We start from the raw sequence: 144,179 nt of genomic DNA on the forward strand, positions 1-144,179 counted from the left end.
GTGTAATAGCGATGGACTGCACCTTTAGCAGGTCAGGCCATGGGCTCGTCCGGGGGAGGACGTTGGCAGGGTCAAACTCAGCAGTGGACCCCAGGAAGTGAGGCTGATAGGAGGAGACGGAGAGGGTGGGGGCGGCGTTTGTGGGTCACTCCTTCTTCCTTCCCTTCACTTCACACGTTGTGAAGACCAACGCTGCAGGCGTAGAATAGTTACGCGCCAAATAAACCCCATAACGGGAGAAATGACAGAGTTTTTATCATTGAGGTGAACACGCCAAGCAGAATTAACAAGTGGCAAGATTTGTATCCCTGTTCAACCAATTTCCCCGATTGGGAATAAGTGTGTGATGTGCCATCACAAATAAAGCCCGTCCATGCATACATGCATACTTTCACATCCATGGATGTTTCACTCTGATTGCTGCAACACACATAAAGCAAATCTAAACACATCTTCTTTTTATTTTTTTATTTTGAGAAGCAAATGACCGCCAAGCAGAAATAATTGAAAAAAATGACTCATTGGCCAAACTCACAGTGAGAGATGGATAAACACACGTGTATCCAAACTGTTTTAGCAGCTCAAACTCAAACACAATTCAGTGGGCAAAACTAAGGTCTGTGGGTGACTGTGGGTACAAAAAACACTGTTTGAATAGTGTTCCTGGTATTATATATATATATATGTTATATATTGTTGGTTTGGTCAGAATACTCTCAGTAGAACAAGGATATAAAAACATCATTTGCCATATGACATTATTCATGAATTTATGAAGAATAAAAGGTCCCTATAAAGGGGGGGGGGGGGGGGGGGGGGGGGGGGGGGTACTTATAATCTATACGTGTGGCGTCGTATGTGTGTACTGTGCTACTAATCAAGGGCTGTACGGTTCGCGAACGCTTTGATCGTCTGTTTGTTGGACTAATCCAAAATGGCGGAAACGGAAACATGACACGTATTTCGTCTCGTCCTCCCCACCACCAGGAGACCTGCTGCAGCGCCGCTAGCCGGGGGTTCTTTCTGGCACTTACATTCAAAGCGCATGTCATAATCAATGAAACATGTAAATGTGTTGCTCAATTGTGGTGTTAATCACAATTGAGCAGTTGTTGTAAGGTTATATAAGTAGTATTGTGTATGAACAGAGTACTATATTGCTGAGAGTTGGAAAAGTCATTCTATGTATTTACGTTTAAAACTGGTGGAATGTAACTAAGTAAAGTATACTGTACTTAAGTACTTTTATTTCAATATACATATTTTATGCTACTTCCTCTAAAAGGTCAATGTTGTTCTTACTCTACTACATTTATGTAAAAGCTTCAGCTACTTTGAATTTTATTTATTTTTAATCAACTAATTATAGATTAAACTACCCAGCAGTATATAAAGTATTTCAAATTAGCTCCAGCTTTACCAGCTGAAAAATAAGTGATGAACAAAGTAAAGTTCAATAATATATTTTGCTCTGCATAATGAGTACTTAGTATATGTTGGTGCTAATGCTTTTACTTGAGTAATATTTTGAATGCAGGATCATTTCACTATATCTCAACACAATACATTGAGGTCTTTGACACAATGTTGCTGTTCCATAACTGTTACTTTTAATTAGTTTGAATGCTCTTACACATTGCGCCTTTAAAGAACAATGCCCGTGCGTTACCAAGTTTTACAACGTTTGCTTTTTCGAACACGTGCTCATTTTCATGAAATCTGGTTCTTGCTCCGATGGAGGCTGAAAGCACTTATACTGTGGGTCACGTTCAACAAAATGCCAAACGAATGGCATGTGATGTAATGCTAACTGCGTTGCTTTTGGCCTCTTAAGGACAGGCGACAGCCTCCTAAAAATAGTCCTTGTTTAGCCTCCTGTGTTTTGTTGGGGCTGTGTCCTGCTGTGACTCGGAGTGCCAGCTCACGGCTTTTGCTTTGCCAGTGTCACCTCCGGTCGCCTTAAGACGAGAGACAGCGGACGAGCTGTAGCTGGAGAGGAGAAGGTGGACACGAAACAGAGATGGGCGACATTCAAAGACAGAAAGATGTTTTAAGAAAAAAAGAAAAGGAAAGTCTAGATGGAGGGAGAGGAGACTCCGGAGTCAGAGATGAAAGAAGAGACATTTGGAGTGGGGGGATAATTTGGGGCTTCAGAAAGAAACAGCTTTTAAGAAAGTGAGGGGGATGGAGGGAAGAAAAAAAAAAGCTCCAGGGAGAGGACAGGGATGTAGTTTTAAAAAAAGACAGAAAGAGAGAGAGAGCGAGTGCAGGCCGACTGAATGTAAACAGCTGGAGAGAGAGAGAAGCGAGGAGAGACGCAGAGGGGGGAAAGAGAAAGAGAAAAAAAGTGTGTCAAAAGAAAGCGACTGCTCTTTTGAAAGCTCTCTTCACATCCTGGCGGGGCACCACTCTGCTGTCAGGTCCACCTTCCCTGGACAAGGACTGCTTGTCACGTTAATGGCCTGGAAGGGAAGACCATGTCACTTTATCACCTCGCCTGCGACGCCAACATGGCCGTGGCTTTTGTCTCCTCAGCTACCTCTCCGCTCCACAACTCCCTAGAAGTGACTAATTGATCCTGGGAGACGGGCCTCTTTTTGTGTGTGTGTGTGTGTGTGTGTCTCTCGGGGGCTGATGAACAATGTGAGAAAAAGCCGCTGATAAAGGGAGGGGGGAAAAAAAGAGAAGAAGAAAAGGAGCGAGCGGGATGTGCGCCCGGCTCGGGATAATGTAGCCCACTGTCTGCTGCAGTGCTATCTCATTTCCCCACACAAAAGTAACATCGCCACTTTGTAAATGAAAGTCAGTCAGGCGAAAGATGCCCCTCACGCTCTGGCAGCCCCTTCTTGAGATAATGGGCGCATGCACATTATTTATGTAGACTAAAAAAAAAGAAAAGAAATGCAGTGTGTGGGTAGTAAGTGAAATTCATTCAAGTGTTGGTGTGTGTGTGTGGGAGGATTCCTAACTATTCTCACAGGAATGTAGAGCATGATTGGTGGGCTCATATCCTGTAACATGCATCCAGTCGCTTCACACCTCTACGACACGTCTCCACTCCTTCACGTCTGAAGCCACCTGGACGAGTTTGTCTGTTTGTCACCGACTTACTTATTTATTTTTTCCCATATTGTCTAATCATCTGCCTGTTGATGCTAAATGCCCCGGGATGCAAATGAGAGGGGCATAAAACAAAACGGTTGAGCGAACAATATGGAAAAATAAGTCAGCTACATTTCAAGGAGGAGGAGGGGGAAGAGGAGGGGGAGGAGGAGGGGGAGGAGGAGGGGGCCACAGAGCGCCGGTGGAAACGAGCCAAGAGAACAGAAGGGTGGAAAACTAGCTAAAGGAGGCGAGAATCACCCCCAACCCTCCCTCCCTTTCTCCTTCCTTCAATAGCTCTGGCCTTGTCAGACATGGTTATGCTTATTGGAGACACAGGCGAGGGGGGTCACTGCACCAGCATGCCTCAGAACATCATCGCGCCTGGGCTATGATAAGAATAGTGCACTGAATCATAGCTTACAGTGCAGTTATGTGTATGGATGATGCACGGGGAATGGATTGAAGATAAGGCCAAGAAACTGGATGGGCTGGACTCGGCTACACTTCTCCTCGATGCAAGGTGTGTGTGTGTGTGTTTGCTTGTACATCTATCTTTGTGAGGACCCATTTTGGAAAGTGAAGACATTTTGGTCAGTCCTCACTTCTTCAAAAACCTGTTTTTAGGGTTCAGACTTGTTTTTTAGGTTTAGGTGGGAGTTATGGGTTGAGGTTAGGCATTTAGTTGTGATGGTTTCGGTTAGAATAAGGAGCTAGAGAAGGCATTATGTCAAAGAATGTCCTCGCAAAGATAGACATACAGAGATGTGTATATGTGTGTGTGTGTGTGTGTGTGTGTGTGTGTGGCCAGTTCGGCTTGTGAATAACAATTTTCAAGGCTTATGGATCCTTGAAAGCTGAATTACATGCAAGCTCGTCATTTCTCCTGTTCAAGTCATCTGGAGGAAGACGGTGGGCAATAAAACCAAAGCTGTGTGGTTAAACGTCAGTGGCAAAAAGGTGCCAATGTTACAACTAAGGGCCTTGCTTGGTCTATAATATTTCAGAAAATAGTGAGGAATGCAATGAAGCAGTTCTCAGAGTCCAATGTGACATCGTGAAAGAGTCCAGAACACAGAGATATTTGATTTACAGTGATATATATTGCTTGGACCAGCAAATGTTTGGAGGAGTTTAAAGGATATGGCAATAGTGTTCAAATTCTTATTGTAATGCTTTAATGTGGTGTAGTGCCATAAAAAAGAAATAACACAATGCCAGTGTCAGAAATTTCAACTTAATGCTCATTGTAGAATTAATCATAATTTACAATATTATGTAGAATAGTACATTGAGGAGTGACAACAGCCAAAAACCAACAATGTGTTTCTCTCGCAATACTTTCCCAGCCTGAGGCTCTCAACCCAAGTCCAGGTCCATTCAGTCCTGCTAAAGATATAAATGTTTGAAAATGGGTCACAGATATATATATATATATATATATATATATATATACACAGTATATTTATATAAAAGGAATTCCCTAAAACAGTTGGGCACTGTAGTTTTATAGCAAACATTACTCCAATAGGAGTTAACAGTTGGGGACTAGTAACACAGAAGCTGATGCTTTAGTGACTATTTACAGCAGCAGGACAGCGTTTGTGGGGTTGACTGAAAATAAACCACAGTGTGAAAGTTCATAACAGCGTCATTGACGTGTTTTGTGGAGCTCTGCGGCACAGAGGAATCAGGCTACACAGACGATACTTGTTGGTAGGGTCCGTTCATTTTTTGATTGTTGTCTTTTCATAAGAATTATAGTATATCCTCCAACCTGACCCTTTAAAATCACTTACACAACCATCACAGTTAGTACTACATTTTCTGTAAATCAACAAGCAACATGTCTTGTAGCCTGCTTCTCCGAAGGCCATCACGAGACTTCTTACTTGCTGAAGCCAGAAAAGCACAGGCGTAAGCGTTTGTCGCAGTAAGTCATGCCAGAGATCCGGCACGCACAACAAAAGGACCTTGGAAATGGAACACCTCACAGGGATGAAGCCTTTATTAAGGTTGTTAATTACACCTGTACTACTCCTGCTTGGACGTATTAATGGCTCTAAGTCATTGACGTCGATCTTTTTAGTTTACGTTCCAAGCTGAGCCCTGAAGCCCTGCTTCTGAGAGAGGCCCAAGTCCACCGTGATTTAGGATGTCAGGAAAACGAGCAAAGGGCATATATCAACAGTTATGAACCGCTTGATAACATTAGCTTTTCCTCCATTTTCTCACAGTTCCCCACCCCATCTCATCCACATTCCTCCCAGTACCTCCCCCCCCCCCCCCCCCCCCCCCACACTCCCTCTTTCACACCCTAATCGTTGAGACTTACAGAAAAATCAATTTCCACTACCCAGTGGAGAGGCCCAATGTTTCACCACTGTGTCTGATTGATGACGTGCAGACGCCATCTCACACCCCGCTGCTTTTTATGGCACCTCTGAGTTGGTCGCCATTCAGTGCATTTTTATGGCAAATAATAACAGGAGATGTAATAGCTATTTCCCCCGGGGAGTAAATCTCAGCAGGACGACAAGAGGATGGCCCGCCCAGACAGCTGGAGGACGGTCCCACGTCAACAAGTTACTTAGGCTGAATGATTGGGTACATGGCTCTGCAGGGCCCGGGGCCATTCAACACTCACACGTGAAGGCTGTTCCCGAGATCGCCGGCATTCAATCTGAGCTCTCAGTTCTTAAGGCGACAACAAAACAATGTGCACCACTTTAATACTTCAGAGTGGTTAGCTACTAATCTACGCTCAGGGGGTGGGGGGCGGGGACGCTTTATCAGGTCCACCACAGCACTCCAAGCTGCCTCCGCACGGCCAATCGCGTGACTGCAACTTAAACATAGAGCATGCAGACGCCATCCGAGTTGCTATTTGACCGAAGATGGACCAGACACGAGATCGAAGTGCGTGCATGTGGGCTGATGTTGAGCAGGACACCCTCCTGAGACTTTCACACATCCTCAGAAACCGGTGTGAACAACAAAGCGTGCACGCACCGGCAGCTCTGTAAAACAGGTGAGAGGATGACCCCGAGACATGTTCAAGCCGACACGAAGGCCATTCCTACTCCAGCAACAGCTTGGTGCAATACTGGCACGCAGAGGGATGTCTGTAAATAATGAACCAGCCACACCGCCACTACAGGGAAGAGGCACAAAAGGCAGCGGAGGACCGACAAGCTCAAAAGAAGAGTGTGCTGATCTGAAGGTAGGGCTTGTTTGCCTGAAACTAGTTCCTTTAAAAAGGTGCACTACACGGGGATTCAGAGCGTTAATGTAGCAGCAAACAACTGTTTACGATGTAAAGATGTAGTGATGTCTACTTCAGCAGCATCTCTCCCTCTGTGTGTGTTGGTATACCTTGCTTTGTTGACATAGCCGGGCCGGCCGCTCGTGCTTTCAGTGCATGGGAGTGTGCCCCAACTGGCCAACTGCCCCGCTCTCGTACGGCGGTTACAGCTGATAACGCGTCAGTTGCGGAAGCATAGCTGCCACCCTCCGGTTCCTCTTCAGGTAGCCTAAACACTGACAACTCTGTCAGCACTTTTGCAGAGGGTTGCACTGTTAGCGCTGTTAGCTGCGAGCCGCCGGCTCAGCCGTTGCCATGTTGGGAGCCGTTGAGAGGCAATCAAAATGCCCCCGATCTCTGTCGCACCTTCGAATGAAGCGGAGTAGACCAAGATGGAGCCATCCAAAACGCGGAACTTTTTCCCCCCCGCTAGTTTATGAAAGAGCAAAGCTCGCTGCCCCTCCAACAAATCTCAATTTGTGGTGTTGCAGCAAGCAGTGTGTCTGTGTCAAGAGGTTCAGGCTGATAGACAGAGCGTAATGGTGTGGGCAGGGTTTTCTTGGCACGCATGATGCCCATTATTGGCATCATTGGATGCCACAGTGTACCTGAGCCTTGCTGCTGATCCGGTGCAAGTGCAACCCCTTCTGTCCAACAGTCTTGGCTTTTTTTTAAATAGAGATTTCCAGCTAATCAGGAAGCATTCACAGACTTAAATCCACTCCACCGACGCGCACAATCTTTGTAAATAAGACATTTTAAGACCTGAAAATGAAGGATTTCATCAAATCTAAGATATAACCGTAATTATACTTCAGTAAATGGTTTAAAAATCTGCGAGAGACATTGTCAGAGTCTTTAACACGAGACTGAATTGCATTTCTGCTCATTGTCCCTGAAAATTAATAAAAATAAGAGGATTGAACCTTCGCATAGACACATACAGTATACACACCAACACATATACAGGTATGTGATTAAGAAAGTTATAGTTAAAGTCAATAATCAGTTAGGCTAAGTGTATGCTTTAGCTTTCGGATCCGAGTCTTAGCTGCCGTTTGCTTTTGAGTGTGAAAATGTGTTCGCTGAGGCGTCCGCCTCCCATCTCTCTCTGCAATCCAATAAAGCCGAAATGCAATCGAAATGTCAAATCGAATAGCGTCAGTCGCCGCTACTGCATCTACAGTAAGTACTGAGACAAACAACGCTTTAACAATCTTTATTCATCCAGGGAAGGATTTTTTGCTGAGCGTGCAGCCTCTCTGAGCACATCCGTACGGTCACATACACTCGCACCTCGGGAGAGCTGTCACGCACAAATGCAGACGGCCTCTCGCGCTGTACTGCAAGCCGCCGAGCAGCTCAGCAGAAGCAAACACAGCGTTGAGGTCACTTGTGGTCAGACAGGTCCAATAACGGCATCAAGTTTGGAATTATATTATCAGCCCCGCAGCGCTGTGTTACTACAGAGTCGCACACACGGATGACTCAACTATCCACGCTCACGGCTGCTGGAGACCTTTACCTCCCCATGACCTGCCTCGTATCACCGGAGGTATAGACAGTGGAAACACATCCTGGGGAGAAAATGTTGGTCAAAAAAAACAATGCAACCAAACATCTCTGGGTCCATGAAACACATTCAAAAAGCACCCATTTTATTTCTTCTACTGCAGATGCAAGCTCATGAGGACGCACATGCACAAGAGCATGTGGGTAACAATCGCATACCTGCTGCTGCTGTCATTTACTTATACTGTATAAGAATAGTCTGCCACCATGGTAATGAAGATATATGTTGTGTATAATGAAGATGTATGTCGTGTATAAGTTATACACGACATACATCTTCATTACCATGGTGGCAGTCTATTATTCTCTCTGCCCACAGTGTGTTTTATTCTAACAGTAGGAGTCCCAAAATCAGAAATATTCAAATGATGTGTCTCAGTAGGCGGCAACCTCCGGTTCTGAAAAGTGAAGCCAATGTAGAAGAGCCTTAAACGTGCATTCTTCCTAATGGCCAGCAGGGGGCGACTCCTCTGGTTGCAAAAATTATTCTGATTGCATAGAAGTCTATGAGAAAATGGCTCTACTTCTCACTTCATTTATTACTTAATAAACATTGTGAACATGAGTTTATGAGTTCAATAACTAGTTTCAAGTCTTTTCATCACAACATGATGTTCATTTAGTACATTTTAGGGCCAATAAAAGATAACTATCTGCATGCTTAGATACATAGAAGTAAATGACAAAATATTTTTAACCTTTATCTAATGTCCATATTGCATCATAATAACAATAATTACATGTAATTCACAGCAAAGAAAATTACTGGAAAAAATGCCTCTCTGCATGAACACACAAAGTGAGGCAGTAGAGACAAGTATCCCCTCAACTAAAGAGGTCAGGGATCCAGCATCCATTCAGCCAGTTCAAATAGGAAACGTTGGACTAAAACGGAAAGCTGTACTCACCAGTTAGATCTGCTTCTTGACTCGTCCCTCTCTGTCTTCCGGTGGAAAACATCACAGACCAGCAGAGTTGGTCAACACAAACACAAGCATACTGTGCGCCATTTGCTGATATCACTAGCTGTTAAAGTTGTTTTTCAAACACTGAACGAATTCATGGTGCCATTGTTTGGATCCATTAACGTGCAAGATGCCCAGCGCAGCTTTAAGTTCAAACTGGCCCAGTTTTTCATCTCGTCCCTCCTCGGCCTGCTTCTATTTACAGCACGGTTACAGTAACTACAAGACGTTGGGTTTTTTTTCATCCCAATGAGCTCCTGATTCTTTATTTTGTGCTGGAGTCTTTAGTTACCGTGTTACTTAAATTGCCCCACTCTTTGCTGCCGTTTTTTGACAAACAGGTGAATACATAATTAGAAACTCTTTCTGAATACATTTCTGACGTCTCAACACCGGGGAACACCAACAGGCAGGGTAAACAAGGCCAAAGCTGGCGGGAGAGCGTGTTTGAAGCGTCCTTAGAGAGCCGCAGATCTCTAGGCGAGCTAAACTGCTGTCAACTTCATCGATAGCAGCGTTACACCACAGTGCACAAAGACAGCCCGAGTCGTGGCTGCAGGCCCCAGCTTTAAACAACTCCAGAGCTTGCTATCGAACTCCTCTGGCTGGCCGTCAATATCACCTCTGTCTTTCTCTTCACAGCTGTTAGCCCTGCACACAGAGAACGAGTCGGGGGTGGGAGGGGGGGGGGGGGGGGGGTTGTTGTGTTCTCATAACCACCGGGAGGCAGAGGACTATTTTGTCCTGCAAGTTTCTCCTCCAGCTCCACTTCCTCACACCTGCTCTGCACACTGTTACCAGAGCTATACATTTTCATGACACCATAATTAGATCCGGTGTGCAGCCGTCGGGCTGACACAAAGACCTGTGCTCCGTCCCACATCGCCGGTGATCCCTGAAGAGAAAATGAATTGTGTCCCTTGTTCAGCGGTCGCCTTCGCTGTTCGCACTTTACTCCTTCCCTACCGTTACTTTGAATTTTCCTCAAACCCCCGGCCTAAAATTAAGTGATTTTACAAATCAAGATACGGTTGCAAGACCTCCTTTCAGCCACAGGCGTAAGCTGCCTTTCTCTTGTAGAAACGGCGGTTGGACAACATGGTTGTAAAGTTGCACGTAGGGCAAAGTGACGGACTCACAATGCTCATAATTCGTGAGTTTTGTTTGACTATTAAAACATGAGAAATTTAAGGTGATTTGATGCTTTTACCAGAAAAAGAAAGAAAAAAAAGAGTCTTCCCTATCCTGAGTGCTGGATAGAGCACACCAGGGGTCATGAGAAGCTCAAGATGGTTTCAAGGAAGTGGAATAACACCCAGTGGGGAGCTCTTGTGGAGCAATACAAGCTCAAGGATGAAGGAAACACAAACAGGATAGAGAAACTGGCTTGGGTCCCAGCGGGTGGTGGTGGTTGGGAGGGGGGGGGGTGGCTAATGCTTGCGAATGTGTTGCTGAATCCCATCATTCCTCATGTCTTGGCTCAGGGCGCCAGGCCTGGATGGCCTCATGTGACAACCTTAAAGGCTGATGGAGCACGGCCTGCTGCATCCCCAAGCCTGTGCCCGCCAAGTCCTTCACCTTCCCTCATTTAGGGGCATTGTCTCCCAATGACAATCATTTGTCAACCATTGACTTGCTCCCATGCAGACACCCGCAGCGTTCTTTCTGTGGCTCGAGCCCATTTCCACAGTTGGTAAACAGCTAAATCCCTCTCCCAATCAATGCAGCCTATTTAACTTGAGCTATTGACCCGCATGCCTCTCGACAGACTTCCGAGGCTGAAAAAATACAAACAAATTAGACGAGTGAGAAAGAACAACAGAAATGGTGGCGCACGACTATGAACATTTTTCAGTGACGAGCGTTTGGCGGGCAGGAGGGAAGAAAGTGCCAGAGCGGAGGGAGAGGAAGCGAGGGAAAACAGAGGAGGAATCGATCGATACGAACAGATAATCACCAGGCCTCTGTCCCAATGTGTAAAGAGTGTGACATTGCAGAGGTGGGCACGGCAGGGAAGAGATCAATGGGCTGCTTTTTGTTGATCCGTAATCCTTAACTATCTATAAGTAATTAACCTTCAGAGGAGAATGCAGGGAAGAAATAAATGGAGAAATGAGAGGGGGAATAGCAATGAGCACAAGTAAAACAGAAGCTACCTTGCACTGACCAGATAAGCACGGGAAAATTAATAGTTGTCTCCAATGCTGGCTCTGCTGGTTTTATTTCTGTCTTGTATTTCTGCATTCTCTGTGAATGGCCGCATCTCCCTGTGGTCCTAAAGAGGAGGATAAATATAGCTGCTGTCATAGACCGGAGCAGCCTCGTCTCAAACTGGGAGCAAATGTTCGAAGATGTGAAGTATTTCTGGGTTTTGGTTTTATTTTGGTCTGGTTTTTAGATGAGAATCTAGTCCGATCTCATCATCTCTGGCCTGATGAGTGCGTCCTCTCGCAAAATAATTCCTGAAAAGATGGAGACGGATCTTGTTAGGAGTCAGAGTGCCCTCTGTGGGCATAATAGAAAAACAAAGGGAGCGTTACACCCCATGCCTTTTAATGGAGATCCTTCTTCATTTTTTATATATTTCTATTTTCACCTGCAGTAGGTGTGACAAACTCGACCCAAATGAACAACGCGTACAGTTAAATGAACACAGTGCGGTCACAGTGGTATCTGTACAGGGTTTAATGGCACACATACAGTACATTATCATCCTCTCAAATCAAAGTTGACTATTTGACTTGTCATGAGTAAACTTAATAAGAATGTTTAAGTTAGTTATTGAAATCGGTCACATTAATACACAATGATACGACGGACTGGTGGGTGTGTGAAGTAAGAAATGTCCTAACTTATTACAATATGGCAACCGTAGAAAGCTTTAGCAATTGATTATGGTGCTCAAAGCGAGGGAAGTCATTTGAAGCAGTTTGAATTAAATTATGATCATTAGGTCCAAACTGAGTTCTTTCTCACAACCTTAAAACATTGCCACTGGAAAAATCGGATATTTGTACAACAATAACAGAAGAAGATATCTCTCTCAAAGGCTCGGCACTGTGTCGCTGAAGCACTTTACTGGGAGAAATATCTGAGTTGAGTGTTTCTTCTTGGTTTACCAGTGAGGGAAAAAAGAGTCAAGTGTTAACTTTGTCTGCCGGAGGCGGTTCTTCACCAAAACGGACACCTGGAGACAGAAAAGGTAATGATTCACTGAAGTCTGTCTCATTCTGCTGAACACCAGTGATTTACAAGCATCATATAAACAACAACCAGATAGAAAAACAAATCATTTAGGTCATCTTCAACTGTTTTTAGGTGGATTTCTGCAGCCCTACATCACTGGTCTACTTCAATACAGAGGAAGAAAATACCAGGCATAATAATAATAATAATTACAGGCGAGTACTCACCATCCAATGTAGCACTGGCACAGGTTTTCATGTGACGTGGCTTGCTTGATGAGGAGCTCCACTTGTGTTGGCACGTCCAGTGTCTCATCGTGAGAAAAGTCTCGACCTGCAGGGAACAAACTCTCATCAAAACACCCGACCTTTACCGGAAGGCTTGGATCCCTTCCGTTTCAAGGACTTCAATCAGTGACACCGGGGTATTTTTAGGACTGTTCAGGTCCTTTGCTCTACACGAAAAGATGGTGGGTTAGCTTACAGTGTGATAATGATAATAATAGTGGGACTGAAGAAGGTAAAGTACGAGTCAAACATTGGACCACTTGACTTTTTCCCTCTACAGCATTTCTGCACTGAAGCATTGTTTTTTTTGAGCAACTGGAAAAACTGTGAATAAATCTTTTTTGAACATGAAGTTATGTCTTTGTTTGCGTGGTAATTCACCATTTCCATCTTTTTACTACTTAATACTAGAGATTTCTGTATACCCCCCACAGGCTTGTGTTGAAGATCAAAACTCACCTGTAAGTTTGTCTCTCACTCGGTTGATAATCTGAATGGCTTTCTTGTTGAGTGCCTCAGGTTGCACCAATCCGTCTCCGACTGATAATTAAAAAAGAAAACACAAACATGACGCCGTCAACAACTACTACCGACTTAGAAACCGTGAATGCAAGTGCTCTCTACACCGAGCCTCTCTGCAGCTCAAATCAACCTTAAGTGCTGCCCAACAATAACACAGCAGTTACACCAATCATTTATGACAGCAAGAAAAGCTCAGCGTTGTTGAGAAGAGAAAAAAAGAAAAGAAAACACACTAAATGCTTCAACAGATTAATCCACGGACGACAGAATGAGCCGGAGACTCACTGAAGGTGTGGATGGACTCGGGCACTGTGCTGCCGGGTTTCTTGTGTGTCGTCTCTCCCAGGTCGATTCCCTCGAGGGCCTCTGCAGAGGACAGAGCGCGGTGGGCAGGTTTAAACGTGTTCTTACATTACCGCGTAGAAAACACGGCGCACAGTTTGTGTTGCAGACTCACCCACTGACCCAGCGGTGTACGAGTCGGTCCTGGTGCGGGAACGCTTGTTGCCTTTGGTGTTTGCTGTGGAAGAAACAGGGAAATGTGTGAGAGTCAGTCTATTTTTTTTCTCGACAATGGCTATATGCTGTTTTTCATCCATCACGCAGGAAGCAGCAGCAGCAGCATTGTTCTGACCTTTTTAACTGCAGAAGGAAGAAGCTTGTTTCTAACCTTTACATGTAGTTATGGCTCTGATATTCACAGAAAAACACTCGTGTAACAAAAAAAAGACCAGATTGGTTTGAATTGTATAAGCTGTGCCCCAGATTGTATACATCCATGCACCCATATGTTATGTTACTGCAGCAAGGAGAACATGTTCACCACACTTTTCATTAACTACGGTCCTACTGTAGTGTTGAAAATGCTTGCAGTAATTTAAAGTGCAGGAGGAAACAGAGAGAAAGGCCTCAAGGGCGTCTAACTAATGCGGGAACTGCAAGGTCAGAAACCATCAATAGTAAAAATAATAATATAAAAACATGTGCTCTAAATAGTAGTTTTAGAAACCAATTTTCATGAGGATTTTTATTTATGATTTTATAACCGTTTTTAACTATCAAAATAAATGCCTAATAATTATGTGTTGAAATATAAATATAAAATACTGACCCTCATTTAGAATAAAGCTGATGAATGCTGCTCGTCTTAAGGGAAGCCAGACAGTATTAGCTGAGAGGGTGTGCCAGAGATATTCATTCACTTTGCTCACTCGAATTGAACCAACGACCTTTAGACGTCTACACCACTTCTTTAAACGTTTGCTCAATTTCTCTCCCAAATACGAGCCAAATAGATTTTCATTCTACTACTTGGAGCGCGCTTTAGTTTTTTAGCCCCGTCTGATTAAATGTAATGCTTCAAACTCTCAACCGAGGAGTTTCTACATCAAGTGGAGGCATTTGTGCTGACCCTCGCAAATGTATTCTTTTGGGCTGAACCTGTTCACGGTCCAGTTTATTGTTATTGTCAGGTGATGCTGTCGTGGTTCCTTCAGTCTGCCACGTGACTAATGTCGGTCGTCTGTGCTCCTTTAGCGGAGCCATGACCATGCTGAATGTACCGACGGTGAGCAGCTGATGATCTCTTACTGTCCATGAGCCTCCAGTTGAGCAGCGGGTCGTAGACGAAAGCCTCCAGCACGGCCATGACGCTGTCCCGGTGCTCCCTCAGCACCTCCATCACTGTGTGGCAGGTGATCCGGTAGTTACCGTCCAAGCCCGTCACCTGAAGCATAATCAAACGTAAACCGATGGACACAAACCTCAGAAGGGGGAGCTTTGTGTTTGCACGTTAAAGTATCTGGGAGTTAAGAGCAGCATCCGATCATGTGGTGTTTAGAGGTTTGGTGGAGGTGCAACTCTGTGGTATGTAGTTACAGGCTTGAATTTGTCTTTTTAAACATGCTTGAGTCTCGACTTCTGATAAAACGCTGCAGACTTGCAAAAACATTAATGTTTTTGACTAAAATACAGAAGAGGAGCAGCTCAGACAGGATTCAGTTGAAATCCAGTAGAGGAGTAAATGTAGCTTTAATGTGGGGGACTTTATCACCTTAAAAAAAATATAAGAACACATTCAAAAGATTTGTGTGCTATTGAGGTTTTTTTTATTTATTCTTTTACTTTTCGTCTTTTTAAGATAGCCTTCACGCAGTCATACGGACACTACTACAACAGTGTTCATCACAGCACAAGAGTTGCATACCTCCATGGCGTTGGTCAGCATCCTCGTCAGTCTGAATGGGATCTTTTCAGGGAACTTCTCTCTGGTCATGGCGACCTTTTGAAGGATGTAATCCGTCAGTCTCGGATAAATCAAAAACATCAATTTGTGGATAGCGCATTGAAAGAGAAATCTCCTCTCACCTCAAAACAGTCTCCAAAGTCAATGTGGAGGATCTTGCCGCTTAACCGGTCCAACATCAAGTTGGATGGATGCCTGGAGAATAGAAACATCATCTCTATGTTAAAGTCTTATGATAAATCTCATTATCATAACAATGTGTTCTTTTGGCTGAGAAACTCACCTGTCACCCAGTCCGAGGATGTAGCCCACCATGGACATCACAGCCAGGGAGCGGGTGTAGTTGGTCCTCCTGTCGAACCACACCTGGAGGAGAGACGACATTATGACAACGTTCAAGCAGAACAGTGCGGAAAATGATATTGAAATCTCTTGCAGGCTGCTCGATGACTCTTTCCAGACTCTGTAACACGCGCGCAGCATCAGGAGCACGAGGTGTTATTGTTTCTCAAAACGGATTCAATTTGAAGGCTTTGTTTGTTTGTTTGTTTGTTTGTTTGTTTGTTTGTTTGTTTGTTTGTTTGTTTGTTTGTTTGTTTGTTTGTTGGGTCCTGTGAAGTCAGCGGTTTTGAAAGTGGGACACACAATCCAGAAAACGGATTCTTCAGCGAAAACCATCGCTTTGATTTTTCTGTATTTCCCAAAAATAATTGGAAACGTCCGAGACTGGATACACTTTAAAAAAAAAAGTGTTTCCTCTGCATCAAATGAAAACCTTTCCAAAAATGACCTGCCAAAAATGTTGATTTATAGATCTGCATGCTGTGAACATTTTACCAGAGAACCTCTGGAATGTGAGAAAGGATGCTGGAAAGATCCAGGACTCTCAATCATCCTCCGCAGTGTCGACAGAGCAGCGACGCTGAGCATCTCACCTCAGAGCTGGGGCTCTTCAGCCACAAGAGCTTGGCCAGGTCGTCTCCGGCCGTGTTGTTGACGGCGTGCTCAAACACCTCCACCTTCTCCATCAGCGTCAGGTGGTCGTAGTCTGGGGCCATCTGGAGTAAAACACAGCCCATTACACAAGCAGACTTTGAATTAAAATATAACGCTGCGACTTCAGACACGATTCAAGGCTTTCAACTTTTTCGAAGCCAATTACAAGTGAAGGATATTGGATTCTGCATTTCAATTAAAACTCAAACTACAACTTGTTGGTGCATAAATATGAAGTCACCAGAGTGATCCAACTGTCATCACAACGGACAGAGTCTGATGTGATTTCAGTTTCCAGGACAAACGCAATTTCCAGAAGATGATTAAAATACTTCAACGTTCATGTTTAATATGTTAACACGCCTAGATTATCTTTGCTTTCTGCTGGATTTCACCTTTAATAAACTATACTTCAGTTACTGTATGATGTGCTTTTGAGGCCAATATATTATTGAATGAATAGGAGATTCATGCTGAATGTTTACTGTCTGCGTTATAACCACTACAGTGAAATTGAATTAATTCAAGTGAAAGATATGGCCCGCAAGGATTCAACGTGTTAATGTAATTACAGCTCAGAGGTTGTGTTAATACTGAAATATAAACTGGTTTCAGGTCATGGGGAATTAGAAACTAGGAGGGAGGCAGGTCCCACCACGCTGAGGGTCCTAATCTTATGAAAGAAAAGGCTTTAGTAACTTTTTATGCGTTTGCCCTGAAGGTGTGTACAACAGCTGAGTTCCTACGCATTCCCTTGAGGCAGAAGTGAAGACAACCAGAATAATAGTTTATATTTATTGAGCTGAAAGAAAACCGGTGAAACTCCAAAAGACTTCAATCTGTCACTGTCTCACTCGACCATCTGCTTCATGTTTCATCTACAGCTGATTGATGGCCTGGCTGATTGACTGTTCAACTTAATATCTTGCCATTTAAACGGCTCAAACAGAACGTAACACATCATTAATAACACTATTAGTAAATTAAAAATAAAATCTGAGTCTTATTCAAAACATGCCAGCAGAAGAAAACTTGTTCACAGTGAAATTTCTATTATTGTTATTAGTTTTAGTCACATTTCAGTCATTTGTTTCCTTTACTTTTAAAATCAATAATTTCGTCCAACATATTGTGCGTAAGATTTTATTTAATATTATCTGATGGAGAGCAGGTTGAATGCTGAAGACTACAGCTTTGCTACTCCGAGTCGTCCTGACTCGGGTCATTAGTGATGTGCAGGCCGGTCGCACCCACCCGGCCCGATGGGAGTGCCAATCTGCACCGCTCAAGATGCAAAAAATACGTGTCAACCAACCACCCAAACCGGACCCGACCCAGAAAGAAGCACAAGGACACACTGAGCGCCACAGCGGTGTGTGTGTGTGTGTGTGTGTGTCTTACAGAGAATGAACTGGACATCATCATGTCATCATCCTATTTATGACCGATGACATTTCAGCCCTGCCTTTCACCTGTAGCCTTGATGTTTCTTCTTCGGTGTACAGTTTTCATTCAAACCACTCTCTGTAAAGCTTTTTGCACAGCGCTGGTTTGGGTCTTAACCCGCTCTGTGTCTCTGCTCCCATATATCATCATCACTCTCACTTCCTGTGGTGAGATTTTCCAGAGGGAGGGTTTTGTATGTATGTGTTCTCTATGCTTTATTGGGCATTTCAGAGGCAGAGATATCAGGTTAACTCAAGACAATTAATGGCCTGTGAATGTGTTTTCATTAAAGAGTAATTGGTATTCATCTTTAAAATCACTGAAAACAGACGCTTCCTCAGCTTTGATGAATCTAGTTGGTATTTAGTATCAAATGTACACACAATTCATGAATGAGACAACTGTTGGCCCAATACAGTGAATATAATGCACGCACATTAGCTCATCATTACACATTAATGTGTGAGCATAGTTAAGATCCGTCCTGGGAATGGACTGTAATTGTTTCTAACATTTTAATACTGCTGGGCGAAGTAACAAACTGAGACAACTCTGCTGTAATAATGTAAACAAACTCATACGTAGGCAAATAATGTGAATTCAGGGGTATAAATAACAGCAACAACAAAAACATTGGTATCGGCAATCGGCTAATATGTTATTTTAAACATCGGAATGGGCCAGTGCGTCCCTACGATGTTAGTGGTTCCTCACCCTGAGCATGATGCGATGTTCAATGTTGAGCAAAATCTTTTTCTTCTCTCTGTAGTCTCTGATGAGGGCATGCAGGGTGTCACAGTGGGGCACCCAGCCAATCAGGCCCGAGTTGGTGGACAGCGGGATCACTGCGTAGCGCTGAATGCTGATGAACCCAACACACAGAAAAGACAAACAAACGCACAATTTATTTTCAATACCTTCATGTCCACAACTGTAAGAGTATGTGTGTGTGCGCTCCAGACAAGTGTGAGGTGGACTGTACCTCAGAGTCTGTTTGTGTGTGTGTGTGTGTGTGTGTGTGTGTGTGTGTGTGTGTGTGTGTGTGTGTGTGTGTGTGTGTGTGAGATGACGACCGTGTGTGTACCTGAGGTTCTTGCGCAAGGACGCAGGGTCGTTGGCCAGCAGTGTGTTGACGAGACCGAACAGCTGCATTACTCTCTCGTCCTGCCTCAGGTCCTCGTGGCCCTTCAACAGGAACATGAACTCGTGGCCATTGCTGCCTGCAGAGGGCGCCACACAACACAGCGTTGATGCATCGCTCTCAGAAGGGTTGAGGCATTATATAAGAACGGTTATATGGCTGGATTTGGCAGCTACTGGCTGTTCTCTCCAGGGTGCTCCCCTGCTGCTCTGCAGCTGCATCTCCATTACCTCCGCCTGAAGCGACGCCGAGTGACTTTTTAGCAGGCGGCAATAAATGATTTCATATGAACCCCGGCGCTCCCAGAGTAAGCTTGCTCCTCATAATCCCTCGCATAACGGTCGCCCGTGGTTTGGAAGGGCTCTCCAGAGTGACAGATATGACGGGACTCTGCCATGGAAAAGAACCCCACAAACACACAAGTACATACTGAAAGTACCTTGTGAAGTTCACGTGAAGTTCAGTTGACTGCGGCCAAGGCATTTAACTCGATCAACTCACAAGGAGAGGAAAATATGTGCACTGGATGAACTGTGACATCAACTAAATCCTCTTCAGCATCAGGAGGTTTTCAGCAGGACAGTGAGGGAAAAGTATTTAACTTATCTGAAGTACAGATGACGTCACTTATATAATTGTTCCACTATCTTATACCGTCCTCGGTATTCTCAGCAGACTGCACTACAATGATTTTTACCAACACTGGAATTATCATACCACCGTCAATGGAGTTAACCGATACTTCCGGTGGACCGAGCTCGACCGAGTCGCTGCTTTATCCTCCGTCTGCTCCTAATGACAATCCCAGTGAGCAATGTATTGTGTGTCACTGGGGGGAACGAGCGCCGACAGTAAATCCAAGCGGCCCGTAGTGGGTGACAGGTCTTAATCTGAAGTCGTGCTCCAGGGGTCAGTTGATTTATTGGCCATCATCTTTTACAGAGTGTGTTGTGTAACACTGATGGAAAACGTCAGTACAAGGTACATTGTGGGGTAGAAAAGGAGTGAAGTCGAGCGAACCATTTGTGATTGATAATCTGAGGATTGGGCTTCTAGACAAGGTGACTTTATAGTGCCGTGCCATTTTAGAAGCACCTCGGAGCCGTATTTCACATCGCAAAGCAGGGCATTAAATGTCAGAATTACTTATTTTATGTATTCAAATTAATGCCAGTGGACGGTGTTGGCAGGATTACTGACAAATCGATCTGACCGGCATGCACCATTTTTCTCCGGAGAGAAAATGACAATACCCATGACTTACGACGTGAACTCTCTGTCAATTGAGTTTTAAAAAGTGGGTTTTTTTGGGGGAGTTTTGGTGGTGATTGGGATTAATTTTGTAATAAATAAATAAATCACAGGTTTAATCTTGCTTCTGTTTGTAAAGAAGCTTTTTACTCTGGTGTATTATCCACACACAGAACCTTGCCACGACTGATGAATTCAAAATATATAGTGGCCTTGGAGCTGTTTGGGTAAAAGATTCTATGAATATTGAATTTTCTCTAATGTGATGGCCCACGCCTGCTGAAAGCATCAGACTACAGATGTTCTTTAATCTATTTTCCTAATATAATGGGTTCAGAGCCACAAGGCCTGCGCAATTTCCTCCTAATCTTACCCATGATGGTGAGTTTGCGTGGGCGCTGCTTGGAGGTGATGACCTGCAGGGAGGCGGCGATGGACTGGATGCGGATGATAGGCTGGTTGGGGTCATAGGTGCCTGGTACAGCCAGCTCCAGGTCCCGGCACATCAGCAGCTTTGGAGACACATATTGTAGCTCCAGGGAGGTCAGCTGTGGGGAAAGTTGATGAGGTGGAGATGTTAGCACAGGATGAGGCAATTAGTTTGTCGTGTAACTACAAAAACAAATGCACTGATACAACAGCTCCTGCCAACAGTGTTAAAGATACTGGCGCGTATCCAAGTTAAGGTCTTATGTGCAAAAACATGTTTATACACCACCTTTAATAAATCACTCTGTAGCACTTCACTGTCCACGTATCTATCAATAGATGCCCCGTCTGCTTGTCGGCATTCAGTCGGTGATTTAAACCGCATTGAATCCATTCAAATGCCGTTACAGTTGAATGTATGGTTACTCCATCAACCCGCTGTGGATCTGCTGTTTGGATGCATCCTGCAGAGGGTTTATTTCTCTGTTAATGCCCGGAGGGGGAATAAAATGCTCCCAGCATCTTATTATGTCGCTGTGTATTTCATGCTGCTTACTGTAACGTCAAAGCAGGGAGCATCCCCCCCGACAGCGGGACCACGCAACAATGTCAAATAGTACTGCCGTCTCCATTTGCTATGTGAAGTGAGAGCTCTTGAAATGTCGCTCTTCAACGACGCAATGATCGCTGCGAGGAACGACATCTATCGCTTCAATTTCACCTGTGGAGATAAAGTTTAAGCCCCCCTCTACGCATGACTTATCAAACTGACTTTGAGTAGGTCGCCGAAGCAAATGGCCAACAGCCTGTGTGAATCCAGATATGGATACGGTGTCTCCATGTGAAATCTTTTGTGCATACAGATCATTATGGAAAGATTAAGGTGCATATTAGCATATCCATATGTCTGGGATATAAGGGCGTTTGTAGGGGCATTTAAATAATAAGTATATTAAAATATTTGGTGAAGGAAAAGGTAGTTTAATCATCAAGAGAAGAGCTGTCTGCTTTTAAAAGGAGCGATGCTTTCCCATGATGCTCTTTGTCTTTACAGACAGTACGCACGCACATTTACCTGCCATGAGATCAAAGAAAGAGTCGTGACGTAAAAGGCAAAATATATCTCATCACACCCGATGGACATGGGAACGCAGAGCTGGTGGGATGTCAGCTCTTTTACAGGGAGCCTTAAGAGTCTTCTCTCTCCTAGAATGAGTTTTTTTTTTAAGAGTACGACTGATTCAGTGCTCTGTGACTGCGTAGTGTCACTCACCTGTTGCAGCTGTTTGGAAATGCGTCTGAACACGTGATAGTAGAGGTCCCAGGCCTGGGTCAGGTCTTTCACGTTTCCAGAGCGCATGTACTTCCTGCACCAGTCCTGAGCCTCCATCAAGTCCCTGCCGTAAGCCTGTGGCATAAAGTGAGACAAACACACTCTTGTCCTTGTACAATGACTCATTCAACTAAACCAAAAATGGTTTGCCAAAGTGCGACTATAAAACTGAAAGTCACGGTATTAAACATCACTGCTCCAACTTGATTAATCCAGGGTTCTTCAGTAAGTATTTTGTTTTTCTGCAAAAGGCAGCCTGAATGGAAACATTCAGAGCTGGGGGTCACTGGTATGACTTATGGCTGTGAAGTAAATAGTCCTGTGTACAAACTCACACTCATTGTGTGATGACTAAATATACATAGTTCATTTTACAATGCCTATTCAAAATATTCATCCATTGTTTGGATTTACAGTGTGTTAATGACTAATCAACAGATAAGACTAATGCAAGAGTGAAAACAAATCTCTGCAAACTGATATAATTGAAGTTTACAAAGCATTTATTTACTTTTTCCACATCTTCAGAAATAAATTCAGCAACTTAATTAGGAACACAACATTTGTATTTGAGTTTCTATAACAACAGTTTAAAAAGACATTTGTGGCGTAACTGTTGAACACAACAAGACTGTCGTGCAACTTTTAATCAATGTCGCACGGGGGACACGCAGAGGCTTAAGTTTGTGGTGTAAACTCGAAATTCAACCCCAATCTGAGATGGCACGCACCTGGTTGAAAGAGGTCTCTTTGAGGGTCTGTGGTCCCCTCTCCATCATGGCATGTAGAGGCTCCAGCACAGCGAACATGCCCTTGACGTTGCGCTCACCGAAGTAAAGACGCGACGCCTCCTCAAGGCCCTCGTGCCACATCTCGTGCCACAAGATGGCCACCCGGATAAGCTCCTCACTCACCTGGATGAAGGAAGATGAATACGGTCAGACTGATACTGCCCCTCCAAACTAAGGGGTATAAGATATCAGGCATCTGGTCTGCATGGATATTATCTACATAATATCTACATTCATTCATTCTTTTCACTTCATGTTTACCGTACAGTGCACGGTAGAGGCAGAGGAAGAAGTTCAGATTTTATGATATAGATTGATGCACATCTGTAACGCACATCTGTAACGCTACCACTTTCGTTTTTTATGGGACCAAAGACTAAACTTGAATGTGAAACAGAGAGATGGAGGAGGCAACGAGAAGAAGCAACTGACACATTTATTCTGCAGGCACAAAACAGACAAACAGAAGTTTTACCCCTCAAGAAACGACCTTTTCTAAGTAAAGGGTGAAAATGATTTTAATGAGTAACGATAAACAGCAATAATTAAATTCCTTTACCATGATGGCCTGCTGGACCAGAGCGTTGCAGTGTTCGCACATGTTCTTCAAGATCTTGTTAGCAGCATTGTGGCGGGCTGTGGTGGTGGACTTGGAGGCCACGGTTAGTGGGTAGATCAAAGCCTGGCGGTGAACAGAGAGAACAATCAAAACACTCAGCGACCGTGCCGCTTTAAGTTACCACAAAAGACGCGTTCTTGGTTCTGTTCTGAAACAGCGGTATGCGTGAGCAGACTTACTTGGGGATGATATCGTCCGATGTCTGTAAGCAGCTGGTGGATGAGGCGGCCCACCAGGGCGCGAGGAGTGTCAATTCGAGCGATGAGCTGGGGGATCACCTGCACAGGCAGAGACATAATGGAATGAAACCTCAGTGACCTGGCTTTACCTGTGTCATATAAAATATCGCATCGACACCACAAGAGCTCAAATCAAAAAGCTTTTTTTTTATATTTTCTTTTGAAACGCCAGCGATACCTTTTTGTCCTGTCTAAATGCATGGTTCATAGGGACACTTCTTTATCTCTAGGCTAACTCCTTTTGTGTGTGTGTGTGTGTGTGTGTGTGTGTGTGTGTGTGTGTGTGTGTGTGTGTGTGTGTGTGTGTGTGTGTGTGTGTGTGTGCGTGCACATGTATTACCTGGAGCCAGGTGTCTATTTGAATGGTCTTGATACCCTCCACCAGGGCTTCGTTCACTTCAGGCCAATGGCCGTAGTCAAACCACAGAGTCAGAACCCTGAACAGAACAAAAAGCAGTGCCAAGTTATTAAGGATCATGACACGGTGCAGTCACAAGAAAACCACTAGAGGTCCTCCCATCCCCACGCACCACTTCTGCTAAGGGGGTCCATGAACATGGGTGCTGTTAGCTTGCTTGGACTACTCGCGCTTCAGTCACTTAACTCACCTGAGTGTGTCCTGCAGGTTATTGCCTCTGGAGAGGGAAATGGAGCGGAAGAAACCTTGTACAGCAGGAACTGTGTACAGGAGCAGCGTCTTGGAGAGGTCCTGAGGGGGGTCAGCAAACAGCAGATGCTTCATGCAAGAAAAGAAGCTATTAGTGAGAAGGTATTGTACTGGTGTCGGACATTTGTGGGGATGGCGAGGTAAATGTACTTGTATAGCGCTTTTCTAGTCTTCCGACCACTCAATGCGCTTTAACACAACATGTCATCATTCACCCAATCACACGCTGATGACAGGGGCTACCATGCAAGGGGCCACCTGCCCATCAGGACTATCTAATCACTCATACCCATTCGTACGCCGCAGGAACAATTTGGGGCGTCTTGTCCAAGGACACATCGACATGGACTAGCGGAGCCGGGGGTCTGCGTCATTATTTCTACCTTGGTTGGACTTGGAGTGCTGGGAGAGGAGAAGAGCACCTGTAGGTGGGGGTGAAGAGGGGCTTAATTCTCTGTGATTCTCACCTCATTGACCTTTTTCTGTCCCGGTGAGGGCACAGGACTGTGGTCGGTGCTGTCAACCTCGCTGTCGCTGTTGCTGGCTTCGCTATTAGCGCTGGCAGCGCCAACGTGCCGCAGCTCGTCCCGTCCATTGGTCTGGTGTTTGTAGTGCAGCACCGCTTCGAAGTTCATCACCGCCCAGGCGTGCCAGGCCTGCGGACAGACGACACAAACTGAGTGAAAAAGGATAAGAAGCGGTGACTGGAAACAACTTGCATTGTTTGTGCATGACGCCATTTTCCAGTTTATTGAGGGACAGATGTCTCCTGGGGGGGGCTGTAATTATTCTCATGCAAACATATAAGTTGGAGCTGAAGTTGGTGAGGATGGATGGGGAGAGGGGTTAGCAGAGCACCACAAGTATCAACAATCGGATGATCACAATAAACGAGCCGCACGCAGGCAAAAACTAAACATGATTGGTTAGAGGGCAATAAAACGGGTTCCAAAGTTATCCTGGTGACTCGTCAGTGTCGGGGCAACCCCCTGCTGACACAGCTGGGGTTTTAGTGCGGCTATAGAGAAGTCAAAAGTGAAAGGTCAGAGTTAAAAAGGGAGACACTGACCTTGTACCAGTTGCGGTCATGCTCGGTGGAATGGCTGTAATACTGCAGAACCTTGGGGATGGTGCTCTCGTTGATGCCCTGCAGACTGAGCTGCCACTCCCCCAGCTTCAAGAAGCACCTACACAGGAAGGAAAGGGATAGATAGAAAGACAAGAGGGGGACAGTTCAGCCAAGACTATCATTTAAATTACACTCTGCCCAGCCTGTTGTAAGATAGATTGTTTGCCTTCTGCACCAACATTTATAAAAACGGCACGCTAACAAGGAAGTGGTGCCCGACCAATGAACCTCCTATGACCAGCTTCGATTCTATAAATGACAAACACACTTGCTGACATGTTCTGGCATTCAACAGAAAAAAGGTTACTGAGGTCAGAGGGCAATGCTGTTCATAGAAGCTCTGCAACAGGAACTAAATCAACGACTATGTGAGTACATACGAGACAACGAAGAAACGTCAGCAGGAGTTTAACGCCGTGCTTTTTGTTGTCATTGCTTCTAGAGAGTTGGCAGTGACATTAAAAAGGAGCCGGATACAACAGTTTGATGTCACGCAGGCATTTATCAAAAGCATCGCTACTAAAGGCAGCAGAGTGTGTTCATCTGCTGAAAGGTTCTGGGATCACAGCCGGAGACTTTCAATTATCCAAACATTTTTTTTCCTTTAATTTAAACCGACTGTGAGCTTTGTGGCATTCTGAGGAGGACTTAGCTCTATCCCTCAGACAGACAGACAGACAGACAGACAGACAGACAGACAGACAGACAGACAGACAGACAGACAGACAGACAGACAGACAGACAGACACACACACACACACACGCTTACAGGCAAATAGTAAAACTAGCCGTGTTTGGAGCGGCCAAGACGTATAACTCACACACAACTACACTAAACTGAGCAACTGGCAAGCGCTGCATTGTCGGCCCATCCACCAGCAGCCTGAGCACTGTTTGCAGGGAATTGCGTGGTTGCCTCTGAGTGCTTTTCCATGCGAGCGCACAGTCTGGGTTCAGCGCGTCGATGCCAAACTGTTTCCGTAAACTGTTAGCAGGTTGAACTTTTGGGGAAGAGGCCGGAGGAGGACGGGTGTGTTTGGGGACGTTGGAACAACATGTTTGTTTCGAACGGTGACGGCAAGGGTCATTGATCTCTAGTAAAAAAAAAACGAAAATTCCACTGGATTCTTTGGGGAGAGAGTGGAGGCGTCCACGTGACTGTGCGGACGCGAGCGTCTGACTGAGCGGTCCAGGTGTGCTCCATACCACGCGGCCGACCTGTATTCATGAAAGTGTGTCAGCACGTCTGGAGAGCACCCGTCCTGACTGACATTATACAGGTGTTTTCCCCCCAACATGCATTCCTCAGACAGACAGAGTCACGGTTTTTCACGATGCAAAAGTGAAGAGAAAAAAAAAGAAAAGAGGAAAAATAAAATGCCCCTTCTGCCTGTTGTCACGCTTGTGTGCTGCCATGTATGATTTATGAGATGGGCGGCTGCACATGACTGGCGTGTGTTTGTCCACAAGACCAGAAGAGACTACTGTATGATTTACTGTACATAGGATTATAGCTGTCTGCTGCCAGCTCACACTTTGTACTTGTTTTCAGACGTTTGACCAACATGATACTACAACAACAACAACTATCACACCTAAATGAGAAGGCTTACGATATCCTCCTCAAATATTTTCATGAGCCCACAAGAGCATGCAAAACAACTTCTGAAGTCATTCCCGGCAATTTTGGGGAGAATACAAAACTTTCCATTCTCTAATCCCCCAAAATCAGCGTCTGAGAACACATGGTAGCTATTTAAATTTAAAGTCACGTTTTTTTCCCCAAAAAAAATTCCGGTGTTGTGTTGACAACTGCTTGAAACAGACTCCAAACAGCTTCTTCTCCCACAGCGTGGCGAGGCGATCACAGTGGAGCAGTGCCAAGACTCTGCCAGGGCTGTCAGCCGAAGAGCACAACACCCGGTGAGGGGAGATGAAGGCGCAGGCACACCCGGTCCTTTTAACGCTTGCGGGCATCGCGCCATGTTTGGTAGCCGTGTGGGACAAACTGTACAAACAGGACCATTTTTTGGAGACGTTTGAGGTGAGACATTTGGCCCACGGCGCGCCAACGGTCTAGCAGGAAAGGTGCTAAGCCGCATTGGGTCACGCTCATGGAAAAGAAGCAGAACGCACCGTACACGACCCTGTGTGTTTACAACACGAGGGCAGAAAATACACGAGGTTACTTTCTCCTGACTTCGGCGTGTTGCGTTGTGTTTTCTCCATCGTGCTGGAGTGGGTGTATGGAGGCTGGCACACAGAGGCACAATCTGGGATGTAATGCTGCTGAAGCCCAGCTAAATGCATGATGACCCATTGGCACGACTTCAGGTGAACTTGACCTCCTCTCAGGAGCTTCACTGGTGATATTTACTGGAGTCGGTCTTATCTGTGCATCAGACTGAAGAGATACAGTGAGCTTTCTTCAAAGCACTCAATGTTTTAAATCTATCTCAGTACTTGTAAAAGCTTGATATGAAGAACTTTACATGTAACGCTACAACATATTAGTTTCGACATTGCTCCCCTCCCCCTGTCCCTCTGTGATGGGAACTCAACTGCTCGCTATATTGTAATAAAACTATTATCACTTTCCTTTACTGGTGACTTTTCTTCGTGAGGTTAGCAGATGAAAGCAGCAGGTGCTGAACACTGCTCACTTTCTCACAAACCACCAAGAGGAGTTTCTCAGTTATTTGTCTACATTCACTGACTGCACTCACACATGCTGCTTCTGACTGATCTCCAGCTCGCGTTTACTCAATGGCAACATAGTTTACAGATGCCCCTTGGTTCTGTTCAAATGCCTTTTACCACAAGAATGTGCAGGTGGTACTTATTAACCTGGATAAGGAATCGAGACATTCTAATGTCAAAACTACTTTGTGGTAATGTAAAACGTAAAAGATTTCAGATTTTGTGAAGTATCTCTCTCCACAACAGTCCACTGAATTAAGGACTTGACTCAGTTTTGGGGTGAGCCTTTGAGATCAAAGCTAATGCACCAGAACTTTATTTGTTTGAGTTATTTTAATCAAATGACAGTTAAAAATGTCTGGGATTCTATCTGCATTTTGGGCCATCGCTACGGAAGCCTTGAGAGCCAAGTGAGAAAAAGAAATGGTGGCCCATTTTCCAAGTCTGATGTAAATCATTTTTTCTCCTGCGTTTATGACTTAAAGATAAGTGGGGAAAAAAAGAAGAAGGAATCAGGATAATCAGGGCAATCTTTTTAAGTTACTAGTTTTTTCAGTGAAACGGCTGGGGCAAATCTTTTTAGGTTTCTTTCTTTTCATCTGTGAAAACAAGTGTCTATTAAAATGTTTATGTATGTTTAGCTGTAATACTCATTTTGGCCACAAGAGGCTCAAGTGCACTACTACCCCATGTTCTAAATAGGACTGAAAGCATTCATGTTTTCTTCCGGGTGAGTTTTAATTTCTCCATGCACTCTAAACACAAGGTATATATATTTAACAAGTTATGTAAATTAAAACTCACCTCGTCATGAATGCTTTAAGTCCTATTTAGAACATGGGGTAGTAGTGCACTTGAGCCTCTTGTGGCCAAAATGAGTATTACAGCTACACACACTTAAAGAAATAATCCTGACAAAGAAAGAGAAAAAATCACCTGTAAAAGCTTTTTCCACCCACCTGTTTAAAAAAAAAAAATGTTTTTTCCCACTTGTCAGGACTTCCGTACATTCATCATTAAAATGTCTGTACGGGTATACAGACACTTGATATCCACCCGTTTGTTTTTGACTTGTCATACTGTAGTAAGAGATGCACAGGTGTTACTAATAACGTCAACGATGGCTCTGCTCTATTGTCCCAGTGAGTAGCCGATGACACCTGTGCTTTTCCTACTGTGACATGTGAAGGGTTAGGGTTTCAGAAAAAGGCAGACCTGGCCATCAGTTTGTGGAGCTCCTGCTTATGCTGCTGGTCCTCGGCAGCGATGGCGTGCTGGGCTTGCTGCTGCATCCCTTGCACAAAGTGCTGCATGTGCTGGAAGGCATCGATCTGGAGAGACACGAAGCAAAAGGCAGGTAGAGCGTCACCGAGAGAAACACGCTGGTCTGTGGGCTTTTGGTTTGGGACAAACAGTGAACAGAGTTAAATTGACGAGGGCACGAAGTTGTCACACTCGATATTTATCTGTCTGTCCTGCCAGAAGTGACACAACTATATGCCATTTGTTATCATCATCTTACTGCTCCTACAGAGCAGACGGTCAGTTTAATGCTGGACAGCTGGAAGCTTATATTACAGCCAGGACGACTGTGACGCTGCAAAGTAGAGGCAGCCGTGCCCAAATTCACTCAGGAGCAAACAGTCAATGTGTCCTTTCCCGATGTGTGTGTGTGTGTGTGTGTGTGTGTGTGTGTGTGTGTGTGTGTGTGTGTGACCAGTGCAGCTGGCCCGAGCAGCAGCAACGCTTATGCTCACACTTACCTAAGTCCCCTAATGAGACCTGCGCTCTGGAGCCACAAACACTATTCAACACCTGGCAATAAATGCCGGTGTGTTTATGTGTGTTCGAAGGGGTGTATATACTGGATATGAGTGGGTGTGCTTGTGTGTGCGCTATAGACAAATGGCACAGGGCAGAGCAGTTCAATCCCAGGCTGCTCCGGTGACATGCGTGCACACCTACAGTGTGCCGTTAGGTCACCACTGCTGGTAGTTGGAAGTTTGGCGGCTGTTCTTGTCCTGGACGCTCAGCCACAAAAAGCACAGCTCGTTCAGAACAAACATTTATTATTAGCGCTAATATTAAGTGAGGCTTACTTCATCCACTGTTGCCATGGATACAAGAGAATAAAAACAATATTGACCGAAATGTAACAGCTGAGTTGGTTTTACTGATCGACCCAGGCTTTTAATAGGGAAGATTAAAACCTCTCAGAAGTTACTAAAGACTGAGCGGTTTGTAAGTTGCTGCAGGATTCTAAATCATTAATGCAAATTTAACCAAACTCCCCAATTTATGAAACACTGTAACAATGTCAGATCTGTCAAATCAGAAGAACACTTGCACATCTCACGAATCACAATACAATAAATCATAATTGTCTACTCAGACAGTTTCCTCAGAAGATAAAGCTGCTGTGAGAACCTCGTGAGCATATACTCAGTAAATGAGGCCCCTGGGAGTCTCACTTATAAAACAGTGCATAGGATCCAAACTAAATGTTAACACACGTGCAAAGGAGGAAACGCACGTTCGGCAAAACATATTCTGATTTAGAAAACCTTGTGTACGCAACATCCTTTTATAAATCACAACCTGTAAATGTGCGCAGCTGGTTCATCCTCACACACCGTCCTCCACACGCCCACATTCAACCATAAATGGTCAATGCAAAGCACCTTATGAATGTGGATGAATGAAAATGAGCCTGCTGATCTACAGCGAATCACGGCAACTACCGAGAGAAAGAAAACTCATTCCCTCCTAATTCTTCCATTTACGCAGCCCTAACAAAGTATCTATGGTGCAGCAGAGTGTCACCGTGGTATTTATATGTTTACAGCGAACAGACAGATTGCTTACAAAATGATCGCTACAATCAGTGGTATCCACCACCCTGGATGTCATTTCAAAGAAGAAAGTTTGATAGATGTGCACAATTCATTTATTTATTCTTTCTTTAATGGCATTATAATTAGGACAGAAATCACATTGATTTCTAGCTGGCTAATGCGACCCCATGTTTGAAAGGCTTCAGTGTGGGCCGCATCTGCAGCTACACCTCGTGGGTCTGTTTTCTGTAGACGGCCAACCAAGGCCGTGTCATCAGCATACTTAAACAATCTAGAACAATTCCCATTGATCGTGAATGTATTGGTAAAAAGAGTGAATAAGCACAGGAGGAAGAACACAGCCTTGTGGGCAGCCTGAGCTCACAGTCTGACATGCTGCCCCTGACACAGACCCTCTGTGGGCGGCAGGAGAGAAAGTCTCTGATCCAGAGAACTATAGACTACAGAGAATTGATGTTGAGATCAATGAGCCTTTAGGATGCATACGGTGTTTTGTAGCTGTATTAAGCAGAGTCAGCACAGCGTTGCCTGTGCCTCTGTCGCTGTTGTAAGTGAACTGGAGCGGATCCGGCATAGTGCCCACAATGCTGGTCCAGTGGCTGGCCTGAAAGCAAACTTACACAACATAACCTGTTGGCTAGCTACCTGCGTATACAACAGTGAACTTAATTTATACAAGAATTTGCCATTTAAAGTAGGCAGCCCTCATTACGTTGTCAAGTGAAGGTTGGTTTAATTTTATGCTTCAGGTTTACCGTTTTTATATTTGGTACAAGCTTCTTCTTTTCAGAAGGCTTTTTATGGTTACGGTTACCTGAAGAGAACCTACTACACTAAATATATAATAATAGTTCTGGTAAGCTCAGTCATTGTTAATGATCATAAAACACCTCTTCCAGATCCTGGTGGGTCGGATTCATTAAGCGTGACAATACAATCACTGGGCTGGTTGCAATTTCCATTTTACGGTTTGTTGGTGTTAATGTTTCTCAGGCGGTTTCCCTCCCAATGTTCAATTAATTAGCTGTTTATGTCACTGACGTTCCAGTAATTTAAACCCTCCCAATCTGGAAAATTTGAAACTCTGATTGTTGCCTCATGTTGCACTAAAAACTTCCACATAACAGTAATGAACATCAGAACTCTTTCGAAGATAATCCGATGCCCGTTGCTGTTTATCCTAAAAAAGTAATACCTGTTTTTTTGCCAAGTACAAAGACATATATACACATTTAACCATGTGAATATTTGTCCAATATGAGCATGGTGTTAATACTGTATATACTGTCAACCTACGTCATGTATGTGGTGCAGTCTGCACCGTATAAATTCCTTCCATGTGTACACACACTGGGCCACTAAAGCTAAATCTGATATATGATTAATATATAAGCATTACACTAAAATGTCGACTCAACACAACAGTTGTTGTTTGCTCCTACCTTGCGGGCGCTCTTCCACATGTACTTCATATAAGCGTAGGTGACGTGCGGGTGGGCCGTGGGCAGCGGGTGATCAAGTTGTTTGGAGGGGTCGACGCCCAGAAGGAGCACCAGGGTCTTATGGGCCAGTGCCTGGTGGGATGAAGAGGTAAACAGAAGCAAATAGAGCAAATGACTCGCAAGATCATTTATAGTTTAATACGAACCCAGTTTTTAGGGGCCCCGAGATAATAAGAGCTTGATAAATTTCTACCTTGATAATATTTGATTACATTTGTTTTCTAAAAGAGTAAAAGTAAGTCAGAGCTTGAGTTAGTGCTAAAGATTTTGTGAAGACAGAAAATGGTAAATGTCATTTTTTCCAACCCCTTGTAATCACATTTCCTGCTACGTTCGACGTTGGCCAATCACATTCTCTGTGTGTGTGCATGAAGTGAGCGGAGAGAAAAATTGGCCGATTGTCTGCCATCCCTTGCAATCAATTAGAACAACAGTGAGGTAAAGGATGGAAAATTGCACCACTTAAAATTCTGCAGATATGCAGACTCGGGTTTCTAAACAGTGTGATTGAGGGTGCTGCGTTACGTTCATCAGCGCCAACTTAAAACAGGTTGAAATCAAGTTAAATTTCATGGCTGCTGTTAATGTTTGCACTTAACTCAGAGCTCAGCTTACCTTTTTCCGTTTGACAAGTCGGATTTAATCAACTCTGATTCATTCCTCCTAAATGTTATGGAACCGTAATAATCATGCATGATCGGGGGTCCGATCGGAGACGACTGAGGGGCTTTGTACAGATATGTCGACGTACTGACCAGGCGTCCGCTCCTGCCACAGAGGCTGGCATACTTCAGCCACGTCCTCATGTCCTCGTGGGGGCTGATGACAAGCGATCTGACCATCAGGATCCTTTGCCAGTCCTCTACGATGCGCTGACAACCCTGGAGAAAAAAAAAAAAAAAACACATAAAGATCACGAGGGACAGACGGTTAGATGCATTACCCTTTTGTTACTCCCCTCAAAAGAGAGCAACCTACTCGTTAAACCTCAAGAGAATGAACACATGTGAGAGAGGGGCACGGTTGAAACCCAGGGGGCTACTAATGCAACCAGTGGTCCCTGTCTTAAACATGTCCACACGTGACTACACATTCACGTGGCAGAAAAGAAAATTTCACAATCACAGGTCTGTATTCATACATTTATAAGCACCATTAGCTCACTTTCACGCTCTAATATTCTCTCAACCTCGACCTCATTCATCATTGTGATATAACACAGTGCTGCAGGGGGAGGCGACACGGAGAGGGATCCAGCTCCGGTGAAAATAAGTTCGCTCTGTATAATCCGCTCTGAATGATTTCAATTTAAGACAAGTCTAGGGCGGGGGTAGACAAAATAATATGAACATGAAAAATGACTGATGTTACCCGATTGCATTTACTGACACTGCTACAAGTAAGGGTCATTGTAGGTTACATGGCAACTAGCAGTGACAAACAAGGTCTTTAAATCAGTGCTGGGGTGATGTCTCAGAGTTTCAGAGATAACACTACCCATCACCACCCAACACGTGCTTACTTCATGGTTTAATCTTATTTGAAACTTGTTTGCTGTATTCCTTAGATGGCAGCAGAAGTCTGCCGGGACAAGCCTTTCAGTAAGCTGTGAAAAGCTGAGGCTAGATTTAAATACTTCAGTTTCTGCAGTGGGCTTACCATGACGGGATAAGAGGCTGAGTGTACGTGAAATCTGGCAGAAGCTCTGTTCAGTGATTAGAAGTTTAGTCTGAGTTTAACTGTATGAGACCACTGACATCATTCTGCTGAGAAGCGATGAGGAGGTGCTAAATTAGCCGGTTCAAGCAACTTGATTGAAAAGAACAGCCGATATCATCGGGGGCGTCACCATGAAACCGCAACATTTCGGGTTTGAATCCAGCTGTGGATCATTGTCATCTCCTTTTCTTTCTCCCAACATTTCCTGTCCGTTTCTTCAATGTATACTATCGAGGAAGGGCAAACATAGAAAAGAAAGTAACAAAATAACAAAAGACGTTGTTGGGGACATTATGAAGTAGCGCGGCGTCATGGGAGTTCACAACCATTACATCATTGCAGTCATATTTACTCAGCATGTTTATCTAATAATTTGAGATTCAGGCGTTCAGGAGGTTTACCCTGGGAGCCAAACTATCCGCAGTAGTCTCCACCTCTCCAAAAATAACAGACCCAGTGATTAAAACTGGTAAAACACTGAACAAAGAGGTTTCATATTAAAAGTCTGTGTTCAGTGGCAAAGGGACGTCCCGGAGGAGCGACGAATGTTTACTCAGCTTGTTTCTCTAATAACTTTAAGATCCAGACGTTCCGATGACAAAATATGTAGTTAAAAATAACCAAGATCTAAAATGTGCAGTGTAAAAATGAGGCTTAAAACTGGATTCAAAAATGATTTATGACAACTTCTGCAGACAACCCTGACGCACGTTCAAAGTAGATATGACTCCATTGACAGGCGACCAAAAGACACGGACCGTTCCCTCGTTTAAAATTACTACATTTTTCTAGGTTAGAAAATTCTTGGAAACATTTGGGTGAAATAAACATGCACAACTCAACAACATAAATAAAATAGGTCGTCTGGCTTTTTTCAGACATTTTAATGTGGAAATGTTACATATTAGACCTTTATTATATGGAATTGGCCCAATAAAAGTGTGAGTAAAATGGTTTGAAAGTGTGTGCGTAGAGGAGCGCAGCAAACACGAGCAAAGGACGAGAAGAAGCAAAGAGCCCAAAATTCCAACAGGTCGCCACAGGGATAGAAGTGCAAGAAACTCACTCTGACACATTTACCCACAGGCGGTGGGGTGCAGTGTTTTCATACGCTCTCTGCCATACCTATACTCCTTTGATGAGGGAGAGACTGGCATTGAAAGAAAGGAGCGGGACAGTGACTCCCAGACAGATGTGTGAGGTCAGCCTCCAATAAATCACCTCAGAGAGAAGAAACACCAGCTCAGGTGCCATTATGGGCTGCTCTGTTTGCTAAAGAAGACCCCTCTTGATCCTAAATACCTCCCCCAACCCACCTCCGTCTGGAAAAGGTTGAGATGATCAAGAGTATCTTTAATTTACTGCACGGGGTTTGAGTGGGTGTGTGTAAAGGTTTTCATTCAATGGTCAAGCTAATTACACAGAAACTTTTGAAATATGAAAAGGACATTAGTACGAGTTAGGTGCATTTCTAACAGCTGGGCAGGAAAAGACAATATAATCGCCCTGGGCTGCAGCGAGGGTGAAGGATGACGCAGGTTTTAGAAATTTCCAAGATACCAGTAACATCTGAGCAGGATATGAAGAACAGGAACGCCAACAGGCAGAGAGGGTAAGCAGCATTATAAGCGCTGTATTAAACCGAGCAGCTTGGCTGCAATGTTATCAGGAGTGGTGCATCACAGGTCGATGGCTTTTCAGTTTTTCCGGCCCGACTCAAAATTCTTCCCTCAACATGCACATACCAGGCAGAGGCCTTTTTCAAACAACCACATCTTGAAGGCCAACATGGAAACGATGAACTTGAACGGTATCATCTTAGATCGGATGGCATTTGTCTCAAATGCCAAAGACTTGGCCGGCGGCACAGTTTTCCTCAACCGCTTGCCTGAACGTCCTGCTGTCTCATTTAACAACACGTACAACACTGTAATTCATAATTAATATAGATAATAATAGTAATTATAATCAGACTCAGGAAGTAGGAAGTTTGGATGGGGTCTTTTCTGAATATTCCTACAATGATCATTTCATGCAGGCGATGGCAAGTAAGGGCACCGATGAATGATGTATGATATTATTATTTTTTAGTGTGTTGGTGTTTTTTTTGGGGGGGGGGGGGGGGGGGGGGGGGGTCAGTTATATTTACTGAGTAGAACAAACTGAAGCTCATGATTTACAAAACCTTTTACTGTATATTCCAACTCTCATGTATGGTCATGGCTTTCAGTTAATGTGAAAAACGATCCGAACACGGGAACAATTGGTCAGATTGAGTCTCTACGAGAGGGGTCTGAAATTTAAAGCCCGCAGGCCAAATCGGCCCCCCACGTCATTTTATGTGCGAATCCGCCAGCAAGTAAAAAAAAGTTAGACTTGATACAATTTACAATTGTCCTCTGCTCCCAAAGCTGTAAACCTAGGGGAAACACTGCAGTTATTTACCAATACGTTAGAAGTAGTTACATTTACACAGTCTTATATTTACAACCGGCCCTTTGAGGGCAACCATGATGCTGATGTGGCCCAGAGTGAAAATGAGTTTGAGACCCCTGCTCTACGAGGTTCAAATCTGATATCACTTTGTCATCATCCAACTTACACTAATATAAGCGACCTGCTATGTGAATGGAATCGAAGGTGAACGGGTGGTTCACATGCTGCTGCTGCCGAATGCATTCAGAGGGCAAATATTAATTTGGACTCATTACGGCACAAGATCACCTCATTTCTTTCATGATGAGAGAGATGATAACAGAACTACAAGGACAAACCCCACAAATCACATTTGGCCACTTGTGGACAGTGTGCTAAAAACATTTAATATAAAAAAAGAAAATAGATTTTCTCTTCTCGTTTCTTTTATTTGTCGACACAGCTGCAAGGTTGTGAATACATTTCTGGAGACAAATAGACTATTTTGGACAGATTGTAGCTAGTTTTGGCTGCATGTGGAACATATCTTTGACTTAGTTAGCACTCACCTTCATCTGTTTGTTCAAGCACAGTAAACTTACCAGAGCCCAACATGATTCTGCTTTTACAAATATACTTCAAAATGTAGAAATAAACACCCAAATCTATCAGACGGGGAATCTGCACTAGCTGAGGTATTAGTGTGTGTATGTATGGCGTCTGTCTTGTAATGTTTCCCATTAGTAACAGTAGCCTTTCCAACAGCTGTTTCACATCTGTAGTTGCACACGTGAGAGTGCTAATGTGTGTGTGTGTGTGTGTGTGTGTGTGTGTCGGTCAGTCTATCATACGCTGCAGTTACCTGAAGCCTCTCCCACCATGTTTCTCTAATGATGTCCCTCCTCTCTGGCACCAGCTTATACTGGATCACCTCCTCGAGCTCGGACAGCATCTGGGAAGACACCATGGCCTGGAGACCAAACACACACACATTAATTCTTATCCACACGTTCATTAATATAGTCGCAAAAGCTCCCTTCTGTGCAATATTTTAAAAAAAGGATCATTAAAGCTTGATCAGAATCTATAATTAAATGCATTCAGCATGCCACTGAACCTTCATCAAATAATAATGCTTTTGACTTCTAAAGAAGCTAGATCAGAGACTTAAACTTTTTATAAGAGTGTGATGCCGTGGCATCATCCTTCTGCACATGAACGCTGTGAAAAATGAGATGGTGGACTGAAGCCAAGCGCTGAATATTTTTTGGCTGACACACTTACCCCGTAGGCTCGACTGTAGCTCTCTCCGGCCATGGCTGTCAGCTCAGCATCCAGGAGGTCTCTTGCTTTGTCAATACACTACATGAACAATAAACAACAATAAAACATTTACAGTGTGATCTTTTAATGAAATGAATGTCTGCCTGAATGTTGCACTGATGGTGCAATTGTCAACTAGCTTCTGAAGCCGCAGCACATCCTTGACATGAGACAGAAGGTTTAATTCATGACCTAACTAAGTTGCCTGCCCAAGATACTCTCAGTAAAGCTAACAAATAGCAGTTTCCTCAATAACATATGGCGAGCACGACCCCGGCATGTACACACATAACACAATGTCACACCGTCCAAAAAAACGTCTCGCATCAGGACCAGCCGGGATTGGACCAAACCCAGGGAATGAAAACACCTTGTACAAAGTGTACAAAGGCATGTTATTGCTCGCTGCTCGCACCCTTTCTCGTTTAAGTCGAGCCAACAGCGACACATAAGTGCAGCGAGGACTAGAACGCCAGCTTCTTTAGCAAAACTGGTTTGATGCAACGCTGAGTGCCAAGTGTTTTATGAGGAGAGGGAAATGAACAGTGTGAAAGCTACGCAACCGTGGTGGTGGATGTCAAATGTATCTTTTGAAAACAGCCTGATTTTGCATGCCCATTCGGCGACGGGGAGAGGGGTTTGAGAGGGAATTGAGAATAGAGATTGAATAAAATTGGGTTAGTCATGGTTCCTTCCAGAACAGTGATGCAAATTCCCCAAAATGCTTTCATGATGTTTAACCAGCTCACACAGTACATTCATGCCCTAAAAATGTTTTCTTGGGGTGTATTACCGTATATTACTGACTCATTGGTAAACTCAGTTCCCTGACTTTTCGTAACAGGACAACACTTCTCCAAACTCAAGTACACAGCAGACATTCCTTCAGCAGGGAGAACCCTGAGGGGTGGAAAATAAACAGCTGAGAGAACGACCCGATCCAGAGCAGCAAAGGGGGACAAACAAGGACACAGGTACTGTGGAGGAAAATGTGCTGATTTCTCGGACTTCCACAGCCAATGTTTTTGGGAACTGTTATTAGGTGGGAAGGTAAAATGAGAGAGGTTGACTGAGGAAGCTCTCTGAGGCCGGTGCACACAGCTGTTTCAGAACGACTCCCACCAATCTTGGGGGGGGGGGGGGGGGGGGGGAAGGAGGAATGGCGTGCCGAAACAGCTCTTCAGGCATGCACAACAAGAGGAGGGGTTGTGGGAGGGCGGCTGGGACGAGGTGACAATGAGGCTGCTTCTTTACAGCCTCACCTCAGTTATGGTCCTGTTTACTCCTGAATTACTGCTATGGGGCCTCGTTGGAAATGTGCAGTCCAGACGACTCCTGATAAATGCAGTGTCTGGCTTCTGGCAGCACAAACAAACCGTGACCCAATCTCCCATTCGCCCACGTAAAGGTTGATCCTACTTACTTGCATAGGTGCAGTCAGATCACTTTATCATTGCAGCGTGATATGAAGGCCTCTATGTGAACGGTTGGAGCCAAATCAACTGCTGGGGGGAACTCGAAGTTTGTGAAAACCATGAGACAATTTGCTAATCAAAGCGCTGGATATATCACGATTCTTGGCACAGCCACGGACTTCTCTACTTTGGGGGGGGGAAGCATGACTGCCATGTCTACACGTCATCGCTGGAACAGACCAAAACACAGAGATTTATAAAGCAAAGTAACCTGAACCCTTTCACAAAGACACGCGGTGAAACTCCCGGAGCGCACGTCTGGTTGTTGGGGGGTATGGGCGGGAGGAAAGGAACAGCCCTATGGAATCAGAAGGACTTAAGTGCGAGGATTACCAACCACATCCGGAAGACTAGACTGAGCTCATGTTGACATTTAAGCTTTCACCCTTGCTCCATCTGCTTCTAATTCCTCTTCACTCATTGTTGAGCGGCCTCATTGTTGCCAAGAGTCAAAAGTCTGCTTTTCCTATTCAGCTGATGTCGAATCCTATGGGCCACACCTGGATCCAATCTCCAAATTCGAGCTGTGGAGGGAAGAGGGGGCACCGAGAGCAGGTCCCCCGGGCTTTGTGGCGAAAAAGGGAACTTGGAGGATGAGTTCAGGGAGATTGGAGGCGCAGGTGTCAACTGGTGTCAGTGCTGGAGCTTGTGTTCGTTAGACAGCTTGAACAAATCCATCCCCCGGGAGCGTGAGTTCATTTAACATCCCAACCTTCATCGATTGAGGAAAACACCGCCCTGACCTTGTTGACAGGCTGACAGGGATCTGTATTTGTTTGTGGCTGAACGCTGCCGTGATTTACAATTTCAAGAGTTACATAACATTTCCACACCACGGTGTAAAAAGGAAAAGTGCATTTCACTCTTTTTTATGAAAAGCCTGAGCTGATGGGGGAATTTGATCCTGTCTGGAATAGCCGTAAAGTCATTTTTATGTTTCTTTACAGCATTGGTTTCCAATGATTTTAACATTTCATAACTCGCTATAAAGATTAATGAAAATTCCAGACACCAGACTCCCATGTGGCATGTCTTTATGAGATGTTTTCTAAAAATATAGACTTTTAATGTGCATCAAATGGGGGAGGGGGGGGGGGTAGGTCCATCGGGTGTATTTGTGAGTGGTGATGTAACCCACCTGCTGGGCCAATGAGAAGAGGTCCTGATGCAGGGCTAGCACCGCTCTATAAAAAGCGCCATCATGTGTGTCTCTTGGGATCATACACGTGTACTCCTCCATGCTGTCCCAGTGCCCTGGAGAGACAACAATCAAGTTACCAAATAGCACCAAAACTGATTGAAGCAGGCAGTTTTTATTAAGGACTGAAACGGCTATTTGTTGGATGTCTTGAGCCCTAACTTAGCAAGACTGAGGCAGGTTGAAGTTTGACTGTCACTGCAGTTTTGAACAACAGTCCACCTCAGCTTGCTAGAATATAAATGATTGCAACCTCAACATTTGGCTTCCAACTGACAAGAATAAAAGATGGTCTGATGGGTCTGCGGGTTGGGATTCGTCTCAAGGTTTACGATTGATTTAAGAAAGTCAGAGCCAGACCGCAGTCCTCTGAGGAAGCTTCTGCAGTGTGGTCGCTGCTTTTCTCCACCGTTGCACGTTACGATATGTCAATGTTATGACTGGATACCATTCCCATCTGCTTATGTGAGGGGGAATTGGCCAGAGCCGTAACTGTTTTCATTGTTTTTCTTCCAAATATTTTCAATTGTAAGGTCATATCTGACGTGAAGTGGTTACCTAGACCCCAGGCGGCGGCAGCAGCCATACGAGCCATCTTGGCCTGGGTTTCCTCGCTCACCAGCGTCCATTCCTCGCAGCACTGCTGGTGCAACTGCCCCCTGGAAAACAACAATCGCAGGCTTCAGATGGTAAAAAAAAAAAGAAGCAGATCCAGTGATGACATCAGTTATTCTGAAACCAATCTCAGCTATCATCAGGTTCACTTGCAAAAACTGAGGCTTTTAAAACTTGTCTAAAGCGATGCTATACTGCACTGGTCAAGTCATAATCTTCAACAGAATAAAAAAAAAGTCCCAACAATGAATACATGCATGTTAAGACACTGAATGTACTGTTCCTGCACTGAACAGCTGAAGCTATCCGTCACCAGAATAGCCAAGCACTTCCAGCCAAGAATGAGAAGGAGATAAGGCTTTCTTCTACATCTGCCATTATTTATTCCTTCATTTGTTCCTAAAGAGGAACATCTTAAAATCAGTGTACCATCCCAAAAGAGTCTGATAAAAATCAAGTGTCCCAGCAAACAGATGGGATGTTCCCGTTGGGGTCAGGTGCATCCAACCAAGACTAATTCCTCATTAACAACAATCAGTACGGCATTGTCTGGGAGATCAAACCCGCCGCATGTGTATTACAGGCAGGATGCTGGAGCGAGCCTGGATGAGGGAGAGAGACAGAGGGAGGCGCAGACAGAGAGACAGAGAGAGGCAGGTTTGGACCGAGGTAAGTGAAGTGGAGCCGTTCTGCAGCTGGCTGGCTATCGTATAACATGAAAGCAACGAGCACAGAGCGCTCCGGTACACTGGCCGTACGTTTGTCTACGGCAGACAGACAGAGCGAGTCCAGCAGAGGGAAGAGCTTGACTTTTAATTTGACTCAGCAGACCATTATTCACGTCTCTGGAATTTTCATTTCAGAAGTTGCTAGAATAAAACTTAAAAGGCGACACTAATTTAGTAATTTAAGGACTCTTTTAAAGGCCCTTCACTACAACCCATTGGTCCACCTGCACGGGATTGTTTCACTTGAGCCTCTTCTCAGGACTGTGTGATCCTCCCTCACTCTCTCCTTAGTCTCCTTGTACCTACTTGGACGGGATAAACAGTCAGTTTTCACGGCACGCGTTAACGATGACTCAGCTCCTTTAAAAAGGGTTCCAGTGAACCATGACAGTGAGTCAGCATGAACACTAGCAGCACCAGGGAGCTAGCTCACCTAAATGGAATGGTTTTTATTAGCATATCATTGTAGGTCGCGTTGCATAACTCCCAGTAGGTCTCTGGGGAACCCTGCGCAGGTTTGTGGAGCATCTTAAGTAACATACAAAAACACAAGTAGTGCTGAATACAGGGACTGACTTCCTGGTACTTTGCAGTATATTCTTGCCAACATCTACTATCATTTTTACTATCCTTATCCAATAAAAAGGTTATTATATGAACTAAAACAAAAACAAAAAAGCCTTTTCATGCTGCTACTTCAGTAGCATTACTTTTTATGCTTATTGGCTTTTTTTCAGATCAACTGTGTGGAAACATTTCATTTTTCTTTTTTTAGTCTGTAAAAGAAAGATATACAGGGGTGTCCAAAAAAGCGGCTTTATCCCACACACAAGCCTCCATCCCCAGAGCACAACATGCCAAAACAGCTGCATGCTTCAGCTTGAGGGCCAATTAGCAGCATTTTGTTAGAAATGAAGCAGCTCTTGTGATCAGCAAGTTGATATGTGAGGACTAACACAACGGAGAGGCCCAATCACTTTGAACCCACAATACATACGCTAAATTGATTGGACATTGTAGGCTTAAGGACGCTTCAAAGCTGTCCAATGCTTAACTAATGTTTGAGTTCAACTGCCGAAAACATTTAAAAATCTCTCTCACCAGTTTAGGATTATCACAGAGAGCGCTTGTACAATACCCGCTTACCTTAACGCGGAACAATGTGCTCTCTTGAGTCTGATCTCCTCTGACTAATGACCCGGTCAACTGTTACATCATCTCCCCGCCTTACCCGTCCACACACAAACGTACACAGAGTCCCTTCAGCTGAATCATCGTCTTGTAAAATGACTGAATCACTTTCTAGTGAAATGTCTCATAGTGTGCACAACAATGGCCCATAGAGGCAGGTTACATAAGCAAATGAACATCTGCTTAGAGTCACGGGCCCGGTGACGATCCACATATTTGGATCCCCCTCGGACGTCTTGTGACTTTCTTTTTCCCTTAAAAAAAAAAAAAAAGTGCTCCTTGAAGGCAGGCGGTCGTTATGGAGTCGAGCCTCAGCCGTGGTGAGGTTTCATTGCAGCAGCGGCGCCTCTTACTGTCGTTGGATGCCTGTTCGGTAAAATTAGGAACGTTTCGCTCTCTTTTTTCGACTACTCATTAAAGGCCCTAATGTCAGGACTCATTAGGAATTAAGCGGCCAACGAAAATAGAAAATAGGAGATGGAATAGCTCACTGCAAGTATACTACCTCAGACAGTCTTTATCCGTTAGAGCCGAGGTTGAAAACTGAAGAAACATGTATACTAAAGAAAAACAACTTATGGTAAGTTGAATACAGTCAGCAAACAATAATGCTGACTCTCTGAGTGTTTCTAGAGGAAGAACACGGATTTGAACGGAGTGTTGCAGCCCCATATGACTCCCGACATACCATTCTCCCAGGGCCTCTAAGCAGCGCATTCTGCCCAGGATGAGCTCCGGATCCTCTTTGTTCATGTCAATCTTCTTGTCATATGCAACCAGAGCATCCTCCCACTCGTGTAGCTTCTCATACCAAGTAGCTTGTATTTCCTAGTAGATAAAAACAAAAAGTAGACACATGTTTGTTATGTTGACCGTTTGATGATGTAATAAATGGTGGGAGTTTTTTTTGTGGTAGAGATTAAAGATTCCCATTTTAACTAATCAGTCCTGGACCTGTTCTATCTAAACGTTGAGCTCATGTAAAAGTTTTGACTTCCTTTGGGAGATTTCATACTGTACATAGATCTCCTTCGACCTTTACTGAGGATTCCCGACTGCTATGCCAAACAGGGAAACCTCGCGTCCTCTTAACAGTAAAACTTTGCAGACGATCGCCTCATAAACAAGGTTCCCGGAAGTGCACAGCGAAACTGAGTCTTTTCCATAGGGGTCCTAGCAGTTAAAAAACATTTGACTTGACTTTAGGCTAAAAATAACCACTTAATACATTGAGTTTGTCCTCAACACCAGCTAAGCTTTGAATTTGGATTTGTGGCAACAGTGGATTGTAGAAAAAAGGAAAAAGACTGCGTATTAGTAACTCTGCTCGCTAACGGATTTGGGTTTTTTTAGCCGCTAGGCACGAATTGACATAAAAAGGTTATAATCTCTCATTTACACTCGAGTGTACACGAGAGGTATATAACTTCAGTCCATCATAGCCCTCAAGATGAATGTCATGGCTGTTTTGAGTGTCATCTACTTTCTCTCTGATAGATTTTGATGTCAATGTCCTACCTGTATCTATTAAAGTGTTTCACAGTAAAATAAATATATAATTATAGTATCATTTAGACACGTTTTTCATCAAGAACTCTTGAGTAATTCATATACAAATAGTCATTATAAGGGTGAATTCTTCCTTTAAGTCTATAATTCGTACTGATCCTAAAAAGGATTTCTGGTAGATCCAATCAAGCAAACAAAACCAAAGTTACTAAAAGATGCAAGTTTGGTAACAGTGAGGGGGAACGATCAGAAAATAATGTAATGGATGTGGAAAATCTGTGTGATGGTGTCCAATGCACGTCCACAATCCACTTTACAAACCACTCGCCTTTAAGAAATAGACGGTGGAGACGCATAATGCAAGAAAATCCAAACAACCTGTCCATAGGACAAAATGTCCATAATTCTGCTGCTTGCAGTTGACTACTGATCAGCAAAGCAGATGGTTTTTCCACGTGCTGCACATTAAGAACAGGGTGTTCTGGGGGCATGCGTCTCCAGCGGCCCTCATCCCCATGTGTGTATCGGGGAGAGGATGTTCCCGGGAAGACGTGTATGTGTACAAGAGGCCACATGTAACACAGCCCAGTATGAACGTATTCAGTCTGAAAATGCATCAAGAAATGCAAAGATCTGAGTTGGTGAGGGTTGTTGCTATGGTTACAAGTGACAAAATGTTTGTTTTTTGCAGAGGCCCTCTGCAGTAGCTGGCCTACTGTGCCCATGTAATGGTATGATTGAAAAAAAATAGAAAAAGGAGGCTACATTTCTTTGTCCCAGTGTCTGAATGCAACCCAAGATAAGGTTTCCTTTTTTTTTTTATATATACTCACCAGTTCACCAAAATGCTTCATGGCGTACTCCAGAACCCCTGATGCGGCTTCTGGCTGCTGTAGTTTATTGTTGATGCTGCAAGATGTGACAAAAGCAAAGACAAGCGTTTAGACCAATCGGAAGACAAAACTTGGGGAAATATCTGGTTCAATATGTGGATGCAGTTTGTTTAGTAGTTACAAAATGATTTTCATGATTTCCACATCCTTGTGAGCGATCACACAGGTGGTAGATCAAGTAGATGTCGAATGTCTAACTGTCCAGAAGTCCTTTACGCCCCACTATGTGATGTAATTGCCTCGCACTGAAGTCTGTGTTGCTGCCAACTCCACAGTTGACGTTGGTGGCTTTTCTTTTTCAGATCAACCGTGCGGGCGGCAACCAACCAGTAGGAGTCAATGGTGCAGAGACGAGTTTGTGATCCTTCACCAGCTTCCCACCCACAAATACGGCAAACGTATTTCAACCCCGAGTTTCTCCGGGGTTGAGAGAGAAGTGTGTCCCTGAACCATCATTCTGCCTTCAAGAAAAGTAACATACCCAACAATGCGAACTAAAAAGCCTGCTTGAATGCATTTTGGCAACATAGAATAAACGTTTCCTCTTTCAGCAAGGTGCTTATTGTGAAAACGAAACGCACCTTTAGACATGTGTCACGCTTGTTCGACAAATGATGTGTTATCTGTCAGGACACCACAATTCCCGTTTGTACACCCTCCACTCACCCGCGACGCCGCCACATCTGGAAACACTCGTATGAACCGCGAGTCTATTATATTTCCTCAACTGCAAAACCCTTGTGCAGCCACGGCCAATACATCTGTAAAATGTAGCGTTTGAAGAGGACTGGTATGCGGTGGAGTTCTTGAGGACAGCAGGGGAAAGTTGATGAAGGATACTTGAGTATGTATGTCAGAAACCTGGTTGGACATGGGGTAAAGGCCAAGAAATGTGATGAAATGGCACAGCAAGTGGTCATGCCAAAAGCTCGGGGAGCCGCTGCTGCCGCCCTGCGTGGTGACGCGTAAAATAACAAAAAGAATCACAACGGGAGCCATCTCGTACATAGTTGGAAACAGAAGACAATCTGACCATTGGACCACTCGGAACTCAATGCTCCGAGTCCCTAATCATGTGCCAATACACGTCCCAGGAAAGACTTAATGCAACTAAAGATGCACTGATTCTCTCCTGATACTGATTTAGTTGCCTAGAGTACTGATAAGAATCCAAAACCGGTGCTGCTTTTACTTTTAAAATGTAAAATCTGAGTGGAATTGATTGGAATTAATCTTCTTATCTACATATCGTAATTTTTTATAATTCTGTTTAATGGAATTTTGCAGTTTATAAATCACAAAATCAGCAGATAAAATAATTTCAAAAATAAATATATACAGAACTAGAAAGTAACTCTTCGTTGGACTTCTACAATGTTACTCCAAGCCAAGCAGGAGTTAGGCTATGAACTCTCCCAGTCTGTTATTTGGGTTAGGTCGTCAAGGTCGGGAAAAAATGCCTCCCTGCGCTTTCCAATCCACCAGCGTCCTTTCAATGTGAATTAGATTTGTCAAGCTTCAAGTAAAACATAATCTCTCTTGGCCATCTTTAATGAGACGGTGGCACCGCTCTCCTCCAGCTGAGGAGGATGAGCCGCCCAGCCAACAGCAGGAGAGGAGACCACATTACAGATCTCGTCCGGCCACACTGCGTCCCCCCCGGTCTCAATCCCAACGAGGCAATAACAGGAAGCAGTTCGTCATATTATTCATGCCACTAATGGAGTCAAAGATCTCCCAAAAAGTCTGAAGGCTTGAGCGTGGCATCATTTTTTAACTCCAAGTGTTCATACAACAACAGTCCAATTACCAAGATGGTAACTAACCTCGCTCACATATGGATCCGGTGCATCTTTCAGCCGTGTAATCGCGTATGTATGTTACAGAAATGTGTTGTGACAATAGCGGAGCCCTGTATCTTGTAAGCCTTTTTGTTAAATGAGAGCTTGAATGAGCATGTCACATGGAATGACCATCCACTAGCTAAAAGCACTTATCCTTTAGCAATTAGTGCTAATTACTGCACCAGCGGCTCTACATGAAATATTAAAGTTATAGGCCAGGAACAAAATTAGGATAGCTCTGTTGAAGTGAAACTGAAGTGACCTTAAAGTAACTGTAGAACAGCTACAACAAGATCTTTGGAAATGAAATACAAGTTCTAAGATCTATCACAAGCTAGACCAAACAGTGGCACAATAAATCCTTCATGTCTTTTGGTCTTGTGTGACAATCAATATGTTCCTTTTACACTCTGTAGTACTTGAAGTGTGTGTGTGTGGGGGGGGCAAGACTTCAGGACCGGACGGAAATCGAACTAGACAGAACGCGATTGTGTAACAAAGTGAGCTCATTTTAGTAAATAAGCATTCGTCTATGACTCTCGTGAGGCCTGATGGAGTCATTAAATAACTATCCCCACTTCATTAAACATAACTACTCATCCAGTATTTTGGATAACACTTGACGATAACACTCAGGTATGTTGTGCATACTTTGTAATTCCAATTGGACCAACAAATTACAACCTGTTGTCAAATAATCAAGTCAGCAGCAGATGAACAAAGCGCCGCCGAGGCCTCCGCGTCCCACCGCACACAAGCTGCCGAGGTATGCTAAAGCTGCCCAGATGTGGCTCCATCCGAGGAGACGAATCAGAATGAGGGCTTTCTCTCCTGCGGACCCTGGAGATTTCATTGTCCCTCAGCTGAAGCCATCTGGCTGCCAGCTCCGAGCACACGGAGTCTAAACACAACCAGATGACAAGGCTCACGTAATGTTCTCCTCAAGCAGGAACTCCGTCAAACTATTAGCAAGCATAAAACTTCATTGAAACCGCTTTCAAGCCTCTGTCTCTCTCTCTCTCGTGCGGGGCCACAAGTCGCACTTCCTAACTGGAACTTTTGCTCGTGAGAGTCACCGGAAAGAGCTCGAGCTTCGGTGCCGTCGACTGTAAAACCGTCATGACTTATCACATCGTGCCGTGAAATTTAGACAGTGTGCCGTGTATCCTGAATGCGATGTCTCCGAGGTTTAAGTCTAAACCCTGAATGAGGTTAGCTCTTTTCCACAGACGTTCAGGACGGGAGATGCTCGATACCGGTTCATGAACGCGCACAAGGCAGCCAGACGCTGCAATGTAAACACAACAAAATAGCCTGAGAGTGAATTAGATAATGTATTCTACGGGACACATGCGGACCATATAACTACATTTGGCTGAATACAGAAAGAACAGTATGTCTTTCAGCTTGCTTTATGAGTGCAAACTTTTATATTTATTGCCCCCTCTATTACAAAAACAGAGCTCTGCACCATTGCTATTCAAACTTTGCTGACCTGAGGAGAAAGAAAAACAATCACCTGAGACAGACTCACACCGTGTATTTTTCTTTTTAAGCTATAAACCATTTGCAGCGGTGACATATGTTTCAGCCATATTTTAATCAGAAATGTTGACTGAATCTTTCAGATAGGTCGAGGCACGCTGAAACGAATCACTTACACTCCCACTCAAGTGACTGAACCAGCATGTGTGCATTAGATTCTGAGGAATACAATGCATTTAGCCACCATTACCTTGGGTCAGAAAGCACCAGTAGGGAGTAGAAATGTATATTTTCTTTTTATACGTTAAACTCTTGAAAGAAAATCCCCTCTACTCCATTAAAATAATCCATAAATCCCATCTCAACTACTCTAAAGTACTTCGGCTTCTTCACTGAAAGGAGAGAGCATGATCTCTGGGGAAATTGCAGATATTTCCCCTCAAAGAGGATAAGATGTACAAGGGTCTCATTGAGAGGAAAAATGGAGCCTCGCTACTGGCTCTAATCTAATCTAATCAGGAAGATATCCACTTGATCCTGGCTGATTGTTGGGCCCTTTGCTTGCCAAGTGCTGACTCCATTCCTTAGTGTTGAACACAATCATCTTAAAATGGGATTGGCTATCTAAACACTGTTCAAGTAAAAGCTGAATCAAGGTCCATTAAATGGATTCACTTTTTGGGGTATTTGTTAAAAACATCTCATAATAGTGGCTATCAACAGGTATATAATGGAAGTGCATTGATCCCCCACTGAAGTTATGTATACCGACACCTGTTCAGCAGGTTTCTCATTAGGTGCAAGTTAAGAACATATAGATAAAAACAAAAATGTATGGTAAAATAATTTAACCATATGTAGTTATGCAAAATCACAAACGTAGACCACATGTGACTTTGGTCTGCGAGGACAAAGTTGTTGAAATTGCAACGAAGGAAGCTAGTTGAGTTGGGCAAGAAGTTACTTTAGTCCCTTTACTAGAGACAGAAAGCTGCCCATACACATACATAAATATTTGGTTCATAGTTTGATTTTGTTGAAGCTTCCTGGAGGCATGAATTCTGGACACGTCAAGTAGGCAAAGTCCCTCCGTGTGACTGAGGCTTCGCCGAGACAGCAGCTGATTAGCCGGTCCATTTCAGTGGCAGATCTTTCACACCACTGAGCCTTACGTTCGCTCCACACTGAGCTGCCCGACGCTTCTTTTGCCTCGGTGCCGAAGGAACCGTTCATTTGTGGGACAGCCAAAATGCAATCAGCAATCTTCCCAGACAGAATGAACCCAACTGTCTGGCACCTTGGGGAAGTTCTTTCCAGTGAATACAGATGAGAAACGCGTGGAGCTAGAGCTTTCACGACGCTGCTTAACAAACACTTCCCAAGGCATTTGGGCACGAGAAGGCCATTTTGAGAAATTAAAAAGGAAATAAACATCCAATTTTGAGATGACCTCATGTTTACGGGAACACATGTCGAGCAGTGGGAGACGCTGGAGAGCCAACAACCTGTTTTTTTTTTTACAAAACAACAATTATTTTTTTCTGGCTAACAGGTGGCACAAGTATGAAAAGTAAATCCTCAAATACCTAAACCCAGATACACACAAAGGGCAGCTATAAAGAAACTGAATACATGAAGCCGTCACACTTGAATCCTGCATCCTTGTTGATATTGGAGCTTTGAGGTGGAGGCATTTTCAAATTCAAGAAGGCAAATCAGTATCAAATTTAAAATTAACACTGCTTATGGAGTATTGGAACTGGAGCAACAACTACATTTTCGCAAGATTCATGGTCTTCCAAGCACATAAAATAATATTAAGACGGCCCATTCCCTAAAACTCTTCTTCTTGGGAAAATAGTTTGCTCCCAGAGACCCTCCTTTGTTCATTGAATCACAGCGACCAACGTGGCATGAACTAGCTTTGTTTTCCTTCTCCGTCCAGAAATAAACCAACAATCCCACTCAGTCAGGGGCAATTAGAAAATGATTGACATTAATGGGCCCAAAAGATTCCTATTTTTTCAGCTGGATATTCTTTTTAGCAGCATGAGCTGAGTTTTGAAGGCAGGAGAGGCAGATGTATTGCTATAACCCCTTTCAAACAAATCAACACGCTTCACCTAAGGCAGATAAATGTTAACATTTGAGAAGAAGTCGAAGGAAATGAAAATAAATAATTTAAAGTAGAAAGAGAAAAGAACCCCGGGCAAAGTAACAAATGTTGAAGTATGTAAATATCCAACCTTTGGTACAGATTAGTTATGTAATCAATACAGCTGATGGACAGACATCCTACATCTTACCATCATCAAACCGGTTGAAGCCCAGAGACTTTTATAAATGTTCCGACATGACCAACGCTCCATCTTTCATTCAGATATCTTAACAGACCACATAGTGTCTGAACGGAGCTAAATCTTAAACTTGTAATACCTGAAACACGACACACATCTTCCAGACTGGAGTGCGCACATCTGCTATGGAAATAATGAGCGACATGTTGTCACCGTCGAATGCAGGTCTTGACCTCTGCGCGCCTTAAGAAACAGCAGAACATCACTGCATGGGATAGCAGAGGAAGCGGTGGGGGGGGTTACCTCACCCACTTCCTTCCACATTGCCCTGGGATGTGTGCGGCTAACGCCGGGCTGAACTCATCTCTGACACCATCTGACTAGCCCTTTGTCTCTCACTCCTCCGGGAAAACGTCAAGACAAGAAGGTGGTTGTTTCACGGCCGAGCATGGGGAAACACTTAGTGTCCCTCGACTCGAAACTACTTCCTCGAAATGACCAAAACCAGCTCTCTCAGTGAAGCTCATCATAAAGCTTAGTACTAATGTAGCATTGTACACAGGAAAAGGGCCAATGAGACGTTGTTTACTTGGTGACGCAAATAATGCAAAATGAAAGAAAAAGAAAAAAGTCCCTTTTGAAATGGTATACATAGAGAAAACAGGTCGATCATCCATTGCATCATTTCCCGACATTCTTCTGTTTTTCTTTTTCCTCGAGGAAGTTAGGCGTGTTAAGGGGCCATGAAGGAATCAGCCGGAGAAACCATTGGACCCGTGTTTACACCACGCTGTCAACACACTGGGACACCCCTGCAGAATGTGTCTCCTGGGCCCTTCACCTTCAGGTCAAGGGGCCAACAGAGCAAAGCGTCTCCAGTGCCCCCCCCCCCACCATGCTACCTCATTGGAATGCTGCTGTTGCTATGTGGACAAAGAGATCCGTATACTATGCTCAGTCTCATCCATTATACAGACGTATTGACTACGTTTCTGGTGAAATTAACCATTAAATACTTCAAATGAAAGATGCCACTTGTTTCACATGTGTATTTTTGCTTCCTTCTGTTGTAATTGAATCATCCAAGAATTGATTTGTCAACAATGTAAGTAAGTAAGATGTATTTATAAAGCGCTTTTCACAGACATTAGTCAAAGTGCTTAACAGGAGCGGAATTACAAACATGAATAACACAATGTGACCATATAAGGGCCAATCATTTACAATGGGGTTGAGTGCGGTTGTCTCATTTGAACTAAAGGAATACATCAGAGTCACAAAGCAGCAATTTTTTAATTCATTGAAAGTAACAGTTTCCGCATAGTTTTCAACCATCACTTAAATGAATGGTTAAAAGCCTGAGATCTCTCTCATACCAACAACGGAACCCTTTAATGGTTACACAAGTGGTTTTGGTTTTCTGTCCCGTGAACAACAATTTTAACGTCCCGGTGTCACGAAACGTCTGCATACACAAAGCTATTCTAAAGCTACCCCCCCCCCCCCCTCAGTACCGATTGTCCCAGTTTAACTGGTTTGTAGTTGACTTGCACATGCGGTGCGACAACAGACTCCACCTGGTAGCCATCACCGGCTTAAGCCACCAGACCTCTCCATGGCCTGCCAGCACATATGAAGCCTGCCTCAGAGCGGGATACCCCGGTGCATAACGTCTCCTTCATTATGGAAAATATGGAACAGTTTATTTCACTCCTATACGTGACCAGGTTTAACAGCGTTGCAGATCATTATCCATTGTATTAATTCCATGGCAACTCGGCTACTTGCCTTAAGTGTCTCAAATGAAGGTAACATCCATCCCGTGGTCATTTCATAAAGAATGGGGGGGGGGGGGTTGTCAGGCATGGGATTTCTACTTCAATTTAAACTGGGCTAATAATTAAACTCGTCAACCACCAAAACCAGATCAACTTCCCAAATCTTACATTCAGATACAACATGGTCCTTCAAATGAAATAACAATCAGAAAGTGAATTTAATTGTTTAAAAATCAGGTGCAAGCACTTTAAGGAAAATATAAGGCACTCAATAAGCCAAAGCGAAACAATTTGTACAATTCAAACTGAGGCTCTTCTGATGCGGACAGAGCCGACAGGTGGAAGAGGTTACTTTTAATAAAGATTATGTAATTCAAAGTTTTGAGATAGAAGCCCTGGAATCCACTGGCTCCTGCTCTCACCTCCTGCCTTTCCTGTAATTGAACCCATGAGCGCTCCGCTGACAGCTTGGCCCCGGTGGTCACTGTTTGATTACAAAACGTTTTTCCAGTGTATTTTAGGAAAACCTTAGCGGTCTGTGAGAATGTTCTGATTTAAAAAAAAAAAGAAATAACTCTTTGTTTTGTCAGCTCGCACTTATCAAAGATAGATGACGGCTGCAATTAGCGCAGCGGGGTTTCAAACTCGTCTCGCGGGGGTAAAGGAAAAAATCTGTTCAATGAAATGTGCGGGCTTCCAGAGGAAGTCATATAAAGAGAGGGGGCTTTGGTTAAAGCTTAGTGAATACCTCTAATGTTAAGAGGAGCCGTGCATTCTTCAGACAGAGCCTGGCGAGACATAGTTAGAGGGCGAATGCTGTTTCAAGAAGCTGTTTTGAAGGGGGAAAACAGCTTGATGCTAAACATATAAAACAGCATCTGAATGACAGAGTCCAGGCCCAGAGGAAAGTGATGCCGCTGGGATGCATTGCTGGAGAGTGAGATGTGACTCACAGAGCAGTTAGTGCAAAGAGAAAATCCAGGAGGCCAAATTATCCACCTTTTTCCAAAAGGAACTGACGCACATCAATGACTTAGTTAGGATTTAAAGGGGGGTCAGCAGGCACTACCCACCATCAAACATGACGTTATTAACGTAACATTACTAGTTAGAAACATACTAACCGAGGACACATTATTTAGAAAGGAGCTTAGGTGAAAAATGATTAAGAAAAAATAAAGAAAACATTCAGATTTCTTTTAAAGTAAGGGACCAGTAAATGTCTTTGTTGGCAGCAGAGTTGGAACTAGTGATGATTGTAACTCAATTATATTTATCATATTACCGCAACGATCCTCATCCTAACTTAACTACCTTTCTCTCTGGTAGATATAAACTTTAGAATATAACGGAAAGGTAAGACCCCGAGGACTTTCCCTGCGGTTACGTTCTTGTGACTGAGTCACAGAAATATTGACCATAAAATGACGGAGAGCTGTTGTTGTTGTGTTTTTTGAGAAATGTGGGTAATCTAGAGGAGGATCGCGTTCATGACCTGACCAGAGAGCAGAATTTGTCTGGCAACTAAAGACATTGCCGCAAATTAAACATGAAGGCTATTATGTTTGTATGGAGACAACAAATGGCTTATTGCTCCCATATGCGTCTTACAAATCAAACTAATACAGGAAACTAAAAGCAAATGTCAACATACAAAAAAATAAGAGGAGTAAATGGAAAATTGCAAAGCTGTGACCAGTTGTAAAAAAAACATTCAAGGAGCTGAGAGTTGTACAAATCAAAATGTTGAACATCAAAGCAATAACAGACCATGTCATAATTACGTAATCATTTTGGAATTTGTGCTCCGGACCGCATTTTCCGTGACACAAAGATGATGCTGAGCAGAACAATCACAACTACACATTTGTTTGCCGGACCAAGTGAGTGAAAGCGAGGGTCACCTGCCAAACATTTGGCAGCACGGACACAAAGAGCCTGAGGTAATACAAAAAAAACGAAACAAAAAAAACAAGGCCTTTGCGGGAATGTGCATCGTATCATCCATGCACATGCGCGCACTAGATATTGTTCAAAAACTTGACAGGGTACATTTGAGGCTAATACATTGGTTTTTAAAGGCTTAAACAGAGTTCATTGCTGTGGTTTCACACTTAAAGTTAAACTTTTTCTCATCTACGAGTGTTCAAACACCTGAATCCCTGCCTTTTCCAGACACTCCATTAGAAGAAGGGGAAAGCCGTAAAGTTCAAGTAAATACTGACAGGAATGTCCTGGTCCAGCCATGTCTCAGTTAGTATTACGCACAACTCCCTGTATTTAGAGCATACTTTGACACTTCATCATGGCAGTTCATCTATTTTAGCATGGCAATGATCACACATGGCCGAGTGTCATAAAAGTCATGCATGATCTGTTGTCTCAATGCCCGAAAGGCACACACCCATCCCCCAAATCCCCACCGACCAAACCGTTGGCCTAATCTCCAAAGGCGTCTCCGCTAAGTTGGCAGGGCTGGCAGCTCCTCTGGGAAGCTGGGATGAGATAGAAATTCCAGAGAATCAGAGATTCGAGAGAGCGTCTCTGATGTCTGACACCGCAAAGGTGTTCTATTCACGCCCCAGACAGGGATTGGCATGTTACACATTTTAAAAGCGAAGATGAGCCAAAAGCAGGAATTCTGCAAACACCGTCATTGGGCCACACAAAACGCAGCACATTCAGCGGCGGGTTGTAAATGGCGGTGCAAAGCACTTCCCCCGGCTGCTTTGTGTGTCTTCCACAATTGTAGGTGTTATAAAGTTGGCTCCGACCAACGAGCATTCAAGTGCGTGTAAGTGTTTAAAAACAATGATTTTATTTTCAGCTCTGGTAGGGTTGCATAAAAAAAAGGAAAATATTATTAATATTGTGGCTTTTTTGTATAACTACAGTGTTTCCTTTCCAATGCTTCCCGTATTTTTCTACTAAAAACATTATTAAATAGATTCTGTGGTGGTTAAGCAACATGGAAACCAATGTCAGTGTTGTGTGTGTCATAACGCAGAGAAGAAAATACAAGCAGCCTTCTGTTATTCTTCAAAGCCACACGAGTATCACCTCATTCTGTTGTTCTCCAGTGGGAAACGGTACCATTTTAGCTACGTTCAAAAAAAAATACAGTGCACGTGTGATGGCAAAACGTTAAGCCTTTACACATGTAGACAGCAGACTAAGACGTTGTCCTCTCCTGAACAAATACTTTCCGCTTAATGGAAACTGCATTTTGGCCATTTGTTACCCTGGAGGTTTCACTAAGCCGTTCTCCTCGTATCAACACCCTTTTGAAATGTGATGCTGAAAGGCTCTGTGGAAAACAAGCCTGTTTCAACATCTGCCAAAAAAAAAAGGGGGGGAGCATCAATAGAACACTTAACCTACAATCAAGAGTGCTTAGTGACTTCACTCACCTCTTGGCATGTGAAGACACAATTTAATGAAGAAACGGTTGGCCTCTGGGATATAGTAAAATCCCTCATTAACGGGGTAATTTGGGTGTGAAGACGGGGAAGGAAATTACAACTGCTTTAAAGCCTAAAACGGGTATTAAAAACGTAACAATGTTTTTCGTACAGCTAAACGACTTTAAAAGTCAAAGTATTCGAGAGGTCGCTTTTCCGCATAGCACGAAGCGGCTTGTGCCTGAAGCGCAGCGTTCGGACGGTAGCCTTTGTGTTGTTTCCATGGCTCCATATGTTGCCCCTCCAGGCAGAGGCAAAAAAAACACCGCGCCGTAAACCCTCAACACCTGACGGAGAGAGGAGAAACGTGGTCAAAACCCTCTGTGGAATGAGTGAAAGTAAGGGGAGGGGAGGGGTAGAGGGGGGAGGAGGCAGGGGGGGGGAGGAGGGATGGGAAAGGCCCTCCACCCCGAAGGTTGGAGAGGGTCAGCGGTGACTGGTGCGCGCCGGGAGGGAAGGGGGAGGACCCTCGCACGAAAAATATTTAAGATGTTCAGGCAGAGGAGGGCTTCACTGAGGGAAATAAGACAGAGTCTGGGTGAGCCGTTGGTTTAAAGAGGAGCTCCAACTCAACTGAGATTTCCAGCAAAAGGTCTTCTACGGGGACAGACTACTTCCAATCACAGAACGCACTCAAAAGACTCGTGAGAATCCAGAGCTTTTTGCACAGAAAATGGCAAAAGTGAATTTGATCGTGGTGGCTCTGGGGGTCACGCTGCTCCTGCTGGCAGAGACGTGGGCCCAGAATCCCAGGAAGAGGCTGACGCCTCCGAAGCCTCCCAAGGCTCAGTGCTGCGACGACGTGCGCTCTCTCAAGGTGCAGGTGGCCAACCTGACCAGCATCCTCGAGGAGATGAGTCGCAAGCAGGAGACGGACTTGATGAGCATTGTGCGGCAAATAATGGATCTGGACAAGCAGAACCGGCAGCAGGAAGCCCGGGTGACGGAGGCCGAGAGCAAGTACTCGGAGATCAACAACCGCGTGGAGATCATGCAGCTGCAAACCCTGCAGTCTGCCACCCAGACCTCCTCAGGTGAGCATCAACGCTCTGTAGAAGCTGTTTAGTAGAGTAGGGAGTAAATGTGTGCAGATGTTTGGCGTCATAACGTCTCAAAAGCATTGCACGAATACGGGTCAGGGCAACTGGTAATTGTTTTTGCGAAATTGAATTCACATGAAAGCAATTTAGGTACAGAAAGCAGACGCGGAGAGAGTTTGTAAAGTGTTCACACGTGGAAAAAAACGGATCCGTCGGTGACCCCATCGCATATTTGAGCAACCTGCCTCTTTGCTCTCTTTAGCCAGCTGTTGTCAAATTCACACTCCTAGAATTATTTCCACATATGGACAAAGATTTTAGATATGACGGAACTTAAAGTGTACCGTCCGTCTACCAACCGTCTGAATTTAGTTTGAAATTTAAATCACTTTTAGTTTGACTACATTACATTGGCTTATTGTCATCAGGAGAGCACTCATTTTGAATTGAATAAGATAAACTCTCGTAAATAACGAGCCATCATTTCAGTTGATTGCGAGAACCTAAACTTTCCAGAAACAGTCCTCAAATAGGCCAAGGCACTATATATTTAATTCAGCTGTGAAGAACTATAATCAGCCTCATCCATTGCTTGGTAAAGAGTCTCAGAAAACTGCCGTGAATTGGTTGTGAGGCAGATTACAGTGCACACGCCTCTCTGAGCGGCCCGACAGCAGTCTAAAGCATTCATTTGGAGCCGGAGTCCCATCTGTCAATAAAGTGCTCCCATCGAAGCCAAATCATCTCCGACGTTCAGCTCAACTTTAACACGCCACTAATCAGCGCTGGCTGCCGCAGAGAGGTCAACCAGGCATGACGTAGTTTATTATTCCAACAGCCTCATCTGTGTGGTCGAGCAGGGCCGCATTCATGTCACTGGCAGAGGGAACACAGAGGCCTTCTCTTAAAGCTGGAGTAAATTAGAGACAGGAGGGCAGAACAGGAAGGGACGCAAAGATTAGAAGAAGCCGAAGGTTTCCATCTCTTTTTCGTTCACACAGACTTTATTTTAAAGCATTGGGCACAGTGCTCCGTAGTGATCTCATAGCCCCATTAATGGCATCACCATACTCTGACGAGAGTGAAAGAGAAGAACAAAAATCAGAGCCGTGATTCCGCTCCGTTTTGATCTATTTCGCTTTTAGTGGGGGTAAAGGTCACTTTTTCATCTGCCCGATCACTCAGATATCCATAAAGCTGTTAGAATTTATGACACTGGCATTTTTAAAACTGCATATGGTTTTATCGTAACTGAAGAGATTGTGGGTTTTTTCTTCTCCAGATGCCATATATGACTGCGCATCCCTGTACAGCAAGAGCTACAAAATCTCTGGCGAGTACAAACTGCCTAAAGATGAGTTTCTGGGGACACCTGAGCTGAGCGTAAGTTGCACTTCAGAGCTGCGTGGACAGCATGCCGTCTTTTGTTTGGTGACGCGTAGTGAGGCATCTGCACTCGGTTACATTTTGATGAATACTTTCAGGTCTTCTGCGATATGGAGACGAAAGGAGGCGGTTGGACTCTGATCCAGCGGCGCAAAGTCGGCCTAACATCATTCCACCGGGACTGGAAGCAGTACAAAAACGGATTCGGATCCATCCGCGGAGACTTCTGGCTCGGCAACGACCACATCTTCCGTTTAACAAGGCAGCCCAGTGTGCTCCGGATTGAGATGGAGGTACGTGTTGGAAAACATGGCGCTCGTGTAAGCTTGGGGCCGAGGCGCCAAAGAGCAAGAAAACACGTAAAACCATGCAGAAACCACTTCGCGGCCAAAAGCATAAGGGCCTTAACCCAATTTGTTCCTACTGGTACAGAGTGTCACAAAATAATTAATTAAACTAGCTTTTAGAGAGCCGATATTCTCCAGGCTCTATAACCGCTCTCTAAATCAAGTCATATATGTTTTCCAACGCAGGACTGGCAGGGAGAGACGCGCTACGCCGAGTACGGCTTTTTCACCTTGGGCAATGAGCTGAACAGCTACAAGCTCTTCCTCGCCAACTACAGTGGGAACGCTGGAGACTCGCTGCGCTACCACAACAACACCAACTTCAGCACCATCAAGAAGGACAACGACAAGTGTGTGGATGACTGTGCGTCCCTGCGCAAAGGTAAATGATGATGATTCATTTACATTACAGGTACACATTTCCCCCCCCTCCATCAACATAAAGTCTAATTATCTTCCCCTCATCTCCTTCCAGGTGGCTACTGGTACAACTGCTGCACCGACTCAAACTTGAATGGCGTCTTTTACCGCTACGGTCAGCACATAACGAAGAACCCAGATGGGATCACTTGGTACGGCTGGCACGGGTCCAACTACTCCCTCAAGAAAGTGGAGATGAAGGTCCGGCCGGTGGATTTTCGACCATAAGTGCTTCAGCTGTGTGCGCTGGACCGCGATGATACGCATGAATGCTGAGCGAGCTCACTAAATACCTGTTCAACCAAATTGTGGCCTTCCCTCGACTGCGAAAGGAACGAAAATGTAGTTGGTGATGGTCTGGTTACGTTTCAGTCAGATGAATGTGTCATGTTTGTTGCCGTGCTTGATTGTAAATTGTAGTTCATTTTGTGTATTTATCAGTAAGAAAAAAATATTTTATTTTTCAAATGCTTTAATAGATGCTCTTTTACCACTGTCCCGTAAGGGTGACTGGATTTTGATTCCTTCTCTCGTTTGTCTTGAAAGCACTAGGATGTATTTTTTAGTTAACACAAGTAACACATGTCAGGATCGTAGCAAGAATCCGTCCAGAGTGGTCTGGTTCAGGTATAAATCATTAAGGACTGGTAGGAACGAATACAAAAAAGGGATCTTTGTGAGTTGCTGGAATGGGATCAACCACCGAAGGCATTTCCTATGAATTAAGCTGCCTTTTATTGTAAAACCCCTAACCATTGATGATGGAAATGTGTCATTTGTAAAGTGTGTACAGCTCTGTAATTATGTTGTTTTATGTGATAGAAAATAAACATATTTTTTAAACGAAACAGTGTGCGTCTCATGCAGGTCATCCAACATTACTCTCTTCACGGGTTGAATGTAGCAACGTCTAACGGCAAAACAAAGTCTCGTGTCCAGTAATAGCAACATATTTGCCTCCGACCCTTCGGTCATCTGCTGACACATTGCCCAAAGGTCCCAGGGCACCTTAGCCAAACGCAGGAATGAAGACCACACACACACTCTGTTCTGCCAGCGAGTTGAATGCCTCTAGCTTTACTACCTTGAAAACAATAATGCCCTTTTGCTACGCTCTGAAACGACAAAGAATTCCTTCGAGCATTTAAATACCTTACAGCCAGGGAGCACTGGCTATACGGGCTCGGTGGAAGGCTTCGTGAAAATTCTCTTCCTTTAACAAGGCCACACAGTCGGGGGTAAACATCTAATTAAAGCTGGACATTTATCTCTGCCCTTAGAAGGAAATGACCACAGGGGAATGAAGGACAGGACCTTTGGACGGTGACAAATGACCTGCTCTTTCTATTCTAGTGTGTAAAAGAATTCAGACTTGTGACCCCAACAACAAAAGCAGATCTTGAACAGTGGTGGACGGTTTAAGGGCGACGCGCCGCACGACGCACTGAGGGAACCACGCTGCTGCAAAGGGAAGTTATGGGTACTTTTCCTGGAGAGTTAAACTTCAGCGAATAGGGCGGCCAAGAGTTGCAGTTATTATTTGATGAAGATAAGTGTAAACTAAGGTGAATGTGACTTGACCTCTGGGTATTAAACCCAAAGAATCGTGTGGAAATGGATTGTACTAAAGGTTATCCAAATATTGTAGGAAACACATTGGATTTATTGTGTGTATTTAAAAATTGGTTCATGTGATTATAGTATCTTATGTTCACCTCACTTTCACCTGGAACGTAGATTTGATATAAAGCGAGACACCTATGCATCCCGTCCATGTGCTACAGTAAACAACAAATACAACCGTATGGAGGTTAATATGGTGGAAGATAGTACGGCTTCAACTTAAGGGTAAATCTATAGGCTACATTTTTAGAGTATTCCTGCTATTTACATAAATATATAAACCTATACACATTATTATACGTGTAAGGTGAATGAGGTGTTCCTTCACTCTGACAGGTGTCATCCACACATCTGATGCAGTCAGAACATCCTAAGGGAAACCAAGGCAGCACATTGCACTACACCATACAAGTGTTCCTGCTATTGTGTCCACCCCAGTCCACTCATACATTGAGTCCAACTGAGCACTTGGGTAGTACAATAAATTAATGCACAAGCCGCTATAAAATGAGATTTTGCTGAACAGTTCGCCGCCATCTATACAGCTGAATAAACTACACACGTACTAAACTTTCCATTTTCCATTTCTAAGCATTTCCATTATGGCTACCCATGTATTATTAACACATGGTCCAGATGCAACAATGCCCAGCCTCAGTAGCCACAGTGGTGATGGAGCCACCGAAGTCATAGTTCCTCTGTAAGTGAAGGAGCACGGATCTATTACAGACCTTTATATTATCTATCACGCAGCTTCCGCCCCATCATTGCCGTCTACCAGAGACTGTCAAATTCTACAAAATGTAATAAAAACAGAAACAAATTACCTATCCAAGTCAATTGAAAGAGCCTTTATGATGTACCATAACATTTATAGGCCAAATGCTCAATTAACAATGTTCCTCTGTTGTTGGGGATAAACGGGGAAAATGTGAGCGGCTTCCTGGCTCCGTCCACGGCTACGGGGCCTGCGAATGTAGTTAGACCACAAACTAATTATTAGGGCCCGAGCCGCCGACAACGTCGGGCCGGCGAAGGCCCTATTGAAATTGTAGGCGTTATTATTAGGGCCCGAGCCACCGACAACGTCGGGCCAGCGAAGGCCCTATTGAAATTGTAAGAGTTATTATTTTTCTGATTTTTATTTTTCCTCTTTGGGAGCTTTTTGGGGATACTTGCCATGCATGAAAACTCACCAAATTTTGCAGACTTGTCAGGTCTGGCGAAAATAGAGGTGTGATATAGGTGCCATAAATGTGTGGGAAAAAATGGCTCTCTAGCGCCCCCTACAAAGCGGATCGGCGGCGCCCCTCGGCCAGTTTGTCCGATTGACTTGAAATTCAACACACATGTCCTAATCCACTAGATCTAAAAAAAAGCCTCTCAGACCCCGAAAATGCGCATACTTAAATTTTCCGCCATTTTGAATTTAGTGAAAAACACATCTTTGCGAAGTCCTCCTACACGCTGGCTCCGATTGCTACCAAAATTGCTGTGGATCATAATTGGATGTAGATCACTCAGATTTATCAAAAGCGTTTTGATATCTCTTTGCGTTGAGAAGATATGGACCAATGAACTTCCTAAGGGCGTGGCTTAATATCAATACACATAACTTCTCAACCCATTGTCGAAAATTCGCGAAACTTTCAGCATATGTGCCCATCGCATACCGCAACATACCCTGAGATTTTTGTTGCATTCAACCAATAGGGGGCGCTACAGTAAACCCGCAAAGTTGTGTTTTTTGGCACTTTTCGCATTTTGCAGCCTTCGTATTTTAACGAACTCCTCCTAGAGCATTTATGCGATCGACTTCATATTTGTTCAGGGTGCTCTTAAGACCTTTGTGATTAAAAATTATTAAATGCTAGCGCTTTCGTCGAAGAACCTTGACGTGGCGTGGCGGCCATTTTGCATCATTTTTATGAAAAATCAAGTTGTTATAACTCTAAGGTACATTAACCAATACACACAAAACTTCTTGTGCATGAAGCCTCTTCAAGCATGAACACACACAAATTAAAAAAATTTCAATAACTCATAGCGCCACCTACTGGCTGAAGGCAATGTTTTTTTTTACACTTTCATTTATTCCTCCTAGCCACGTGACCCGATTAGTCTCAAATTGTGCTAGGATGGCTTTAAGACATTGATGAAGAATCGCCATAAGTATTGTGCGTTTTCGTTGAACGCTGTTGCCGTGGCGACGCATCGTTCGCCATGCAAAATTGAAGTTGTTATAACTCCAAGGTACATTATCCAATTTGCACAAAACTTCTTGTGCATGATGCCACTTCAAGCCTGAACATACCTGATTTGAAAAAATTCAAAAAACTCATAGCGCCACCTACTGGCTGAAGGAAATATGGTTCAGTAGGTTAGGATGCTCAAAAATTCATGGAACTTTGCACATGTGTCAAAGGCATCGGAAGAAGTATGTGGTATGATTTTTGGCCTTGTCCGTTTTAAATTGCCTCTGTAGCGCCCCCTACAATATTTCAAAAGAGCAGCCCCGGCGCTACGTTTGAGCTACATGTACGAAACTTGGTGGGCACATGTATCCTGTGGAGACTTAAAAATAAGTCTCTTGGCACCATGCTCTAAAACCTACCGAAGTCGGCCATTTTGATTTTGGTGTCATTTTTCCATAGCATAGTAGGTTAGGATGCTCAAAAATTCATGGCACTTTGCACATGTGTCAAAGGCATCGGAAGAAATATGTGGTACGATTTTTGGCCTTGTCCGTTTTAAATTGCCTCTGTAGCGCCCCCTACAATATTTCAAAAGAGCAGCCCCGGCGCTACGTTTGAGCTACACGTACGAAACTCGGTAGGCGCGCGTATCCTGCGGAGACTTAAAAATAAGTCTCTTGGCACCGTGCTCTAAAACCTACCAGAAGTCGGCCATTTTGATTTCGGTGTCATTTTTCCTCAGCATAGTACTATTTGCAAAGCATCGTTTCCGGCATCGGGCGGTCCCACGCGGGATCGACGACGTCTCGCTCGCGGACGCGCAGTCCAGCGGTCGCGGACGTTCTCCGACGCGCAGGCCGGAGTCCGCCGCCGGCCCCGACGCGCAAGGGAGGCGAGGGCCCGTTCATCACTGCTCGCAGTTTTAATTATTAGGGCCCGAGCCGCCGACAACGTCGGGCCGGCGAAGGCCCTATTGAGTTTCTAAGGGTTCTTATTATTATGATTCTTATATTTGTGGGGAATGAGCTAGTAGGGGCACTTGCCATGCATGAAAACTCACCAAATTTGCACACCTCTCAGGTCTGGTGGAGAAACTCTGCTGCGCAAGGTTGCATACTTGTGTGTAAAAAAATGGCTCTCTAGCGCCCCCTACAAGGCGGGCCGGCCACGCCCCTCGGCCAGTTTGTCCGATTGACTTGAAATTCGACACACATGTCCGAATCCGCTAGATCTAAAAAAAAGCCTCTCAGACCCCGAAACTGCGCCTGGAAAAATTTTCCGCCATCTTGAATTTAGTGTAAAACACATCTTTGCGAACTCCTCCCACACGCTGGCTCCGATTGCTACCAAATTTTCTGTGGATCATTATTGGATGTAGATCACTCAGATTTATCAAAAGCTTTTTGATATCTATTTGCGTTGAGAAGATATGGACCAATGAACTTCTTAGGGGCGTGGCTTAATATCAATTCACATAACTTCTCAACCCATTGTCGAAAATTCACGAAACTTTCAGCATATGTGCACATCGCATACCGCAACATACCCTGAGATTTTTGTTGCATTCAACCAATAGGGGGCGCTACAGTAAACCCGCAAAGTTGTGTTTTTTGGCACTTTTCGCATTTTGCAGCCTTCGTATTTTAACGAACTCCTCCTAGAGCATTTATGCGATCGACTTCATATTTGTTCAGGGTGCTCTTAAGACCTTTGTGATTAAAAATTATTAAAAGCTAGCGCTTTCGTCGAAGAACCTTGACGTGGCGTGGCGGCCATTTTGCATCATTTTTCTGAAAAATCAAGTTGTTATAACTCCAAGGTACATAATCCAATCCACACAAAACTTCTTGTGCATGATGCCACTTCAAGCCTGAACATACTTAAATTGAAAAAAATGAAATAACTCATAGCGCCACCTACTGGCTGAAGGAAATGTCATATTTTATACGTTTCTTTATTCCTCCTAGCCAGATGACCCGATTAGTCTCAAAATCAGTAAGGATAGTCTTAGGACATTGATGAAGAGCCATCATAAGTATTGTGAGTTTTCGTTGAACGCTGTTGCCGTGGCGACGCATCGTTCGCCATGCAAAATTGAAGTTGTTATAACTCCAAGGTACATTATCCAATTTGCACAAAACTTCTTGTGCATGATGCCACTTCAAGCCTGAACATACCTGATTTGAAAAAATTCAAAAAACTCATAGCGCCACCTACTGGCTGAAGGAAATATGGTTCAGTAGGTTAGGATACTCAGAAATACCTAAAACTTTGCACATGTGTCAAAGGCATCGGAGGAAATATGTGGTATGATTTTTGGCCTTGTCTGTTTTAAATTGCCTCTGTAGCGCCCCCTACAATATTTCAAAAGAGCAGCCCCGGCGCTACGTTTGAGCTACACGTACGAAACTTAGGAGGCACACGTATCCTGTGGAGACTTAAAAATAAGTCTCTAGGCACCATGCTCTAAAACCTACCAAAGTCGGCCATTTTGATTTTGGTGTCATTTTTCCATAGCATAGTAGGTTGGGATGCTCAGAAATTCATGGCACTTTGCACATGTGTCAAAGGCATCGGAAGAAATATGTGATATGATTTTTAGGCTTGTTCGTTTTAAATTGCCTCTGTAGCGCCCCCTACAATATTTCAAAAGAGCAGCCCCGGCGCTACGTTTGAGCTACACGTACGAAACTGGGTAGGCGCACGTATCCTGCGGAGACTTAAAAATAAGTCTCTTGGCACCGTGCTCTAAAACCTACCAGAAGTCGGCCATTTTGATTTCGGTGTCATTTTTCCTCAGCATAGTACTATTTGCAAAGCATCCTTTCCAGCATCGGGCGGTCCCACGCGGGATCGACGACGTCTCGCTCGCGGACGCGCCGTCCCGCGGTCGCGGACGTTCTCCGACGCGCAGGCCGGAGTCCGCCGCCGGCCCCGACGCGCAAGGGAGGCGAGGGCCCGTTCATCGCTGCTCGCAGCTTTAATTAGGGCCCGAGCCACCGACAACGTCGGGCCAGCGAAGGCCCTATTGAAATTGTAGGGGTTATTATTATTTTTATTCTGATTTTTATTTGAGAACATTGAGCGCATATTTGGAGTATTGCCCATACCCCAAAACTCACCAAATTTTGCAGACTTGTCAGGTCTGGTGAAAATTGCCATCTGACATAGGTTGCATATTTGTGTGTAAAAAAATGGCTCTCTAGCGCCCCCTACAAAGCGGACCGGTGACGCCCCTCGGCCAGTTTGTCCGATTGACTTGAAATTCAACACACATGTCCTAATCCGCTAGATCTAAAAAAAAGCCTCTCAGACCCCTAAGCTCCGCCTACTTAAATTTTCGGCCATCTTGAATTTAGTGTAAAACACATCTTTGCCAACTCCTGCTACACGCTAGCTCCTATTGCTACCAAAATTGCTGTGGATCATTATTGGATGTAGATCACACAGATGTATCAAAAGCTTTTTGATATCTCTTTGCGTTAAAAAGATATGGACCAATGAACTTCCTAGGGGCGTGGCTTAATATCAATACACATAACTTCTCAACCCATTGTCGAAAATTCACGAAACTTTCAGCATATGTGCACATCGCATACCGTAACATACCCTGTGATTTGTGTTGCATTCAACCAATAGGGGGCGCTACAGTAAACCCGCAAAGTTGTGTTTTTTGGCACTTTTTGCATTTTGCAGCCTTCGTACTTCAACGAACTCCTCCTAGAGCATTTATGCGATCGACTTCATATTTGTTCAGGGTGCTCTTAAGACCTTTGTGATTAAAAATTATTAAAAGCTAGCGCTTTCGTCGAAGAACCTTGACGTGGCGTGGCGGCCATTTTCCATAATTTTTCTGAAAAATCAAGTTGTTATAACTCCAAGGTACATAATCCAATCCACACAAAACTTCTTGTGCATGATGCCACTTCAAGCCTGAACAAAGTTGAATTGAAAAAAATTAAATAACTCATAGCGCCACCTACTGGCTGAAGGAAATGTCATATTTTATACTTTTCTTTATTCCTCCTAGCCAGGTGACCCGATTAGTCTCAAAATCGGTAAGGATAGTCTTAGGACATTGATGAAGAGCCATCATAAGTATTGTGTGTTTTCGTTGAACGCTGTTGCCGTGGCGACGCATCGTTCGCCATGCAAAATTGAAGTTCTTATAACTCCAAGGTACATTATCCAATTTGCACAAAACTTCTTGTGCATGATGCCACTTCAAGCCTGAACATACCTGATTTGAAAAAATTCAAAAAACTCATAGCGCCACCTACTGGCTGAAGGAAATTTTTTTCAGTAGGTTAGGATGCTCAAAAATTCAAGGCACTTTGCACAAGTGTCAAAGGCATCAGAAGAAATATATGGAATGATTTTTGGCCTTGTCCGTTTTAAATTGCCTCTGTAGCGCCCCCTACAATATTTCAAAAGAGCAGCCCCGGCGCTACGTTTGAGATACATGTACGAAACTTGGTAGGCACATGTATCCTGTGAAGACTTAAAAATAAGTCTCTTGGCACCATGCTCTAAAACCTACCGAAGTCGGCCATTTTGATTTTGGTGTCATTTTTCCATAGCATAGTAGGTTAGGATGCTCAAAAATTCATGGCACTTTGCACATGTGTCAAAGGCATCGGAAGAAATATGTGGTACGATTTTTGGCCTTGTCCGTTTTAAATTGCCTCTGTAGCGCCCCCTACAATATTTCAAAAGAGCAGCCCCGGCGCTACGTTTGAGCTACACGTACGAAACTCGGTAGGCGCGCGTATCCTGCGGAGACTTAAAAATAAGTCTCTTGGCACCGTGCTCTAAAACCTACCAGAAGTCGGCCATTTTGATTTCGGTGTCATTTTTCCTCAGCATAGTACTATTTGCAAAGCATCGTTTCCGGCATCGGGCGGTCCCACGCGGGATCGACGACGTCTCGCTCGCGGACGCGCAGTCCAGCGGTCGCGGACGTTCTCCGACGCGCAGGCCGGAGTCCGCCGCAAGCCCCGACGCGCAAGGGAGGCGAGGGCCCGTTCATCACTGCTCGCAGTTTTAATTATGATTCTTATATTTGTGGGGAATGAGCTAGTAGGGGCACTTGCCATGCATGAAAACTCACCAAATTTGCACACCTCTCAGGTCTGGTGGAGAAACTCTGCTGCGCAAGGTTGCATACTTGTGTGTAAAAAAATGGCTCTCTAGCGCCCCCTACAAGGCGGGCCGGCCACGCCCCTCGGCCAGTTTGTCCGATTGACTTGAAATTCGACACACATGTCCGAATCCGCTAGATCTAAAAAAAAGCCTCTCAGACCCCGAAACTGCGCCTGGAAAAATTTTCCGCCATCTTGAATTTAGTGTAAAACACATCTTTGCGAACTCCTCCCACACGCTGGCTCCGATTGCTACCAAGTTTTCTGTGGATCATTATTGGATGTAGATCACTCAGATTTATCAAAAGCTTTTTGATATCTATTTGCGTTGAGAAGATATGGACCAATGAACTTCTTAGGGGCGTGGCTTAATATCAATTCACATAACTTCTCAACCCATTGTCGAAAATTCACGAAACTTTCAGCATATGTGCACATCGCATACCGCAACATACCCTGAGATTTTTGTTGCATTCAACCAATAGGGGGCGCTACAGTAAACCCGCAAAGTTGTGTTTTTTGGCACTTTTCGCATTTTGCAGCCTTCGTATTTTAACGAACTCCTCCTAGAGCATTTATGCGATCGACTTCATATTTGTTCAGGGTGCTCTTAAGACCTTTGTGATTAAAAATTATTAAAAGCTAGCGCTTTCGTCGAAGAACCTTGACGTGGCGTGGCGGCCATTTTGCATCATTTTTCTGAAAAATCAAGTTGTTATAACTCCAAGGTACATAATCCAATCCACACAAAACTTCTTGTGCATGATGCCACTTCAAGCCTGAACATACTTAAATTGAAAAAAATGAAATAACTCATAGCGCCACCTACTGGCTGAAGGAAATGTCATATTTTATACGTTTCTTTATTCCTCCTAGCCAGATGACCCGATTAGTCTCAAAATCAGTAAGGATAGTCTTAGGACATTGATGAAGAGCCATCATAAGTATTGTGTGTTTTCGTTGAACGCTGTTGCCGTGGCGACGCATCGTTCGCCATGCAAAATTGAAGTTGTTATAACTCAAAGGTACATTATCCAATTTGCACAAAACTTCTTGTGCATGATGCCACTTCAAGCTTGAACATACCTGATTTGAAAAAATTCAAAAAACTCATAGCGCCACCTACTGGCTAAAGGAAATTTGTTTCAGTAGGTTAGGATGCTCAAAAAATCATGGTACTTTGCACAAGTGTCAAAGGCATCGGAAGAAATATATGGAATGATTTTTGGCCTTATCCGTTTTAAATTGCCTCTGTAGCGCCCCCTACAATATTTCAAAAGAGCAGCCCCGGCGCTACGTTTGAGCTACATGTACGAAACTTGGTAGGCACATGTATCCTGTGGAGGCTTAAAAATAAGTCTCTTGGCACCATGCTCTAAAACCTACCGAAGTCGGCCATTTTGATTTTGGTGTCATTTTTCCATAGCATAGTAGGTGATGATGCTCAAAAATTCATGGCACTTTGCACATGTGTCAAAGGCATCGGAAGAAATATGTGGTATGATTTTTGGCCTTGTGCGTTTTAAATTGCCTCTGTAGCGCCCCCTACAATATTTCAAAAGAGCAACCCCGGCGCTACGTTTGAGCTACACGTACGAAACTCGGTAGGCGCGCGTATCCTGTGGAGACTTAAATATAAGTCTCATGGCACCATGCTGTAAAACCTACCAGAAGTCGGCCATTTTGATTTCGGTGTCATTTTTCCTCAGCATAGTACTATCTGCAAAGCATCGTTTCCAGCATCGGGCGGTCCCACGCGGGATCGACGACGTCTCGCTCGCAGACGCGCAGTCCAGCGGTCGCGGACGTTCTCCGACGCGCAGGCCGGAGTCCGCCGCAAGCCCCGACGCGCAAGGGAGGCGAGGGCCCGTTCATCGCTGCTCGCAGCTTTAATTAGGGCCCGAGCCACCGACAACGTCGGGCCAGCGAAGGCCCTATTGAAATTGTAGGGGTTCTCGGTCGTTTTTATTCTGATTTTTATTTTTGTACTTTGGCTGCATATTTGGAGTATTTGCCATGCATGAAAACTCACCAAATTTTGCATACTTGCCAGGTCTGGCGAAACTTGGGGTTTGATATAGGTGCCATAAATGTGTGTAAAAAAATGGCTCTCTAGCGCCCCCTACAAAGCGGACGGGCGACGCCCCTCGGCCAGTTTGTCCGATTGACTTGAAAATCAACACACATGTCCTAATCCGCTAGATCTAAAAAAAAGCCTCTCAGACCCCTAAGCTCCGCCTACTTAGATTTTCCGCCATCTTGAATTTAGTGTAAAACACATCTTTGCGAACTCCTCCCACACGCTGGCTCCTATTGCTACCAAAATTGCTGTGGATCATTAGTGGATGTAGATCACTCAGATTTATCAAAAGCTTTTTGATATCTATTTGTGTTGAAAAGATATGGACCAATGAACTTCTTAGGGGCGTGGCTTAATATCAATTCACATAACTTCCCAACCATTGGTCGAAAATTCACGAAACTTTCAGCATATGTGCAAATCGCATACCGCAACATACCTTGAGATTTTTGTTGCATTCAACCAATAGGGGGCGCTACAGTAAACCCGCAAAGTCGTGTTTTTTGGCACTTTTCGCATTTTGCAGCCTTCGTATTTTAACGAACTCCTCCTAGAGCATTTATGCGATCGACTTCATATTTGTTCAGGGTGCTCTTAAGACCTTTATGATTAAAAATTATTAAAAGCTAGAGTTTTCGTCGAAGAACCTTGACGTGGCGTGGCGGCCATTTTGCATCATTTTTATGAAAAATCAAGTTGTTATAACTCTAAGGTACATTAACCAATACACACAAAACTTCTTGTGCATGAAGCCTCTTCAAGCATGAACACACACAAATTAAAAAAATTTCGATAACTCATAGCGCCACCTACTGGCTGAAGGCAATGTTTTTTTTTAGACTTTCATTTATTCCTCCTAGCCACGTGACCCGATTAGTCTCAAATTGTGCTAGGATGGCCTTAAGACATTGATGAAGATTTGCCATAAGTATTGTGAGTTTTCGTTGAACGCTGTTGCCGTGGCGACGCATCGTTCGCCATGCAAAATTGAAGTTGTTATAACTCCAAGGTACATTATCCAATTTGCACAAAACTTCTTGTGCATGATGCCACTTGAAGCCTGAACATACCTGATTTGAAAAAATTCAAAAAACTCATAGCGCCACCTACTGGCTGAAGGAAATATGGTTCAGTAGGTTAGGATGCTCAGAAATTCATGGAACTTTGCACATGTGTCAAAGGCATCAGAAGAAGTATGTGGTATGAGTTTTGGCCTTGTCCGTTTTAAATTGCCTCTGTAGCGCCCCCTACAATATTTCAAAAGAGCAGCCCCGGCGCTACGTTTGAGCTACACGTACGAAACTTGGTAGGCGCGCGTATCCCGTGGAGACTTAAAAATAAGTCTCATGGCACCATGCTCTAAAACCTACCAAAGTCGGCCATTTTGATTTTGGTGTCATTTTTCCTCAGCATAGTAGGTCAGGATGCTCAAAAATTCATGGCACTTTGCACATGTGTCAAAGGCATCGGAAGAAATATGTGGTACGATTTTTGGCCTTGTCCGTTTTAAATTGCCTCTGTAGCGCCCCCTACAATATTTCAAAAGAGCAGCCCCGGCGCTACGTTTGAGCTACACGTACGAAACTCGGTAGGCGCGCGTATCCTGCGGAGACTTAAAAATAAGTCTCTTGGCACCGTGCTCTAAAACCTACCAGAAGTCGGCCATTTTGATTTCGGTGTCATTTTTCCTCAGCATAGTACTATTTGCAAAGCATCGTTTCCGGCATCGGGCGGTCCCACGCGGGATCGACGACGTCTCGCTCGCGGACGCGCAGTCCAGCGGTCGCGGACGTTCTCCGACGCGCAGGCCGGAGTCCGCCGCAAGCCCCGACGCGCAAGGGAGGCGAGGGCCCGTTCATCACTGCTCGCAGTTTTAATTCTTCTTTTTATTTTTGCACTTTGGGAGTATTTTGGGGGTACTTGCGCTGCATGAAAACTCACCAAATTTGGCAGACTTGTCAGGTCTGGCGAAAATAGAGGTGTGATATAGGTGACATAAATGTGTGTAAAAAAATGGCTCTCTAGCGCCCCCTACAAAGCGGACCGGCGACGCCCCTCGGCCAGTTTGTCCGATTGACTTGAAATTCAACACACATGTCCTAATCCACTAGATCTAAAAAAAAGCCTCTCAGACCCCGAAAATGCGCATACTTAAATTTTCCGCCATTTTGAATTTAGTGAAAAACACATCTTTGCCAACTCCTCCCACACGCTGGCTCCGATTGCTACCAAAATTGCTGTGGATCATAATTGGATGTAGATCACTCAGATTTATGAAAAGCTTTTTGATATCTCTTTGCGTTAAGAAGATATGGACCAATGAACTTCCTAAGGGCGTGGCTTAATATCAATACACATAACTTCTCAACCCATTGTCGAAAATTCACGAAACTTTCAGCATATGTGCCCATCGCATACCGCAACATACCCTAAGATTTTTGTTGCATTCAACCAATAGGGGGCGCTACAGTAAACCCGCAAAGTTGTGTTTTTTGGCACTTTTCGCATTTTGCAGCCTTCGTATTTTAACGAACTCCTCCTAGAGCATTTATGCGATCGACTTCATATTTGTTCAGGGTGCTCTTAAGACCTTTGTGATTAAAAATTATTAAAAGCTAGCGCTTTCATCGAAGAACCTTGACGTGGCGTGGCGGCCATTTTGCATCATTTTTATGAAAAATCAAGTTGTTATAACTCTAAGGTACATTAACCAATACACAAAAAACTTCTTGTGCATGAAGCCTCTTCAAGCATGAACACACACAAATTAAAAAAATTTCAATAACTCATAGCGCCACCTACTGGCTGAAGGCAATGTTTTTTTTTAGACTTTCATTTATTCCTCCTAGCCACGTGACCCGATTAGTCTCAAATTGTGCTAGGATGGCCTTAAGACATTGATGAAGATTTGCCATAAGTATTGTGAGTTTTCGTTGAACGCTGTTGCCGTGGCGACGCATCGTTCGCCATGCAAAATTGAAGTTGTTATAACTCCAAGGTACATTATCCAATTTGCACAAAACTTCTTGTGCATGATGCCACTTCAAGCCTGAACATACCTGATTTGAAAAAATTCAAAAAACTCATAGCGCCACCTACTGGCTGAAGGAAATATGATTCAGTAGGTTAGGATACTCAGAAATACCTAAAACTTTGCACATGTGTCAAAGGCATCGGAGGAAATATGTGGTATGATTTTTGGCCTTGTTTGTTTTAAATTGCCTCTGTAGCGCCCCCTACAATATTTCAAAAGAGCAGCCCCGGCGCTACGTTTGAGATACATGTACGAAACTTGGTAGGCACATGTATCCTGTGAAGACTTAAAAATAAGTCTCTTGGCACCATGCTCTAAAACCTACCGAAGTCGGCCATTTTGATTTTGGTGTCATTTTTCCATAGCATAGTAGGTTAGGATGCTCAAAAATTCATGGCACTTTGCACATGTGTCAAAGGCATCGGAAGAAATATGTGGTACGATTTTTGGCCTTGTCCGTTTTAAATTGCCTCTGAAGCGCCCCCTACAATATTTCAAAAGAGCAGCCCCGGCGCTACGTTTGAGCTACACGTACGAAACTCGGTAGGCGCGCGTATCCTGCGGAGACTTAAAAATAAGTCTCCTGGCACCGTGCTCTAAAACCTACCAGAAGTCGGCCATTTTGATTTCGGTGTCATTTTTCCTCAGCATAGTACTATTTGCAAAGCATCGTTTCCGGCATCGGGCGGTCCCACGCGGGATCGACGACGTCTCGCTCGCGGACGCGCAGTCCAGCGGTCGCGGACGTTCTCCGACGCGCAGGCCGGAGTCCGCCGCAAGCCCCGACGCGCAAGGGAGGCGAGGGCCCGTTCATCACTGCTCGCAGTTTTAATTTTGATTTTCTTAAAATCCTTCACACATTATTTATATCAGTTACAACTCGTAAAATGTGTTCTATTATGAGTGTGTCACCTATTCAGATTGAATTCCCTGAATTTTAACTGAAGGTCCATTTGCGACTATAAAAAAAAACCTGACGTACTCGTGCACTGATCTACAAACACCGCGACTCGTCAGGTGCTGAAATATCAGAGACGATGCCTCCCCATCATCAAAAAGTGGGCATCAGTTATGAACGTGTTTGTTTTTTTCTCTCTAAATAAGGCGGCGACTCAGTAGAGCCAGCTTTACGTTGTGCTTTTTTTTTTTTTTTTTCGCACACCAGCCTCTGGATCTTTTTATGGGAAATCCTGGAGAGGTGAGAACCAGATGGGGATATTGAAAACACCAGAGTGCCGGCTCCCATCATTCATCATCATCAAGGCTCCTGAGAAATTGAAAACAGGCCCCTGAGAAACACAAGTCCAGACACTCGTAGATGAAAAGGAGGCAAGCGTCCAATTAGATGCCTGGAAAACAGATTTCTCCCCGTCGTGCCAAAGGCATAGAAATAAAGAAGGATGAGAAAAAGGGGGATGGAAAAGATGACAGAGGATATCAAAGGCTTAAGGGAAGATATGTGCAATATCGTTTTAATGGTATTTATTGGAATAAAAATTGACTTTGAGAGAGTTTGTCTTCAAGCAATAACTTGTAATGCAATAACTGTTTATCACAGGGGCACCTGTCAAACCTAGTTTTGGTGACTAGGATGAATCTCCACCAGAGGGAAGAGACCTCCCACTGACACTGAATTATGTTATGATCTCAAAGTTACCGAGTAATGAAGCCCTAACTTTGAAGAAGCTACATATTCCTTTGACTCTACTGTAACTTTAATGAAAAGAAAACTGTTAAACTGTGGACCAAAGGAGAACTTACACAAAACCAAACAATGAGTTAGGCTGAAAAAGAAATAGACTCATTTCTTATTTGCCCTTTTCACGCTTGCTGTTGTCAGTCAAATACTGTGATGAGGACTGAACTCATCTTCCCACAGTTTATAAAAGCCATGCTTTTTTTCTTCATAAAAAAAAAAAAAAGGTTTTCAGACCACCTACCTGATAAGAGCCTCCAGGATGAGAGGAGAAGGCCCTTTCTGAAACTCCAGCTCTTTGTAGTGCAGAGCTTTGGCGTAAGCACGACACTTGGCAGCTCTCTCGCCAAGCAGCACGATGCCGTTATCGTCTCTGAGGGGCAGAGGGCCCTGACAACGGGAAACAAAGTGTGTGAAATAAGTTGTTTCCTAAATCAAATGAAACTCAAATGAAATCTGCTGTCCTCCATCTGCATTTAGTAGGGTTTGAACTTATTATTTAACTGTACACTATATTTAACTGTACACAATGATGTGAATGACTGAAATAAGGTAGCTGTATATTGAGTCAACGCGCAAAAGGCGGTGTGGTCACCTAGAGAAAACATCTCATGACCCTCTTTCCACCGGCTTGGAACCGGACACTTTATGTCTGTTTCTACTGCAGCCTCCCAGCAGGGGGTAAACCTGCTGAAATAATATATTATGACCCGGCCATGACGGTCTCTGCCCTCAACGCAACAGCTTCGTCACTAATTAGCTCAACATGTGCGGTCAAACAGAGGGCTCTCGTGAAAGGGTTTCTCTGTTCACTGTGGTTTTAAGTGTTATCTCCTCCTGTTTATATTTTTTAATCACAATGACAGCAGCCAGAATGGTTTCTGCTCAGCTCTCTCCTCTTGCGACTTTTTGATCAATTACCAAGTAGGATAATGTGGTGCAGTTTTGGGCCCATTTCAAACCTTCAACACACAATCCATTTAAACAACACCTAGCACTGAAAACCACGGTTTGTAGGTTTCCTGTCTGCGGTGAACTGTGGCAACGGTGTCTGCACAAAATACGAGGGCAAACGAGGAGACCTGGTTTCTCTTTGTTTTTTCGCATTGGTCAGTTTCCTGAGCGCCTCTGTGCAGGTTCTGTTATTTGCGGTCATACACTTTGTTTTTTGTTTTGCATCTGACGCACCGTTCGGAATTTTCCGGCAGATGCGTCAATTCAAAACACTGAACGCTTTCAGGCGAAACTTAGTGTGAAGATACATTGATGACAAAGAAAAACCCTTAAGTGATCAGAGCCAAGTGAACCATCATCATTGTTTCCACTCAGACAACACTGAAACAGATGAGGTGTAATCGCTGCTGCGCTGCCAGCTGGAGAGCCGGTAGAGTACAGCTAATTTCAAATCAGGTAGTGCATGTAATGTCATGCACATCCTCTTGGCATGGACGTTTCGTTCCACAAAGGGGCCGGACAGTTTGTATATATATATATATATATAAAAAAAGCTTAAAAGGGGACCAGTTCTAGCTGAGTCATGGGTAGAATAAATAACATCTTACCCTCGTAGATTTATGGCGGGCGGTTTGACATTCAATGAGACAGGAAAAGCTTTTTATACCACCGCTTTAAAATGCACGACGTAATATCAAAACTTGAATTTTGAAAACAACTTAAGATATCAACCTGCAAGCACTCTAATAAAACCAGACGTGTGCTTCAGCCTGAGCTACATCACAGTGATGCTGTGGGGTTAAAGTAGCTGCTGCGATTAGGATGCTAACCTTGTCGCTGTGCTCCATGAACTCCGCCAGGTTGAGCAGAGTCTGCGTGACCTCCGCGATGTCCTGGGAGGTGAGGGCCAGCTCGATGCTGCGGATGAGCTCGTCCTGCTGGTCCTCACTCAGCTCGGACCAACAAGACAGGAAGGCCGCGTTGAACAGGTCCCTGTGGACCCAAGGAAACAGCAAATATATTATTTATATAAATATTTAGCAAAAACGGGGCCTTAACTGAATGTGGGAGAACAGCAAACTGATAAGTAGCGAGATTAGCTTGCTTGCATTAGCAATTATGTGATTTTATTTTTGTGCTTTTAGCTGTTGCGGACTATCATGCATGTGGAACGTTAAAAAAAGGAGAAAAATGAAGGAGCAATAGAGGGAGGAGGAAGTGAGCTAGAGCAGTAGACCCGACCTGGCGAGAGGGATGTAGGTTTGGGCCAGAGACCAGCATGATCGCAGGGCTGGAGACGACGACTCCTTCAGCAGGACCACACTCAAGCGCCTCAGCCACTCAAGCCAATCGTCTTTGGACACCTTCCTGGCAGCACCCCAAGCCTATAAAGAGACAGAAATCCTCCATCTCAGCATTCACTGGGAACTACGTGGGTAGCGACACAGGTGTGTGTGTGTGTGTGGGCTCATCTGGCTGAGACGGACACATAAATCGTTTTTGCTGCTTGCAGTGAAACGTTCTTAAAGAATGAAACAGCGTTCTTCCAAAAGATTGCCTCATTTGAGTGTTTTGATGATGATGGTGGTGGAGAGCCTTGTTCATATCTAGTGACCGTGAAGGCCACAGCACATGATTCACATCGCCTTCATATTCATCGAAGCATTCAGTGACCCCTCGCATGGGAGCATCTGTGTTCATTGTGTTTCTCCGCTCATTTGTTTGGGTTTTTCATTCATCACTTCTCTGTTGGTCCGTATGTCATCACTGCGAATAAACAATCTGCTTGAACACAAGGTTGCTTCCTGTACACGACCGCAATACAGTCAACAACCACGGCGGTGGAAATCAACACTCGTGTGTGTTACCCTTCAGTATGAAAGCACCAATGTCAATCACCCCCCTCTGACCTTCTGGAGTGCAGTGGTGCTGACGTGAAGCTTCTTCATAGGCCCCGCCTCCACCGGCCCGCTGACCAGAGTGTCTCCTTGGTTGCTACGAAGCTGGCGATTTTGGAAGATTAGAGGGTCCTCTTCCTCCTCAGCCAGAGTGTAGCCCTGTAATGTAGTCGCAAACACACACACAGCCCACCCACAGACAAACATGTTTTATGAATGTAGAAGTGCATTTCCTTGAAGTGTTGATAAACAAAGCATTTTCAGAAAACCTGTATATATTGGGGGGGGGAACTCACCTTCACAATGCGACATATGAGTATGTCATAACGCTGGTGGTTGATCCTGTGCTTCAGCATCACTTTGTTCACCATGGGGATGAAGATCTGGTACTGAAAAATGAGAGGATATGGAAGGAGAGTAAATAAAAGGGTGTGTGTGTGTGTGTGTGTGTGTGTGTGTGCGTGCGTGCGTGCGTGCGTGCGTGCGTGCGTGCGTGCGTGCGTGCGTGCGTGCGTGCGTGCGTGCGTGCGTGCGTGCGTGCGTGCGTGCGTGCGTGCGTGCGTGCGTGCGTGCGTGCGTGCGTGCGTGTGATTTATGTGGTTTAGTCTGGCTCGCTCTTTCCCGACACCAGAAGCCAAATAACTGAAAATCCTGCACTTGTCTCTAACCACCGCGAGTCTCAGATCAAAAGCTTCCCCTGCACGTTTTTTGTTGCCAGACGAGGCCGCACGTGGGCTGGTGCTTCTGAGGTTAGGCCTAAAAAAAACCATAGGAGGGTTTAGGGATAAGGGAGGGGATGGCTCGGGGGGGGAGAGAGGGAGGGGTAAACGTGACCTCATCCACCCTCATAAACACCAACCCCCCGCCGCCAAATGGCCAATGACATCAGCAGTCTGGCAGGAAGTACCGGTAATTAAGACTGGTGCTGGGTGGAGGGTTACCGAAATGCTGGTTATGTGGAGCACGGCAGCAGGGAGGCTGGAAGCAGTCTCTTTAGGAATAATCGCAAATGAATGGGAACCCTGAGGGACAACTGTAGCTACCTTCTTTCCCAACTGGAATACTAGCGAGGACAGGGTGTCCATAGAGGTGCCGCGCAGATCGGGCGTGCTGTCGAGTGTCCGAACAATCGGGTGGATTATGCGCGAAGCGTAGTCGGTGAAGTCCAGGGACTCCGTCAGCCGGTCCAGTGTCTCCAAGGCGACCCTGAGCCACACAGAGGAAAAAGAGATAAACACAAAACGCTCAGTTTCACTTTACCAGCAGCAGGACAGAGAGACCCGACACAAGAGCAAATAACAATGGCATGCTGTAAAGGAGACTAAACGTGAAACCCTGTTCTTCTTCCTGGCTGGTATAGATTTTTCCATCTCTGTGGCGCAAGTGTGTATACAATCAAAATCAGATTTAGGAGATAACACAACAATGTTAAATCCATAAAATCCACCGCTGTGAGAGACCCAGTGAGGCAGGATTTTAAACCTCTCGCTATAATTGGAAACACAGACTACGTTAGCACAGGGACAGCCAGGTGGTGTACTGACTTGCGGGCCTGCAGGGGCACATCAGAGGCATCGAACAGCTTGACGATGGGAGGCAGCAGCAAGTGCAGGTAGTCGTCCAGGTTGGCACCGAACAGCTGGATGGCGTTGAGCATCTGCAAGAGAGAAGCGCACACTGAAACTAAAACTGATCTCCGTCCCTTAAATGTTACACATAACACTGCAGATTTATAACAGGGTTTTTTTTACACATCATTGTACAATGTTGGACACTCAGATGGCTCCATCTAAAACATAAGGACGTCAATTTCAATTGTCACAAACTATTTTTTGTTCACGCAGATCTGACATACCTGTATATTAATATTGAACGGTTTGATACAGCTTTCAAACAAGATTCAGTTAGAGCCAACTCACACAGTGTGGTATGCAATGAACAGCATGAATTCATGACTGAATATTAAGTTATAAATTCATGAAGGGCATCACTGAGGTGGCAGTGCTCGGTTGCTGGCTGTCAACAACACATCTTTAAGAAAATGAACATTAGCATGTGTGATTTCTCCTGTAGTTTCATCTAATGGTTACATCATGTTGTGTGGAGCATGTGTGAGGAGTTTGCACGGATAGATGGTCTTAAAAGGATGACGTATGTTGAAGCAAACCCAGCCCCCGCCGCGCACCATGACCACTTCTGCTCCCCCAGCCCCACGTCTAAATGACGCACGGCGAGACAGCAGGAAGCCGAGGTGGAGGTGTGCGAGTGTGCGTGTTCAGGGGCTTTGGTGGTGGCTGTGCAGAACAGCTCCATGAAATGATGGAAGTGTGTTTTTCTTTTCTTCTCCTTTGGACTAGAGGGTAACCCGATTCCCAGTTCCCCCCACCCCCATTTCGTGACCTCCATCCTGTGCTTAAGATTAAGCTCCAGACCCAGGCCTGAGTTATAGACTATCCAGACTGTGGGCTGCTGGGTTATCTAATACGGCAGACTGAGACAAAACAGCACCAGAAGAGAGAGTGAGCTAGATGACCGTGATTCTTGCGATTCTGCCTTTGTGGTCTGAGCACAAACCGTGATTTAGGGTCAGAGAGAACCCAGACAAATTCTGGCAGCAGCTGCTGAAACGGGAGAGTGTGTAAGCTACAGGTCTATGCGGTCTTTGAACTGCTGCATTGCAAACGAATGGCTCATGACCTGAATGGGTTTTGATGGATATCGACGGAAACCGCGAACAGAAAGCAGCACCCCAATAAGTCAACTGTGGGCTGAGCTCCTGTGCCTTCTGAGGGAGTGTGGAGTAATGGGAGCACTTCTAAAAAACACACACACACACACACACACTCCTCTTGGCAGTGCAGGCAGAATTAGGTTATCTACTCAAAATATGACATATGATCTTCTCCATCTAGTTAGTGCACGTTCTCCACTTGATTTATGACACACGACACGTCACCGTTTCTCCATTCATCAGTAAAAATAACACGTCGACTGGGGCGACGCATATTATTGTTTCACCGACATTATCAATTATGGCCAGTAACCCTTAACTTTTTAACTCTCCAGTACAGCTAGCTTTTATTTCTTAAGTGAACCACAAGCACATCTAAATGAGTCCGTAATTACTCTTATTAGACTTTATTTCTCCGGCACAGTCGGACCGAAATCCGCTTGGTGAAATGTTTTCACGTGTTGTGGCCAAAAGCAGAGGGAGGAGGAAATAGTGTGAGTCGGTCTGTAAAAATACACGGCTGGAGCTAGCATACTACAGACAGCAGTCCACAAATGTGTTAAGTTGTGTTTTAGCATGCGTGTGTCATTCCGTTGGGACACACTCATCGGCCTGAAATACACACATGCAGACACAGGACCTGCAGACATGCATTATGTTGTTGTGGCGCGATGTCAGAGGGATGAAGCTGCCGCATAGTCAAGCGCTTGAGAAGTTAGGGGTTTCAGTGCCTTGCTCAACAGTCCGCCTGTTTCCCAGGACAAATCCCTACGGACTGAGCGACTGTCATCTACCTCTGTAGCTCTGAGTCTTGGACTCACTGCAGCAAAACAGCATTCGTCCTCCTTTGCTGCTTGCATCATACCGCCATGCAGTTTCACGCGTCTCACGATTCCTTTCAATTAGACTGAACTCTCTGCAAAGTGTCCCGTTGCACAAAGAGGGAATGGGAAGCAAATTTCTTACCGACTGTGCCACGAGGCTGGCCTGAAATGTTTGAATATTTCTATAAAACTCAACAGGGTACCTTAAAATACAAATGTTACAGACAGCCTTCTGCTTCCTTTCTGTCACTGGTGCATTACTGCTGCTGCTGAATAGTGGCATAGAGTTACCACGTCATCAGGAATGTGTATCATGTTGCTCTAGGCAGCAACTTCCGTTCTGAAGAGTGAGGCCATGGAAGACGCGTTTTTAACCTCAAATGGCCAGCAGGGGGCGACTCTTCTGGTTGCAAACATAAGACTGATTGTATAGAAGTCTATGAGAAAAGGACTCTACTTCTCACTTGATTTATTCCCTCAGTAAACATTGTAAACGTGAATTTATGCCCTAAATCACTAGTTTTAAGTCTTCTTACAGCATGATGTTCATTTAGTTAATTATGATCCATTTAGAATGAAATAGACCATAAAGCAGAGTATGCTTTAAGGCGGGCTACCTTGTGATTGACAGGTTGGCACTGCTACCAGAGCCGTATACGGCGTCTCTACGTCTCTACGTCTCTACGTCTCTACGTAACTCCTCCACTGTAATATGGTCCGTTCACTGGTGCAAAAAGTCAAAATGGCGACAGCCAAAATGCCAAACTCGAGGATTCAAAACAGCAGTCAACAAACCAATTGCTGATGTCACAACGGCTACGCCCACTTCTTATATACAGTCAATGTGTGGCTCCGGTGCCTGTGCTCGTATGAGGGACATGTTCGTAAAAAACATTACTGCTCGTGGTCAAAAACGCTGCAGGGTACCTTTAAATCTCAAGACAGTAATCAAACGCTTGCTTTTTTTGTTCATAGAATGACAGGGTGATTCATCAGTTAGATTATTTAATGCAATTAAGGTACTTGCTACGAAGGATTAAGGTGATAATCCATCAACTTCTTCACATTCACCCGACTGTGATTCATCAGGTTATTTACCCGTTCTACATCGATACGTCTCAAACTTCGTCCTCAGCACTCACAAGCCTGCAGCCATCTGATGTACACGCGGGTCATTTTGGTGAAACATACACTCTTGTACTACACAAAGCATACTGCACTTTGTGGTGAACAAGGAAAGATGTATCATGAAAAAGTCTGATCCACCAAATAGGCACGACACTATGCTGACAGTCTCTGTGATTATCTAGTAAGAACACATACTAGGTTACTATACTTAGGTTACGATAGCTTTACTCAGAGCATTATCAAATGTATTGAGGCAGGACTGAATAACTGCCATCCACGTCAATTAGAAAGCATGAGTTAGAAATAAGGTTAGAACTAAATTCTGTAAAAAGGCAACGCTAAGACATCGACAGTGACGGTACAAAATGGAAGATGTGTAATTTACAGGCGCATAGTTAAAAAGCGCACTGATGATAATTCTGTCCATGCACTGGGCCACAGCGGGCAGTTCGGTCTGATTTTATTGCAAGGATTTTCAAATGACTAAATTTCTTTTAGTATTTTAGCTATTGCTCTTCACTCGGCTGCGAAAGCATTCATGGCGGCATTAACTTGTTAAGCGTCTGCTGAGGGGTCTCAAAGCACCTTTTTAAAGCTGCTCCAGCTTTTTCACCACAATTTCAATTCCAGCCTTCCTGGATTCATTTCTGTAACCTCTCAGTATGTTAATTCTTTATTGTTTTTTTTCTTTCCATTACATTTTGTTTCTTTTTCCCTGATTAATTAAAAGTGTTCCTGCTGCAATAGCTGAAATGTATGACGCTGTATGAGGGACATTGTAAGGAAAAAAAAAAAAAAAGAAAAAAAAAAGGGAAATGACCGAGCCAGGGAGGGAAGGGGGGATAAAAGGGGGAAAAAAACACAGAATTTCTGAGAATTAAGTGTTAACTTTATGACAAAATAATCACAAATATACGAGGAAAAAACTGCAATAGTCTCTGAGATTATAAAGTCATAAATCTGCGAGAGAAAAAACTCTCTACTCTCCAACTCAAAAAAATCTAAATCAGCATGTCAGACAAAATCTGAAATCAGAATTGGTGCCGCTCTACATCCATCTACCCTCATCCGCTTACCTGAGGCCTGGTCGCGAGGGCAGCAGGCCTTGAATTTTTTTGATCTGATCTGTAATTCTAACATCATCACAGTTAAAGCTTCAACCTGTTATTTGTGTGACGGTTCATTCACTTTCACATACATAGCTGAACATTTTGCAAACAACAAACAAAAAAATATTGTTCCTTTCTCATCTCATCATCAATCACATATTTTACTGTTTTAAAAAACCACCGTGGGAAATAATAATGTCTTAGAATGTGTCGTTCTCAGTATTATTGTGTGAATCAGTTCAGGAGTGACGGCAGCTTCTTGTCTTTGTATGGTGGCGGTTAGGATACCCTTCGGTGTACACTCATCACTAATTGTACTTGTAAATCCATGAAGAATAGTGACACACCACCACTCTAGCCGGCTGTCGGCCTATAATCGCACATTAGGATTGGTGACCACGTTGCACTGACCTTGATGGTAACACTGCGTCCGGTGCTGTTGTCGTGCATGAAGACACGCAGCATGTGTGGGATGAGCTGAGGCAGGTAGAGCTTGAACTCTCCACCCAGTGCCACCACGATCTGCTCGATCAGAAGGATGATGGTGTTCTGCATGGGGTTGTTTGGTGTCCAGTACTCCTACAGGGCAGGACAGAAGAGGTTGCCATGAATTAGAATACCATGATGTGGAATATTTCTTAAAAAAACATAAACTAAACTGTTTTTGCTTTGTATAGCACACTAGAAAAGGCATTCTGCTACTATACAGCTCTAAAAGGGATTGCAATACTATCAAGCAAATGTCCAATAGAAACATTAAATATATACAATTATATAATATACGGTCAAACTGTAGAGAATCCTGGAACCAAAATTCTCCACAAATGTGTGATCTTCAAAAAAAAAAGAATACACAAAACTAATCTTACCTAAGCTAAGAGACAGATGTGACTGCAGTAAGTTATATGTCTAAATAAGAGTGACCTCAATTCATGAGAGTCCAATTTCTGAATATAAAATGTTTAATATTCAGAGAGTACATCCAAAGCACTACCTCATCCACCTTGCTCTCGCGTGGTGTTTGTGTGGGTCTGAGGAATCGGGTCAAAATGTGTTTCCATCCGTACGCCGAGTGCGACGTTTGGACAGATTTCCCTCTGGAGGTTCAAAGCCTTCGCGTGCCAGGAGGCAGAGCGGGAGCGTCACGATACTCGATGGACGGGGGGGGGACGGAGACAATTTCCAGTCAACTGGGACTGACATCACGTCTGGGTGACACCGTTTTTGGGAAAATCCCGGCACGGCCGACGCGTTCATTAGAGATAATCGCAATCGGAGTTAAGGCGGAAGACTTGAAGTCACGCAATGCGTCAATCAGTCAATCAGTCAATGGGCTTCAGCTGTGAGATCTGGCGGAGGTGTTTAGTCAGTGGCCAGAGGTCTCGAGCAGCCCCCCAACTTCCTGCTTTCCCTGCCTGTGGCAGCTGACTCGAGAGCGAGTGAGTGTCCTGAATGGCTATTCCAGCCCCCTCATCTGGATGCGGGAGCAAAAAATGAATAGATTCTTTGTTTCACTCGCCATTTATTAACTCAGAGGGACTTGAGGCGCAGGGGTTTCGGTTCTCTCAATTACTTTTCTGCAGGAGGAGTTACCGGTAACAGTGTTACCAAGATTCCGTTACAAAGCCATGTCATATGATATTTTGTGCCTTGCTATGTGATTATGTTATAGACAAGTGTGTTTGTGCAGGTTCAAGGGCTATGGCTTTAGCAGTTGTTCCACATCATGCGAGACGGGGTGAATGTCAGGAGTCGGAATTTCTCTGAATTGGACAACGTGAGCTGATCTGCTCCTAGAAAGTGTCATTCTACATAATGAGCGTCTTTAATCTTGTTCGTCGGTGCCCACTCCACACACGATGTGTACCGCTGTGTGACATGGAGCCAGACGTCATCCAGGGGGCCTGAACACATCGCTCCTAATGAGCCTGGTGGAGAGCACAACTGAGTGCAATTAAAGAGTTTGCAGCTGTTTGCCTGACAGGAAAATAAGGGCGGCTGGATGATCAGTTCAGGGGATTTGGGGGAGGGGGCGTGTTGATACAGTTACTCACTCTGATGAGGGTGAAGATGTCGTCCATGTAAGGGCGGATGTGGATCTTCACAAAGCACACCACCATTCCCATCTGCTGGAAGAGGAACTGGAGAGCAAAAAGAGCACATGAAGGAAAAAGAGTAAGGGACTCGCTGCTGATGAGAATAACTGACATTATCAAGCAGACAGCCTCTTGCCTCTTATTCTGTGGCGCTACCTACCTCTCGGATACTGGCGTCGCAGACCCGGATCACATTGAGGAAAGTGGGCATGACCTGCGGCAGGAACTGGACGCACTTGAGGCCCAGAGACTTAAAGATGAAGGTGACGGCCTGGACCACCATGGTGTGGTGGTTGGAGAGCGAGGGGTCCCGCAGGATGCGCATCAGAGTGACGATTGCCACGGCGGGGTAAAACTCGTCCAGGGGCAGGTTGCCCATGTTCACGAGCATCTCACTGGTGCTGTAGTCCGCTGAAAGGAAGAGCAAATAGAGACATTTGCTCATTTTTGCGACAAATTAAGTTTGAATCACTAAAAGCAACTTTTTACTCTCGAGGAGGAAATGGCTGTATGGTGCACAAGGAAACAAAAGTCGGGTCTATGTTTTTCTCTGGAATCACTAAACCATGAGAGAAATAATTGTCCTCAAACTGAAACAAGTAGCACACAGTTTGTATTTACATCATTTGAAATCTTGGTACTTCCTGCTCCTAACCAGGCTAAGAACTATATCTTGTCCATCCACAGACAGCCTATCCCAGCATGCACTGGACGACAGCAGGCCAGGGCACACAATAAAAAGTACCCCAGTGAATCACCGTCTCACAATATGCAGAAGCTGTGTCCCAATTCTTCAAAAAATGTTATTTCCCAAGAAAACACGTAGTAACAGTGCAAGAACGCTTGTTCCGAGGTTTAGCTCCAAATACAGCTGAGAACTGGAGCTTCTTATCGGTAAGGACACACCTGACGTGACCGATCAGTATTTCATATGCCATCGCGCTCCGGTCAGATTTATTGAAAAGATGCATTCATGTGGCTTTGTGGCTGTAATACAAGTTGACAAGGACTCCTCAAGTGCTCCTTTATCTCAGCAGCCCACAATTCTCTACAGGAAATGCTAAACCTTCCTGGATGAGGCAACGACGCTCAACACGAGCCAAATGTGAACGGTTACATATCTATAACATCCATCAATTGGTTCCTGGATGAGAGGTCCAATCACTATTTTCTTTACATATGAGAAATAACAACATAAAGTATGAGTTGCCGATGAAATATCTGCATTTTGTCTGCAGTGTTTCTCAGCTGATCATAATATAAAACACAGAACAGTTCTCCTGCTTTTTTTTGTTATAATATAGATAAACTTTAACAAACTTTGAAAACAATAACCCCCTTGTAGCCCTGTATTAAAACAACTGGCGGTTTGCATTTCTGTGGTGGAAAATAACTTGTCTTTAACTCAACATGTGAAGCCAGCACTGGTGTCGGTCAGAAGCAGTCAGTCAGCGCTTTCTTCAGTCAAAAGGTAAACGAACACTTCCAGCTCAATTCTGAAGAAGAAAAACTCAAACTAAAACTACTTCTATCATTTTCCAAATGTGATCATAACATCATTTGAGTATTTGAGCTCATTTTATGAGTTCAAATCCAATTCCAACAATAACTTCACCCGCCCAACCCGCTGTGACTAAGTAGGACAGAAGGCTGTGGCGTCATGACACTCAGAGGCTGTTAGTCAGGCAACAACTCTGCAGTGTGCGAGTATATCAATGGGGATTTATGGCATACCAGTCGCAAATCAACACCTCCTCCTTCACTCTAAATACAGCTGACAGTGCTTCTGTAAAGTAAGACAACAATAACAGGTCGACGGGAGAAGAGAGCGGATATCGTTGACTTGTTGCTGCTGGCCGCTCGTCAGCTCTGGCACCGACCTGTGTTACAGCAGTGGATAACAAATCAAAATCGGGTTTTTTAGGTTTTATTTAATACAAGGAAGCTGGATTGCAGTAGTTGATGACTATTCCCTTGTGTGTTTAGTCTTGTTTAAACCACAAGAGCACCTTTTTCCTGCCAACATAAACATAGTGTCGGTTCTCCTTTGAGCTACTTTCATTCTTCTATTAGCATTATGAGGTAGTGCGTGATGATATGGGTTCACACGGTTATACGTTTGGGCCCATTACAGTTACAAATGTAATTACACGGAGAACAGGATAGGCGTGAACGTTAAAAAGAAAGGCAAAAAGAAACATTGTTACATGAACTTAGCATTAATCGTGGGCTGAGTTCAGGTTAGCACTGCATGGAGAAAACGAGGGCCCATTTTTGATCACATCACAATGCAACTTCAGTGCAAGCTCACATTCCTGGTTGTTGGAAAATGAAGAGTAATGCATCTGCTCGCTGTGCGATCGTCAAAGCAGAAGACGAGATGACAGAAATGTAACGATTCTGATGGATAGCATTTTTTTTTTTTTTTTAAAGCTGGATCGTGTTTGCGCCCCTCAAACTGTGCCGTTTGGTCTGAACACCCAGTAATTCTCGCTTTGAGGGTATTTGTGTGATTGCTGCCATATGTGATAAGCCACTTCAGAATCACCTTTAAGTACAGGAGCATCTAAAAAAAAGAGCCACATGAGGGTTTCAGCAGTCGTGCCCAGAATTACAGAGCACGACTCTTTTATGCATTTCTTAAAAGAAACCAAGCGACAGCGGTGGTCTATTTAACATTTATAATGCGCGTCTTTCTTAAATTCACTAGTTTTATTCATGGTTTTTTTTTGTTGTTGTGACAGGCAATGCAAATGGCGTCAGTCAGACCGTTTATCTACACGGAGCGATTATGTTTTACGAGGCATCTGAGAATACAGATCTGTGGTATTCTGCGTTTCAATGGCCTTCTGCAGGAGTACGCTTTCAGCTGCTCCACTTGTCTCCCTGAAGACTCCGGACTGTAGACTAAACAGATTGGCACAGGGCTCGCGGGCTAAAGAGGGGTAGCTTTGGATCTTTTATTATTCCGGCCAAGTCCAGAATGATGACGGTGATGGATGGCAACACATGTGTATCTTTAAAGCCCACAAACAGGCACCCGTGTAGTTAAGTGAGGTAGCAGCGCAGTAGTAATTCAGGTTTCAGCTGTGCAAGAGAAGAAAAAAAAAAAAAACCTGAACTGTTTCCTAGCCATAATAACAGATGTAAATACGGCTTGTTAAGGGGGCACCGTTTCATCAGTTTTACGACCCTGGCGTTCCGTAGTGACGTGATTGGTCTCGTTTGAAGTCAGGTGAGGCGACGGGCCTCACCAGTGACCTCCCACGAAACAAAATACATGCTGTCAGATATTGCTGGTGCTCCAGACACCGACCCTGATCTGCCAACAGATGTACAGCCTCCACTTCCAGTCACAGACCATTTACTCTGAGAAGGAACTGGTAAAACTATTACCGTATTGTCCCAAGATCACATTCTTAGACGCAGACGAGTGGAGCCCCGAGTTGACCATTTGTATCTACTGTCATTGTTGGGATTTTTCAAGAGGATAACGGGCCTTAAGCTGCAGCAGGTCCTTTCATTTTGCACCACCATCGGGTCAAAATGCTCCATTCATCATCATCAGTGGATGAACCCTAATGTTGTTGGTGACAATAGACATCACAAAGTCACAAGTATGTTTTATTATTTCTTTCATCTTGTGGACAGTAAAGAACAATGCAGCCTGTTGGGCTCAAGGCTGTTCTGTTGGATACCCGTGCGTACACTAAGAGCTAAAGAGAGAAGATGACCACGGACTTATAAAGAGAACCGATACGGCGTTGGAGGCGGCGCCCCGTTCATTTCTATGAAAGTTGCTCAGTGGCGCAAGAAGCAAAAAAAAGTTTGAATTCCGACTATAAAAATACGGAGATCTTACGCCGATCTTACGCCGATCTTACACATCCATAGAGCAGGCACACTAGCGTTTCCTTTAACCCCGCCTCTCAGCCTTCAGTTTAGCCTTATTCTCGGGCTCATTCACATGAACGGAGGAAGGGAAATAAAAGCTATTCAATTACTCGTACTTGAAAGTATATTCACCTCCGCTGAATTACAGACGGCTCATCCTCTAATGCAAGTCTGTGGGAAAAAGGATTTTTGGCCCCCATGGCATCACGTGACAGAGTCGTATATAATCATTGGCCACTATGTAAAATTTGCTTCAAAGCCTGGCGCTCTTCCTGGGGGTTTGAATATGACCCAGATGTGTAACCATGTCACCATGGTAGTTTGACATGAATGAATTTTTCCATAGAGATACTGCTACGGTAGGATAAGGGAACCTTTATGTAACACGCTGTAACGCTCATGCTTTGTTGTGACAACAAACATATTGAAAAAGCGGAGTTTGACAGCAATAGATCTCTGTAATGATGTGTGATGACGAATGATTCAGCGGGTCATACATTTTAGCTTCACTATCAATTCTCATATATAAAATGACATATACAAGTGATGTCGGTCAAAAGTGGGTCACTTTAAATTATTTCTCCAGTCTAAAAAGTTCCCAATCCAGTTGTCGCGGTTACATTTCCCTCTAAATTGGCCCAATCAGCCCAACTGGAGGTTTTAGATGCACGTCGATCAGACAGAAGCCAGACATTAGATCCTGAAGAGCGAAGATCCAACAACTCTCAAACCCAAAGCTGCTGTTGACTTTTCAAGTGCAGAGGCAAGACCTCGACAAATAGTGTTTCACTTCTCTGTCCTCTATTTCTAATGAGCTGTAGAATCACGTGTCTTTTTTTTTTTTGGCCAGACGTTGGTTTTGTAAATCAGATTCAGCAATTCAAGTAATTGAGGATGAAATCAGAGCGATCCTATTCGGACCAAAGAATAACTGTAAAGGTGTGTTTTACTCACATTCTGCAGCACTGACTTGTTGCTAACGGAGGGGAATCTGTGCGTGCATTCATTGCACAAGTGGTTTAATATCTCAATTTGAATTTCCACAATTTAATATTGTTCAATTCAGTGAAGTGTAAAACATCTCGTACCACTAGGACCCTCTTTACTTTAACATCAGCTGCTTTAAAACACTAAATTGTTCATGAATGTGACAAAAATGGTATTTTTATAAATCAAAACGTTGCATGAGAACTGACAAATCGATTTATGACAAATGCAAAAGCCTTGTTTTACATCTCAGACGCCTTTTTCCAAAATGACATTTACATTTACATTGCATCTTCTAAACTGCTGACTGGCCGACCTTTAAAACTGGAGCTGTTTGTTCCAATAAGTCGCCTCACAGCCCATCTTTAAGGAGCGTGTTCGTCTGCCTGCTGCCAGATGCGTGCACTTAGTGGTTGGACCTGATTTATATTATATTAATGTCAAGACACTATTATATATATATATATATATACACACACACACACAGTATGTTTTTAATGTTGCCAAACACATTGGACCACCTCAACGGGTGGCTTTGGAGAGGTTTGGAGATGAAAGGATGTCAGAAGGGGTAATACAGTAAATCCTTCATGTCTTAGTGGAAACATCATTCCTTTTAAAAATACTAAACACAAGAACTACAGCATACTGGACATAACGTGTGAACCAAAAACCTCTGCCATGCGGGTTTACTTGCCCCTTACAATCTGGCTGACTGAAAAAAAATCATCACAAATTCCATGGTGATCTACATACAGACTCTTTATAATACTATCCATCAGGCTCACACAGACAAAGCGTATTTAAAGCAACAACACCAACGGATGGACCCGCGCAGTGAGACTTTAGAAAAGGGTTCCTGTTGATTTAGAGATTTTCCAGCTGTTGCAGAATTGCAAAGGAATTTGGAAGAATGAGAACTTAATACCGCCGTAACTTTGAGAAACACAAATAAAATGTTTTAACTACTTTCCATTGTGACTCGTGGTGAAAGAATTGCAGCCCAATGGTATTCCTAAAACTGTGATGAGCTGTGGCCTACCTGAGTCCTGACTGGACTTGGACTCGGAGAGACTGACGGCGGAGGCGTCTCGTGACTGGTCGATCATGCCGATGTTCACCTTGTGCTTGTAGGGGTCCAGAGCTCCGAGGAGGCCCAGGACACGGATAGCCTGTTGGAGCGCACAGCACGCGGTTAGCAAATCCTCCACTGAACGGTGTTCGCCCTCCACCGGAACACATGTCTAACAGCAGAGAACTCTTCAACAAGACGGTCGGACTTGGTCACGCTCTCGGCATTCTAAGAAAATGAGCATTCTTTTGACAGCAGTTACAAAGTGTTATGGCCTCCTTATAGTTCTGGAGCTCTGTTGAAGTAGCATATAGGGCTATGTGTCGTTTTTTCTTTTTACATTCAGAGCTTCTATTGAGGGTTTTGAATGAAGATTTTAAAGGTCTGTCGTCATGTTTCATGAAGTCATGACCCTAAATAAATGTGGAAAAAACAGATTTTTGTTATTGGGGGTATATAAATGTGATTAATGGTGCTGTTAGAGTGCTGCTAGACCACCCAGTTAATAACGGCGTAATATAGCGTGCAGCAACTGTTTTTTAACCGCAGTGAAAATGTTGTTTTTGAAAGACCAACAAATATGGATCGAAGCAGAATATTTAGTTTGGGGGAAAAAAACGTGAATTTTGATAAACGATTACGTTTATCTTTTTTCAATATTTTTTTGAGTTATTGTTAATGAGTTATTAGCAATGTTTGGATCACACAAGTTGGAAACAATCGTACGCAAGAATCAAATTCTATACATAGTACAATACTATTAATATTGGTGTATACCGGGTTTATACAGAACGAATAGACATAGATGTAGTGCTGTGAATCCAAACTGAACACAGCTTCCAGCTTCTCTAAAGCAGAGCCATCTTTTAAGGCCTACAAGCTGAACGGATGATACTCAAAAGACAGACGTTCATACTAAACCCGACAACGTACAAAAGTAAGCTAAAACTTGACATAAATGCTTAAAAGTGTTGTAGTTTGTTCCATCAAGGAGTGCAGATGTTATGGCATAGGGTACATAGTCAACCTCGACTAGCAACTACCATTGGATAATGAGCCCAACTGGATTTCAGACATATTAGTTACTGGATCCGGGGGCGAGAAATGCCAGAGCCCATGTTCATGTGCCACACACCACACACACATACATTGAGTACACACTCTCTGAGACGCACGTAATGTAATAGGCAAGGGACAAAACTTTGGCAATTATCACTTACGTCACAACTCAAGACTTAAGAAAAGGTTCCACACATCTATGGAACATGTGCATCGCCTCACACTGCCTGCATACACGTGATTATAATTTACCAGTCAAGTCAATGCAACTAAACAGACCTTTATTTGTTTAGTGTACGTTGACAGGGAGGGTGTCTGGCCTCATAATGACGCACTGGACGACAGAGTTGGGTTCACATTGCTATGAAGACAACCGTGGGGGAAAATAGGTCAAGAAGTGGCGTACCTCTCTCCTGATGCCCTGGTTCTGTTCCGTCTTGAGGAAGTTGAGCAGCACATCCAGAAGGGAGGGGTACTTGCGGTAGGGCTCCACCACATAACCTGTACTAGCCACCTGCTGGCCCAGTGTCCACAGCGCCACCTGGTGGAAAGCATGAAGTATAACCTTTGGGATGCACTTTTCTTTGCATTGTTACTTCACCATCCTTGTAATAAAATGGAACTATTTAACAAACAATGCTACAGTTACTTGAGTTTGATTTTGATGTATTCTTCTTATTGTACACTTTATTCCATGTAAATAGGTGGAAAAGAACATTACAGCCATTAAGTACCTGTCGTTTGGCCAATGAGGAGGAGTCCTGCAGCATGTCCATGATGATTGGAAAAAGCTCGTCCATCCACTTCCTCATCTCCAGGCCACTCACCTGACACAGGGTAGGCACAGGTGAAGTAAACAAAACCACGCTGTCCTAATGTCACTAAGATCTTCTAAAATCTGAAAGGGCGGGAATAATTAGCTTTTACATTAAGACGACAAGTAATATTATATAAATGAACAGTTTCAATCTGACCATAACAAACCACAGTCCTTAAGTGTAGAAGTTTAATGTTATAAAAAACATTGGTTTAATTATTATGGTATGGTTTAGTATTTTTTGTCTATGTGTTTTGACATAGACTTAGAATATAGAATTTGGGTCGGATTCATTAGGGTAGAGGGGGTGTTTTGCTGCAACATTGACTACAGTCTCTTTTGCGAACACATTTTCGAACTCTAAATATAGTGGCTTAAAACTTACAAAGCATGCAAGTTGGCTTGGCATTTCATGGCTGTCGTCTGAATTCCCTACGTTTTGTCGCGTCTCCCTGTGCTGCTTCCCGAGCAGCTGGGCGTCTGTCTCTTCCTGCGCTAAGTCATCCGTGAACACTCGGTCTACCTGAGCACCTCCTGCACTCTGCCTGAACTGCAGAGTCTGCCTGCCTTTAATTGTGCTTTGCTCACTCCTGTGCGGGGACCATCGAATCACCTGGACGGGGCGGCGCAATGCACAGACCCACGGGCGGCGATCTACCCTGAACTTTCCACCTCAGAAAAGGACAAGCTCAGAATGCTTGCATTAAAACTGTGTCAGTGAGAGATAATGTGCACAGGGGGGGAAACTTCTGCTCGGATTCACTGGGCTTCAATCAGCAGCAGCTGGAGAATGAATATGATACACCGGCTAATAGTGTCCTCTTACAACTTGGAGAAATTGAAGCGGTCAGCCTTACCTGGGCCAACTCGCCGATGGTCGCAAGGACACTAATGACCACTCCAGGGTTGGGGTCTGGGTCTTTCAGCTTGAGGATGAGAGCCTGCAAATGAAAAAGGTAATGTGGTCACTGAATGAACCTAAATGCTCCCCATCATTTTAATAATCTGAAAATAAATCTTGAAAGAGCTTCAGGAAATTAAATTGTTAAAGAGTCCTCCACAGACTTTGCATTGGACCTCTATCTATAGCATTGTCTTTTTTATTGATTTCACCCATTCTCCTCTCGTCAAAACCTGGCGGCTACATGACCCACAATGCAACTCTCAACACACTTTGATGTGTGAAGTCTACCGAGTACACACGCTCCACTTAATTAACAGCCCGGGTTACATTCATACACGCCAACACCTTCACAATGGAGAACTCGCCGCGGTGTACCTTGAGGATGGGCTCCATATATGGCCGTATGAGGCGCGGGGCGTTGGACACCAGATGACCAAGCATACGAGCGCTCTGCTCTTTGTTCCTGCCGACACCGCTGTGCTCCAGCTCTGTTAAGATCTGCAACAGGGTTCAGAACTGAGTTAAGTGTAAATCCTAAGGGTTAATGCAGGGTGTACATAATGGTGTCTTAAAAAAAGAAGCCTTCAGTAGGTCTTATAGAGGACTACTGTGGAAGTTTAAACTGTGAACAAAACCACGGCCTTTGCTGCCATCTAAAGGTGTCCAATTGAAATAACAGACAAGATATCTTTTCAAGCAGAACATGCATCTACATATCTGTGCATGATGATACAAATATAAATATTGTATTTTTATTTAACACCATTATTTAGTTTTTAACATCCTCTTTGGGAACCATGTTAATATAAAAATACATATCATTTCTCAAATGTCTCGGAGAGAATGGTTTCATCATTTCCAGCACAAAAGAAATTATAATAATCATCTATTTAAAATGTGATTAAAAACCTCAATGTCGAAATGTATTGAGTTTAATACATTTCAAATTTGTAGCATTAGTTTTTAGGAATGAGGCTTTTGTCTTTCATGCCCACATAAAACCCGAGTGGACAGACTGTCACCCCGACCTGATGTTCACAAATGACAATTTGTCACTGGTGCTACAGCTGTTAAACATCTGGCTGCTCCGTGTGAGCCATCTGTTGTGCCTCTCCTACCTGGATGAGCATCTTGCGTAGGAAGGGCATGACAAAGGCGGGGTTCATACTGCTGAGGCGCCCGATTGTGCAGATGGCCAGCTCTCTGATCTCAAACACCTCGTCGTTCAGCGCAACGAACAGCGCCTGCAAGTTCTCCGCCTGGGCGAGGTGAGCGTCGAAACGCTCATCGAGAGATGCCAGCACACAGTATCGAATGTCTGGATCTGAAGGGGGGGGGGGGGCAGGAACAAGAAACTCAAATGCAACATTTCTTATAATCAAATGCCGATTCTTGCATAATTGAGTTCCCATCACTTTCAGAGACATCATAACCAATTTCAAAATAAAACGAAGCTCAATAAATCCACATGCTACTGCTATCCCCTTCCTCCGCTTGTTGTATTCTTTCATGCGTTACCTGGGTCGGTGATGCCAACAACTAACAGCTTGCTGAGCACATCCGCAACAACCTGCACAGCGGTCTGGCTGACGACATGGCCGCTGATCATGTGGATGGAGGGCGTGAGGAGGCGGGAGCAGGTCCGAGCGGCCTCCATCCGGATTTCCTTGTGCTCACTGTTCAGGAAGTGATCGGCACAGTGGCGCACAAACTGGGTGAGCGAGTGTCCTGGAGGAAGAACAGAGAGTCAGAACGATCCCTGAAACGGGGAGATTTGGCATTCCAGACACCTTTTTGGTTTAACTGCAGTTCAGGACGAGTCAGGGCAGAAATACAGGTAATCATAAACCATGTTAGGATTTACTACACTGAATGCATGTATACAGCTTCCATTTCAATTAGTCTGGGGTTACAAAACTAAACTCTGAAGAGGTCTGGAGGCGTGTGCTGCAGTGGGAGTTGGTCAACAACTTGTTTTTAAAAGAAGAGCCAGAAATGTTGCATTACTCGTAACATCTGTCCAGTAAAGGGTGACCCCCACGGCTTATTTTTTCACTAAAAGGCAAACCCACCCCACAGTCCACTACAGGGTGACAACATAAGACTTTAAGAAGCAATTGTTTTACCCCGGGCTGCTGTATGATCCTGTGGTATGCTGCCTCAAACCTCCATGGGTCCAATCCAGAAAACAGCTGGACGTGGCATTCAACACGACCACTCCAGACATTTCTGCGGTTCACTTAATCATTTCGTACAGACCACGTGCCTGCCCCCCCTCCACCCTGTGGGCCCATACCCGATGGTTTATGCCTCTTCAATTTAAAACCTATTTTCCCCAATTCTACTGAATGTGCAGTCCAATCCGAGGAATCATGTCCATCTGTTATTTCTTCTCATGCATTAAAATTTGTTTAAGTGCTGTAATGCCCATATATAAAATAATGATTTTCTTCTACTGACTGAACCAAAGATCACTGGTGTTTGCTGTGTTAGAACTCAACTGGGGGTCTGAACATGTTTTTCAATCTGTGAATTTTCCTTCGCTGAGTTTCTTAAGAAATAAGCATTAAAAGAATCAAATGATAGTCCCGCTATGAAGCTGTGTCTTGTGCAAGGTTCTTGCCTTCAAACTCAAAGCTTCCCAGTGTGCGTAGGGCAAGTGTGATGCTGCCTACGTCGCTGGCCTCGGGGATGTTTGTGAGGCTTGGCGAGGCCAGCTGGTGAGCCAGGCCTTTGGGCATGCCGGGGTGACGCAGCGGCTTGTGCATCAGCACCAGGGAGAGCATCTTCAGCAGGCCGTCCTGGATGTCCTTCTTCAACTGGGGGATCTGACGGCTCAGGTCGTACAGCACCGCTGTCAGCGCAGGACTAGACGATCCGGGACGAAAAGGACAAACAACCCAATATCATCATAGTTGTCATCTTAAGATGAGGACAAAGAAGCGTGTTGTGGTGCGTTTATCGACATAAGTGAACAAGCCATATCAGACAAAGTCTGGATTTAAACCCAGCCACTTGTTGTTAGTTCAATCATTCAGCATAGTGGTGAGAGCAGTCTGTCCTACCTGAGGCCCACAGCCAGCATGGGCTCCAGCAGCTCCTTGATGTCTGGTTGGATGCTGGGACCCAAGGCTCTGGAAAGCATGCTGATGCAGGTGAACACTGTGGCGTCCACCTGCATGGTCTTCTGCCTCCTGCACACACGGACGAAAACATGAGCTCACAGCAAGTCTCTTTTCATTTCATAAACAGTATCCCAAAATTATTATTTAAAAAACGGGTCTACCATATCTCAATATGAAGAAAGATAATTGGCAGTATACAGAGACTACTAGCTGCTAGAGCCATCATGTCCTGTATTAAAATGACTGACTTGTGTGCAAAGTCCTTGGGCGGCAGGGCGGCCTTGATGATCTCAAGGATCTTCGTGAGGTACGGCTGGATTTCTGTCCTGACGGCCACCACCAGCAGTCCCAGAGCCTGGAAGGCTGCCGTCCTCTCCTTCTCCTTCTTCAGACAGGCCAGCAGGTAGCCCATAGTGTCCGACAGGTACTGGTCTAAGCAGTGGATGGAAGCACCACAGTGCAAACGGTTAAACACAGATATGTGTAGGCTGCGACACATGACTGACTGGGGGGGGGGGGGGGGAACTATGAGCAATTTATCACGGCAGAGCTCATTAATATTAGGACCGATCTTGTCAAAGCCCAGTGGGTATAGTGACTGGAAGGAGTGCATGGCCGCATGTTACTTTACTAAAGATGAAAATGGATCCTGGGTTACATTCAAACATTAACTTGTCTTACCTGTGAAGGTATTTGGTTGGAAGGCAGCCAGGCGTGGAAGCAGGTTGAGGGTGGTCATCTGGATTAGAGGGTTTTTACTGGTCCTGTATTTCAGCACCCAGCGACACACCTGGACAAACGCACATAATACAAGCGTGTGTCAACTAAGTTACCGGGTGCTAAAGCAGCAGCACTGGCCTCGTGCTGTTCACCTTATACACATACTCCTTTCATCTCTACGTGAGCCTGCTGCAATGTTTTGGGAGCTTAGTAGTACTATTTCAAAATGTGACTTTTGATGGTGAGTTAACTTACACCTCACTAGTCCAATGAACCAGTGTGTACTTGTCCATCTACATGGACTACTGGTTAGATGAAACTCCTGGACTAATACAGAGCAGAAAAAACTAATTGAATTGTTAAATGAAATAGTATTTCAATTTGGTGTCAGTGATACTTTGGACGACTTTCTCTCACAGATCATCTTTGCATTAAGTAGTTTAATCTGAGACTTAGCAGCCCATTCGTCACAGAGTGCTGGTTTAAAGACGGAAGTTAAGGGCAGAGCACAAGTTTTTAAAGTCAGCTCATCCGCTGTCAAAACAATCATTCTAACAGTCACAGACTAAGATATCGATGGGTAGAGGTGGACAAAATAACAGAAAATATTAAATGATATGCTGCAAAGTCAGATAAATACACCGTACATGACGGTGTAAAACACAGCATCATTCAATAAACACATCTTGAGCATCATTCACTGCAGGGCCATATGGTAGAAACAGATTTCACCACCCTGATGTATGCTTTTGTTATTAGATTATTATTTGTTTTTATTGAGATGGCACATAAATACAATCTTTTTCAAACAGAAAACATTCGCCAAGACCCAGGTAAAAGTGTAGAGATGCAAGGGTTGATATGTATTAAAGAAGCATCATAATTATTCTGTACTTAAATCGCCAATAGAGCCATTAACAGCTTAATAATCTTCTCATTTTGTGTTGGGGAGGGGTAGTAAAAGTTTTAAGGGCCTCATTTTGACACAAGTATGAGGACGTTATCGTTACAAAACAGATAATATATTTCTATCACTTGAATCATGGCTTGGTATGCATCTCTTCTTAAGCCCACAACATCAATTCACCAACACAATGATCGTCAGATCAAGCAATTACCGAAACAGCTTTTCTGGGAAAAGCCAGACCTGTTCCGTGAGACCTACCTGGTCGAACCGCTCCTCCATCAGCTCGCGGCAGTACCGGCTCTCCACCAGCGAGCTCTTGGCGGGAGCCGGCGTGGCTCCGAAGCTGAGGAAGCCCTGCGGCGTGCTGTAGCCCAGCAGGCCCAGGAGGGCGTTGGACTGCTGGGGCTGCACCGACTGGAAGCTGGTGAAGGGCGTGATGTGCCGGGGCTTGGCTCCGAATCCCATCAGCTCCTTGCAGTACTTATCGTGGACCAGCTGCTGCTGCGTGATCTCCTCCATCTCCTCGCGCATGCGCTGTCATAGAGACGAGACGGTTGAGATGAAGGTTTCGCTTTGCGGGATGCGAGAAACGTTTCCACAGTGAACGCAGGCTTCCTCACCTCTCCCTCCATGCTGCTGATCCGGACCAGCTCGTTCAGGATCAGGAGAGCTCCGTGGACCCTGTCGTCGCGATTCATCCCTTTCTCTTTGGCCAAAGTCTCATCGAAGCCTTTCTCTGCCTCCTCGAAGGTTTGCTGTTACAGAAAAGACGAACACTCATGTCGTCTGATACAAGGACAAAGGCTTTATTCAAGCAAATACATGCAGGGAAGTTACTTCGATGTCTTACTTTGTACCACTGCGGTTTCTGCATTTCCTTGGTCTCCCTCTGTGTGGTGAGGATGAGAGAGGCTCGCAGTGCAGAGACAGCCCCTTCCCGGATGGCCTGCTTGGGGTCCCAAACTGCGTAGAAGATGTTGTCAAAGAAGGGCTGCACTTGCTGAAAGAAGAAGGTGGGCGCGCTCACAGCCAGCTCCCTCAACACCAACACCTGGAGAGGACAGGAAAGCATTTCACAGCTGGTCATTAATTGCCGTTCTTGGGTCTTTCCAGTGTAAAATATAAGTCAATATTGTGCTTTGAGACTCAGCAATTAATATATTATTAACGAGATCTAAAGTTCAACCCTTAGAATAAAAAAAAAAGTGCTACTGGAAATAAATTGTGCGTGTACTGTTCCGTCATCATCTTACATTTGTTGTTATATCAATGTTATATTTTGTTACTAAAATGATGAGTCCATTCACCATCAAACCATCAACTCAGGGACGATGTGGTAAAGAGAGCGTGAGAGATTAATGTGTCTGAAGGAAACTGTGCCCCTTAAATAAAAGTACTCTAGAAATATTTTTGTGATCATGACCACTCCTATGATGAGCATAAATGCATTAACATGACATAAAAAGCTTTTAACATGGGCTCCACCTTGCTCACGTTACTGTTTTAAATCACGTTATGACTGGGTTGTTGGCATACATGGCAAGTGTGTCATCTAATTAGGGTTGCACTAGTTAACTGTATAGAAAATGCACTATTTTTATCAACTCAAGCCACACAATCTGCATTTACACATTCAGCATCAAAGCTCACCGACTTAAGAAACCCTCAGTCTGCCCCGTTATTTGGCAGGAAATTGAACAATCGAGCTTGACCAAATTGTCAAAATTGTACAGGTTAATAAAAGGTTAATAGCAGTATTCGTGTTGATTACTTCGATCGCCTCAAACGTTTTCATTCTTCCCGTTGATGTCCGCACAGAGGCAGCATGAATAGCTGCCCACAAAAGCATCAGCGATCATTTCCCTTTAGAGGGGGCAAGATCCTGACAATCATTCTTCTAAGATCTGAAAATGTATTACGCGTTTGAAAATTGCCAAAGCCAAACTTTGATTTGATCAGTGTTTCCATTCCATTAATTCCCTGGGTTTAGGGTTTTTATAACAGACTGATCATTGCAGATAAGATAAACAAGGCCAGAGTGAAAGTGTGTCACAGAACCTTTTACTAATCACTCACATCAACTGAAACAGCAGCTCATTTGAGACAAAAACTAAAGTTGATACTAAAGAATAATCTCTCTGCAAAAAGCCTGTACCTGTATTAAATATAAAAATGCCGGAAGGTAAATAAGGGGGTCATTTCCTCCTTTACTAGCAAAGTTCAACACAGTCTCCTGAACAGCAATGAGTGTGTTCTCGACCATAATGTGCTTTACAAAGTAAAAACGGGTCAATCTTGAGTCAAACTGTCCTCAGCCCTCATCTCCACCACACATACTGTAAACACCACCAAGAAGTGGCTGTATCTCAACAACAACCAACACAGCCCCTGCCGTCTGTGAGTCACTTACTGCAGCATGGCGTCGGCCCTCATTCCTGTCTGCTCCCAGCCACTCCAGGGCCCTCTTCACCTCAAACTCCACATACTCTGCAGTGAAGGTGTCCCCTGCCATAGACAGGTGGCCCATGGCTTTAGAGGCCATCTCCATCACCACAGGGTCGCTGGACGGGAGCAGGTTGCGCAGGTAATTGGCAAAGCGGCTGATCCTGGTGGCATTGCCTCCCTCCACTCCGATCAGACTCACTGGAACACAGGATTGAGTCTCAGTAACAATAGTATATAATGCGGTGTACTGTTATACACATCTTCATGTGACATACATCCAGGACAGTCACTTATCTCTGGAGAATTCCACCAGATCGTCGGTAAATCAAAAGTTAAATTGAATAAAGTTAATCTGGCATGTCGATGTTTGCGGCTTACCGATGGCGAGAATCCCTCCTTTCTTCTCATTCACATCAGAGCTGGATACCAGCTCAAATATGTGGTGGTTCAACTCATCATAGAATGTAGTGGCTTCATCTTGGCTTAACTGTGGAAGGCATACAAAATGTGTGTTGAAAAAGCATAGTTGATGACTTGTACAATGAAGTAAAAAAAGAAAACTACGTGTCTAAAAAGTCTTCATATCCACAATGAATCAGTGTAAACAGCTGATCACTCAGCTCTGTGGGCAACAACAGTATATTGTAATCATATCCTGGTGGCAGGTTTCTATTACATCCATGTTTACTTTTGTGTGTTTACCTCTCTGAGTTCTGTGGTCACATAGTGCTGCAGCTCTTTGGCAGATTTAGCTCTGGTGTCTTCATTTCGATTCTTCAGCCCACTGATAAACTGCTGCAGCACAGTGGCTGTGCCTGACATGATCACCATTTGGATGGCTTAATCTGCAAGGAGACAAATAACGTGGATTTATGCCTTCGCTAATATGTCCTGGGTCGTTAAAGGAAATGCAACAAAGAAAAAGAATAACAAGTTCAAAGACCATACTTGGAAAGAGAGTATATCCGTCCTGAGTTGTTTACACAGGTCAATGTTGTTGTTAGCTGACGTTGCAGCAAGCTAACACGTCTGGTTAGCTTCAGAAACCTTACGGATTAACTCAACATACCAAACAGATACATTACACGAAACTAGAAAAATGATATCCTGTACAATACTAAGAGTTAGTACAGCACTGACACGTCTAAGTAGTGTGCCGTTATGTTATGTCACGTAGGTTACAGGCTAACACAGAGCCTCATGAGTGTATCATGCTGGTTTTGTTTAGCTAACGTTAGCTACTGCTAAGGTTAAGCTATCTACTGTAGCAAAGTGTTAGCGAGATAGAAACATCGCTTTGAACCACTTACGTGTTTCTCTTATATGTGTCGGTCACTCAATTGCTATTCGGCTCTTGCAGAATATCTCTCATTGTACGACTACCTAGCTAGCGCAGAGAAATGTTAGCTAGGTATGGCATCGCTAAGTTAGGCTGGGCCGTCTGCAGTAGGGTACTGCACAAAACTTCACAAGCGCTGTGTTGCGTCGAGTGGCCTGCGCAGAGCTGAACGCATGTAGCGCAAATGTCCTTGAGTAAAATACAGTTTTGAGACACTTTACTGGAACATTTTGTATTTGTAAATGTGTAATACTTTACACTTTATTCATATGCATTCCAGAGAGGGACAAACGGATATTCTCAAAGAGAAATATTGTACGTTTCACTCACATACTTTGTATGAAAGTTAACTAAATTTGTTTCACGTTGGAAAGTTCACGATTAAATTCAATTTAAGGGACTTAAAATGACCCCTGCTCTATTCTTAAAGCCGTATGCTGGAAGCCTCCTTTAAAATGTGCCGACAACAGCTCAGTCTGTGGGGGACTTGGCTTGGGAACCAGTGTGGCCTAGTTCAAGTCCAATACGGACCACGTACGTTACAGACTGTGGTGGACTGGTAGCTGGAGACGTGTCAGTTCAACTGACTGCTCGGGGCTGCTGACTATAACCTAACCCTCATCAGCCCCATACCTCTGGCATCTGGCAATATGTGTCTGTATTTCCCATGTGTGTGTGTGTGTGTGTGTGTGTGTGTGTGTGTGTGTGTGTGTGTGTGTGTAATAGGAAAAAATAACAGCGAAACAAATAAAATCCGACTAATAAAGTTCTTCTTCTTCTTAAAATCGGAACAATTCAAGATCTTCATAATTATTTTGTGTTTACATATCGCATCACTGTATAAACTACCACACAAAACGCCTGAGAGAGTAGGAGGAATAGATGACTAACTGGGGCTTTTTTTCAACCCAGGGTTCCCCGGCAGGTTAATGTGGCCCTGCTAATATTTCTGTGTCTCTATGTTACATTTGGAGGAAAACCTAAACTTAGACAAGGACAACGAATGAGATCAGATCAGATCAACCCCTTAAAGATAACATCCAACAGAACTGAAGAGACTGAAGAAGCTGTGCAACAAACTGAGGCACAGCGAATGAACGTTGAAACAAGTTTTACTGTCTTATGTTTGACAAATGATTCACTATATACGATGTAGTTCTTAGTTTGCTGTCTTCTGGTTGTCATCCATAAAAAATACTTAAAAGTAGAAAGAAAGGAAAATATAGAAAAAAAACTAACTTTCATAAACAATAAAATGAATATATAAAAATCATAAACTATAGAGTTCAAAAGCATCATCTGATTACCCAAAATCTTACAGATATTTGCAGTTAAATAGCTCAGTTACTGGAGTCTGTCAAGAGTAGAGGATTCATAAAAGATGAGAAGGAATTGAAACGACATTACCTCTCCACATTCATTATATGTAATGATAATACAACCATGTCAAAAGCAACATGTTTGAGTATTACAAGCATACGAGAAGTGTACAAACTAAATGGCATTGAGCTTCTGCGTAAGACATGGAACAAAATATGCCGGCATTAAATGAGTTATGGTTGACGTACATGTGTGGCTGTTTCTTTTTTCTTTTTCTTCTTCACGGTGTAAATAATCTTCAGCCTCAGGGGGGAGACATTGTCCAGGTGAACATCCAGCTTGTATGACTGAGAGGAACATATTGGATTGCATGAAGCTCTGACCAGTGACATTTACCACACTGCAACACACCAATTAGACTCTTATTTTTCAGTTGTAGGAAATTAGACCCTAAAGGTCAAAGGCATTTGAACCATAATTACCATCTTCTTTTACATCACCCTCATCATTGGGTTGAGGTCGTGGTGTAGTGGATGTTTCCTCTGGTAAGCAAACATTTCCCTCTCTAATTTAGTGACTCAGGTATACCAGTGGTTCCCAGTCTGAGGCCCGGTGGTCCTTTAGGAAGCTTCAGTGGGTCCCAGGCAAAAGGGGAAGTAGGTCAATTTCAGGACACATAAAATGTAAGCTGTAGTGACAACTGACAATGTAAAGAGCTGATACTCGAGTTTTATAATGGATGTCTTTCATCTGCAGTTACCACACTCCCAGCAGTCTTAACTTAACTTTCAGGGAAAAAAAGAAGAAAGAAAAAAATCCATGCGAACATCACAGCAAAAACACACTCATTAGTTATCTTTTGCACTGCACCATGAAAGCATCACTGCACACATTAGCTTTCTCCCGGAAACGATAAGTCAAATGTGAGTCCAGCAGGTCATTCTTGCTGTGACCCTGTGAGAACGTTTATTTTTAATACTGAGTTAAACTCTGACTTGTTCATCGTTAATGACCAGAGCAGCAGTTCCATTCGAGTCTGATGATGAACCTTTCATTTAGCCAACTAAAACTGTAGCTGAGCTAAACTTGCTCTTAACAAGCTAGAACAACACTTAATATGGAGAATAATACCATATGCATGAGCATCTGGTATGAAGTAGTCTCGGAATAACCTGTATTTGATCTCTATTTAATTCATTATGAGAACATTAGAAGCTGCTTATAGTGAATAGCAGATTTATATCACCTTGTAACATCCAAAGTGAAACTAACAATGAATGTGTTCATTAAATTATGAAACTCCTGAGCTTTTATTCTGTTGACCCCTGTTCTCCAGTTAAAAATAACATATTCATAGACTTAAAAGGCCGTTCTCCTATTTCAGATTAATGGGTGTTCTTTTTGCTTTTGAATACAACGTATGAATGAATGAAGCCCTTGAGGCTGCTTGGTAAAGTTGATGTTTTTGTAGAGTCAGCGAATTATATTATAATGTAATGAATAATTATTTTGTATTGTATATTGTATAAAGCTGTTTTATAATTCTTCATTATGAACACAAGAAATTGGGAACATAACGGCGCATGTCATAAATGCACTTTTTTGTGTTGTTGCAGATGTAATTAATGGGCGAGTTGGTTAATTAACATGTTACATGAAGTTAATCAAAAGCCCCAATCAAGCTGCTGCTGTTACAGCATGCAGCGGTGTGTTTGTGTGTGCGTGCATCACACACACGTGCAAACATCCATGTTAATGTGTTAATGTGTGTGGGTGTGAGTGTGTGTGTGTGTGTGTGTGCGCGATGTGGTTTTGCAGAAGGAGGAGAAGCAAAAAGAGAGAGCCCCCCTGCAAAATGAGAAGGTGAGAGTGAGAGGGTGGTGAATGATATGTAACAACGCTATAGGGAGGGTTGCAGATCCATACTTTTGCACCCAAGGGCCCCTCTCCCTCTGAGGCCTGGAAGGGCCACACGTATTTCACTCAATCGGCAACGTGTCTAGCTTTCACTGGAAAGTTTTTGTGTGTGTGTAAGTGTCAGAGAGAGAGGGGGGGGGGGGCCTTAGGGAGATGAAACACACATGCAGTCACTTGACTTCAACGCACACATAAAAACCACTCGAGTACCACGAATGCATGCGCACTCACAGCCACAAAGGGCTCTTGTCCTAACAGACTCAGCCGTGCGTTTGAAATATTCCCCCTATGACGGAGCCTGTCGTTCTGGCTAGATCGAAGGAGGAGAGAGTGGGGGGGGGGGGGGGGGAGCTCACTCCTGCGCTTGCTTCTCCACCCACCTTGTTCCTCTACCTTCCATCCATCCGTTAGTTCTCATCACCTTCATCATTCCCTCCCTCTGTCACGCACGGCATGATTTACCCTCCACCACCCCATGTTCTCTCCCTCTCCCCATTTCATCCCCTCCGTGAGTTCTCAGCGATTTCTTCACGAGCAGAAGGAGGGATTTGGTATGAGTCACAGATTCCTGGGCAAGGATTCATAAAGTAACATCTGCTTCTTCTAGACGTTGGGGGCGGCTCTCATCCCCTACCTGGCCACAGCCCAGAGCTGTGTCCCGGCCTTACCCAACAGGCAAACACGCCTGTGGATGTGTTCCGTATCCGATCCAGGTCCAATAAGACGGCTTTGGGAGCAAAACATGGTGATGGTAGTCCTACCATTTTGGGTTGGCTACCATGAAGGTGTCCTGCTATAGCTGTATCTGAAAGTCCTTCTTTTTCTGATTGTTTTTTTGACAGTGAATTTAGTTTTTGAAGGATAGTGACTAAGTACAATGAATGGACGAGTTGCTGTTAAAGATACCATATGTAATAATAGCTAAAAAGCAGTCACACTCTAGATAATTAGTGCTAATAGTGCAGCAAGCGTAATGTGATTACAAGCTAGGTCCACAGCAAAATCCACAACACATGTTCAAATAGAATATTTGCACTTTCATTTTTTACGCTTTCAACATAATGTAGCTACCTCTTAGCTACAATTGCCCGCCGTGTTTCGAAACCGGTGGCAACCCTGGCAGTTGCATGCCATTCAGCCAATCAATAAAGGAGCCACGCACTATTTGTTTGCATCTGGTTTATCTAATCAAATGTAACATTGCATAAAATAGCTAATCTAGACTTCTACTGTATGGTGAGACTTATAGGCTTACAATGGAGGTTGGCCATCTTGGAGTAAGGCTCCCAAGCGGGGATAACAGGAGGTTTCCCATTCCTCCCATTGTGCAGACATTGCATGAATGCAGCATGAAGCCCAACCAGAACACGATGCCTATAGATAGCTATGGTAGTACCATCGTGGTCAAGCTAAAGTGGTACCAACAGCAGTCTGTTGGATGTTTGGTCAAAGAGGAGATGATCACTGATATGTGAATCTCCAAGATCATTAATGTCTCAATAAATAATAATATCTTCTTCACGGATAGCGGTAGGTCCAAACATAACGTTTGTGGCAGAATTAAACGATGTGATCGTCTGGCTGAAGTGAACCAGCACAGCTGAAAATGTGCAAAAGTGGCACATTAGCTAATGCAACTGGGCAGCCATTTTGGGTCGAAACCAAGTCTGCAGAAGGGGAAGCCATGGTGATGCTGCACTTTCTCGTCACAGTGCTTAGTTTGTCTTCTGGCACGGTGCCCAGCCCCCTGACTTAGGAAGGGCAGCTACACACACACGCACACACATACACACACACACACACAGAGAGTCAGCCTATTGATCACGTTTCCTTCCCTTGGTGGGACGTATGGATCAAACACTAATCGATGAATCACAGTGCAGGGAAACCTGAGGCCGGGTTATGGAGATGAGGATCCTCTCTGACACTGAGTTCCTGACTGTACATCAAAAGGTCCTTAATCAGGTAGTCTAACAGTGAACACTGGTGCCTCGGGTTTACAGAGGTGTTGGTGTTTCCATGGAGACGTTACTCATCTTTTCTACTGTCTTAGGTAATGGTGAGATTCAGAGTGGAGACGGCAGAGCGCTTTTACGGTGAATTGAACGAGTCAATTTCACATCAAAATGTATCTCATTACACATCTAGCAGCAGAGGAAGCCCACAGCTACACGGAATACAAAATCAGCTCAACGGTGGCGACCAAATCGCTCGGAGTCAGACAGGTTTTCCATTCATCTGCAGCGGCGTGGTCGTTCGCAGTGGACTAATTTTTCTAATGGACTCTGGCGAGCCCCTGCCAACGAGCATGCTGAGAATGAATGAATGGCATCCATTAGATAAATTGGGCGTCTGTAAATTGTGGCCGGTCCGCAGAAGCGAGCAGGGAGCTGGGGGGAGCAGATGGATGGAGAGGTCTCGTAAACCCACTAAGAGTGATGGAAGCTGGCTCGCTATCGCTATCGCTCTCTGATTGCGCTGCCGTCAGCATGGCCTGTGAACACTTCACAGCTGGTTAAAAACACAATGATTGACACGCTGACACGTTGCATTTGACATTAACATTTTTCAATTTTTGGGGCTTTAGAAAATTCCGTACGACCTTGATTCTACTTTCATCTTACCGCGTGCTTGTGTGGCAACATTAAATCCACTCTAGGCAATATATAGTCACCGTGTGTGTGGCGCGAGGAAGTGAGGGGATGTTATCTGGGTCCTTATCTGGAATGAAGGACAGACAGTCTGCATGGGCTTCCTCACTGACACTCCTTTATCTTGTCTCCACTCAACCTTATCGGTGGCAATCCATTCAGATAGGACGGATTCTGATGATGGTGGAAATCCTCATGGACCATAAGGCTGGCATTTCTACTGGAACACAGAAAGCATGTTTGGGTGTGAGAGACATAGAGAAAAAAGGGGGGGGGGGGGGGCTGCATGAGTCCGCCACAATGCACCCAGTTGTTTTTCACGCTGTTGACACCAACCAGAAATCTTTTGGCTCTGTTTAAACTGCAGACTTTTGAGAGGGGGTAGGGGGGTGGAGAAGTGGGAGAGGCTCCACAGGGCATTGAACCATCTGACATTCCAGTTAAATGCACAGGGATAAAACCAGGTGTGAAACCACCTCTCCTGTTTAGACTTGACGCCGCGAAGCAGAGGGCCATCTGGCAAACTGTCAGACAGCTAAACACCGTCCGATCGCTGAAGCTCTTCTGCCTCTGCTGTTTGTCTCTGGAGGGCGGCGCTGCAATTGGAGGAATTTAATGTGGCACTAAAAAACCACCCAATTTACCCAGAAACCTGCCATCTTGCTAGTCTGCGCTAGTCTGTAAGCATACAGTACGGATAATGACTATTATTGGAAGTATTTGGAAATAAAATGATATATTATTCAAGATGGACGCATGTGAAACTGGCTCAGCACTACTTGCATCGATGCCTAATATTCAGCCTGCAGTGCTGCAGTGCAATGCCTAAAACAAACACATGTTGAGAGTGACACACCGTACCTTGTCTGCAAAACGAATCAACTTCTGACGGTGTAATAGCTCCAAGATAGTTTTAAAATGTGCAGAACAACAAAATGCAAATGCAGTGAGTTGCTTTATCCATTAGTTCAACAAGGACCTGATGAAATTCCCACAGTTTCTCAGACATATAAGCAATGTAAATGTCTAATAATGGAATAAAGACAGAAGTAAATCCATCTGATAATGGTCTCTTTTTCTACAAGATGATTAGCATAAAAGACAACCAATACAGACCCTAAAGCTATGCAGATTGTACTCTTGCTGCTCTGTTTCATAAAACAGAGGAAGGCTTAAAGCCTGTCTTTCATATTTACATTTTCCTTGGCATGCAAAGACCTCCCTGCTCCTCTTTGTGTACATCTTTCACAAACAAACTCTGTGTATGACGCCCGACAGTGAACATGTGTTCAGCCCGTGTTTGACCGTTCATGTCAGACTTGTTGGTATTAAAAAATAATAAAATCCCTATTGACTCATGGTCAACTGTAGTCCATACACGTTACGGGAAGCCATTTATTGTATGTTCAAACAGGACATCACTTTGTTATCCAGTGATTTCTCTGGGATCTGTCTGCAGGGTTTCCTGTCATCCAGTGGTCATCTTAGCCTCCATTGGCTGCAAAAGGTTCTACTCCTATAAATCGATTCGTTTTATGATTTGCCATTATTGTTCACTTGTAGTGTTCTTTGTAGTAACACCCAGTTTGTGATACTGCAAATGGTGGGGCTTCCATCAGTGGGCAGCAGGCTCAATCACCATTGTGTTACCTAAAAGTCAACGGACAGTGACTTGACAGACATTTATTTAAATGAAAACCTTTGCGGATTATTAATTTAAGTATCTTTGCAAATGAGAAGAGTGGGTTCTATGACATAGGGGGCTAACACCTGGGTATGGTATATGTCATAGTCAAAATAGTTCAGACCAAGGTGTGGAGATTGTGAAGCCAGGACGGGTAACCTGTGTTGACCCAATCAAACCGGTAACAAACATGTTTTTCCACGGTCCTTGCTTCAATATAAAAGGGGTGATAGGTTGAAGGAAACCAGACCCAGTTTTGGCTTCAAGTTATTTTATCAGCCCACTGGAGGGGGTCCTGGATCCTCCAGGGGTCCTTTAGAGGGCTTCTGTTATCGCAATGCATTTCATCTATTTGTTCTTGACAAATAATGTATAAAAAAAGAATCAAAGCTTGTTTCCTTTCTGTGGAGTAAACTTTCTCTTTAAAATTGTGTCTCTGTACTATTTATGCACATGACAACGTAAATATGTTGTTATAGTTATAGTTTACGGACTTAAATATAATGCATGTGCATTGGTATCTCTGCATGGAATAAAGAGGATGTTAGGGTATGTTCACATCCTGATCGGGACATGAAGTTAGATGCGCCACCCTTAACAATTTCAAGGGACTTTGTTTGGCTTTGACACAATGTGGTTTGGAACCCATCTGGTCCAGGCTGTAATGAGAAGTCCACCGATGCGTCTAATCCCTCGCCTCGTTCTGATATTACACAGCGATCTGTGTGCGGATTTGTGCATGAATACAAATAATGCAAACACAGCCTCTAATGACTTGCATTTCCCTAGGTAAGCACGTCACCGGACGAGTTTAACCCCCCCAGCCGGGTCTGACCGAGACACCGGGAGACAGCAGAGAGAGAGAGAGAGGGCAAGGAATCTGGACACAGTGTCTGTGGTCAGAGGCAGATAGATGCCAGGCAGGCAAAGGCTCTGTCCTCTGTTCTCATGCTGTTACCTGATAAAAAGGGACTGGAATGTCTCAGGCTATGTGTATACTTTGTGCGCCTGTGTGTTGCATGTTGTGGGAGTGTGCTTGAACATTATCTATAAGATAAGAGCGATGTAAAACACAACATACCGAATAGACAGACTGTCAGGATGAAGGATGTCGAACCAGAGCACACAATTGAATGCCAAGACGCTGAATAACTTCTGCAGGAGTGGTGCATTATTTATGTGGCACGTACTGCAAGGTATCACTTACATGGCTGGAACACAAGCCCAAAGGTTGGATTGGGTTTTTCCGATACCGCACTGCACAGTGATTCTCCGACTGACCGTGATGCAGTGATACACAGGGGTGCAGCGACGCAGCTGCTCCTCTGTGAAGCGCAGCCCACGGGCCTTTGCATACAATTTGGCTGCTAATGTTGCATCTCGGGTTACACCTCTTTATTTCCAACGACACACGTATGAATACAGTCAACTCTTTCCAGCTGCAATGGCCTCCTCGGTGTGAGCCATCAACATAAGTATAGCTTATCCAAATAGATTATAATAAAAGAATCCATCTGGATCCAACACTGTCATAACTACAGGGTTTTTTCTTTTGAGGCCAAGAAAGACACTGCTGAGAGCCAGTATTTCCTGATGATATTTGACATTTTCAAATGTGACCCTTCTCTTGCCATAAATTATCTAAAATAGATGGACTAGCTTTGCACAGACTATAAAAAGGTGCTATTACGAGACAGCACGGTCATCAAGTGGACGAACTAAGGGTGCAAAATTGAAATCAGGTGAGAGAAGAAAAAAAAAGTCCAAGAAATGTGATACATAGTGTTTTTTTCCACTGCACCTTCTCCATATCAGCCAGTAAACTCCTCTGAGGGAATATAGGTTGATGTTTTCGCTCCGCAGCTCCTCTTTATGTCCTGCTGTAATTACATCTGCCTACACTTTGATTCACAAAGGAGCCTATGAAATGTCGTCTTTCAGTCCAATTCTTGTTAAAGCGTGTTTACTCTCTGGGGCCTTTTGTGTTGAAATATTTGTGGGAGGAGGAACGCCGTCGGGAGATAACTGGAAGTGTGGGGGGGGGTACGTGATAGTTCACTTGCTCTGGAAAGCTCTTTCCACGTTATGAGAGATGCTACAATATTCGTGTTTTGTGTACAGAAAGAGAGACAACTGATAATTTCAATGGGGCTCGATGTTTGTCACAAGGAAGTTTTCCTGATACAGAAAATGATGAAGCTAAAAAATGTAAAGGTTTATACGCTCTGATGGAAAATAAGCTTCATAAACAACGTTTACATAAATTGGGTACTGAATCAATAGTTGCAAATGTACAGCAGTCTCTAAAAACATTTTTAATTTAGAGTTGAGTTGATATAGTAAATGGAACCAACAATACTTGACATGCAGCTTCCAGATCACTCTACTGCTGCATTAACCAACTTTTGTTCTCTTTTCTTTGGCCACTGGGGGGCAGTGGAGCAAACTATGAACTCAAAATTGACAAACGTTGATGTGGTGGAGTTAGCAAACAGCTGCCTTATACTGTCCAGAAGTCGTGTAACAGCATAGTATTCATTTGGAGTCCTGTTTGTGGTCACCTGATAGATGTAAGTCCAATATCTAATATCTTTTTTATTCTGTTTTTTTGTTTTCACCAACTCCTGAGGGAAATGTCTAGTTCTTTGGCTGCTAACTGCTAACTGCTAGCAGCTAGCAGCTAACTGCTGATGTTCACCAGCTAGCCGCTAGCTAGCTTTGTCTGTCTGCTGTTTGGTTTTGGGCAGTTAGTGCACATTTAAAAGAGCTTTTTTTGGCTCAAAGGAGCTGCAGCTACTGGAAACAGGGTTGATGAGAGAGACTGACTGTAATTTCTGGCACAGACAATAAACACAATGAGCTGAAAGATGCTAAAATGCTAAATGAACATTACTTGCGTGTTTGTCACTACTAGTCACATATTTTACACTAGCTTAAAAGCTTTAAGAACTTAAATAAATAAAAGGTCTTCAGTCAAATACTTTAACTGAAGAAGGATATCCATTTTCTCTTTGTATTTTATACTGTACATATTGTGTTAAGAAGGAGATACCACTGAATTAACAGTCACTGTTTATCACTACTAAAACCACACAAACAAAGCTGCTTTGGTCCAAAAATGACAGCAGCAATTCCTGTCTGACATACAGCTACATTGAGAATAATTTATGTGCACAATAACATGCAGTGGAAATGTTCGGGTGTACTCTTGTTCAAACCAGTGATTACTGCTATAAATTGAAGCTCATTTAGATGTGGAGGCCAATGAAAATATTATTTAAAACCACAAAGTCAGTCTGCCGTTTACGTTCAGTTAAGCAGCTCCAGGTCGTACAACCAGACGATATTACAGATGATGTCATTTGTTGATTTGAGAGATTATTTCTGTTTGAATAGAATTGATTTCATCTGCCTCGATGAACGGTGCGCGACGGGTGTGTTCTCCTGTAATAGAAGCAACGTCATTTCATTCCACGTCATCCGTATAAATAACATTAAAAGCACTGACAAACGTCATTTTTTCATTCAAAAGGCGGTTGTCTATTCGGGTTAACTCGGCTGTCAGAGCTGAGGCCTACTTGAACAAATTTCTGCAAATATCCTCTCTAGCAACTGTGCATAACCAAGCCTGTCATTTCCCCAGGAATAGAAGGGTAGTTAAAATTACAGCTTTTCAGGAGTGGAAATTTACGCACTGACTGTTCTTAAATAGGAGCTCCAACAAAATAGACATATGGTAACATTCACAGATTGAAACATGGAACGTTTAACGATACATGGGGAATCTTTAATGACATACAACAACATAGCGTGAGTATAGCATACAGCTGTGGACTTCAGTTTCACATGGTTTGAGATCCAGATTTGATAAATGTTTCAAGAGGTTAAAACCGTGGACCCAATTGTTCTCTACCAGTGCTATCCTCCAATAACTCATACTATAGTGTTATTAAAGAGACTTTTAACAGCCTTGTCACCTTCAAGAACACAAGGCTCTTATTGAACTCCAAGATCCAAGTTTGGGAGCAAAATGCGTCAGTTTTCAAATGGTAGGACATTGTTTAATGCACATTTTGGCCCTTTAAAAGCTTAAGATAACAGTAATGTCCGAGTTCAAATGTTATGCTGATTGAAAGCTGCATTCATTGATTTATTTGGAGACTTGGAGTCAGCAAAGCAAGCTATAACATAACATTAACATATTATTGCCTTATAGATATCGCCTTATAAGGTTGTTAAGATTGTACCTGACATGGATTCACTTGGAGCCATGTTTCTGGTCCAATATTCACTCTTCTTTTATCTTTGTTTTGGTCTCCACCAACTCCTTTAGAAAACAGCTGCCCCCTTTTCAGCTGTTGAGTGCTCCACTATGTTCACCAGCTATTTTCAAACTATCTGCTGCTCGGTGCTTATCAGAGCCCCGAAAACAGCTGGCTGCTTTTTCTGCTGGAAATCAGGCTGAGGGAGTGAACCAAAAGAGTGAAGCTGCAGGCTGTAAAAATGATAAGCTAAAAGATGCTAAATCACAGGGCAGAGTTGGGTGATGAATCACAGTTTTTTTTAATTCATGTGACCATTCTAGATGTAAAACCCTATCTAGGAGCCATTTCTTGATTAAAAAACAACAACATTAAGATAGGCTATGTCCTTTTAAAGCTGACAGTCTGGTGAGCTGCATGTAATAATTGATTCCATCAGTGCAGCGCAGGCAATTATAAAACCAAATCTAATCTAAATTGTTTTTAGGGGTTGCCTCTGATGGGGACCGGAGGTAAAGACGCCGTCTGTCCGACTGGGGGCGGCGTTGGACAGCCACTTTTCTGCAGGCATCCCACCGCGCGAACCCTGCTCCCCCCCCCCCCCCCACCACCACTAGCACCCACCTCACCCTCACTTGTGGGATCAGCAATTCAGATCGCATGCAAATCCAGGAGCATCACCGTGAATGTGTGTGCGTGTGTGTTTGTGTGTGTGTGAGAGAGAGGAAAAGAGAGGGGGAGAGAGAAGCGCGGTTGCATTCCTGGAGAGACAGATCCCTGCCCCTTCCTCCTCCTTCCTCCTTCTTCTTCCTCTCTTCCCTCCTGGTCTCCCAGCCGGCGGCGGCAGAGAGGGATTTTTTCAACCCGGGCTGCAGATGCGGGGAGCAGGGCTGCAGAGTGGAAAGAGACACCGGTAGTCCGTAGTAGGGGAAGTTGTGGAAAAGAGCTAAATAAAAAAAAAAAAAACGCAATTCGAAAGACTTTGGAGTTTGTTCTCCGGCGGAAATTTAAAATTTAAGAAAGTTTACTTGTTGGGGTTTATATGTCGCCTGCGGTGGACATGGGTTCCCAGCGGACACTCGGGGCCGGCCGGACAGCGCTGCTTCTGGCGGGGCTGCTCGTGGCTCTGTGGCACCGCGGCGCCGCGAGTTGCCCGGAGAAAAAATTGGAGGACAGGGAAGAGGAGGCCAACGTAGTTTTGACCGGAACCGTGGACGAAATAATCAACATGGACCCGGTGCACAACACCTATTCTTGCAAGGTACGTGATTTAACGCGGTTCTTGCAACGCTCAAGTAGCCCCCGTAGGATACTTCAGCAGGAAAGACACCTGCTTCTTGCAATAAAACTACTAGTAGGGTTTTAAGTGGACTATTAGAAGTCTCATTATCACTTAATGCCTTTACACTCGTGTAGCTGATGGAAGCCATTACCCGCTGGTAAGATTCTAGTCCAATTTTCAAAGGCATCAACAGCTTGCCTGAAAAAAAAAACTAAAAACATTTTACTAACTCATTCATCCAGAAGCGTTTGGCATGAACACTGACAGCGAATTCGCTCTGGCTTCAGAAATAGATAGATGGTGTTTTTAATTTCCACTTACCAATTACACAGCAAAGGGAGACCTAAGCGACCTTGTAATCATCCCAAGCATGCTGCGGTAGTGAGGTTAGACTGGCCCCTCAACTTCTGCTGCCAGTGGCAGCTAAGGTGATGTATTCTGAATCATTCAAACTGTGGTTGTTGACAAGTGCCATCCATAACTAGAAATGTGTGACTGGCTATAACAGTGATGTCCCTTGAGAATAATTAAAAAAAAGTACAAAACATGAAATAAGATATCTGTAAAGTACCACAGAAACACTGATTGTAAGAGGCAATAACATGATTTTCTTTTCTCAGGGGAGAGCGCTGACAAGTGCTGCAAGGTGTGCCCAAGGCAATACAGGGTTATAGTCGTGCCTTACACCGTCATTAGTCGCACTCATGTGAAACCTGTGTGTGATGGACTTGAAACTGTAAAAATGTTCCCATTCTCTCCGTGTCACAGGAACATTATGACTAGTACACCACATAATGGCCCCAAAACATCCGCTGTTCTTCAAATAAACACATATTCGTTCAGGATGCAGCCGTCATTCCTCATTCTAGCCCTTGGTCGGGAAACTTAACTTTTGCATCATCATGGACTTGTGGTAGACCGCTCTATAATCTGTCAAAATAAACAAGTGGTGTTCGGTCAGCCCTCTCGCCGCTCTGCTCCTCAGCACCCACATGCTTCCTGTCTGCCGGGTGAATCAGTGGAGTAGATTAGAGGCACACGGCTCTCCCTCTGGAGACGGAAACCACCGGCAAGCGCCAAAAAAATGAGACAAGACGGGGCTAACCTGTGGCGGAAAAGAGATGAGCTGTCCCCCATGACGGTGCACAAAGCAGACTTTGCTGCATGCTTCCTGTGATGCAGGAAGCATGCAGCAAAGTCTGCTTTGTGTTTTAGATAAGTTCTGGATGTTTTCTACGATGATTATTCCAAGTAGAAGTAATCACGGTTGTTACATAAACTGTCAAGGAATGTTTTGGTTGCACAGGTGTAATGAACATTCTCGGTTTTTAACAGTAAAGTCTAGAAAAGCACCAGCCTGTCACAAAAGCATACATGCTCAGTGGCGGAACCTTGATTCAGATGGCCCAGTGCTGGACGGGGGCCCAAATCCCAAGCAGCATCTTTTGTGCATAACATCATGTATGTTTTTGGTTTTGACAAAAACGCTAACAAGGGTGCTGTCTATGTTTCTGTCAAAGGTCAGGGTGTGGCGCTACTTGAAAGGGAAGTCCAACGTCAACCGAGAAATTCTCCTGGACGGCGGCAACAAGCTGATGATCGGCGGCTTCGGCAACCCGGGGATCTGCGACAACCAGGTAGCCACGGGCGACACGCGCATCTTCTTCCTCAACCCCGCCCCGGAGGCCATGGGGCCAGAACACAAGAACGAACTCATGCTCAACTCAAGTCTGATGAGGATTACCCTGCGCAACCTGGAGGACGTGGAGCACTGCGTGGAAGGTAAGCAGAATGAAATAGGAATAGTCAGTTTGCTGTGACTTGTATCAATGTTTTTTTGCTACCTGTGAGAAATGTCAGTGTATCCATGCTGTCGTTTCTCACAGTAATTGTGAATCACTTGAAGCAGCAACGTTTGTATACACCGGTGGCTGCTGAAATTACACAGCCTCGGGCTCGTAGCGTCAAAGTTTCCGTGAACTCCCCGAAACAAGGACACCTGAGTCATTGTAGGAGCTTTGTTGCCATGGTGAAACTACAGCGGAGCCTTGAAGCGGATGTGTCTGATTAACACCTGAAGGACTTAAGGAGGGTTGAGTGGTTCAGGGATGATTCCCGACCTTTGCACCCTGTAGCTGTGGCATTTTATTGAGTCAGAGGCGAAAGTGAAACACTTGCATACACATAACACATGACGTGGGATCTTTACGGGGCAACGCAGGTTTCCACACACAGCTGACCATTTTAACTTCACGGTAAAAACAACAAAACACAAAATAATTCTTTCACTACACAAAGACTGCAACAGCAAAACTAGGCGATGAGTGGACAGATCAAATGTGCCCACACACAAATAAGGCTTTAAAAATAGTTCTCTAAGAAGCTTTTGAAATTTGGGTGCAATGAGCGATGTGTTTCAAATGTTGTTGTTGTTTACTCTATTCTATGCATTACCAGAACCTTAGCATGGAAGGAGTTTATTTAACATGTTTATTCCTCCGAGTCCTTTTTTGGTTGAGAAGCAATTTGTCGGGCTCTTATGAGACGAACCGTACAGCCATGACTAATAAATCTCAGCATCTACCGTGACTGTGAGGCTGTAGCAGCCTCTGCCCCCATTGCCAGAGAGCAGGGAGCTTGCTGCTGTTTAACTTTTGCTGGTGCTTGACAGTGTTGGCAGCCGTTCAAACTTTGAATCTAACACTTAGGCCAGGCCGGGAGCACCAAGGAGGAAATGAATCGGAGCACGAATCACCTTGCTGAAGGCCTTCTGGGGCAATCACAGTTTCAGAGTTGTAGGGTCTTTACACTGGGTACTTTCCTCTGAACATTTCTGGGTGGCAGGATGTTCCAATGGATTGAGCTTGTTTGCAGTGTTAAGTTGCATTTGGCACACACATAAAAACTTCTTCTGTTTGTCTGTCCAGGCACGAAACACTGCACTGCTAACCTTTTTATTCACCCCCCATTTCTTCTTTTTGGACTCCTGTTGGGGAAAGGGGAGTTTCTTGGCTCTGACAAACTGTCTAGAATGTGCCCTTTCTGTTTTGTGTCTTTGTAGTTGAAGAGCTTTTACTTCATACAACCTGATTTTCTCATATCACCTGACAGTCGGAGGAATAGCAGTAAGGAGATTCTTCAACGAGACAGAAATGGTGTTTAAAGACATCTGAAAGAACATTTTTCCTAGGGAAGCTCTGGAGATTCTTATGCACTGACCGTCCAAAAAGAAACATCCGAGGACAATTGTCAGGCTCAGCCCCACCGTAAAATCTGTATTTGTTTTTTGTTGAGTGAAATTGGCCCCGGTAATTAACGTGCGCGGCTCTATCCGGTAGAGAATGAGCTTTGAGGCTTGTTCCATGGCAGAGTTTTAAATAAGAGAGTCAAGTCGGATCTCATCCGCTCTGTGCAACCACTGCCGCCGGAGACTGTGGGACGTCAGTGCAGCCGGGACAAGACTCTACCTGCCGCGATACTCATTGTACCCTCCTCTGCTTTCGCCTCATTCTTGACATTTTCGATAGCTAGGATAGACTCAGGAATGCCTGGCAGAGAGCTGTGTGGGGAGGCGCAGTGTCTGAGGTGGAAGAAAAAAGGCTTTGTGTGAGTTCTTTTGCCACCAAGAGTTTTTGAGAGGGACACGGACACGAAAGGAAATAAGATGTAGAAGGAAGAAAAAACGAGTGTTTTTTGTTTTTTGTTGTTCAAGTGAGAACATGGAGGCGCGAGGGATCTTGTGTTTGCTGTGACATATTTGTCTAGAGTTTGGACCGGTGCTGCGTGAAGGTAGATGCCTTCAGGCGCCGTGTTTCACGCTCTTTCTACCCCCGTGCTCTTCGCACTGGGCGGTGGCACTTCAGGGCCACTCGGTCCATGTGTGCGATCACTCAGCTTTACAGGCTTTCATCTGCCACAGAGCGGCCCTCCCCAGAGGACTGTTTACAAGGTCTCAGTAAACAGTTGCTGTGCCGACCAGCTCTTAGAAGGCTGTGCACCTTATTTACAGTGCAAAAGACTGTCCCCCCCCCCCCCCCTTTTGTTTCCTGATGCCTTATCTTTTTGTACTGACACCCTTTACCGCCATTTCTGTGGTTGAAAAAAAAAGCGTAGCTCTACAATTCAGTGCTCCACATCTGCATTCATGGATTTGCACCTTGTCAGGGCTGATAAGCACAGGGCCTTTGGCACAGAATCTCTTGCATTGTTTGGTTCCTCCCGCTACCATTCAGTGAAATGTTACAGAATTCGGTTGTGCTGTGCCAAGAGTTGACACATAATGCGTCATAATCGAACACAGACGTTTTGCTGGGTCTTTGTTAACAAAAACGAAGTCACGGTTTTGTAAGTGGATGAAGAGGGGAAAATTCAAGGCTCAACCCCCCCCCCCCCAAAAAAAAACTTTGTCAAGAGGTAAGAAGATGATGCGGCGTTGATGGCAACAAAGAGAGAAGGCGGAGTTGTTTGGGGTTGGGAAGGGAGGAAGTCCTCTTGATGGAGAAGTGTTGAGCGTACAAGGAGATCTTATCTGTCGCCGTGTGTTTATCGGCTGCTTTTGTTTCAGCCCTCGGTGACTTGATGCCAGAGTCTTTCCCTCAAGGCCCCGGCGAAGAGCAGCAACAAAGGGCCGCTTCTTCCGTCTGTCTTCATTTCTTTCACTCCTTCTCTTTTTTATCTGTCTCTCTTTTTTTCTTCCAAGAGGGGAGATGAGCCAGTCAGAAGTCAGTGCACAGTCATGCAACAGCTGCATCAAAGATCTTGTCTTTGTCCCTTTTGTGCGGCAGCTATTTAAATAGCTAACACTGAGTGCAGCCAGTGTGCTCCGCCGGTTGGACAATCAGAAGTCCTTGTGGGATGTTAATGAGCGGCGTTTTACTGCTCAACACACCACTGGCTCTTTATGAGCTATGTGTACAGCAGTCCAGAGGCTCGCTGGTAATGGGGTTAGCCAGGCTTGCTGAGAACATGATGGGGGTCCTGATGTGCCAGCAGGTGGTCTCGCTTAATGATGGGCGAGCAGACAGTCCTGTGGAATGCTCCTCGGGGTGGGTGGGATGTGGGATGACTGTTTTGAGCCGCCCCCCCTACACTTTTCCTCCAGCGCTCCTTCAGTGAATTGAGCCCAGGCCTCACGAAAAAAACGTTGAGCTTTTTTTTCTTTTTTTCCTCGGTGTTTGTTCAAGGAGGAGGCCCGGAATCGGCTGGAATTCCTTTACCTGCCCAAGCTCCTACCTGGCTGCCTCCTCCCTTCTCGCCTTCTCGATATGTGAGGAGATAATGACAGAATGATAAGGGCAAAACGGAGAGCTGTTTTTTTAGCCGTGCTATCTGCTTTTTCATAACGTAAATGCCAATCATCCACAGGGCAGTTGCCTCCCCGTGTTTCGAGAACAATTAAAGACTTACTGAAAAATGCACGGGTCACTTCCCAGCTGTGGTTAATCAGTGACTCAAAGCCCCTTTAAGACACACATGCGATGTTGAGAGTACGTTGATAGGCCAGCCCAGGATTACTCACAGGTTTGTCTTTTTTATAGCAGAGGTGGCCATCTGAGCTACTATGTTTAGGCCTAAACAGTATCCTGTCTCATTAACTATATGGCTATAAATAGAGTAATCTATCTGATGTGTCGCCTCTGCTTGTTTTATTTCTGAAAAGAGAAATCATTTGATGATGAGAGGAGGCGGTGTTTATTCCAGGCGAGCTGGCCCAGTCCACCTCCGCTATAAAACAGCTTGTTCCCTATAATTTAAATATCAGGCTCCAACACCACCTGCTCATGTTTTATTCTCAACAAGACGTCCTAAAGACAGAGCAGAACATGTAAACCTACTGTATAATTGACATATGGCTTGTGGGTAATTCCAAAAGAGAGGTGGAGTTTATGCTATTGTGGCTCCGGATAAAGTGTGAGAACCAGACAGGTGACTGAACTAAAGCTCTGGGGTCTTTATCCAGTCCATGTCTACACAAGCAGCCTTTTGTCTTCAGCAAGGAGAAGTCAAGAAGACTGACTTTGGGGATTGGATTTTTCTCAGGGTCCTTGAATGGATTAGGCCATTGTCTAAGAGGGAGAGTTCATTTGCTTGGTGCAGAGCCTTTCTACAAAGGTGTACCCTTGGCAAATCTGTGTACCCTGTGTGGCTTATGTCAAAGCATTTCATCCAGTGAGGTGAACCGAATTGGACGAATCGACAGGCTTGATGGAAGGCTTTGATGGAATAAGCAACAAAGGCTTGAAGGGAGAAAACAAGGCCAGTGGACCTGTTTGCCAGGGAGCCCCAGAGTCTCCGGAGTTATTGCACATTTTAGGTTTTAATTAAAAACGCGGGAGCGGTGAGCCCGCTTGGCGTAGCGATAAAGGGACTCCGAAATGAGAAAGCCATGAAAGATGGGAAGAGAGCAAAGGAGGAACGGACCACTTAACCGCAGTCTGTTCACCTTGGCTCGTATCCCAGGCCCGAACCAGGAGTGTATCACTCTCATGCCGATAAGAATCAGAGATGGTCTCGATAGTGCGCAAAGATACCCACGTGTAGTGACATGCCTGTCACTTCAGTGAGATGTTAACATGTAGACGTACTGTGTAACACCCGGCCTGTCCAAATATACTGTCTAAATTTATTGTAGTGGTTTATTTGTTCATACTTGCTCAATGTGATAAGACACAATTTAATTTATTCCCTTGACTTGTAAAATACCTGTATCATGCCACTTGTATCGCACTGAACCCGGCTGTTCTTATCTTTCTAACCTAAAGACAACAGATCTTGATGCTGCTTTTGTGAAAGTTCACAAAAAAATATATAGCTTAGTCATCAGCAGAAGTATTTTTTTAAACTGACAATCAACATTCACACAAAAATGCATCATGACGCGTCACTTAGGGAGTCATTTCATAGTAAAGCTGACATTCTTTGACATGCAGCGTTGTTTCGAAGCTCCTGATATTCACAAGACGATGTAAAGTTACAGTTAAGCTCTTCTTTAGTTTAGGAAGAGGAAAGTGGAACGGAGCTGGGATACTCCGTGTAGGGACTTGGATGTACAGTGACCCGGAAACCTCCCTCTTCCATCCCAGACATGAAAAACTCCGAGCAGCATGTCTGCATGAGATCTGGGCTCCCTCGGGGGAGCTGGATCTGTGACAAAATTCTTGCTCCAAGACCACATTTCTGAAGCAGGGCATGCTGCAGCAGCAAGTGTGGCTACATTACCGTCAGCACACCTAAAACATCAGGTTTAGAGAGAAGGTAGCAGAAGTCTTAATGTGATTTGTATTTAGGTCAGCTCAGCTGTCACTCCAGAGCAGCTCACATCAAAAGAAGACAAGAGAGGAAAATATATATTTCTTTGTGCCCTGGAAATTCTTTTTGTTATAGGATACATAAGGGACTTCTTTGATAAACTTTTCCTCTGGAAATAGTTTGGCAAACTATCATTTTCCCTTAGTGTGCTGGCTGAAAACTATGCAAAGCTTCTGCTTTCAATAGAAGAAAGACAATTGAACATAACCAACACATGCCAAACTTCAGTCAGTTGTGTGTAGATGGGTGTATGTCAGCATTTGCCAGCAGTATTTAATGCTGCATTCCATTAGCCATGTGAATTGGAAGTCAGAGCTGGGAAATGACATCACACCCGGGTTGGTTGCGTTCCAGTACGAAGAGTTGGGAAACTTAATGGCGTGTGCCAGCTTTACAAATGTTAGCAATGACAGTTGATAACAATGCATTGCGCTGGTATTTTGAGCATTCAAACACCGTAGCAACATGTTCACAGGAAGAAGATGGACAGTAGTTTATGTATGACTGATTTAATCAGCCAGAAGATAGAAGTGCTAATAAACAGCATATTGCTATATGAGGTCGTGTTTGGTGAGGTTTGTCCGACTCTCCGAGTCAAAATTCCCGAGTGGGAACTCGGAAATTCCTACTCGCCACTTCAAATGGAACACATCATAAGATGATGTGATTTTCTCCTCAGAATATTTTAATTCATTTTTAATTAATTATTAATCAATTTTATCAATGTTTTGGGCCAGAGTCTCACACGACAGAAATATCCACACTGAGAGATGAGACAAAGAAGACATTTTATTGAAAATTTACAGGAAGAAGATGCAGGAAACACTTGGTTCGGAGGTTAATCACATCCTGTCACCTTCTGGATGTGAGCTGGAGATGCACTGACCCGATGCTGGTACATTAGGCATATCACGCTCATTTTTGTCCCGTGGTACGCACCTGTTACGTACCACCATTCATATGCATGGCAATGAGGCTAATTATAAGAAGCTGGTATGCTTGTTTCCAGGCTTCTCTTGCTATATTTGGACTGGTTTAATGTTCAACTTTTAATTGTGCCAAATCACGTACACAAACGTTCGCTGTTGCTGAACCCTACTCTGAGTCTAATCCCGTGCCCCGCCTGATTTAACACGATCTACATAACAGTGCTGCACATACAGGAAGTAGGGGAGACTTGACTCTTGGTGGTCTCACATACACAAACAAATCCCGGGACGTACAGGCTTTTCTCGTGCTATTTTGCTCCCTCGGACAGCGGCCCAGTCCCCATAACTTCCTTTCCTCCCCCTCATCCGTCTCTCTGTCGATGGGTTGTCACGGCGAAACTCAGGATGAACACCCCTCTCTCCCTTGTGACCTGTGCTCCACGTTTCCTCCTGTGTTTGACATTATCTCTTTATTTTTCCTTCCTACTTTCACGTTGTCACATTTTTTATAATGACCTGCGCATGTGTGTCTGTCAACATGTGCGGACATGTCCCGCGCTAACATGATTTGGTTGGCTTTCGCCGACAGCTTGCTGACCCATCACTTTAGGTTTCATGTCTCCACTTTTACCTTTAGCACACATTGAATTCTTTCTGAGTCTTTGCTCCGCCCATCTCCCCGCTCTCCTCTATTCTCACAGTCGTCATCTTCCTCCTCCCAGTGTTCCCATCTCCCAGCGGTTCCACCTGTAATTAGACTGGAATCCCAATGCCCTGTAAAGCTGTCATGGTCCTAACAACCAGGTGCAGTTTGTGCAGACCTGACACCACCCTCTGATCTAATTCCATGAACCGCTCTCTGCGCCTCTCTCGGCGAACTTTAGTCTTTTTTTCCCCCATTTTAAAGGGGAACTTTTGGGGAGTGCAACTGTATATGTGAATACAGTTGTATGAAGCTTTTTTGTGGCTCCAGAGGGATCTGTGATAAATTGCCTCAAGGGATGTCACTTGAGTCAGCGTGGCTTGGGTATTAAAACTACGAGTCTGAAAATGAAAAATATGGGGGCGTTGGGTTAGAAAAAAGTGAGCTTACCAGACCTCTATAGCCCCCTCCTCATCTGTACTCAAGGCTACATCAGCTGCTTCTAGCGTATCACACTTGAATCTCCAACCGAACTGATGGCGTTGCATTGTAGGTAATAGAGGCGCGAGGTTTTAACAAGAAGGAAGAATGCGTGGATTAAAAAAGGCGACATCTCTGAATCTGGTGCATCGATTGTCGATCACGATATGTTATCAGAGTGCAATGCTAAATCAGTTGAGCACCCTTCAGATAAAATCCAAGTTGTATCAGGTGTTGTGTGTATGATGATGAAGGACCTTCTGACAGGACACTCGGCTGTTGAAAGCGTTCATGAGCTGCTTTGGGGATTAAACCAAGAAGGGAAAATTGGAAATTGAATGTCATGTAAGAGGTCTCCTTTGTGTTGAGTTATGGAATTTGTGATACGTCTTCTGACAAACCCCCTTAAGATGACAACTCTCCTGAGAGATGAAACCTCTTAGGAATTTCCCCCTCCCTCTCTCCCTCTCTCCCCCTCTCTCCGCTCGCCCTCCCGGCTGACAGATTTGTCTGGCTGGAGGGAGGCACTCGGCCTGCCCCTGTTGTTTTAGCCAACAATGGCAAGGACGTGATGGCTTTCAGAGGCAAACAGAGATATCTGGCAGAGGATGTCTCACTAGCTTGAGCATGTATCTGTAAACACACACACATACTGACATACAGGCAGAGACACAGACTTCACTATCTCCCCATCAGAATGAGACGTAAACATAATGCAGCATGTGTCACTGTATCTGACCTAGCCGTTGCATTGTGATTGCTTTCAACAATGATCAGTCTCCAGAGTCATGACTGAGATCTCTACTTCGCAGGGTTGTAGTAAACAGTACAGGCAAATTACAGGATGGTTCCACAAGGGGTTTGGTTGCTTTTAGCAGAATATTATGTGACGGTAATAAAGCTGCATGTTCTAATGCCTGCTGTCTGTTTTAATACACTGCAACAGCTCATTGTAATACGAATATGATATGATGTGAATACAATATAAGCTCTTATTAATCAATGGTCAGACTCTGTCAGTCCAATCATGTAAAATGAAGTGACTGACCTTATACGGAGGACCAAGAAACTTGAGATGAATCTTCAATTAGTAAGTCCAACACAAGCAGATGAGCAATTTGAAACATAATTACGCTGGCAAATGTCATCAGTGTGCAATAGCGGGCCAGCTGACGGCAAGGGCCTATGGTGGAAATACTATAGGCATCGAGATACATGCATTGAATGTATTTAAGCACCATAAAGGTTTCCTGTGGTTTTGCTTTTCATTACTTTAGAACCCAAAAAAAAAAAAAAAGTTAAAGCTAGTGAAATGGGATGGAAGGTAAAGATGAGTGTGTGGGAATGAGTTGAGCGGATAAAGGCCTGCCTCCATTGTCTTGAGGTCAAATATCTAAACATTTCCGCACATAAAACTGAACTCTATTTGCACTGTCAAGGGTAAGTGAGGACAATTTGTTTTTTCCCCCTAATTTTGTGTGAACCGTTGTTTCAAATGTCTCCCTCTTTATGGCGCTAGCTGCTCCGGGAAGCCCGGGCCATCACATAGACGGGCGCTATCTTCTCTTTCACTCTTGCACTTGTGCTGTCACCCCACACACCCAAAAAAAAAAAAAGGGAAGCAGACTTGCAGCGAGTGCCATGAGGCAGCTTTCGGCATTTTCCAGCAGAAGCACGGCGCCTCAGAGAGGCTCGGCCTGAGGGAACGAGTTCTATCACAGACTGCGAGCTGTTGCCAGAGGTATGCCCGGACCGGCCCTCTCCAAATTCCCACTTATTGTCACTCTGAAGCCGCTTGTACCAAATTACCCAGACACTGTGGGCCCTATTACAATACAGCACTGTCAGCCATTTTGAAATGCCCCCAATCCTCTTCATAGTAGTAGTAGTTCATCGCAACAGCATGAACTACATTAAAAAAAGTTTCTACATCCATCTTTCAAAGAGATGATCCCCCCCCCCTGCACTGTGAGTGGCTGGAGGCATGCTCTGTGAGAGCACTTGAAGCAGACGTGTTTGAGAGGGCTCTTAGAGAAATAGCCGAGCATTGAGATGGATGGAGGCGTTGAATGTGGAGAGTTTTGGGTTTGGGCTGTTTTCGGCCTGCTTGGACAGGTTGTCAGAAAAACAGAGTATCGTAGATAAATCAGGCCTTCCTTTTTAGGCTGTGCTCTGCAGGACGAACCTCTACCTGCTTGCAAGTCCACTGCAGTGTTTCTTTGTAAATGACAATACAACATGAATCTTTCAGGGCCAGATATTAGTCTTGTCGAGCTCAAAGAGTTCTGGCCAAAGTCGAGCACAAAAGCATAGGGCAACCTTGTTAATCATGCTGTAGTTACCAGGAGCGGATGCTGCCGGGAAAAGAAGTGACGTTGACATTGAACTATTTGGAGAGAGAAATGTGAGCACAAATGTTGTTTCAAACAAATCCAAAGGACAGCCACTGGAATAGCTGCCTGAGGAATTCCAAACGTCTTCTCATTACACTCTAATTGATGAGATTTTCTCCAGACCTCTATAAGCCCGAGAGGAATGGAGTTCTGGTCACAGGATTAGCAGTTAGTTGTTGGTTTAGTGTTTTAGGATAAGTCGAAGGCTGGTTGGTCTTTAAAGGTTGTCTCGAGTCACAAGACAAAACACACTTTTGGCTTTTGTGATCCCTGCATTTGACTGCCTTGAGGTCATCAGTGCAGCGTCGCTCATCAAGCGCAGGACAAGTTCCAGCACGGGATTCAGTGAATGAGAAAATGTGAAACGTCAAGTGTGTTATTGACGGCCTGCAAATATTTGCTTTTGCTTTTGTCCCAGATGAAAGGAGACTTAAGGAGCTCTAAAGGTTGAACAAACCCATCTCTTCTGGTTTTGATGTGTCTTTCTGGAAATCCTCTGGATTTAATCTCTTTTTTTCTTTTTCTTTTTTAATTCGAGTACGATTGTGAAATGCAGGTTTCTCCGCCAACACAGATAACACAGATATTATTTTAATCTTGATCAGGCCTCGTACACAAAATTCCCACCGGAATTCCCCCCCGGGTCCTCTTGCACCCGTTGACTTCCAGGGTCTCGCTCTGGCTTCAGGCTTTTGCAGGACTATTCGGTCCCCTTTCCAGTTCAACACGGGAACAGTGGAAAGCCTCCAGTCAGCCTTATACCTGACGCCACATGGGAGCGTGAACGGGTTAGGGGTTGAGGGGTGAAACTGGGGGCAGGCGTGTTCACACCGCTCAAAGAAACCCTTGACGCATTCCCAGTTCCTGATCAGGCCGAAATCCACATTCTTTACCAACAACTTCACAGAGTTATGATGACATTTCTCCCTATTATTTATGAGGCGCAACGTTGCAGCCGTGTTCGTCAGACAAACATCTTTTTCACCATTCTTGTAGACATCTTTGTTTTTAAACTCTCTCTCTCCGACCACATGGCTGGCCCATAACTGTCCGAGCTTCACAAGTTGGCCGTATTGAAATTAGGATGTGTGTGTGTGTGTGTGTGTGTGTGTGTGTGTGTGTGTGTGTGTGTGTGTGCGTGTGTGCGTGTGTGCTCTTGCCCTAAAGTACATCCACCCCCTTCCTCTTCTTTTCACTGCTTTATTGGTTCCAAAGTGGTGCATTTGTTGCTCCCACTTGAGCCAAATCTCTTTCTTTGTCCCTGTGTGTGTTTCCGCATGTCGGTCTGTATGTGAGTCACTCTTTAAACGCACCGTTGTTCTCCATCTATGTCTTTCTCCCAGTACGGCTCTCTCTTTTCTCTGTTCAGTCTGTGCAGATTGAACTTGCTGGTTACGATGCTGGCGGAATCTTGATCAGCTCCAATTTACATCTAGACAATGGTCGGAGTTGAGAGGCGATTCCTCGCCTCTTTTTCCTCTCGTTTCCCCTCCTTGAACCCCTGAGTCCTCGTTCTTGTCCTCCCTTCTGCTGCTGTGTCTCTGCCAACGGTCCCCACCCCTCCTCCTTCATTGTGTTTTTGGGAAGATGGTTGTCTTGAGGGACAGGGAAATAAAGGATGGAGAGGGAGCCTCCTCGACGGTAGACTAAACTGAATGCTTCTGGACTTCATCTGAACTCCTGAAGACACAGCCCGTTAGATAATGAACTCCACGCACTTGTCAATACACACACACACACACACACACACACACACACACACACACACACACACACACACACACACACCAACACTCACTCTTATGGTAAAAGCCTTACATACGTCTTTAATGGCACAGCCAGCCTCCTGTCACGCAGTGTGCCTATAATTTCTTGCACCGTGCATTTATGGCATGACACAATTAACATAATCTTCATTTGGCATCCGCTCCGGTGTCATATTCGGACATCACAATTGAAATACTGATCTTCTTTGACGGAATTCACTCTCACAAATAACATGCTGCCCTGTGCAGATTTGACTAAGTGCTGCAAACTAAAACCTACTCTGCATAATAATTACTGTTTAGACTAATTGAATGTAAGATGACAGCCTGTCAGAGTGCACTTATATTGTAGACGTAACTCTATTCAAAGTCAGTTTAGTCCTTAAATATGTATTTATGAAAGAGAGGAAATATGTGAACATGGACTATCAAGTTACCCCTGTAGCACTCTGCTACTTTAACAGCGGTTTGGCTCATTTGTCGGCCAGGTGCTTTGCTTACCAGGGGCTGAAAGGAGGGTTGATATCAGGTTTGCGTCTGTGTGGTCAGTGAAGAGAATAGTCATACTGCATGTTTATTAGCTTAGCGCAAGAACTTGAGGCGACGTGGCTAGCCCCTTGTCCTATTCACATGTTAGCTTCTTAGCTGGCTAGCTAGCTACTGCTGAGTCTACATTCAGGAACCGGCTTCCCTGTGAGGACTTCTGCTGGAGTGCTGCGTGCAGTCTACGGGGCTAAGCTAGCTGTTACTTAAACCACAGTGGCATGTCGGCTGGGCTGAGTAACTGTTGGGTAATCAGGAAAGCAATTACTTTTAAGAATAAGCAATGATTGATTCAGACTGTAGCCTGGTTCAGGGTGGCCTGCTACAACCGACACAATGCTCAGCAGTAACTAAGCTAATTTGAGCTCAGGTCCAAATCAAACAAATGAAGGACAGGCCAATATATATCACCACGCAAGCCACTAAAATAACATTTTTGGTTTGTTATTTTTCTCGTTCGGCTTGAAAATTTGAAGTTTCTTCAGGCAGATTGACTTCAGCAGCTGCTTAAGAAATCGTCGAGTCGCTCTTAATCATATTTAACTCCATCAACAATCCATGCAAATTGCAGGGTCTGGTTTGGCTTTGGGAGTGTGAGGATCTTGCTGATTGCACCTAAATGAAGAAATGCCAAAAAAAGTGAGGTCATTCCATTTGTTGTATAGCAGTCGTAGCCGAGTTGTAGCTTTCGAGAGCATCTGTGAAACCTAAAGTAACCCCAGGTAACATGCAAGTTGAGTATTTTGACACTGCACAGCTCATTTAATGTAAAGTATGACCTATTTTGCAGTCTCAGTCCCTCATCCCATCCTCCTTCAGTCCCTGTGACGTGTGACAGCTGATGCGTAACTAACGTTATCCCTCAATTTATTACCATAACAAATAGGAAGAGTGGCCGCCAAGTCACCGGGGCCCTGTCTGTGGGCCGCCAGGCGTTTCTGCCTCAAGGTTTACAGTCGGCGGATTACCTGCAGTCAGTCACGGAAGCTGTGTTTTGGATTCGCTCGCTTTAGCCCCACCATCACTCCTTTGAAGAAGCCGGAATGAGATCCACCATGCAAATCACCCGGTTCGTTTGAGATGAGGCGCAGACACTCCCGATAACGGGGCGACGCTTCATCGCCTTCCCCCTCCCCGGGAATAACAGATAGATTCAGAAGTTTATTAAAAAGCCCCTTTTCCCAGGAGTGCCCTTTTTCCATTTTAGCTTTAATAATGGAGATGTGCAGGTTGTGACGACGCTGAGACGTCCTCATGTGTAGTCCCAAGTCTTAAACGCTCTGCACATGCGGTTTTGTCGTGTGTGTTTTTGCAAATACACATGACTGAAGGGGAGCCGCAGCCTTTCTTTCCTCCCATGCAGCAGGGCAGAGTATGAAACCTCCTGAGAGCGAGCAGACGGCTTTTTAATTTCGCTCCTCTCCGCCGCCGCCGCCGGTCGGTTGAGTTAACAGGAATTGAAATGTGACGAGAAGAAAGAAGTTTTTTCATCAACAGCAAACTCCGGGACTAAACTGTTATCAGAGTCACTCATTTATCAAGCACTGAAAGGCAGATTGAGTTCAGCTCGGGGGGTCGGGGGTGGTGGTGGGTGGGAGGGGGTTGTGGAATAGAGAAGATTGTAAATTATCACCCTCAGGCCACCGCCAGAGCTTCTCTTTTGGAGATCAGTGTTGACAAAGGCTCGGAGGAAGGCTTCTGGCGGGGTGTGGAGGCTTTGGCTCGGGCTTTGTTGTCGTCTCCTTGTCTTTTTGAACCTTCCCCTCCCAACCACCTGTCTTCCATCATGGCCGACTATCAAACACTTTACCTGCTCCCGACTTTGAATGGGATTTACGCTACTCTCCCCTTTCTCTTCTTGTGAGATGAACGGTAACAAAACATGTTTTTTTTGGGGGGGGGAGGGTTTTATCAAGAGAACGACCCACCTCGGAGCAGCAACCTCAAGTTCATGGAAGGAGGAACTGTTGGGTGGAGAATGGATTAAGGAGAGGCACCGTGGTGGCTCTGAAGAATCAGGGTATTGTTGCGGCCTGCTCATCAAAGCGTAGCGAGAGTCCTGAAAGAGCAAAGGGGAAGAGAGTGTTATAGGTATAATGCTGTCCTATCACACACACACACACACAGACATTACGATATTTATCATGAGGGCAATGAATTCATTCTGTAACTCCAAAGCCACGACCACAACCCTCTTCAGGTCTCAGCAGTTGTCATTTCTTCTCTGCAAACATAGTGGTTGTGCTAGCGTAAAACACCCATATCCTTAGAACAGGTCAGTCCCAGTAGGGTTGGCGGGTGGGAGAGTCAGAAAAGGACCCACACACATGCGCTCACCCCGAGCACACTCCACCCTGCCCGTTCCCCGCGTCTGGGAGACAGGTTCTCATGTCGGGAGATTATTCACGGGGATTTCGTTCTAAATGAGGTGAAGTTATTGCTCTCTGTGAAGCGGGTCTTTCAGATGCCGCTGCCAGGGCTTGAGCTGCTCCTTTTTTGTTCTGCTTCCCTTTGTCGGCCCGCATGGCGGAGAAACCTGACCCCCGGACGGGACAACTCGGACTCAAAGAAAAAAAGGCAGTTTTAGCAGTGACTTTAGCTGTCAAGGAACGTTTGTTACGGTGGAGGTGTGTGCAGCATGATTTCACAAACATTGAACAATTATTATTTTAACTTTCTACTGATGATTCATTTTTGAAATTTGTGTTTAGTCAGTTATCAAACAAAAATGCACACATGATGGCGCCTGCCTCTCAAATGTGAGGGTTTTGCTGAAACGGAATTTTCTTTTTTTTACGTGGGAGGTTGACTGCCGTTTGTCTAAACTTGGAAAGCGGAAACCACGGGGTATGACTTTTCCCAGTTAGCACAACTTCGCACTGACTTCCCACATTCTTCACCAAGTCCTCAGAGGAGGGGATTTGCATGCTGCTGTTGCGTAGCTCTGGGTATTTGCTCTCTCCAGGCCTGGCTGTGGGCCTGTGAGTGTGTGGGAGTACTTGTGTGGTCACTCGGTAGTGCTGTAAAAAATGCCTGCATGCACAAACCACATGCCACTTTGATGCCCGGACTGCAAGTTAAGGACAGTCAAGTAGGACAACACTTTGTGTGTATGTGTGTGTTTTGTGTGTGCAGGGCTCTATGTACGGCATGTCACCGGGAAACGCACACAAACTCCCGCTCGTCTCCTCTCAAACTCTTCTCCTCCTCAGCCGTCCTTCAAGTCTCCTCCCCGGCCTCCAAGTCATCTGCAAACACGATTAACATACTCGATGCGATGACTGGCGGAGGATGTTTGCGCAGGACTATTATCAGCTTTCAATACACGTTCAGTCGGTCAGATCACTTCAGCTGAACAACGGCCAAACGCCCAAGTTCCTTTTTCCATTCCACATTTATCCACTTGCTTCGTTCCTTTCCAACTTGGGAGCGCCCTGCCCTGCTCTGTCGCTCACAGAGGCCTGCAGCGTGAGGGGAATCATGGGTGGGGTGGGGGGGGGGGGGGTTGTGGGGCAGAGCCAGGCTACATTTGGAGGCCTTCTCTGACTTTGGGGGAGGGGGTGTAGTTGGGGCTATTCTCCTGCTGTTTGGCCTGCCCTTTTGTCTCCCTAATGACCTGGCCGTGTAAAGTTAGCCGCTCCATTCAGGAGGCATTAAGGGTCATTTTACCTGACGACGGCCATTTTCCCCCCACCACTAGCCTGGGGGAAGGGAGATTGTTTGAGAACGTCCTCCACGCTGGGGAGCCGGTGACCGTATCAACCATCTATCCCAACCATTTATTACTTACAGCTTTTTAGGAATTGGATGATGGAAAAAAAAAAACACAGCTACTCGCGCTGATATCTGGTCTGTTAATGTGATAATGTGGCACTTTATTGCTCCTTTTGAAGACTTCTCTTTTCACCCCCCCCCCCCCCCCCTTCTCTGAGGTCAGAGGTCAGGGTTTAGTTGCAGCACAGCAATCATGGAGCCTGTAGGGATTCACTGTCTCGCTGTAAGACACTGCAGCAGGGAAGATGCTTGCCGACACAAATGCTGCAGACTCGGAATCCGCTTCTTTCATAAATGCCAAATTCCAACTGGAGGAATGTGGATTTAAAGAATATATCCCTTGCACTTAAAGCTTCTGTTGTGCCAGTGACTCTGAAAGTGTCCTCGTCAATCATGTCTAATCAACTTACAGGGAACTTACAGGGACATTTATGGGACGAATGGACATGCAGAGAAACATTGAGCTTTCAAAGTCCTGGCAGGAGCCCAGCAAGACATTGAATCTATTTAAGCTGGCTACTCAGACATATTGATTCGCCCTCTATGGAATGCCCCAGGTTCCATTTGGAGTTGCTCAGTTCTCTCGAGGTACATTGAACTAGCAAGCAGAAGTTCAGGATGCAGAGAACATGAATTCTCATTTATGTTTACGATTAGACTATGACCATACGCTGAACCGTCCTGTAAACACACGGTTACATTAATCAAAATTAGGGGTAAACCTGATTAACAGAGCAAGATAACTTGTGTCTCTTTTAAATTCCTGTGACGAGTTTAGACCTCGGCCATCAAACCACTACCCTAACCTTGTTATTCATAGCGATCAGTCTATATAATGTCCACGTAAGGGTTACGGCGCTAGCACGAGCACCCCTCATTAGCATTCAGCTGCCAGCTTGTGGTTATGCGCTCTGGTACCTGCTCGGTTGCTAAGGAATTGGCACTTAGGTAATGAAATGCCCATCGCTGACGGGGAACACTCGATTGTGCTGAGACTGAGAGAGTGGGGCCAAGTGAGAGGGGAACGGGAACTAGAGCGAGGGAGAGAGGGCTGGGGATGGGCCCAAGTGAACACTGAGCACGCAGCAGCGAGCCGGAGGAGAATAAGTTGCATGGCTGCTGCTGCTGCTGCTGCTGGCACTGGTCCATCACCTGAGGAAGGGCCTGACTAGGCCAAGTATTCAGGTTGAAATCCCACCTTCGATGTTTTATTTAAGAATTTAGTTTGTGCCTATTAGCTATCAGAAAGATTGGCTTTTCGTTTGTTTTAGCCGCTTATTTCCTCGCCCTTCCCTTCCCTTCCTTTTCTTTTTCATCGGCCCATTAGTACACTACACACAGCCACCTGAGTATGAAAAACAGCACATGCTCATTATCTTCAGAGCTTCCGCGCCACTTTGGCTCCATTACCTTCCATTACCTTCAGGCCTCCCACAATCTATGACCTTTGCTCTTACTTTTTGACCCCTGTCCTCAGATTCTTCCCAGCATTGTCGTGACTTGGCGCTGATGCGTCCACTGCATTCATGCTTCAAATACTAGCCAGACATAACAAGACCATTCTGTACGCCACCTGCCCGCTCATTTGTTTTTAACCACTTTGGTGGACGCTGACAGGCGAGTTGCGATCTTTGGTTGTGTTCCTGCAATAAGTAACGGCTCGAGTTAACAATGAAACCCGAGGAGACTATTTAGTCGAGTATTTGCGCCTCTGTTGACTTTTGGGCATTTCTCGAATTCCTTCTTCCATTCATGTTTTGTGTGTATGTCGTCACGTTTCAGCGCACCGCTGGCCTTGTTCTGGTGTAACTTCCAACAATACTCGACTATACTATAAAAGAGTGCATGGTCCTCCTACCACCCGTCATGTCCTGTGTGGCATTGGGGAATTCTCTGAATTCTGTTTGAATGCTGACACATAGAGCTGCAATTAATGCTCATTGTCATTACCAAGGGGGACGTCTTTAAGAAAGATTTGTTTTTTTCCTTTTTGTCCAACCAATAACCTCAAACCCAAACATATTCATTGTACAATAAGGAGGAAAAGCAGCTAATTCTCAAGCTAAAAATGGATGTCAGTTGATTCTTGTTTCAGCGCTCCTGATCTAAGTTAATAATATTTACAGCTGTGCAGAAAGAAACAAATGAAAGTTAATGCTGCACATATCGACCGCAAATTAATTTATATCTACCCTAATTGTTTGCCTCCCTTTTAAGTCCTACACCTGTTGTCAAACCACAGCTACTGTATTCTTGAGTTTAATTGATGATTTTTCTCTTTTCATTCTCTGAAAGCTCCCTGCTTAGCCCATTTGGCCAGCGCATACTTGTATTCTCCCAGATTCAAATGCCTGCAGAGAAATGGATTCAAGTTGCATGCTCACTAAATTGGGGGAGAATGGGGATGAGGGGGTGAGTGAGAGAAAAGGAACCTGGAGGTCTCTCAGATGGAGGTACCCTTTTCAGGTTAAACATCCAGTAGAAAGAGACAAATTCTGTATTTTCCCGCCCCTGTTCTGTGTGGGAAGTCACATGCAAAAAGCTCTCCAGTCTGAATAGGTGGAGGGAGGGTTTTGTGCAGGCGAGTGGATAAGGGGTGAGTTGGCCATTGGTCTTGCGCCAACAATAGCTGATGAAGCAGCATGATAAGGACATTGTGCGGAAGTGCAAACTGGATCATGGTTCACAGGGTGAAGAACTACATGGTGCTGTTTTTATAAATATATTTATATGAACTTCATCACCAACACCAACTGGACAACCAAAAATGACACCGATACGAAATTGTTGGAACATCTCCGTCCAACCCCATTGGCTCTCCACAGGATCTCCTCAGGATCCTGGAACCTTGATACCGGGATTTGCTCCCATTCAGCCTCAAGAGCATTAGTGAGGTCGGCCATTGATGTTGGGTGACGAGATCTGTCTCGCATTTGACATTCTTGTTGAAGCCAAAGGTGTTGGGGTTGAGGTCAGGACCGGTTTAGGTTCATCCACACCAAACTGGGAATACCATTTCTTAATGGGCCTGGCTTTATACACTGTGATTTTGAAACAGGAAAGGGCCCTCCCAACTGAGTCCATACACCTTTGTAGCTGGAGAAAGGTGGGGGATCCTCAGGTGTGGGGATTTCTGAGTGTGTTATGGCCGTGGGTGTGAACAAATTTCAGTTGGATTAAACTATTCTTCTTTGTTTGGGGAACATCTATAAAAAAGTTCTGCACTTAAATACCAAACAGAGCATTACTCTGCAGAGTTTCAACCTGAGTTAGTCGTTCTTGATTGGTCAAGCAGGTGTCCTCACTGCAAACTGTGCACTCAGCCTTAATGGCGGGGGCTCTCGGTTCACTTCCCACTTGCTCACTCTGCAGTGGGAGGCAGCGTTTGAATTGAGGCTCTTGTGATAAGTTGCCGTGATTGAAGGTCGGAAACCCAGGTGCAGTGACTCAGTGTTTGCTCATTTGGATTTGTCAAGTGGCGGTGATAAGAAGCAAGGAGGGAGGGAGAAAGAGGGAGCGAGAGAGAGAGGTGAACAACCTGTTCATTAAAGCAGCTTGCTAATGATTTACAGGAGTTTGAGAAATGCACTCAGCAGAGCTAGTGAGCCGAAACGAGGAACAGAGGGTGAATCACAACAGCCCTGTTTGTCTCACATTTCTGAAAGTCCACGTACCAAACAGAATAATTAAACACTCCGAGGTTCAAGCAGTCATTAGCGCTAAACACAGCCACTATGACATCATGCTGAAATATTATCATGGCAGCTACATCTGAGTTTTTGAAAGCAGGAAGTTATTTCAGAATCAGTTTTATGTCTGAGCTTGTTAAAGGGGTTTAATACTGCATTCAATGTGAATCCATCTTTACAGCGGCCTTTATTTCTACAACCGCAAAGATATCTCACTTAATAACATAAATAGACCAGAATGCAGTGCATCTATAACACATGTTGAGGACGGGGAACAGCTTGATTAGACACACCCCAGCATTCATGAACTGCTTGACTATATACTGACATTCTCATATTCCCAACCAATTGCCAAAAAAAGGCATTCTGGGAATTGTAGCAGCAGTAAGTACACCAAATAGTGTGAGAACACATTTCAATATATTCCTCCTGAACAGCTAAAACATACCAACAAAGAGATCATATCGAGAGAAGAGAATGAACATTTTTGTTCAGGCAATTCTTGGTGTTCTAATAACTCATTAAGAACCATTGCTCAGTCTCATATAGATCACGATCTGTGAGTCATGAAAAATCTTTTTGTGGAATGACTGCCTTGGAACAGAGGACAACTCCTAACCCCTGCAGGTTAACTGAGTCTGATCCCACTTGGAAGGATCGCTCTCACGTCCTCCATAACCTCCTTTTGCTTCGCAGCCCACTGGACTTTGGTGCAGAAACTCAAGCCTTTGACATCTGGTTATCATTTCTCAACATTTTAAATTGGATATTGGGATTAGCCCGGGCTAGCCGCGCGTCCCCGAGCTCGCCGGCGATGAAACTGGATTGCTCAGCCTGTAGTGGGCAGAGAATCCCTTCCTGACTTTCCCAGGGCTCACAAAGCAATCCCAGCACTTCCACTGCACAGTAATGAGCAGCTGCAGGGCTCAGGTTCAACCACGGGGGTTGAAGCCCGAAGCCAAAGCGTCCACCACCACCATCAGCCTGGACCGTAGCCCAGGGGCTTACTGGACAGCAGTCCGCTCCACTGTCTGGGCACAGACCGTTCAGCAGAACAAAAGACAAAAACAGCCAAACTAAACCTCAAAAACCTCTTCGATTTCCCTCAGGGTGTTTTGTGAAAGCGAGACACCTCATCTGCTGTCAGATTAGCCATCTGAGTTATAGATCATACCACATCATTTTTTTATGGGACAGGGGGAAGCACTGCAAAAGCATTCATCTGGACCGTAATTTCATTGTGGTATTCATCTTTTCACTCAAAAGTTATCTTTCTGGCACATTTTACTCTCGACTCCTTTTGTTGGAAAGAAAATGTAAGAATACAAACAGTTTTCCTCAGTTTGCAGATAATCTTTGCGCTCGGAGGAGGATGTGAGATAGGCGATGCAAAAAGATTGTGAGACAGAACGATTGCTTTTATTCTTTTTCCAAAAGGCTTTTTTAGGCTTCACAAAAGGCCTACGGGAAATATCCGCTCTCACACACACAGGGTGAGATCTCAGATTATGATGTTCAGGGCTCTCCAGAAGTAAGTTTGTGATGAGGTGTTCCTTTTTGTTTACTTCAGTTCGTGATGTACCTCATTTGCCAAAATGGCTTTCAACATCCTCCAGAGACTGTACTTGTATTTGCTGCATTCAGCTGTGCAAAGATTTATTTTTTTGTGCAAGAGGTTTTCAATATTCGACAATGATAAATTGATGATGATTATGATGATGATAAGGAACAAGAGACATGCCGCTTTGGCTCTGATTGCCATCAATGATGATGGAGAACATTGTCTTCTATTGAACTCCCTTGTCACTGTGCTGCATGTGGCATTATGACTTTATGTTGACGAGTTAATGTTTTCCTCCCAACTTTTTATTACCTAAGCACCCTCCGTACACTTCCACAGCCGCTCTCCTGTAAAATATCAAGGCCACTCTGTTCTTCTATTATGCAGCTCTTGCTCCTTCAACTGCAGTTATCCGTTACTGTGGCTCCTCGTAAAATGAAACCCCATTTTGCTTTTTTTTGTAATTTAAATACAACCCGCATGGCTCACTCGCAACAGGTCTCAGATCATAAAGGCTACATTGACAGGCGGTATTAATTGCCTGTAAAGTTTATGACATTGCTGAGTCAATCAAATCCCCCTCCCTCAATGACATCCCATAGTTCAGCTCTCTCCCCCAGATCATCTCCACCTCCCTTACAGACGTCTCTTTGGCAAAGGCCTTGGGTAACCATGGCGATTACCATGGGAACACCCCTGCCAAGCCTTATTAACCCCCGGCCTCTCAGGGTCCGGCTCTTGACAGCTGGCGCATAGTGGCTCCTTCTCGCCACATCCTCTCCATTGACCCAGGAAGTGCTCCCTTTTCCCGTCTGGCGGTGACCTGCAGTTTTGAAAAAACCTTGGCGTCCATCCAGTGGGCATCCTAGCCGATATCCCCCCCCCCCCCCCCCCCCCGACTCCTCAACTCACGGCCGCATAGTCAGGTTGGTTACCTGCTGGGTCCAATGTGAAAGAACACCAGGAAGAAGAGGTCTGGGAGGGGTGTAGCCCAGAAACCCGGCTTCGGTGGATGGGAATAGTGCCGTACCTCAGCTGGTGTCAACCTAAATAGCCGTATGTTAGCTTTAGGCCCCTGTTCACCACTCGGTACTCCAGTGATCTGGCTGGCAGCCATTATACCTAATAAGAAGCAGATTCTGAAAACACATGGTCCCAGTCGATAAAACCCCCAGAGCTCAGGGAGGAAATGTTGTATTTCCAGCTTATGAAAGCAGTCTAGAGGCACCTGTTGCTTTGTTAGTTTTTCATTTGAACACTTTTTATTACATTACGTTGAACCGCTGCGGACAGACAGCTATTTGGCTTGTGTTACGATCTGTTTGCTTTCACTAAAGCCTGTCGTACAGCCATATGCTTCCAATCACGGGTGAGGGTAACGTACATGTACGGAATCGTTTAACATCCACATGCTTTCAATCAGAGTGCTGCCAGTGAGCGTGAGCTAATGAGACGCCAGTCAGCCACTGTTTGAAATACATTGCAAAAAGGGCAATTCAGAAACATGTTAGAATCTCTTATTTTAGGAGGATTAAGTCTTATTTTTACCGCTAAAAAATAATTATGTTGTGAAGCAATATTTGCATTAGATTATTAAACCGGTTTCAACTGAATGTATCTGTTAAGAAAATATTTGATAGCTTTTTTATTTCAAGAATCAGCTTACAAAGCATTTATATCATCAGACTTAAATGAACTAATTTCAATACAATCAATGCTGAAAGACAAAGCAAACCTGTGCGTAATGTTCCAATTTGGTTAACTTTGACACCCACACCAAAAATATTGTGTAATCATAATTGTGTACAGGGATGCATCCTTTGGTTTCTCCCGCATTCACAATAGTTTGCTTGCGTGTAGATATGATTTTGTATTGCAGTGCACCGTGGAAATATGTTGTAACAATTGGCGACCTGTCTGTGATGTTGAAATTCAGCGTTAGCTTTGCTGGGAAATGCCTGTTTTCGTGAAGACGTGACTCAGTCCTAGTATCTGTTATCTCCCGCTGGCGTCTTCTGTTTGCTGTGGCTGGAATCAGCAAACCCTCAGACAGCTCCGGGGTCAAAGAAGTGGAAAAGAGTCGCTGGTGTCCACGGTGCCGCTGATGCAGATATCTGTGTGCTTTATCCTCTCGGGTCATAAGTTTCCTCTGCCTTTTTATTAACTCTTTGCCTGTCGTATACATTCACTCCTCTTTGTCAGCCCCTGCTTGCTTTTATCATAACAACACTCATTCCTCTTTATCAGAGGGTTTCTGTGAAGTTTTTTTGGCCTTGGTTGATTGCCAAGATCTACACCGGTGCAGTTCTCCCCATTTGCATTATTCATTTCCCTTGTTGCAATTTTCATATGCTAATCTAATTAGACTCATCTGGAACAGTTTGTTAATTAAACATACAGCAAAAGAACAAAATGTAGAGCCTGTTCCGTTGGGTGGATATCTGTCGGATCTCCTCACTCAAACCAATCCGTGACGGGCGTAATGTCGGAGATCGCGGCGGAATGGGGACTCGCGGCTCGATGCTGTGTAATTGTTTGAGCGCTGCATTTCCCTCGGCTGCTCATTTAGAAAAAAAACCCTCCTTGTCATGTTAAACCCTCATTAGCATGACACTGGCAGACATGATGCTGATGATATTAGAAATTAGCAGTAATTCGGGCATTTGGGAGATATTTCACACTGTAAATGAGATCAACATGAAGCCCGCTCTATTCACTGCAGTCACGTTTAAGTTGAATCGGCAAAGGATATGCAGAAACAGGATTGGTGTTTATTGGTCAGGCTGCACCACAAAACAGACTTTGTGTCTGCATTTGAAGGCCCAAATATGGTCAAAATGTAGCCGGGAGGGAAGCACTTCTCTACCAGGGAATGTCCTTGACATTTCTGACTTAATAAGAGCTGCTTGGAGTGCTACACTCTCACCAAATTGTAAAGAACGTGGCCAGTTTTTTTACTTTCCGGAGTGTGTGCGACCACAGTGTCAAAAGGACAGGACTTGTCCCCTTCAAGATATATTCAGACGGGCAACCGTCGGCTATGTAGAACCACTTGAGTTATCACTCGAGCACAGCTCATCAATATTTCATTAAAAGTGATGCGGGCCACAAAACTAATTTTCAACAGCTTCATCGAGCCATTTAGTTTGTTAGAAATGATCTTCACAGAAGAGTCTCTTCACGCCACAGAGTCATAAAACAAGCTGACAGATTCATCACGAGTCTAAATTGTTGAGACAGAAGTGTTGCGTTGTGTCTGACAAAAGGATTAGAAGCGTTTTACATGCTTGACTTGATTCAAACGCTTTTGAATATAATCCCCTTCATTTGAATACCAAATGAGAACGATTTTGTCTGGATTCTCACGCACAATGTCTGTTTGGGGCCGCGGTAATTATTGCTATGAAATGTAATTGCACCTGAACTTTTGTTTGCTCCAAACACCAATCAGGAAACGGCCCAATAACCCCGTGTTGACTGTGTATCTCAGGAGGCGTTTTGAGTGCATGCGCCAGAGTTTTCCCCCCAAGAATGCTCTTCCAAACTACCTACAAACAACCCTGTGTTCCCCTATAAACATCCAGCCAATGCAAAGCTATTATCAGCAGCGATGGCAGGCCGAACAGAGGCCATTCATTAGCTTTAAACAACTGTGGCCATCTTCTGTCCTCCCCACCGCTGTTTCAAAGGCACCTTAGCAACCGTGTGAACAATGCCAGCGCCGGTCATGGCCGCAGCGCGTGTGTGGTCCCTTCCCGGTTGTAAAAGAGGCAAGACAAAGCACTCCGCGAGCACGGACTGTGGCCCGAGCGGGTCAAGCCATTTCCGAAAGGTGAACGCACTTGTTTGTCGAGGGACAAGCCAGAGGAATGTGGCCACGGCGGCTGTGGAGTGTTTCGTGCGACGTGGACTTGGCCGGGGTTCGTATATAGTAAGCCCCGTTACTGTCTCATTGACATGTGAGGCATGTGTGACCTTTTGGCACTTGCCTAGTAAAGAGGCCTCTCCAGTCTGGTTTAAGAGGACATCAATAGGCAATCTTGTGAAAAATTCGATAATGTTGGTTATCCTGGGAAAGGTTCAATTGATGGAGGAGATTTGATGGAAGTTCTTTCAACAAGGTTCCCTTTAACTGTGTGAGTGTGACTTTCATCTCTAGAGGAGAAGAGACTGCAGCAATCCAATGGACGCTTTTCTCCAGCGCTGATGGAGATCAATGCGGGCCGCTCAGTCGATGGTCCCCGGGCTTCTGTGTAACGAAAGCACTCTAGCGTTCGTTTCGAGGAGCTGACTTGATGCGAGCATCGGCCTTCTCTTCTATTCAGAAGAAGAATGGTCCCGTCAGCTATGCTCGGGGAGACGACTTCATCTCCTCACTGGTAATTAGATCACAGCCGCCGCTTACGGAGGAGCCGGAGAAAAAGCACATTGCCCACGATAAATGAATCAATGCCACTGTATCTCCACTCGAGGAGAATGGAATGCTTTAATGGAAATGCTGCCCAGGAGACCTGGGCAACGGTGGCAGGGAGTCCTGCTGCCAACGTGCCTTTTCAGAAGGGCCTGTGCGCCTCTGACTGTCGTAAAATACGCAAAGAAAATGTTAATTTGTTTGGGTCACGAAAATGCAGGAAGCAGTCTGTGTGTGGCTATAGACCCCCTGGGGTCAATGGGAATATTTACCCCGAGTCCTCCCTCTACTCAGTCTTGTCTTTTAAGCTTTTTTTCTCAACTATGTCTTCAAAATAGCCAAGAACAAAGCCTACTTGCGTGCAACATAATAAATGTCCTCCA

At 44.4% G+C, this 144,179-nt stretch overlaps 2 protein-coding genes across 2 annotated transcripts; one reads left to right on the forward strand and one right to left on the reverse strand.

Moving 5' to 3' along the window:
- Window positions 1–11,619: 11,619 nt before the first annotated feature.
- On the reverse strand, window positions 11,620–103,267 carry mtor (mechanistic target of rapamycin kinase). The gene is made up of 58 exons (XM_079168517.1): window positions 103,155–103,267; window positions 102,547–102,689; window positions 102,223–102,331; window positions 101,810–102,042; window positions 100,250–100,450; window positions 100,020–100,154; window positions 99,658–99,933; window positions 98,454–98,562; window positions 98,021–98,204; window positions 97,713–97,841; window positions 97,271–97,515; window positions 96,166–96,375; window positions 95,766–95,971; window positions 95,023–95,145; window positions 94,601–94,684; window positions 93,661–93,753; window positions 93,333–93,467; window positions 91,838–91,967; window positions 86,075–86,325; window positions 85,873–85,959; window positions 84,230–84,397; window positions 79,571–79,683; window positions 79,070–79,232; window positions 78,323–78,415; window positions 78,039–78,185; window positions 77,371–77,513; window positions 76,959–77,121; window positions 75,419–75,564; window positions 45,288–45,363; window positions 43,634–43,773; window positions 40,970–41,070; window positions 40,352–40,467; window positions 37,700–37,777; window positions 37,278–37,385; window positions 33,037–33,162; window positions 32,222–32,353; window positions 29,140–29,255; window positions 25,165–25,282; window positions 24,563–24,751; window positions 24,037–24,137; window positions 23,769–23,865; window positions 23,369–23,467; window positions 23,130–23,252; window positions 22,511–22,693; window positions 21,720–21,854; window positions 20,391–20,565; window positions 18,710–18,845; window positions 18,340–18,487; window positions 16,119–16,241; window positions 15,467–15,549; window positions 15,306–15,378; window positions 15,145–15,219; window positions 14,529–14,664; window positions 13,396–13,458; window positions 13,224–13,304; window positions 12,876–12,956; window positions 12,357–12,462; window positions 11,620–12,130 (listed from the first exon to the last, which is right to left on the reverse strand). Exons 2-58 carry the CDS (start codon window positions 102,673–102,675, stop codon window positions 12,115–12,117), a joined length of 7,539 nt encoding a protein of 2,512 aa, XP_079024643.1. The 5' UTR covers window positions 102,676–102,689; window positions 103,155–103,267; the 3' UTR covers window positions 11,620–12,114.
- angptl7 (angiopoietin-like 7) lies at window positions 56,743–60,231 on the forward strand. The gene is made up of 5 exons (XM_079178908.1): window positions 56,743–57,246; window positions 58,535–58,635; window positions 58,737–58,931; window positions 59,172–59,367; window positions 59,461–60,231. The coding sequence occupies exons 1-5, from the start codon at window positions 56,886–56,888 to the stop codon at window positions 59,631–59,633; spliced, it is 1,026 nt and encodes a 341-aa protein (XP_079035034.1). The 5' UTR covers window positions 56,743–56,885; the 3' UTR covers window positions 59,634–60,231.
- Window positions 103,268–144,179: the final 40,912 nt, after the last annotated feature.

Source organism: Pholis gunnellus (genome assembly GCF_910591455.1).
Source record: "Pholis gunnellus genome assembly, chromosome: 2".
Taxonomy (NCBI): domain Eukaryota; kingdom Metazoa; phylum Chordata; class Actinopteri; order Perciformes; family Pholidae; genus Pholis; species Pholis gunnellus.

Coding starts and splice junctions, on each gene's coding strand:
- angptl7 (XM_079178908.1), top strand. CDS start 56,886: ATGGCAAAAGTGAATTTGATCGTGGTGGCTCTGGGGGTCACGCTGCTC. Junction 57,247..58,534: donor TGCCACCCAGACCTCCTCAG/GTGAGCATCAAC, acceptor TTTCTTCTCCAG/ATGCCATATATGACTGCGCA. Junction 58,932..59,171: donor TGCTCCGGATTGAGATGGAG/GTACGTGTTGGA, acceptor TTTCCAACGCAG/GACTGGCAGGGAGAGACGCG.
- mtor (XM_079168517.1), bottom strand. CDS start 102,675: ATGGTGATCATGTCAGGCACAGCCACTGTGCTGCAGCAGTTTATCAGT. Junction 77,122..77,370: donor ACCTACATCCCTCTCGCCAG/GTCGGGTCTACT, acceptor TTGGGTCCACAG/GGACCTGTTCAACGCGGCCT. Junction 12,463..12,875: donor AGTGAGAGACAAACTTACAG/GTGAGTTTTGAT, acceptor TGTTCCCTGCAG/GTCGAGACTTTTCTCACGAT.